General features: G+C 41.1%; 1 protein-coding gene and 2 long non-coding RNA genes across 3 annotated transcripts; all 3 read left to right on the top strand.

Annotated features, from left to right (window-relative positions):
- The first annotated feature begins 37,640 nt into the window (after positions 1-37,640).
- LOC140693435 (uncharacterized) lies at positions 37,641-40,143 on the top strand. The gene is made up of 3 exons (XM_072957303.1): positions 37,641-38,032; positions 38,201-38,485; positions 39,972-40,143. Exons 1-3 carry the CDS (start codon positions 37,641-37,643, stop codon positions 40,039-40,041), a joined length of 747 nt encoding a protein of 248 aa, XP_072813404.1. The 3' UTR covers positions 40,042-40,143.
- A 323-nt stretch (positions 40,144-40,466) lies between these two features.
- LOC140693383 (uncharacterized) lies at positions 40,467-52,763 on the top strand. Its single transcript, XR_012069119.1, has 9 exons — positions 40,467-40,645; positions 41,940-42,005; positions 42,805-42,868; positions 44,224-44,291; positions 46,252-46,383; positions 47,744-47,851; positions 49,729-49,839; positions 50,216-50,277; positions 52,503-52,763. It is a non-coding gene; the product is annotated as an uncharacterized lncRNA (long non-coding RNA).
- Positions 52,764-68,284: 15,521 nt separating this feature from the next.
- LOC140693388 (uncharacterized) lies at positions 68,285-142,426 on the top strand. Its single transcript, XR_012069124.1, has 4 exons — positions 68,285-68,494; positions 71,148-71,298; positions 72,056-72,163; positions 142,193-142,426. It is a non-coding gene; the product is annotated as an uncharacterized lncRNA (long non-coding RNA).
- The last annotated feature ends 1,753 nt before the right edge of the window (positions 142,427-144,179 follow it).

The following is a 144,179-nucleotide window of genomic DNA, read 5'->3' as shown; positions in this document are numbered from 1 at the left end:
ATTACCTTGGCCCCTACTCACCTCAAGAAAAGATTGCATTTAAAAAAAGAAATTCAAAATTTACATTGACACTAACAGGGAACTATTATCATGTTCAATTTCCTGTTGAAGAAAATGAGTTTCAGGGAGGCTTCCCCAGCTCATTTCAGATGGCAAATGTCGGGGTAGGACTAGACCTGAGCTCAAGTCCATCGAATTATTCTGCTGTCCCACACAGTTTAAACCATGGCTACTTTCAAAGCATGCTTGAGTATTCAGCAATAGAATGTGGGTTTTCCTTTACTGTGTGGCTTACTCTGAAAACAATAAAAGCACATAAAACTATGAAAAAGAGGAAAGAAAACATATACTTTTTTTGTTATTTTTTAAACTACTCTATATCATTCTCCTCCTCATCCTCTTTTCTACTGTCCTTTCTTACTTAATGGCTTCAATCTTTCTTATATCCCTTCTTCATGTCCTTTTTCCTACTGTGCTTTATTTCTTTGTGGCATAAGCCTTTATTCTTAGATCTACAGTCTTAGAGTACATTTGTAATATATCTTAACTTTTTAAGAGAAAAATATGTAATATATATATGATCATAGAATAGCAAACTTTATAGGGCTCCTAAATCTATAATTTTATATGAATATTTCGGTCATTTTTAAGCTTATAAGCAAAATCTCCATGTGAAGAGTATGTTTGCAAATACACAGACACCAAATATAAAATCATATAATTTAGAATTTTTATATATTAAAAGCTACAGAAATAAGCCATAAGCAAAGTGCTTATAATTGTTGGCATGGCAGAGAGAAAGTTATGTAGTTTACATAGCCTCGGAGCATCTGTTATCTGAATAAGAACTGAAAACACTCTTTAAAAGATCCTGGGCACATTAATGGAATCATGATTTCCCCTAAAAGTGAATAAACCTATAGATTAATATTACAGGAAACTGTGTAAGAGGATATAGTAAAATATTTATTTAATGTTATTTTAAAAAATTACTTCTATTCTACCACCTGAAGACATTCATGTATCAAGAATTTGACTGGAAAGAACAAAGGAAGAAAAAGAAATAAGTAAGAAAAAGGCTTGCAGTCAATTTTCCTAGAAGCAGTACCTCATTCCTGGGCTTGGTGCTTTATAAAATACAATTGTCTATGCCTGCTCTTCAAATAGAATCATTTATAAACGTTGTGCAAATCCATATTATAAATTTCATAGCTTCTGCCAAAATTAAGGATATTTTCTTACTTTGAAAAACACCTCATTTAATTGTTTTAACTGCAAAATTAATGAAATTCAGAACATCTAAGAAAAATTGCAAAACAAATGACTAACATATTTTACAGCACCTCCTATTCAAGAGATGGAATCTGCTTCTCAGTTCTGTGAATCTGGGCTTGTCTATGACTTGCTTTGACCTAGAGAACCTGACAGAAGTAGTGGTTATCTTTTTAAGTTGTTAAGTTTCCTGGTGTTTCTTTTATTCAACACAAAATAACTGATACAACACTGATCAACAGGAATTGGACAAAATTATTTCGATAAGTTTTCCTTGACAAATAAAATATCAAGTGAGATCTAGATATTAAGTTCATTATTCATGCCTTCTGCCAGAATGTGGCTTTCTTCACCTGTTAGAAATTCTAGAGACCCTGAGCTGAGGTTGCTTCTTTCTTAGAGAGGATGGATGAGAGTGTACTAGCCTGCTTATTGACCTTGTCCTCTGTCAGCCACCTCTGAAGTTAGCTGCTCATCTAAAGGTGGGATTCTGCACTGTTCCTATTTATTATTTTCTCCAGAGCAGAAACTGTGGACCTATGGTTACATGTGATCACAATCTATGGAAGGACACATCACCATGGTCTTTTAAATAGATATAAAATGTCAACAGGCCTGGCTTATTAACACACACAGGTCCTTAATAAAAGCTTAGGTAAAGATTGATCTTTGAACTTCAAAAAAGAAACAAAGAGCTATTGGAGGTCATCAATGAGAGGATGTGACTTCAGCTGACTCATGAGCTGGACCCACCAATCAGAGGCTCCTCACCCTCTCCTCTGCCCTTGCCATGTACCTTCTGACCACCTCTCCCACAGCTGGAGCTGTTTTCAAGGACACAGCCTTGAGAAGGCAATGTATGATGGAGACAATCTGGAAAGTACATGTGACTGAATCCAGTAAAGGCCTCCAAATAAACTTTTAAGATTCTGGTGGGCAGGTTCAGAAGTCTATTTGTCCCATAGCCACCCAAGACAAAACTCATGTGTAACTTCCCATGCTTATTAAACCTGCCACATACCAGTCTGGAGTGGTTTGCCTCTTTCTTCAGTCTCTCTTTGCACTCTATGTATGGGGATCAGTTTTTAAACCAACAAGAGCAGCTTCATTTCTCTAATGTGGCTATTAGCAGAAACCATAGATTGAATAAAGCACATCTGGTTATTACCTCCATCTACCTTAGAGGGTGGAGGAAGAGGGCAAGGGATAAAGGGCTCCTGACTTGAGTCCATGATGTTTGTAGAGAGGAGATTGCTCACTGCTTGGTAGTGAGCTCTTAAGTGCAATATCTCAGCTTTACTACTTCATACAAAGGCAGTGATTTTCGTAGGGAATGGGTGACAGCTGCAGCACTGATTCCACCAGGTTTCCAAGGAAGAGAGGCTGAAGGATTATGCTTTTAAGTGGCTAGGTGGGTTGCTCAGATTTTTTTTTTTTTTAAGCAGTAGGTCTCCACCTTGAGTAATTCTCTCCTGGGACATTTGGTAAGATCTGGAAAGATTTTTGATTGTCATACTAGGAGTGAAATGCTATTGCGATGTCATATAAGATGCAGCTAAATGTCATAAAATGTACAAGTCAGCATTCCTCCTCACTCCCCCCCACCACAGACACACACACAAGCACAATCCCATCCAAAATGGCAATAATGCCAAAGTCCAGAAACCCTGGTCTAGAGGAGCCAGGCCTTCCTTACCAGATCAGGAACATGCAGGTGGTTTTTGCTGTCAGTCTTTCAAATTGTGTAATGAAATCCCAATGACACTTCTATAATTGAAACAGAATGGTTGTGCTTAAATTTACACTACTCTATTATAACAAAATAATGTTATCCTATTTAAAATTTACAGGGAACAGATTTCAAATGATTTAGGGAAGAATCTGTTATTCAAAGGGAAAAAAATAGGCCCAGGTTCCAAGTGTGGGATTCCATGAAAAAACTTACATTATGCATTTACCATTTACTATAATAAACCCTCCCTTATTATACAATTTTAGTTTTATAAAGAAGCTTTCATGTACCTTGTTATTAACAATAGCCCCAAATCAGTGCTTAAAAAACTCATCTGTTACCCAAGTTGTAAATGAATCATTTCCTTGTGATGTCAGGAATCTTGGGGCCCATAAAAGGAATTTTTTTAGTGTCTATCAGAGTACGCTACAAAACAAATATCATTAAGCATATGGAAAGAAATATAATGTTCTTGCTTTTTGAGAAGACTTAGAAAAAACACTTATTTAATAAGATCCTCACATTGAACTTTATACTAAGTTATGTGTAGCTTAATTGGATTAAATTTAAGCCTTTTTTAAGTTGTAATTTAAATTATGCTTTTATGATAACTTTTTTAAAAATCTATTTATGTGTATTTCTGAAATTTATTTGGATGGGCATTTAATTATATCATATTTACTCCTCTCGTTCTTTCTAAAATAGAATCTAGAATAGATTGAGTATTGTTTATCATCTGAAAGTTAAAACTCAGACTATAGATGATTTTTAGCTCCTTACGCTGTTCATTTTTTCCTCCATTGTGAACTGGGCAAATGCTGTAGTTATTTAGAAATCTTTTCCATTGCCTTCTGGAAAGAGTGAAAAGAAACAGAAATGGGATAGGAGAAATTAGCCTAAAGCATAGACTTTAAGAAGAAATAAATGTGAAAGCTGTTATTGCAGTTTTGCAGTTGGATAACTACTGTATGAAGTGACAGAAAACCAATATTAATAGAAGTTTTATACCATTAAATGCATACTTAATTTTTTTCTTTAAATTCTTGTTTTTGCTTTTGTTACTTACAGATCAAAATTTAAAATGAGTGCTTTTTGTTATTTTTTCTTCTCCATGAAAGTCATTTTGTTAATTAATCCATTTATTACTTTGTTCCTTGATTTTAAGTTGTTTCTGCTTCTTCATTATCTTGATTACATTATCTTATACAGTGACACAAAAAACTGCTGTTACCCCTTTTATTCACTGATTGATAAGGCAGTGAATATAGTTAGCAGAAATTTTGTAAAAACTGAAGTGTCTCATGTATGTGGAAGAATTTAATTTTATTTTTCTTGAATATATATCCTGACATTGATGCTGTCATTCAAAACTGCTTTAGGCATTGCTTTCTAAATTCTAACATTTATTCAACAAATATTGAATACATATAACACATCAGAATATCCTTAGACAAAGGAATATAATGTATAAAACAAAATATGCTTCCCTCCATGAAGCTTGTATTATAGCATCCTCTATCCTTCTGATTATGGTGTTTCTCTTGATTCTTTCTCAATCTATGCATTCATCTTTTTAACAAATATTTATGGTGTTCTTATGTGCTTGGCTTTGTTCTACATATTTGGTACATAATGGTGAGATGATTACTATCTTTGTGTTTTTTAAATTAGAATGGGGAAATGAATATTATATAATAAAGGCAGACCTGAATACAAAATAATGAGATTTTAAGCACTAAGAAAGAGACAAATTCTCTGTAAGAAAACAATCAGGGTAGCAGATTCTTATATAGAATTTGTAGCCCAGTATTTTCCTTAAAAGAAGTAAATCAACCTGAGAGCTGAGTGAAGAGAAGGATATAGCCATGCCCAAGAATTCAAATTCATGTTTTTCTGATAGAATATCATCACATTTAAGTACTGAGATGGGTAAAAGTCACAGTCTTCAGTACACCAGAGTCCAGTGCAACTGAAATTCAGTGAATAAAAGGAGAGAAAGATATTAGAAGATGCTGGGTGGTGGTCATGATGTTGAAGATCAAGAAGGTGTTTTTTGGAAATGTACTAATCAGGAATTGGTGATATTTTTATGTGAGGACTAAGGAATACAGAAGTATCAAGGATGACCCCTAAACCTGAGCTTAAGCAGCAAAACAGGGGACATAGTTTATGGAAGGAATGAGATGAGTTTGCAAAATGTGTTAGAGACACCTTTTCTGGCACTAAAGCAGAGATGTCAGACGGAAAGCTGAGTATAGGTCAAACTTCAGAGGAGGTGATCAGATTGAAGTTAGAGGTATAATGAGAGATGTCTTGAGCTGATAGTATAAGTCATAAAAACAGGTTCCCCAAAGAGTGTCTTGAGAAGATACTTCCAGTATAGATTCAATAGTAAGGTTTGAGTAGAGGAATAAAATCTGGGAGCATGCACTAGGAAATGGAGATATGGAAAAAATAGAAAAAGCTTTGACTTCTAGGGGATTAAGGTCAAGCTGAAGAGATAAACAAGTATCTGAATAGTTATATGATAAAGTATGTACTATCTACTAAGGGAGCACAATGGAAGAAACATTTAACTCTACTGAGGGTAGTTCAGAGGAGAGTTACAGTAGGATAATATGGAGCATTTCTGAAAAATCTTCAAAATAAATAACATGCTAATAGGAAACAGGCAAGAACATTCTGAGTAAAGATTTGAGATTAAAAAAATTTAAAGCATTTGAACAATTGTAAATAGTTCAGCTTAATTACATGGTTATAGCTTGTTTCACAATTCAAGATTTAGTTTAACCTTCACTGATGTACATTTTCACCTTTATTTTACATTCCTGTAGTAATTAACAAATCATATTGCTTTTGCCCTCTCATTGTCTGTATTAATATTTTCTCTCCTGACTTGTCTTTAATCTGTACAGTAAAAAGAGGAGCATAATTCCTTCTTATAAGCAAATGCTCATGCAGTTCTATGGAAACATCAAATGGTCTACAAATGTATCATTTTCTAAAAAACTGTATTCTTGTCCCTTTGTCCTTGGCAGAGATGGAGGTAAAACTTTTAATTAGTGTGAAAACCAAAATAACTGTATCCAAAATATTACAACATATCATTCTAACCTATCTGTGATGCCCTGATATAAGTAAAACAATTCAGTGATCTGAAATTAACCTGTAATTATAGTGTTGAGAATTAATCAGTACAATTTAGGTTTCATTAAATTCAAACACACTCAATATTGAATCAATTTATTAAGCTTATTTATTTCCCAGTCCCCAACAGACACAATGATACCAACATATAACAAGTTCAGATATATAAACAGCTTCACTATTCCACATACAGAAGTGAGACTACAACTTCCCAACTAGAATAAGGTACACTCTAAACGCAAATTAAAAGCAAGACAAGATACTCTAAATTGGAGATCTGCTTGCTGTTGGCGAGAATGCTTTGAAATATTGTTCTTGATCTATATGCAAAAGTATAGGGACACACACTTGTCAAAAGAGAATACAAAGTTCAATCTAACCAATCCATCTTGTGCAGATTTTCCCTTCATTCAGTGCAAGTTTAAAATGTATAAATTATTTTGATCAGAAATCATCAATAAAATCTTAATTCAAAACAAATACAACAGAAGTGTCTTGTTCACACAATGCCTGTGTGTCTTTGAAAAAAGAAAACTACCTGGAAGCAATCCTCTCTGTACCTCTCTGCCAATTTTGATTAACAGATTCCCTCATCTTGACTTGGAGCAACTCTCTTAGAACCATAAATTGTGAAAATGAATTGCACATTAAAGTTTCTGGCTCCCGACGACCTTGAGTTTTCCAAATAATGTTTTTCAAGACATTTAACTAAATGCAACTATTGTGCAAGGAGATGGTAGTTGTCAATATGAACACTTCAATAGAGTAGAAGTAGTCATGTTGAATTTTTTGTATTCAATTATTCATTCTATGTTATATGATAACACATAATCTATCAATTATTTGTTAACTATCACAATTAAATTTGTCAGAATTTTTGGTAAAGCCACTACCAAAAACAGCAATGATTAAACATGCTTTTATAAGGATCAAGCAACCAATGCAGTTTAACACATGATCCATTAGAATCTCTCTTATCAAATCCTGGAGTTCTTTGACAGGTGGAAAAATGTAAATACTGTATACATTACAGAAGAGATCTTACAAAATTCTACCAATAAATATCCACAAAACTATTGCATGTCACTGTTAAAATTCAATTTCACTATTCTGTTGAAAAAATTCCATTGGTTACATATCTCATTTAAGTGTTGGAAAGAATACTCAGTGACTTCTAAGAAATGATGGACAATCTGAATTAAATAGCTAATTAACTTAAAATCAAAACTATAAGTTGCATATTTGATAAAAGTAATCTATATGTGTGCTTATCACACTAATATAATGTGGAATAAGATGGCTATAATTGTGGATGACTGGATCTACAGAGGTAGTAAAATGGTCCTGCTAGCTAGTAAGTCTGATTATTAAATTCAGGAAGGAATAAGAAGAAAGTAGGGAAGAGAGGGAGAGAGGAAGATGAGAGGGAGTTAAAGAGAAAAAGAAGGGAAGGAAGGAACGATTTGTAGTCAAACTGTTACATGTCAGGCCCTAAAATAAATTATTTCCTTAATTCTCCAACACTGGCTCTATTGTACCCAGAATTTATTTTAGCTTTTTTTTCCCAAGGTGAAAACATCAAGGTTTAAGAATATTAAATAAACTTCCTGTGAACACATAAATAATGAAGGAAGAAACAGGACTTTAAACTATTGACTTTTTATTATATCTGGACAACAAAAGTTACTTAAACATAGACTGATTAAACAAATATTTACTACTATTTATTTTTATCATTTACCCACTTTCCTGTAACTATGATAATCACCAGCAAAAACTCAGGTTGTAATGTCTCTTTATTTCACCATTGTAACAGTAGAAATAGAAAAAATATTTCATATACAAAACATTTGATTTTAAGGTATTTTTTACTCAGCATGCTGAAGATAAATTCAATTAATGGTAGTTAAAATTAATCAGCAAGAAATTGAATGGGACAAAGGGCCTAATTGTTCCTTAAAATATTTATTTCACAGTCTGTTCTCGATGTCATTTTTAATGACGTCTTGTTGGGATATCTCTTAATAATAAAAATAGTTACTTTTTTGAGATACACTTTTGAAAGGTTGTGATAATATAATACAAATAGAATTATTCCTGTTTTACTAAACTTGCATAAATGCAAATTCTGAAACACAAGCATAAGGTCAGCTTTGTTTCTCAGTACAAAATTAAACTATACTAAATTAAACTATGCTAAAGGGAAGTGCTTGACTAAGGGAGTTTGGCCATCTAAATAAATGACCATCATTTATGCAGTTTGCTCATTCCCCTGCAATGATTTTGCATGTTAAATAAAAATTGATATGAGTGAAAGGATATGAAATCTCTACCAACAAATTAGAAAGAAAAAATAACACACTAACTTAAAATATACTTCAGCTACCTGTCATGAGCATATTTTAAAAAGCCTTAATGGAAAGAAGTGCAGTACTTGGCAATATCAGTACTTGCTTCTATAGATGATTCAGCTTATTTGAGTCTTAAAAAGGAATTAGACATATTTGTATCTTCATATCTGAATGTTATGTGGTTTTCCTGTGGGATAAGGTGAATTATTTCCATTTAATAACTTTAGAAACAAAAGATAGGATATTTCCATATTATATTTTAGATGTTGGTATTTAAAATAGCACCTTTGGCCATAGCTTGACCTCATATTTTGTTTCTCCTTATTTTATATTAATCTTAAATCAACATTTGCAAAATTTTGTGCATGGTACTTCTTGTGAATAATTAAAATGGGTCAAACCAAGGAATTGTATTTGACTTCTTTAGGGCAGAAAACGGGGAGAAAAAGTTAAGAAATTCTACCATTTTACTAGAGATTGCTCTGCAATGCTGACTGCAGGGGACTTTCAACTGCTTACCCATGCAAGGGTTTATCAGTAAACTGACAATTTCAACTGTCTGTATTTACAAGTTCCTGCTGTTCAACGTCAATAAACTCACCGACTGAATTCATGCATTTCAGCCACACAGCCAAGCACTGACTGCAACTGCAAGGAATGCCTTTGAAAAATTGAGATCAAAGATTGAAAACTTGCACTTTTAAGTGTAGATCCATTCACATTCTTTAAGACTCTTTAGGGAAGCTCAGCAGTGGACAGTCATATAACTGCTATGCACTTACAGTTGGTGTTATTTGTTAAGAAAATGTATGGCAATTAGAAACCAGAAAAGGGATTGACAAGATGACAAGAGTAGAAGGACACATGGCCCACCCTGTCCCATGAACACACCAAAAATTATATACAAATACAGAACAATTCACACAGAATAACTCCTGAAGTTTGACATAATTTCTCTTACTTTGGAAATACAAGGAAAGCCCCACAAAACCAGGTAGAGGAAAAAAAAGAAAGAAAAAGGAAATTGGTGCATGATATTCTTCACAGAAAGAGAGCAGCATAGAAAGAATAGTGCCCTCACCCTGGGAAGCTCCCTCTCCAGCAAGGAGATCCACAGGGACAGGACAGGAGCTTCAGAGGTTCAGAGGAGGCAGCAACAGCTGCTTAGCAGAAAGAACTAAGAGAAACCAGCAGTGAGAGTCACTTTGAATCCTAGCCTAAGATGCATGCCAGTGGGGACAGGCTGGGCTGGGCTGCTGGAACTCAGGCTTACACGGATGAGCCTGGGGAGAGGACTGGGGTTGACTGCACACAGGCAGCCTCAGGAGCCTGGAGTGTGGTGCGGGCTGTGGCTAGAAGAGAGTGCAAATCAATCTGGGTCCCTCCATAGAAAGCACCATTGCATGTGGGATGAGGGGTGCATTGCAACCTTCATAGCTGCCATCTCTACTAGTGCACAGGGTGTTGCTCTGCACCAATGTTGATGAGCATTCTTGTGAGAAGAGAGGCGGGGTTCAGTCACAACCATCTTCTCAGCATGCTCTGGAGCGTTACAACTGCTGGTGCTCGTCTTCTGGGCAGAGGAGGGGCTGAAACATGAACCATTACTCAGGGGCCCTGCAACATCACAGGCAAGACTGTCATTTTAGTCCCAGGCAGAGGTGGTGGATTTGGTCTCCTGGTGCCTTTGTAGAACTGTGCCTCTAAGACAAATGAGTGGAGATTTGGTGCACATTGGGGATGTGTTTGGCATCAACCGTAGGTCTGTGTACCCTGTTTTCGATTTGTGGTTACCCAGTTTTTTAATTATGTTAGCCCATTAGTATATCTATTTGCTTTAGAGTGGTAGTCATAAAGGCTCTAACACATCCTATGAAGAATGCAAAGATAATTTACATTTGGTTTCACTGGGGAATTCTACCAAACATACAAAGAAGAACTCCTATTGATCCTTCTCAAACTCTTCCAAAAGATTGAAGAGGAGGGAATACTACCAAACTCATTCTACAAAGACACCATCACCCAATATCAAAACCACGTAAATATACTACCAAAAAAGAAAATTATAGGCCAATATCATTGATGAACATAGATGCAAAAATCCCTCACAAAATATTAGCAGACTCCAATGACACATAAAAAGATCATACACAATGATCAAGTTGGATTCTTCACAGGGATGGTTCAATATACACAAATCAAACAATGTGATACACCAAATCAACGAAAGAAAGGACAAAAATCACATGATCATCTCAATATATGCAGAAAAAGCATTTGATAAAATTCAAAAATCATTTATGATAAAAATTCTTACCTAAGTGGGCATAGAAGGAACATATCTCAACATAATGAAAGCTATTTATAACAAACCCACAGCCAGCATAATACTCAACAGTGAAAAGGTGAAAACCTTCCCTCTAAAATCTGGAACAAGACAAAGATGCCCATTCTCATCACTTTTATTCAACAGAGTAGTGGAAGTACTGGCCAGAGCAATTAGACAAGAAAAAGAAATAAAAGGAATCTAAATTCAAAGAGAAGAAGTAAAATTGTCACTAAAAGTGGATTACATGATACAATATATAGAAAACCTTAAAGGCTCTACACTAAAACTAATAAAGCTGATAAAATATTTGGCAAGGTAGCAGGATACAAGATTAACATAGACAAGTCAGTTGCATTTCTTCACACTAACAATGAAATATCAGAAAAGGAAAATAAAGAAACAATCTCTTTTAAAATCTCATCCAAATAAAAAAAATTCTTAGGAATAAATCTGACCAAGGAGGGGAATGATTTTTATCAGGAGAACTAGAAAACATTAATTAAGGGGATTAAAGATAACTCAAAGAAATAAAAAGATATCCCATGTTCTTGGATTGGAGGAATTAATATTGTTAAAATTGTCACACTACCAAAAGCAATCATTAAAAAGTCCATGAATGATAAACGCAAGAGAGAGTGTGGAGAAAAGGGAGCCCTCACACACTGCTGGTGAGAATGTAGATTGGTACAGCTATTACGGAAAACAATATGGAGATTCCTTAACAAAAACTAAAAATAAAGTTACAATATTATCCAGCAATCCCACTCCTGGGCATATATCTGGAGATAACTCTAATTCAAAAAGATACATGCACCCCAGTGTTCATAGCAGCAATATATACAGGTAGCCAAGACATGGAAGAAGCCTAAGTGTCCATTGACAGATGGCTGGATAAAGAAACTGTGGAATATTTATACAATGGAAAACCACTCAGCCATAAAAAGAATAAAAGAATGTCATTTGCAGCAATATGGATGGACCTGGAGGTTATCATTCTAAGTGAAGTAAGCCAGAAAGAAAAAAAAAATTATATGTGATATCACTCATATGTGGAATCTAAAACAAATTAAAAATAAAGACACAAATGAACTTCTTTACAAAGCAGAAAAAGACTCACAGACATAGAAAGTAAACTTATGGATACTAGGGTGAAAGGAGGTGGGAATGAATAAATTAGGAGTTTGTAGATATATGTACTATTATATATATAATAGATAAGCAACAAGCTTCTTCTCTATAGCACAGGGAAGTATATTCAGTATTTTGTAGCAACCTAAAATGAAAAATAATATGAAAACAAATATATGTATGAATACATATATGACAGAAACATTATGCTGTGCACCAAAAATTGACACAACTTTGTAAACTGACTTTACTTCAGTTGAAAGAAAGAAAGAAAGAAAGAAAGAAAGAAAGAAAGAAAGAAAGAAAGAAAGAAAGAAAGAAAGAAAGAAAGAAAGAAAGAAAGAAAGAAGGAAAGAAAGAAAGAAAGAAAGAAAGAAAGAAAGAAAGAAAGAAAGAAAGAAAGAAAGAAAGAAAGAAAGAAAGAAAGAAAGAAAGAAAGAAACTAAAAAATTTAAAAGGGATAAAGAAGGCCAACAAAAATAATAAACAAAAAGAGGAAAATTGGATTGGATTTTTTCAAAGTACCCCTTTATCTTATTATTTATAATTTAGTCAGTCCTCTATTTAACCATATATCAATTGGTTATTGCCCCTGACCGTCACTGACCTACTTTCTCTCTCTATTGTCCTACTTATTCCAAACATTTCATATAAATGGAATCCAATATATGGCTTTTTGTGTATGACTCCTTTCACTTAGCATAATCAGAACTTCATTCTTTTTATGTCCAAATAATGTTGTATTGTATGGATATACCACATTTTATTTACCCAATTTCTTATTGATAGACTTTGGCTTGTTTTCATTTTGGGGCTATCATGCATATTGATGCTGTGAATATTTGTGTACAAATTTTTGAACGTATTTTTAAAATTTTCTTGGGCATAACAGTGGAGTTGCTGGATCATATGATAATTCTTTCTTTAACTTTTTGAAGAACCAGCTGCCTTACAAATTGGCTTCACTATTTTACATCCCCCCGACTCAAAGCAATGTATGGTGTTTCCAATTACTTCACATTCTTTCCTGTTATTGCTTGTCTTTTTTTTTTTTAATGATAGCTATCCTGGTAGGTGTGAAGTGGTACCTAAAATTGTATTAACTTTCTTAGCATTTACAAACTAAGTGATATACAGGTAGATATGAAACTAGATTCATAGGGACATAATTAGATACATGATAGAAAAAGGTATACAGGAATATCTCAAAGATATTGCATGTTCAATTCCAGACAATTACAATAAAGCACATATCACAGTAAAATGAGCCACATAATTTTTTTGGTTTCCAAGTGCATATAAAATTTATGTTATACTACACTGTAGTCTATTTAGCTTGCAATAGTATTATATCTAAAAAGCAATACACATATCTTAATTAAAAATACTTTAAAATCTGTTAGGCATCATCTGAGACTTCAGTGAGTCATAATTTTTTTACTGGTGGAGTGTCTTGCCTCGATGCTGGCAGATCAGGCTAGCAGTTGCTGAAAGTTGAGATGTCTGGCAATTTCTTAAAATAACAATAAATAATAATTGATAGTGAAACATTGATTGATTCCTCTTTCACTTGAACACTTAGAGGCCACTGTAGGTTTATCAACTCATCTAATTTAAATATTATTGTGTCTCAGGGAATAGTGAGGCCCAAGAAAAGAAAGAGAGAGGGGGGAACAGTCAAGTCAATGGAGCAGTCAGAACACACACATCATCTGTGAATCTGGTTTTCATCTCATGTGGGTGGGGTTCATGGCACCCTGAAACAATTACAGTAGTAACATCAAAGACCACAGGTCACCATAACAAATATAATAACAATGAAATAGTTTGAAATACTGGTAAAATTACCAAAGTGTGACAGAGAGATACAATGTGGAAAAATGGCAGTGATAGACTTCCAGAGACCAGGTTGCCACAAACTTTCAACTTGTAAGGAAAAAACTCAATATCTGCAAAGTACCGTTAAGTGAAGCACAATAAAATAAGATATACCTGTATATAGAAACTTCCAAACAAATTATGCAAATTCATGTTTTTTTTCTGAGAATAAGCATAGTCACAAGGTCAGATACTCTTTTGTGAGAGGAATGACACTTTTGGAGTCACCGGCATTGACTGCTTTTTGAAGGATGAACACTATTCACACAGAGTGAGAAGAGAGAGAAAACTCTTCAAATAGAATATTTAAAGTAACATTTTGGGAAGGCAAAGTGTACAGGGTATCATTGTGAAACACAGGGTAGATCTACTTTGCTTGAGCAGACAGTTTTACAATTGAAGAAAATAAACCTGGAAAAACATATAGCCATTACAACTAAAATAAGGCAACATAAATAATTAGAGTAATTACATACTTTCAATATTTTGAAACAATGCAAGATGATGATATGTTTAAGTGGCATCATGAGTGAAACATCATAATTAACATGACTTTGCACTGAAATTTTCATAAGAGTTTCAGAAAGGGATAGTATTTAGATGGACATAGACACATCCCAGGTTGGTCCAATAGTGGAAGGAACTATTGAGAATTAGATAAGAGATGGACAAAGCTGTGCCTGCTATTCATTTCTCCCCACAAGCCTTGTGCTGCAACATGATATCCCACTGAGGGACCCTAGAGCTAAGGTTGCTTCTGATCTCCATGTATTTCTATTCTTTTGAACCCAATTTGGCTACTAGTTACATTATGTTTATAAAAACAAAGTGTTTTATGAGAGAATATTAATTAGCTATGTCAGCACTGGACTGCACCCTGCAGGTCTACAAGCCCTGTACTTGCCCAGCTTCAAGACCTGAGAAAAAGCCCAGAGTCAGCAACAGAGATAATCAATAGTTTAATGATTAGGGTGATCTTGCACATCTGAAGCAAAGTCCTGGAGCAAAATCCTGCCATGTGTGGGAGCTGGAGGGCAGGACATGATGGCAGTCTTTGCTTCTGGTGGGGAAGGAAAGGTTACCAGTTATAGGGGAGTTGATGTCAGGTTGGCTCATTGGTTACCAGGGTAATCAGCAGAGGGTCATGGCTCTTACCACCCCTATGATAAGCATAGTGGTGAGTTCTGCTCTAAATCTAGAACAGTCATTAGCTGGGGCCTGGGGCAAATATGAAGGAAGATCAGTCATGTGAGTTGTGTGTAGGTGAAGCAGGCACCAGTCAAGCAGGAGATGTATAGAGAGCAGCCATCTTGAGTTGCCTGACCATACAGCCATCATTAGAGGTACATGTTATTTATTGACTGAAAATAAAGAATCATGGAGTAGTGACATCAGAATTCCCATGCTCTCTTAAGGTTATAATTGCTTGTTCTCACTGTATGGGCAGAACCCTTGACCCCAAGTTTCTGTTGAAACTCATGTTTCAGGGAAGTGTCTTCCAGAATAATGTTCCTTGTATACAGGAGATGGAACTGCAAATTAAGAGAATGGTTAGGATATTAGAAAACTAGACAAAATGATGACAAAGGGATGGCTATCCATTCAGAGGAGAACATGAGAAAAGAGAGGGGAGAATGGCAATCTGATAGTGGACACTTAACCAACGTCAGAAAACAAACTTTGGGAGGACATTTTACTTTTCAATAGTAGGAGATCACCAATAAGGAAATCATAAAGTTGGCTTGGAATGTGTGCCATCATCCTAAATAGTCTTAAGACATGTGATGTGATATGTCGAGTTCTCTGGTGAGTGGAATGATTAAGCTGTAATGACAGCTCCACAGGGCACAATGTCAGGAACCAGTCCTGTTGCTTTTCTGTTAAGGAGGGCAGTAGGGTGGAGGTGGGATTCCATTTTCAAGTTCTTTCAATATGCTTGTCCTCAAGCCAGCGCATATGTATCCGGGGCAGCTGAAAAGAAGAAGGATGAAGAAGGGCATTGAAACCCTTTAAAATTGTACTCAAAGAACAAGTAACACTTACTTTTATATGTGGCTGACTACAATTTAGTCACTAAATCTAGCTACAAGTCATGCTGGGAAATGTTCCCAGATAAGAACAACTATCATTTCTACCCAGGAAAGGAGCAGCAGACATTGAATGATAGAAAACTGGCAGTCTGGCCCACAACTCCTTTAACAAAGAATCAGTGTAAATCCTCTTATAAGCCTGTAGTTTTATGACTCTCAACCCTTGTCTCACAGAAAAGAAAAGTGAGTTTCAGAATCAAGAGTAAGCATTTGTGTCCTGCCTTCCTCTGCTCTAACGTCACTTGCTCTCAGTAAGTCAGCTGCTCATTCAGAGGAGAAACTATCAGATGCCAAAAGCAAAATTGATCTATTGTGAAAGAGATGAACTGTGTTCTAAAGAAACTTTAGACACTTCTCAGTCCTCGACACTGAAGGCCTTCAGGATGTTATGAGATTGTTATAATTATTTTTGGTTCCTTTAAGTTTAAGCTTAGAGCATGGGACAGGTAGTTGTATTTTATTTTAAATATATTTGGATGATACTATTCATTGAGTAAATTTTGATCGGACTTAATGCATATGAAGATCTGTGTTAGTCCTGATAATTACTTTAGGAGAGAACAAAATATACATAAAATTGTGATGTGTTACAGACCCCCAGGCACCCATAGTACAATGAGAATATGACAAGTATTTCAACAACCAGCATGAACAGCTTTACCACACATACACATGCCACATATAGAATATGTTATGTTATACATGCTATAACATATATGCTACATATTATATTATACTATAATGTATTATACTATACACTTTACTGTAGAGGTGAGTAATACATTCTTCCCATTTTCCAGGAGATAAATCCTTAGTAATTTGCATTCAAAGGGAAAGTAGAAGAAGAAATGTTTCCACTTGTTTCGGGAAAGAGACAACATGTAAATATACTCAATCAATAAGGCAAATGAGTTTAGGGTACTTCTTTTTTTATGTGTTCCTCAATACATGTACTTTCTTGTAGAAGTGTACTTGAGCATTTTGATCACTAACATGTACACATCATGAAGATGCTGGGTGAAGATGAGTGTTTCAATAGGAAACTCCATAGCATACTCAACTGGAGATTTCTGCCACTGGCTAGAATGACAGATTCAGTGTAAATGTCTAAGTACAGCACTAAGAAGATTTAAGTTTCCCTTTTGTATGTGAAACACTGAGGTCATGCTCCTTACATGAAGCTTGCTTGCGGGGTAATTGGAGTAGGTGATCAGGGCAATCACACTACCTGTGGATGGCTGGAGGGGATGGTGGGCACAGAATGCTCTGGAATATGACACGATAAATTTCTACTCCTCTTACAATGTGCACCCCCCAAAAAATAAGCTACTTTTTAGTATTTTTATATACATATACATATATATAATATTATAATATATATAGATATATATATAATATATCTCCTTAGATATTTAGTTTAATTCAATTAAACTTTTGGATAAATTATGCAGTCTTATAGTCTGTCAGACAACCTGATGTTACAGGTAAATAGAATATAAATTTAACACTTTTTAATTCACTGTATAGAAAAGAGCACTTTAAGATGAGAAAATTCACAATTTCAAAATTTTCATATCAATCTTTAAAGGGCACTATCTGCTTTATTTTGGGGAAGCAAACACCGAGGGCTTTTGTGATTGAAACAACATTGTGGTTTACCATTTTCTCAATGGCATCATTGTCATTACTCACATCTAATTTAATCAATCCATCTTATTAGTGTTTTCTGGTTTTAAAAAGGATATAAAATTACATTTTATTGAATTATAAATGTGAGTATAATAGCTATTAATATTTCCTGTGGGTTGATGTCCATGCACCAGAATGCAATTGTACTATTTTATTAAATTCAAAAATATTTCTGTTTTGCTGCCCATTTGGTTTGCACATTCTGTGTCTTGAGTGATGTTCACAAAGTTTTCTTAAGATTTGTTTCTGCCATTGCCACAATACAACACATTTTTATAGTAATACATTCCTTTAGTATTTTAAGACAAAAAGTTGTACTATTTTGGAAAGATGGTTATGTTTCTAACAATCCTTCTTATGCTCTGGTAATCATAGGAAGTCAAATTCTGCATTTTCTAAATGTTTATAAAAGCTTTATAGCTAGACAGTATAAAATGATGCTGACAATATAAAAAAATTATACACATATAATATTTTGATAAAAGTGCATTTAGACAACATTATAATATTTAATTTTCATAACACTCTGGTACAGGAATGCTATTATCTACAATTGAAGAGAAGTGAGTCCGAGAGAGGTCAGTAAACATGTTCAAAGTTGCACAGTTTAGATTTCAGATCCAGAACCACACAGTGAATCTTGTGACTCAAAATCTCTTACTCATTCTGCTAGACCATGCTACTTCCAGAAATAGATCCAGGCAGCCCAGGTCTATCTCCACAGAATACTTTCTCAAAAGAAATTTCAAGGTAGTCCAAATTAAATAAAAAAATGAACATCTATCTTTTTCTCATATTTAATTCAAGATCAATCTCCCTCTTCTAACCGTGTCTTTATATTTGGCCTTCACTTCAAATCCAAGTGCCTTTTTAAATGAGTTTAAATTTATTGTCTCTAGTTTATGTTTTAAACTAAGTAAATGATTTTCAACATCAGCCTATACCACCAATTGAAATTGGTTAGAAAAAATGACTTTCCTTGTGATCATATTTTTTAAATTTTGTTTTGATGGGGGAGGTATTTATTTATTTGTTTATCTATCTATTTATCATTTGTTTGTTTGTTTGTGTCTTTAAATGAAGATACTGGGAATTGAATCCAGGATCCTGTGTATACTGAGCATGCACTCTACCACTGAGCAAGAATTTTGTTATAGAATGAACTGTGTCCCTGTATAATTTGTATGTGAAGTCTAAAATTTGACTGCCTCAGAATGTGACCTTATATGGAATAGAGCTGTTGAAGGTGTGATTAGTGAAGATGAAATCATGCTGGACTAGTGTGGGCCTCTAACCTAATATGACCGGAGTCCCTGTGATAAGGGAATATTAGAGCATGAATACACATGGACACAGGGACAATGCCACGTGAAAATGAAGGTAGAGATTGGGGCAATGCTTCTTCACACCAAGGAATTCTCAGGACTGCCAGAAAACCACCAGAAACTAGGGGAGAAACCCTAGAAGGAATCAGCCCCACTAAAACCTAGATCTCAGACTTTTAGTATCCTAATCAATAAATTGCTGCTTAAGCCACTTAGTTTGTGGTATTTTGTAGGCCTCATCGGTTAATATATAGCCTTTTCTTTTCTTTATCAAATCCACTATTCTTTCCAGGCTTTTTCATCTTTATTATGATTCTTTAAGAGTCTCTAAAAAGTTTGAATTTACCATCCCCTATAATGCCTAAAATGCTGGTCTTCTTGAGGATCGTCCTTTATATACAGTTTTAGAATAATATCAAAATCTGTGGTTTAAACTAGTACTCATTTATATACCGAAATTGCATATGCCTTCTAAAATCAGGCACAGATTACCCAACATATCTTAAACTGAATTCACTACACTTGGTGAATTTCCCTATCTTCTTGTCTCTTCCCCACTCTCTCTATTGTTGTAAGTCACTCCTTTGACTCAGTTACTCCAGCAAGAATCTTGAATGAAGGTCAATCTATATTTGTCAACTTCATGTCCTAATTTTAAATAGTACATAAGCCCATCAATTCTATCTCCTTAAAAATTCTTCAATAAATCCAGCTTTTTATAACACTTTACATTCTCTCCTGGTCAACTACAGTACTTTCCTACCTAGCATTTCTGACTTCTGCCTTATGTACTTCCCCCAATTCATTGCTTGAAAGTTGTTCTGTTTAAAGACCCATTCTGTTCTGAAAGATATAACAGAGTGTATTGTGACTTTTTAATTTTATTTTTTATTTAACTCAGGAATAATTGACAAATAAATTGAAATTGTGTTTCTTAATACACATTAATGAGAATAACAGTTTTTAGATGCAGTTCATTTATGCAAAACATCTATCTATTTTTAGCATCTAGGTTTCTTTAATCTTAATGCATTTTGATTTCCATTCTTTGTAATGATGAAACATTGCAGATTTAAATAAATTTACATCAGAGTTTTTATTATCTCTTAAGTTTAAAACACCATAATCAAAGCCTCTTTTTCCCTGTCTACTTCACCTTCAAACCTCCTTCCCCTCCCCAAACACATGCATACACACACACACACACACACACACACACACACACACAAAGTCATCACTCTCTTTTTTTCTCTTTTGTGTCAGCAACATGCCATGGATATAGCAAACATATTTCTTGGTTGGTCTTTTTGTGAGTCTAAATGAGGTTCTTGTGCATCTGTAGGTGATTAAAAGGGAATTTTTGATTTCATAGAAAAGTGGTAAAATGCTTTGGAATGTCTTTTAAAATAGCATTTCTAAACTTGAAGTGGAATTTTGACATTTTGGCATTTAGCATTTTAAGTTTTATCCATTTATTAAGCAATTTTATGTGTTTTTGTCACCTGGCCTTTTCTGTCTTATTCATATATTTCCAGATGGTACAAATTTCTTCCCCAAAGAAAGTTCATAATGGCAAGAATGTTAGTTATATTCTTTATTTTGTGTTCTGTAAGGTTTTATTGATCCATACAATTCTAATAGCATCTTTTTTTCTGTTTTGATGGAAATGGGAGAATAAAAAATCATTTGTATCATTATAAGTCAAATACTACTTTCTTTCAATAATGAAATATTTTAAGTAAACTTATCTATTAACAGTTTCTCTTTCTAATTTTTTCTTGTTCATTTCCCCCCATGAATATCCCTAATTTTTAGCACAGTAAGCAAAATTTCCTTGGGTGACTAGTTCTTAGAAATTGTAAAATGCATTTGCTCAGGCAATAAGCACTTTACTATATCAACATATTTCTGCCATGCTTATAAAGTCATTAAGCTTGCATCTTTGGGAAGATTTTAATTAATTACAAAATGTCAATTAATCGATGGAGTAAAATGGGCAAAGGTAACATGGAACAGATTTAGCAATATACAAAAGAGTTGGATATCTTCAGTCTATGCTTGATAGAAAGTTCTAATTTCCCTATCTTGAGAAAAAAGGACACTGGACTTAGACATCTTTTTTCAATTTTGCTGTTAAGGAGATTTGGGCCCAGGAAGGTCACTTAACTGATGGACATCTCTTTTCTCATAAATGAAAGGACAGGACCAGAGTACGTAATTTCTAAAATTCTTTTCAACTCTAATATTTTATTTTTTTGTCAAAATCTATCAGCCTCAGTGATACATGTTGTCAAAGACTAGAGATATAGAGAATGATGATGATGATAATGATGATTTTGATAATGTTTAATATTATTGAGTGCTATATGCCTGCATTTGATTCCCTAATTGTTCTAATAGTGGAATATTACTGCCTTCCATTTTATTAGTGAGAAAATTGAGGAACAGATAATTTAACAGATAATATACCCAATACCATAAAGCCCTATGCCAAAGTCAAATATTTCAAATATTAAGCTTTATGGAAAAATTATTATCAGTGTTCATTAGTATCCTTTCTGTGCACAAGCAAGACTATATTATTTATCCACTTGAAGATAATTGAGGTCATGTAATTAGCTTTGTCCAATGGCCATGAGTCAAATTTACATGTATAAGTTTTGGCACAAAGCATGGAAAACCCAGCAATGGCTCTGCAGGTGCCTCTTTTTCTGAGATGCCCATGAGGAGGCAGTAAGCTCCATATGGTGTTGCTTCAAGATGGTGGTAATTTCCTTGTTCTGAATCACTGAATTTCTGGTTTTGGAACAGTTCATCTCGCTTCTTATCTGGATACAGAATTTGCTTGAGTAAATTCTAAATCTTTGTTGTTTAATCCACTGAAATTTGGAGATATATATATATGTGTGTGTGTGTGTACACACACACACATACACACACACACACACACACACACACACACACATGAGTATACCTAGCCTATATACAATATCAGGACATTTTTATCCTCAATGAAATTTAAGAGCATGAAACTTTGAAAGTTTTCCATGTTATCAATTATACCAGTATTTTCTGATATAACCAGCCACCTGGCAGTTAGCATTGGGTACCATGAAAACATTCTTAAGCATGAATTATTCTCTCCTGCTAGATTATCTCCTTTTTTCTCACTTCTTTCTCTCTTGAAACCTCTTATTCTTGCTCCCAAATTCTTTTTGAGTAAATACATACCCTATCAAATCCTCTTTTTTTTTTTTTGGAAATATTTTTTCTTTCAAGATTGAGATATAGTAAGAAATATTTGATTTTCAATACTGACATTTAATAACAGTGTGATCTCATCAAAGTTATGTCTCAGTCATATTCAATCTGAAAATGAAAAAAAATATGAGTATTATGTAAAAAAGGGTTAGATATGTGATAGCACTTCCCCAAATTGTGTGTATTGCTGGGGTCATAAATTTCTAAAAGGGAGAATTGGAGGATCAGAGAAAAGACGATATCCAACCCTTTGAAATAAAGCAGTTTGGGCTGCCCAAGTGGGTCTGCAAAGGTGGAAAAGATTATGGAAAGCTGCTGTCTCCAATAATCTGTTGGGTCTCAGTGGCTCTTGGTCAGCAAGATTTTCATTTGGGAAGATGATGTGGGTGTGGAGAGAAAGACAGCAAGAACTAGCTAGAATCCACATGTATCTGTTTGTTTGTTACTCGTACCTCTAAAATAACAGATTTCAGATGAGCTGCTTTATTTTCCCCTTCCAAAATTTGTAAAAAGAATTTCTTATTTGGGCCAGTTAACAAAGTATCATACAGGATAGGGGATTCTTGTAAACTATTCTAGCTTAGCCAAGATGACAGTGCAAAAAATTGCTGCAAGTCAATTAATTTTCCTATACTTTAATTTCTTTATTTCTAAAATGTTTGATTTTGCTTCAGCAACTCAGTGTCATAGTTGTTGGAATCACATGTGAATATACACTGAAAATTAGGATAGTGATAAAAATTATTGTTGTTTCCAAAGTAATTGTGACAAAATATTTTAAAACGATTTGCCTAAACACATCAATCTGTGAAAATAAATATTTAATACATTTTAAAAATAGAAGCCTCTTGAAACAGTGTGGGCTTAACTTGTCTTGTGTATATCTGCTTGTTCTATAGTCTATGATTGTAGATTTCAAATTTTTACAGTGCAGGACACAAAATTTACATAAAAAATTCAATAATCATTTGTTAACTAAATCCTTACTTTTAACTTCTAAGATAATATATTAATAATTTAATATTCATGACACATACAAAGAGGTGGATAACTTACTTATTCTATTACATGGAATTCTGAAGTTCATGTACTACCAAGAAAAATATAAATATAGATTTGAATCTTATGTAACTGCTGCTCTGATAAAATTAGTTGGAAGAAAATTCAGTACTTTGAATTTTAAATAGTTATTATTTTTAATAGTTATTTACTTCAATTTTAGCTAGTGAACAGTGGAAACCAGCACACATTTAAGCCAGTAATTTCTACTTCTAGCCAGAAACACATAGGAACTGTGTATAAATAAATGCAAATGCCATTAATATATAGATTTCTAAAGTTCTACTATATTTTTCTTGGAAATGAAGAGAAATTTCAAAATTATCTTTCTTAATCCTATCATTTGATAGATAAAATAGAAAATTACCCAAAGTAAGAAAAATTATATAGATCATAAATAAACTTTTTGTATAATTTACTGAACTATTCATGTGCCTGTTTTATTTTATTATTGTTTTTTGTAATACAACTGACTACTTACACCAACCACTGTGGTATATATTTTACCAATTGTGCACATATTTCTATGATTCATTCATACAAATGTTGATTATGGTGTGTTCCAAATTCATTTGGGTTTGCAAACCTTATCATAACTAAGACAACTGAGGAATTAGAAATTCATTTTAAACAAAAATCAAAGGAGAATTTGCAAGAGACTATCCCAATCAAACCTATGGCCCTATTGCAGAAAACAGATTTTAAACAAATCTGGGCTAGGCCTTGTTATGTACACGGTATATAGACTGAGGTTCAAACCACAGTGCCTGATGTTGGGAGTATGTGGTCTTATTAAGATAGTGAAAGACATGTAGTCAGTAGTTACAGAGCAGTGCAAGTGTTTGACAATGACTGTTTCATAGGAGAGGCAGTGAAGGATTCATTTCTGTGTTTTCATCAGAGACATAGAGTTCAAAACAATGACTTTGGTCCTAAACTTAGGAGATTTTATACTACAATAAATAGTAGTAAGGAGGGTGTGTGGATATATTGTGTTCTGTATGTGGGGGCACACACACACATGCCTGTTGTGGGCAAAGATAATGTGTATTTTGCAGGGTTAGCTCATTTAGCCAATACTAAAAAAAAGGGGGTGGACAATAGATCCCAAGTGACTGTGATTTTTTACTACTAATAATTATAAAGAAAAACACTGGCAAGATAAGTAAAAAGTACAGAATTTTTCTAGTTTTTTATTATTTTTTATTTTTTTATTTTCTTTTTTTAACATTTTTATTGATTTATAATCATTTTACAATGTTGTGTCAAATTCCAGTGTTCAGCACAATTTTTCAGTCAAAAATGGACATATACACACTCATTGTCACATTTTTTTCTCTGTGAGTTATCATAACATTTTGTATATATTTCCATGTGCTATAGAGTGTAATCTTGTTTATCTATTCTACAATTTTAAAATCCCAGTCTACCCTTCCCACCCTCCACCCCCCTGGTAACCACAAGTCTGTATTCTCTGTCTGTGAGTCTACTTCTGTCCTGTTTGGTGCAGCCACTATGGAAAACAGTGTGGAGATTCCTCAAAAGACTAGGAATAGACTTACCATATGACCCAGGAATCCCACTTCTGGGCTTGTATCCAGAAGGAAATCTACTTCAGGATGACATCTGCACCCCAATGTTCATAGCAGCACTATTTACAAAAGCCAAAACATGGAAACAGCCTAAATGTCCATCAACAGGTGACTGGATAAAGAAGATGTGGTATATTTATACAATGGAATTCTATTCAGCCATAAAAACTGACAACATAATGCCATTTGCAGCAACATAGATGCTCCTGGAGAATGTCATTCTTAGTGAAGTATGCCAGAAAGAGAAAGAAAAATACCATTTGAGATCGCTCATACGTGGAATCTAAATCACAAAAACAAAAACAAAGAATTTTTCTAGTTTTTAAATTCAAAGTTTGTTTATTCTTTCAAGCAACTGTTATACTTACTGAAGGGGAATAACAGTTCCTGCCTTTTACAGTGAAGGAATAAAGAGTATTCATGATGTTACTTTTCATTAAAATATAAAATTTTCCATCCTAAGGTCCTAGAGAATGAGTTATTCTACCCTGATCAAAAATGGTCCTCTGGGCATTGACTCATATGGGGTAATTTAATGGAATTTCACATTCTGTAATCGAGACTATATGTTCATCTAATGATGCCAAGCATATTTTAAAAACCCCTCAATGCTGAAGTTTCAGTCTCCTGCCATGATTGTTCATATCTCTCAGTTGATTAATGAATCTAAATGACAATGCAAATCAAAGTCAATTTTCATATTGTGTTTACACCATTAGTGAAAATCTAATTAAATATCTAATAATTAATGCAACTCCTTCCAGGAGAGTTAATACATCAGAGAATGTCAACGGGGAATATCCAGTGGGAATATTACCTTCATTGTTGTGTTTCATATTGTGAATTGTGTGAATTATACTGTATATTGTATTTTATATGCATATTTTTTAAAAACTGCGTGGGCAAGACAATCCAGTTCTTGGTACAATAATGTAACTTTCTTTTAGTTGGACATTATTATATTGATAACATGTCTATGTGTCTGACACCAGGTCACCCAGCCAGCTAGCCAGTAAACATTTAGAGAGTGCCTAATACGTGACCAGCACTGTCTTAAATGTCAGTGATATAGAAAGTGTTAATATAGAGTCCTTTTTCTAAAAAAGATCTTTTTTAAAATTACTAACCATTACAATTAAGCTTCTAATTTTCAGTGGGGAACTTTTGAGTGGAGGTCAGGGAAGGTTATGGTGCATATTAGAATATCCTTTGCCATTATATTTCCACATGAGGAGTATTTATCTTCTCCTACTTTTGGGCTTGAACTTGTAACCTGCTTTGGCCCTTAGGCTATCAGCAGATATGATGTGATGCAAGCCAAGGCTTGAAATGTGCCTATGCACTGGGCTTTCTCTCTTGTACTCTACCTCTACCATGAAGACATGCTGAGTAGGCTGATTGGTTTCAAACAAATCAAAGGCACTTAAGATTAGACCTGAACTGAACCCATGTCCTAGAACTAAACAAAAGTGAGGGCATCAGAGGTCTCAGCAGAGCTGGCCTAGTGGGTCAGCAGTTTGAGTTAGAACCCCAGCTGAACAATTAGTCAGTGCATAAGAATATTTATCTTTATCAGCCTCTAAGTTATGGGATGTTTTGTTGCAGACCCATAGCTGACAGACACAAATGAATCTGTGTTTTACAGTGATTGCAATATCAGATATGTTTTTCTTTTTAGATCTTCTATTTAAAAATATTTACAGGAGTATAAATATGTGTTCCCTGTTTTAAGGAAACAGAGGCTTCATCATTATTTAACTATAATTTAAGAACCAAGCAACAAAGGCAGAAACAGTGAAAACATCAATGGTATAAATGTAATAATATGAATGATTATATTCTACCAAATGTATCCATGACAATTTCTTAAGTGATCATCAAAGTATAGGCAAATTATTCTCCTCAGAAGGCCCTGTAAGCTCCCTGTGTAGTTAACCAGTTTACATAAACATGGAAGACAGTGATGGAGTTGCTTCTTGATTTAAAAAAAAAGTTGTGTCAGTGTGTTTAGGTAATTTTTTAGAGTTGTGTTTGTGTTTGATCTGAGTTGGCTCAAAAAATGACAAATAGGCAATGTAAATATAAAAATTCAAGGCCACTAAGAGAAAGAAATATATGCTAGACTTAAAGCCATTAATATGTAACTGTTAACTCCTTAAAATAAAGCACACTCTTATTTTATATTATACACCTCTAGTCCTTAGAGCTATGTCTTTCATGATTTTGGTATATCATGTATGAGCAATAAATAGTATTACGTGATTAAAACAATGATCACACATAAATATATTACTAATGAAAATTTAAATGTTTAGGGACCTTTGTATTGTTAGTCCTTGTATAATGTACTAAATTTACTAAAACAACCTTTTCATGTACATATGTACATTAATAATAGAAAGTCATTTGGCATAAATTAACTGTGTATTTTCAGTGATTATGGTCACACCTCAAATCTCTGGAAGTAGTTATTTGGTACACTATGACATCGACCCCCTTAAAATTAGATTAAATTTTTAGTAACTATAAAATCTCTGACAAGAATATGCTCCTTCCAGCATATTATATATAAATATAAAATTAGAAGAAGGATGTACCCTCCTGTGAGAAAAGCAAATATAAATATCCAGTTATGTGGATTAGGTGAAGCAAGGACCTAGCGTTCACTTTACATAGTTTTATAGTGGGCGTTTTTTCACCATGAATCTTTCATCACAGGTTGACTAAATGTTACTTGTTCATAACTCACAATTTAAATAGTTTGAGCTCAGGTACCCCTTATGAAAAAAGTGAGATTCAGCATTGCATATTTAATTCTTAAAGCGTAAACTGTCTCATATTTACTATCACACAAAATAACAGAACAAAAATAAGTAAATACAGTAGAAAAATATGAATCTGTAGGCAAAATTGACCTGTAAAAATAAATGGGATTATTCCAACAATGCAAATTAGTTTGCCTGTATACAATAAATTAATGTATTATGGCACATTAATAGATTACAAAACTACAAGGGGAAAAGCAATTGATCATTTCAGAAGATGCAGAGAAAGTACGTGATTAAAGTCCAATACTATTCCTGATAAAAAGCTCTTAGAAAACAAGAAATGAAAGAACTTCTTTATTCTGACAAAGAATATCTGGAAAAAAAAAACACCCAAAGTAAACTATTGTGATTAATACAAAAAAGGTAAAAACATTAAATTCAAAATTAGAAACAAGATAACAATATCCTCTATGACCTCTTCCATTCATCATTGTAAGGGAGGTACATAAGAACTTAGTAAGAAACAGAATCAAATGTATTATTTACTAGAATCTGAAAGAAATAATCTAAACTGTTTATGTTTAAAAAAATAAATATAAAAGAGTAGTTTTCAGGGACTAAATATCAGGTGTATTTCTATGCCTAGAAACAAAATGTTAGAAATACAATAAACAGATACAATTTTAACCACAGAAAATATGAAGAAAAGGAATTCACCAAGTAAATGTCTTGTGAGCCATCAGAAAAAAAATATGACTGTGTGGAAATGCATTAAAGATACAAAAGTAAATGGAGAAATATAGCTTCTTCATGAATATGGAAAGCCTATATTTTAACCATATAAAATCTTACCAAAGTGATTCACAGATTTAATCTCTATGATTAAATGCTGGCAGAGGTTTGAATGGTACTCAACAAACTTACTCTAAAATTTATATGGAAAAAGACCCAGCCAATGATAGTCAAGTTATTCTTGAAGAAATTTAGGTGAGTGTAAATTCCAGCCATAAATATTAGACAGTAACACTTAGCAGAAAAGTTAGAAAAACACTTACCCAAACTTGAAACTTTAAGTTTAAACTTTAAACTTTAAGTACAAGAGATGTGGTGTTGGGGCAAGGAATAGCGACTTTATTTGGAAAGCTGGCAGACTGAGAGGATGGCTGAATAATGTCTTGGAGAACCATCCAGGTCCAGTCACAATACAGGCTTCTTTTATACAAAACAAAAACAAAAACAAACAACAACAACAAACAAATAAAAAACAAGGGAAGGTGTATGGTAGGTTGTTGCAAACATCTTGCTGTAGAAATTCTTTGTTCTTGCAGCTGTCCATGAGGGGCAGTTCATGGTGTCCCTGTAAACCTCCAAAAAACAAATGTTATTCTCTATTCTACAGCTTGTTATCTTTATGTGAGTGCAAAGCTAGCAAGACCAAGCCTAGGAAACAGGGCACAGTGGTCAAAGCTAAAGGAACAGATCTAATATAGAGTCAGATTTTTTCTCCTCTATTACATTAACTCCAGAAAATTATAATATCCTTATAAATTAAAGGTTTCAACACACAAACTCTAGCAATTTCTTTCCTAAGTTATCTTCAACCTTCTGCCTGTGTTCAGTGTGCACCAAGATAAATATACAAGTATGTTTATAACATCATTGCTTATAGTAATCAAACATCGTAAATAACTCAAACATCCACTTTTTGGAAAATGGATTAATGGAGTAATTTTTAAGTTGCATTCTAAAAATTTCAGTTTTATAAAAATTAATAATTCTAAATATAAAAATTGCAGTAAAGAGAATGTTTCAGGGGAAATTGAACAACAATATAACATTTAATAAATATAAATGGCAACTTAAACTAAATGATATCATTTTATTGATATATAAGTGTGTTCAAGAAATTATAAAGAAAAGCAGGAGAATGCATTTTAAAATCTCAGGATACTCCGTAGTGAAGAAAGAGAGGTAAATAGGATAAAATAAAAGCACATTAAGGGCTTTAATAATAAAGTACATGTTTTAGTTAATTTCAAAAAGAAGGTTGATAAATTTCAGTTAGCCAGACAATTAGCCATTTTTGTTGTTTAAATTTTATCTTACTTATTTTTATGAAAATAGTACAACTTTAGCATCATGAAATTTGTGGACACTTCCTTTCTGACTTACTATATAGTTATTTTTTGTCATTTTTATATGTACATTTAAAAATATATATTCTGTGAGGTGTACAAATTGTTAGACAAAGGTTGGAAACTCTATAAGAAAGTCCTCCCTGTTCTTTTTTGTCTAATTAATCTAGAAATCTTCAAGGGATTAGTTGGTTTTTATTATTGTAAATCTTCTCACTTTAATTTTGAGTTTCTCAGTATCCAGACATTCTTTTTTTGTCAGTCTACCCTATATCTACATATGTGAGAGGACCAAGACCCTGATGCAACAATCATTCTTCCCAGAGAAAGCCCATGTCCTGGGATCTATAGGACCCAGCAGCATATATAAATATATACTTATCTACACTGGCACATTATAATCACTCATAATTACCTTTGGACTCACTCTTGGTGTTGAATACTCTATGTGTCTGGACAAGTGTACAATGGTATTTATCCACTGTTACAGTACCACACACAATTGTTTCACTGCCCTAAAAATCCTCTATGCTTTACCTAATCAATCTTCCCTTTCTCATAACACTTAGCAACTTTTCATCTTTTTATTATCTCCATAGTATTGTTTTTTCCAGAATATCATGAGGTTGGAATCATATAATACATAGCCTTTGTAGATTGGCTTCTTTCACTTATCATTATACATTTAAGGATCTATATTATCTTTTTATGGCTTAATAGCTCATTTATTTTCAGCACTGAATAATAATCCATTGTCTGATTGTTCTATGGTTTATCCATTCTCCTACTGAAGGATATTTTTGTTGCTTCCATGTTTTGATAATTACAAACAAATCTGATGTAAATATCCTTGTGTAGGTTCTCATGTGGACATAGTTTTCAGCTCCTTTAGGTAAACTGTAAAGAGTAGACTTGAAGGATTTTATGGTAAGAGCACATTTAGTTTTGTAAGAAACTGCCAAACTACTTTCCAAACTGTTTTAATCATTTTGTATTTCCATCAGCAATAAGTAAGAGTTTCTGTTGCTCTACATCTTGGCAGGATGTTTGGTGTTGTCAGTGTTCTACATTTGGTTAGTCTAATAGGTATGTAGTAGTATCTTCTTGTTTTAATTTGTAGTTTCCTAATGGCATACAATGCTGAACATATTTTCGTATGTTTGTTATCTGTCATCATCCTTGGTGAGGTATCTGCTCAGGTAATTTGCTCATTTTTTAAATCAGGTTGTTTAATGTTCTATTGTTGAGCTTTTTAGAATTCTTTGTATATTTTGGCTAATAGCCTTTTATCAGATATAACTTTTGAATATGCATCCTCCCAATCTGTGGCGTCTTATCATTCTTTTGACAATGTCTTTTGCAAAGAAAACAAATTGTAATTTTTTTTAAAGTTCAGCTTAGAAATTATTCCTTTCATTGATCATGCCTTTGATGGTATATCAAAAAGTAAAGTGAACAAAGTCAAAATATGGACTAGATAATCCTTTAAATAGCAGAAACTAATTTCCAAAGATGGAGCAAAATACCATAATGTACTTATAATATAAAAAACAGTTAACATGACTATTTTCTTGATATAAAGTAGAAAATATATATAAAAATATATAATTAGAAAAAATTTAACTATCCTTGTGTAGGATAGAATAATAACTATCAGAAAATAACAATAAACAGGTTGTTTTTTATATAATATTGGCAAAACTGGATTAAAAGACAGCTTCTTGAAATGTATGTTTTGTAGAAAAGTCATCCTGAATTTTAAAATCTAGAAAAGGCCAAAATATTATACAAGTATGAAATAAATGAAATTATCTTCAGTGGTATAATGAATGAGGTGTTTAATGCCTGAAAAACACATCTGAAGGAAAAACAAAAGAAAGTCACTCAAAAAAAAGAAAATTAATGAACAAAGTTATATGTGGAAAACAAAATAAAGTCATAAATAAATTAGTCAATAATACATATGGATAAGCCTAAATTAAGTCAATTTCCCTATTAAAAGACATTAAAATGCATAAATTCTCAGATATTTGGGGGGAATCTCTAGGATATTTGCAAGAGGAACACTTAAACATGCTGCAAAAATTATTGAAAATAAAAATATAGAAAAAGAAACACCAGAAAGAAATACCTATTACTATAAAATGTAGTTATATCAGTTTTAGTTTTAAGCAACATAAATGAGCAAGGGTAAATATATTGGAAATGTCATGTTTTATTTCTCAGTTTGGGTGGTAGAGTAATGGATAAATATTTTATAATCATAACCTGTATGTATCAAATGTTTCATAATTTAGAAATGCAAATAAAAAATATAATCAAATCTTACTGTAATGTAACAAATAAAGAATTAAACATTCTTTTTTGTATGTAATTCCTGGGTATTATGTGTGTGTATATTATATATATGTATATTTTTGTCCTAGAATCAAATTATGCACACAATTTTGCTTTATGAACATTAGACATTCTATATTGAGAATCCCTGATTGTTTTCAAAGACTGTAAATATAATTATTAATAACAAAGTAACATTTTATTTGTGAAAACCATAAGAAATATAATTACTCAGCTTTACTGATGTTGTTACATTTTTTTTTAATGCTTCACACTGTAATTTTTCTTTTAAAATAACCATTCTAATATCTCTTTATTTATACATTTGAAATGATTTTAACTTTGTAATTAAATTATTAAAAATCTTTAGTGAATAATATAGATTATGAAATATAGAAACAGAAAAAATATTACTCACAAGCCCATAATTAACTAAATTTAATCTTTGATATAGAGACTTCCAGAATGCTATCATTAAAAATATACTCATTATTTTAATTATAAATTTTGCACAGAAATTTTAAAATGTTTTACATATCCAAGAAGTCATTAACTCTGTTTTCCTTTTCTTCTTTTTCCCCACTACTTATACCTGATAGGGATCAGTCTTGAAGGGATCATCAAGAGGACATGACTACTGGAATGTGTTTCGCTTGCCTTCCCTGCAGAAGTCCCACCAAGTACTCAGCCTTGCGACAGTAATGTGCTTGTTGCCGAGACCATCGGACAGTATTTTAAGGCTTCTATATAAACTTTTAAGATTCTGGTGGGGTTGCAGGGAGACTCTTGTGGCTGCTCAAGACAAGTCTCATAATTAAGTTATCTTGCTGATAAAACCTGCTGCCCACTAAGCTGCAGGGCTCTGCTTCTTTCTATGGTCTCCTTCCCGTCTGTGTTGGACCAGTTCATGGATCATCAAGCAGACTGGGCTGAAGTACATCCTCCAGAAATTCTCTCTGTGAAGATGTCTGGGTGTAAATTTTTTTTCATCCTTTTTATTTCTAGAAGTATATTTGGTTATTACTCTCACAACTGCTAATTTGTCCAGATGCATAGTTTTAAGCTTAGAGTGATTTATCTTCCTTTCATCATGCTGAAAATGTCTCTCCTTACACAGATTCATTATCATGGTGGCCCAGTTTTTTTTTTTATTTCAATTTGAAATTATATAGGCAGAGGTATCTTTTCACCAATTGTTACATCAATGTTTTGAACTATTTTAATATACATGCTGTTTACTAAAATAAAATTGTATAACATGAGAGTTGTGGATTAAGTTTTATTTGGGGCAAAATGAGGACTATAATCTAGGAGACAGCACCTCAGATGGCTCTGAGGACCTTTTCTGAAGAGGCAGGGGGAAATTCAATATTATATATGTAATTTTAGTGAAGGGGATTACGTGCAATCAAACACACATTGAGTTCTTTTGCCAGTTATGAGGAGCAGACGTCACCATTAATGAATTTTGTGCTCTTCTAGATATAAGGAGATGCAAGAATTGGGGCTTATAAAATCTTCTCCTGAAAACATCTATCTGAAGCTCTATTTTGTCAGTTTTCCCACAGCACAAAGTGCTCCATTCCTGATCTCCACTGTGAACTTTTAGGGAGTGTTGGAGGTCAGCGGCTACAGTGGCTTGTGATTGGTTATAGTACCAAGCAGGGGTAGATGGCAAATGTTATAAACGATTATTCCCCTTAACATTTTTATTTGAATCATTTTTTGCTTACTTTTTTCTCCATTATAATTTTATATTATACTTAAAATATAAAGACTTATGATTGATAAAAATTCACTGTTAAATCTTTTATTTGTAAATATTAGAAAAGAAAGTTATTTTTGCTATCTCAACTTTTTTATAATTTTCTTTTAATTGTATCTGTGTTATTAACCATATAATAATCAATAATGCAAATTGATATAAAGTAACATGCATTTACAAAATCAAACAAGTTAGACGGAAGTATCATTTTAAGAATTACTTTTATTTATTGGCATTTATTTTGAAATATTTTCAAAATAGACGTGATCCTTATTTTGTCTACCTGTAGATTCAATACCCTTTAACATAGCATTTATATAATCATATCGTACTTCTTAAATTTTAAAAAATGTATCCTTTTCTTAGTATTTATATTTATTTTTTAGGATAAATATATAGTTACCATTCCTTCTGATTCTTTGAATGTCTTGGTATTACTTTGGCTTAACTACAAACATAACAACATTAGTGGTAACACAATTATAGAATTATAATATTTTTTCTTAAAGCTTTATAGCTATTTCCATAATATTTGGTGGCTAGTCAGTCTTTAATAGAAGAAGACAAGGCTATTCTTTGTTTTCTCTATAGAAGTAATTTTGTTTTTTGTTTTTTTTCTGGTCCACTTTTAAATTTAACATTTTGAAATAGATATAGATATATATCTATTTTGCATTATAATTAAGCTTTAAACATGGTATATTCTTTTACTTATCTTGATATGCCTATTTCCCTGCCCTGGGAACAAATCTGGATATCCAACAGTTTGGCACATTTTCTTGGTTGTTCTCTGATTGCTTAGAGTCAGGTCATACCCATGCTTTAGCTACTGCACTGGATGACTGAATTTCTAATGCTATTTCCGTCTTTTGAGCTGCAGTTTCATTAAATTTATGTATTATTTATTGTAGAAGCAAATAAAAGCTTATATTTGTAGGTAAATGGCATAAGTTTTAGTGGAATGTGGAGGTCACAATACAAATGTTTAGTTGATATAGATCTTTACTTTAAATAATGATGAAATTTTTTGATGTTAAGTTGCCTTCCTGCTTTCCTTCCCTCTTCTTTTCTTTCTTTTTGATTGGTATTTTTGGCTCTAAAATTTATTTTTTTGGCAAAATCTTATTTGAATTGATACAGAGATGAAGGATACATACACACACATAAATGTCTATATAAGCTCTGCTAAATAATCATAAAATCTGTTTCTCGAATCAATTCAAAATATTTTAAGAATGCTGCTTTCCTTGAATTAAACTTAATTCTTCTCACTTATTTATTAAGCAGCATTCCTTTGTCATGCACTGACTACAGCCTTGTTCTTCCACTAAGTAATTGTGTTTTATAAATTTGCAAGCAACCAGAGTGATTTCAGAATTTGTTAAAGATTTACAAAAAATTGACATGATCTTAACCACATGCTGCTATTGCCAATATGCCCGTTAGAGTGATGATTTTACTAAAAGCAATGTCTAACTCCTTCACATTCCTACAATAATGGCCTTATTATTATACTACAAAAGATGACATCTTCAAATAAAAATGTCTAACTCTATAACAATATTCCATGAATTCACTTATTACACAATATTAACAAACTACTTAAAGAATGAATCAAAACCATATAAGATATTATTTCACATGTATTGGAAAAAATAATACGATGAAGTAAATTAAATCTAATAGTGTTAAAATATTCAAAGCCTTTCTAATGATAAAAACTTTAAATATAAAATATTCTACTTCAAAAATGCTTTCAGAGATGTTATAAATGGTGAGAGGATTATATATCATATATAGTTTTCTGTTTATGAATTTGATTATAGCAATGGAACAGTGTAGTATTAAATTTAAAAAAATGCATATCATTTGAAGATATAAATTAACCTCAAATTTGGGTTGTAAATAATTTTATATTTAGCTTTCAGTTTTCTTTATGCGTTTTTATATAATTTCAGGAAAATAATTATCATATACAAATGTACAGATATGAGTTTTTATCTAATATGTCTCAATCTCAAGAGTTCTAAAACCCCTCCATTTCCTTCTTTCCTTCCTTCCTCTTTCCTTCCTTGGTATAAAAGTTAATTGTTGGCAATATTTTATCAGAACTTATAATGTGAATGAAGGATGAAAGATATATACATATATACACACACACATATAGTGATGATCCAACTTGGAATAAATATTTCCATATTTCTATGAAAAAATATGAATGAATTTAACTATAGTATGTAATTCCTTAACATTTTTCATAATATACAGTATATGTACTTACAACTTCATACAGTGAACTTAATTGTTGAATATCAACCTTCATGCATGGAAGAGTTTTTATGTTATTATAAAGTATACTTTAATAATTGTGATAAAGGAGAATTACATGGTGTTAAGGAATTATGTTAATGTAATGGGCTTTATGAATTCACAAATTAGCTGAGCAATGAGAGTGATTGGAATTAGATAGGCAAATCCCTTGAGGGGAGTAGGGGATTGATCTGTAAAAGATTATTTCTAAGAGTGAGAATAGCATGTGCATGCCCCTGTAGCATGAGGGAACATAGTTAAGTACGAGGATTGTCAGAAGTATATCTATGATAATGATCCTGAAGGTGAACAAGGAGTGATTTGAGGCTACTAACAAGGGTAAGGCCAAATATGTAACAGTCAACATATTATAGCAGGCTGTCCGGCGAGCCGGCCCTCCGCCCGCGCCGCGGGGTGGGCAAGCGCCCCGCAGGGGTCTCGGGCTCCCAGCTCACTGCCCGGCCTCCCTGCCACATGCTATGCGTCATCCGGGGACGCCCCTCGCCAAGAGAGACCCTCAATCACAAGTCACCCGCCCTCCCCACCCTCCTCGCCGTGCCTTGAAACCCCGCCCCGGAACCGCCCTCCCGATCCCCGTGTAGTACCCCCCGTCCATCGCCGGGAAGAACGGCAGTAACTCCAGCAGCCGTGGCGGCTCTTTGAGCCCAAGGGGCGAGCGAGGCAGCCATTGGCGGAAGCCTCTGCCTCCGGCTGTGAATCCCGCGGACCGGCCTCGCCCCACCGGCCTAGTGTGGCAGGACGCAGGGACGCGGGGACTGTCTGAACGGCTCCAAGATGGCCGCGCGCTTGGGGTCCGCAACTGCTGGCGGCCCCGAACCCGTTCACTGCCACCGCTGCTGACCAGAGACGCCGGTCGGATCGGCGACTCCGGGGGCTGTCCTCGCGTGGCGGGAGGCCGCCATGGCGACCCTGGAAAAGATGGTGAAGGCCTTCGAGTCCCTCAAGTCCTTCCAGCAGCCGCCGTCGCCTCGGACCCCTCAGACGGCACCGCAGCCGCCGAAACCCCAGCCCCCTCACCCGGCACCGCAGCCGCCACCGCTTCAGCCGGTACCGGCGCCGATGCCGCCTCAGCAGGCACGGCAGCCGACGCCGTCTCAGGCCCTTCAGCCGGCATCGCAGCCGCCGCCGCCTCGGCCCCCTCAGCCGGAACAGCCGCCTCAGCCGGCACCGCAAACGCCGCCGCTTCAGCCCCTTCAGCCGGCACTGCAGCCGCCGCCGCCGCCTCGGCCCCCTCAGCCGGTACCTCCACTGCTGCCGCCTCAGCCCCTTCAGCCGGCACCGCAGCCTCTACCGCCACCGCCGCCCGCCCAGCCCCCTCAGCCGGCACCGCAGCCGCCGCCACCTCGGACCCCTCAGCCTGCACCGCAGCCGCCGAACCTCCAGCCCCCTCACCCGGCACCGCAGCCGCCACCGCTTCAGCCGGTAACGGCGCCGATGCCGCCTCAGCAGGCATGGCCGCCGACGCCGTCTCAGCCCCTTCAGCCGGCATCGCAGCCTCAACCGCCATCGCCGCCCTCCCAGCCCCCTCAGCCGGCACCGCAACCGCCGCCGCCTCGGCCCCCTCAGCCGGAACAGCCGCCTCAGCCGGTAACGCCGCCGATGCCGCCTCAGCCCCTTCAGCCGGCACCGCAGCCTCTACCGCCACCGCCGCCCGCCCAGGCCCCTCAGCCGGCACCGCAGCCGCCGCCGCCTCGGACCCCTCAGCCGGCAACGCAACCGCCTCCGTCTCAGCCCCTTCAGCCGGCACCGCAGCCGCCGCCGCCTCGGCCCCCTCAGCCGGAACAGCCGCCTCAGCCGGTAACGCCGCCGATGCCGCCTCAGCCCCTTCAGCCGGCACCGCAGCCTCTACCGCCACCGCCGCACGCCCAGGCCCCTCAGCCGGCACCGCAGCCGCCGCCGCCTCGGACCCCTCAGCCGGCACCGCAGCCTCTAGCGCCACCGCCGCCCGCCCAGCCCCCTCAGCCGGCACCGCAGCCGCCGACCCCCCAGCCCCCTCAGCCGGCACCGCAGCCGCCGCCGCCTCGGCCCCTTCAGCCGGCACCGCAGCCTCTACCGCCACCGCCGCCCGCCCAGCCCCCTCAGCTGGCACCGCAGCCGCCGCCGCTTCAGCCGGTACCGCCGCCGATGCCGCCTCAGCCCCCTCAGCCCCCTCAGCCGGCACCGCAGCCGCCGCCGCCGCCTCGGCCCCCTCAGCCGGTACCTCCACTGCTGCCGCCTCAGCCCCTTCAGCCGGCACCGCCGCCTCAACCGCCACCGCCGCCCGCCCAGCTGTGGGTCAGGAGCCGCTGCACAGACGGTGAGTCCCTGCGGGCCCCTCCCCAGCCCTGCGCGGGTCTCCGTCCCTCCCTCGGCCTCCCACGAAGGCCCCGAAGCGGTCCGGGCCCCACGCCTCTGCTTTCCCGGCTGCGAAACTCGGGAAGGAACAGGGCTGTGTTGTGATCGGGGGCCGCGCGTCCTGTTCGGCTTCCTCTGAGCCACTCCCCACCCCTCTCCTCCTCTGGGCCAGGTGTAACATTTTGTCTTCCCTTTTCAACTGACGGTTTAAAACAGTGTTTCAGATAACTGTCAAAACACTGTACATGCAAAATACTAGGTTAACTTAAGGGAAGGAGTAGGAGAGAAGGGGGAAAGGAGCGAAGTTCACCGGTCACTTCTGCGGGGTAGGGTTAAGTGGTCACAGTGGTGAACGCGTAACTGCTACATGGCCCAGTGCGCTTACCATCATAGTCGTTACCGTTACTAACCCCAGACAGTTCTGGTATTAAGGAGGCATGACCACAGAACATGTGCTCATTGAGCTTAATTTTACACAAACAGTAAGTTTTCCACGGAATCAAGACAGGCAGTAAACGCCAGCTGCAGAGGACAGCTTGTGCAGGGCTGGGAAAGAGCATGGCATGATCAGAACTTTAGTTTGACTGGCTTGAAATGTAGAGGGAAAGGGAAACTTCACACTGATGAATCAGAGAGGAGATAGCTGTTTTTTATTAAACTAAAATGGTTGAATGAGCCTTGTTGATTAATGATTTGCCTTAGCAATTTGAATTTGGATTCTGCAAGTATTTTATAAGTTCTGTAAGAAGCTTGTTTTAAAATTTCAGAACTCTTAAGGTATTAGAAGTTCAGTTTTATTTTATAAGAATTTTTAAAAAGTGTTTATTTAACTCAATTAGAACAGAGTTCCTTTAACATAGGAGACTTTATTATCTCATGTATTAATACCCTCTAGAGGTACACAATGAAAAATGTGATTTATAAACAGATACATACAGACACAAGGAAAACAGAGCATGTAGCTTCAGTAACAGTTTAAGAGAAAAGTCAGAAACAGAAATCTTCCCTGGTCAAAATACCAAAAAAAGCACCTGGGGCTTATATCCCTTAATTGATTTGAGCTCTAAATGGACAAATACACATTTTTTTAAAAAAAAATTGCTAAGAACAAGATTCTTTTTCATGTTGAGTAATAATTTTGGAGTTTAAATAAATACCAACAATAGAGCTATGAGGGAGGAAAAATATAAAATACTGATTTTTTTATTTGATTTCACCGTAAGGTGCATTCTTAAATACATAGGAGACAACTGTCATGATTTGCACAACTCGCTTGCAAATAGTTCAACAGTATTAACAATGATTGAATTTAGGTGGTGGGCATATGGGAATTTATCATCTTATTAAACAGTTTTCTGTACTTCTGAGACTTATAATAAAACATTGGAAGGAACCTGTTAGACATAATGCTCTATGTGAAGTAATTTGTTCCCTTTGTGAAATTCTAGGAAGGTTAAAATGCATGTTCATAACTTCAAGAAAGTCACAAGCATTTATGATGTAATCAGAACTACCTGAGGATCTGTGAAACTTGGTGAGTTGGTGAATTTTTTAAAATGTCTTAAAACATTTTGTTTTTACAAAGATTACAGGAGTAAGAGAAGGTAAATCTTAATCAACTCTTAATATTTTTTTCCTGGTTGATGTGATATAATTAAATGTGGGGAAAAAAAGGTAAATTCTAAAAGGAGACAGTACCTTGATGGTTTTCTATGGAGGAAACTCAAGCAGGAGGAAGTTTAATTTAAAAACATAAATTACTGCTCTTTATAATACATTCTAAGTTGTCATTCTTTTGAATGCCTTCCTTTCCAGACAGATGTGTTATTCTGGGAGATCATCAGGACTTCTGGGTATTTGGAGGTATTGACCTAACCAGTGGAACTGCTGATTTATAAGAAGTTGTCCAGAATTTTGGAAAACTGATTAGTAGAGGTAAATAATGTTTCCATGGCAAGTGATGACAGAAAGTGACTTCAGTGAATTTTCCTTTGTTTTTAGGCAGATGTACCTAACCATGTATGTTAACAATGATTTCAAGCTGGAGACTGAGAAGAACTGCCATTTTTGCCAGCTGGGATGCAGAAAAATTTGGACTTCTGGGTTCCACAAATGGGCTGAGGTAACTAAGACAGTAAACATATCTTCTTGGTCAACATGTATCTCAGGGTAATCACAGATGTGTTCCATTACCTGATACTGTTTTAAATTGGATAAAAACAAGAAAATTTAAGAAATAGAGTTTGTTTTTGCTTTTACATCAGTTTGGCAAAACAGAACAACCTCTTAATTACTAAGCACAAACCAATTTTTTCATTATTTTTAAAATATTTTAGTTTCTATTTATATTGGTTTTGTGATAAGTAAGTAAAATCTGTAAGCTCAGAAAATAGTCAAACCTAGGAAACTACTTCTGACAAGTGAATTAGCCTATTGAAAATCTGATTTAGATCCTTGGCATTAATTTTCAAGTTTTTACAGTTTCCTTGGATTTCTTCTATCCAGGAAAACAACATGCTCTTTTTAGATGACTATACTCTGATTATAGTCTCTCCTTTATGGATTCAACACTAAATTGTAACCATAGGTATATTTTACCATTTACAAAAGTGCCTGGTTGGGAAGTGTAATACAATGATTTTGTAAATTGAATTACTCTAAAATTTCAAGGATTTATTTTTAATTCAATTATGATTAATTTTCATTTGTCACTGGCTCTTAATGCTTTATTTTAAAGTGTCTCTCATAGACCCCCTTCTTTCATCTTCTTCCCTTATGCTCTCTGTCCAGTAACTCTAAGTTCTTACATGTTCAAGGTAGGCTTGTGTATTTTTTTAAAGGCAGGCGCACCAAAAAGCACTTTCCTGTGACTATCCTCTGTTTTGTTCATTTATGAGTCCAAATTTTATAGAATTGGTTTAAAGAATGTCATATCTTTCTTATTATTATGAATGGTTTTTAAAATGCTTTCCTTCTGACTCATTTCTGCATACTTTAAAATAATAATATGAATCAAATAAGTATGGGAATAAAATCACATTTACTTGTATCACATTTGATTCCATTTATATGGCAAAGTCTTATTATTATGTTGTTGTTATGAACATGCATTTCATAATACACTTATTTAGATGAATCAGAGCTTATTCATTAAGGTCATTTACTTTTAGAAATATGTAATTTCTTGTGAACACATGTATATAGAAATACATGTGTCTTTTTATAATTTAAGCAGCTTAAAATACAGATAAAATAAATCCAAGACACAAGATAATATGCCTTGCATTAATTTAAATTCATGTGAGTTAAAAGACAATTTGAATATTGTTTCCCATTTTCTACTAGCTTCTTGATCATATTCAGCAGCACATTTACCTTTACATATAATTAAGGAATCTTTTTTATTTCTACTGTAGCTCTGTCATAATGGATACTCTGCCGCAGAATCAGCTGTCATCTATCCCATGTGGTCAAGCGCAGAGGTGAGAATTCTCATTTGTGGGATGACCACTCACAGCTTTAAATGTTTTTACTGTAACTGCTTTTATAAGGTAGCAAGCTAGAGAGAGAGAGAGAAACAGAGAGAAGAAAAGAGTTCTCTCTGCATATTCCCATGTTGTGTGATGGCATTAGTCTTCTTCTGCTGTATTTTTCTAGAATGTGTGTGCGTGTGTGCATGTATGTGTGAGAAATGTCTTGTCTTTGTCCTAATAGCCACTCTTCTCTCCCTCGAGTTTTTTTCTCTATCCTCCCCTCCTATATTTTTCTTTTTCATCAATATCTTCTCTTTCAAAAAATTCTTGATAAATCAAATTTCCAACTTCCTCACTTTTAATATGGTAAAGTTACTTGGATCCCCAACATCAAGGGATCTCATACTTTAATGTCTGTAAGGATTTCCAGAGACACCTTTTAAAAATACAGATTTCCAGGCCTTACTTTGAGCAGTCCTCTTCCAGTAGATCCAGGGTGAGGCTGAGCATCTCCGAGCCTTCCCCCTTCATATTATGGTGCAGGGGATCAGGGGCAGTTTTCCTCTGGGTCTCCCTGCTGTTGCTATTAACAGTGGCTACAGCATCACTAATGTTTTTCTTTCTTGTTTTAATTGCATTAATATTATCAACCAGTTAATAGCATTTTCTTAAAATTATGGTCAAAAGCATAGGTGTTTGATTTATAATGGTATCTGCAAACCACTCTTTTACTGAATTAATTTGTTTTGCTTGTATTTCCAAAATTGTAAATGCTGTGAGTTAAGTGACTGCTTTGCTTCAACTACAGGAGAATGTGAAAACACTCCAGGAGAGAGAGGTTGCATATATCAATGCAGACTCATACACAGAAGGTAAATTTTATTTCAGATTGTCATTAAATAGTATACCAGTATTTAAGTCTATCAACTCCAACTCATAAACTAGGATTATCCTCTTTCTATGAGATGCCTCAATAATAACTCCATTTCTCCATTTTACCAGAGAGAACATTATTATGATTCAAATGAATCAATATGATTCATAACTAAGCTATTGATCCTAATTTCTTTAGTATATTTACCATTTGCCTATCTTGGATTACTACTTAAAACTTTAGTACTTTTGACATTCTTCCTGTGGAGCTATTTTTAAAAGTTGGGCTAAAATATTTCATACAGAAATAGTTCCTGTATGTATTGGAACAACTCTGAAATAAGCACCCACTACAAACTTCCTTTTGACCCTGACATGTGGCATGTGCATCTGTAGGCTTTCATCGTATTATGGTTATTTCTAGGTAAGTGTCACAGGACACATGTTAGTTACTGACATGCTCTAGTCTAAAGTCTTCATATTGAATTGAATAAATGAATAAAAACATGATTATGGCCTTACCACTTCCTTTGCCAAAGACCCCTAGGTACTGCTGCCGTAATGAGCAATGACCCTTACTTTTACTGCAGGAGCTGCAGCCTTAGCAGCAGAGTCCGCCTCTGCAGTCTCCTATCCTGAGTGTGTGCTGCAGCCTCTCTGGCTCCTGAAGAGTTATTTCCACCTTGTGTTTTAGTTTTAGCCAGACTGTCTGCCTGTCTATTTATCTCCCTACCTATCTGTCTATTCTAAAATTTTATTTATTTCTTTTTACTGAAGTACATTTGATTTGTAATATTAGTTTCAGGTGTACAGCAAAGTTACTCAGTTATATACATATACATATACATATACATATACATATACATATACATATACATATACATTGTTTTTAGATTCTTTTCCATTATAGGTTATTATAAGATACTGAATATAATTCCCTGTACTATACAGTAGGTCCTTGTTGGTTATCTGTTTCATATATAATAGTGTATATCTGTTAATCCTGAACTCCTAACATATCTCTTCCCTTCCCCCTTTCCCCTTGGGTAACCATAGTTTCTTTTCTATGTCATGAGTCTATTTCTGGTTTGTAAATAAGTTCATTTGTATCATTTTTTTGTTTGTTTACATTCCACATATAAGTGATAGAATGTGATATTTGCCTTTCTCTGTCTGACATACTTCAATGAATATGATAATCTGTAAGGTCCACCCTATTTTTAATTCTCCAGGAATGATGCCTTGAATTTGAAATCTGTTATATATTGTTTATAATTAGAAAATAAAGTTAGAATTAAATACAGGTTTGTAGTCCATTTGGAGGTATTAAAATTCTCTCTTATTTATTTTGCAGGCAATTATACTCTCAGAGTTGACTGTACACCCCTTCTTTTCCAGTTGGTATATAAACTGACAGAAGAGGTATGTAAATAGATCTGTTGTAATGATTTCTGATGAGTAGATAAATCAATAACTTTTGTTTTCTAAATTACTAATATTTAAACTGGTGACAGACATAGCTGATTTGTATAAACAAGAAATCAGAACGAGCTTTAATACACTACTTATGTGACATAACTATGAGAACAGTAGTGCTAGTCTCTGTTCTAATAATAGTTCCTAATAATTGTATACATTTGTTAAAATGTGCAGGGTCTATTGTTTCATGGGGCAGAGTCTCTTTGATATAACAGAAAGAATACTGAGCTGGGTTGGGGAAGCCTTGGCTGTGAAGATTGCCTTGGCTATTCATTCATTCATTCATTTATTCATTCAGGAAGTATTTATTGTGTGGTTACTATGTATCAGGTCCTATGAAAGGAACTCTAGCAGCAAAAGTGATAAAAGGACAAGGTTACTGAATCCAAATACTTTGTAATCTAGAGAGGCCACAGACCTGTAAATGAGGACTCATGCTTCACTTGAATATTGGATACTATATACAGTGGAGGACAGTTGCAGAAGAGAGAAGTTAAAATCCTAGGGTAGCTGGTGAGGTTGGAAAGCATTAGAAGGTGTTTAGAGAAGGATTAGTGGTTAGGCTGTAAAATGGAAGGATGTGAAAGTGGGGAGAATGTTTCTCCTCAGAGGACACAGGACCTAATAAAGATGTGGATGTGTGAAAGAACATTTCCTGACCTCTGGGTAATGCAATATAACCTCAATGTAAGGTGTTGGTGAAAAAGCTGGTAAGAAACGGGGCCTGACACATAGGCCTAAATGTTCATAAATCTGGTGATGGTGAAATTAAAGAATCTTTAACAAGGTTGTACATTATCATTTTTATTCACTAGAAAAATTACTCTGTATCAGTGCAGTGAATACGTTAAGCTGTAGTAAGTCTAAAAGCAAAATGGAAATAATTCCACATACTTATTTAGTACACAGGAATTTATAAATACTAGTTATTGATGTAAAAAGTACTCTGAAAATGCTACTGCACTCTGAATCTCTAAAAATTATGTGATCTACTCATTGAGTATATGTGTGCTTCATTTAAATAACCCCCATTATAGAATTTAACTGTAGAAATGTTTCTTTCAAGTAGGTATCACTTAGATGACAGTGGGAAGTAGATGTCACATCTCTGTGGTCCTGTTTCCCAATCGCCCTTCATCTTGCCCTGTCCTTTTCACTGTTAGTGTCTTTAACATCTCATCCTCCCAAGTGAGCATCCTCCCATGCCCATCACAACGCCCACCATACTGGGAAGCTTAGGTCCTTGATCCTTTTATTGAAATGTCCCATAAAAACATCTAAAAGCACGCTGAAAAGACAGCCCTTGTTGGGGAATCCTTCTCATGAGATACATTTACTCTCTGTCCTACAGAGGAGGCTCCTGCCTTTATAGGAGGGGTAGTAAGAATTTTAGGGCCAAGAAGGAGAAGCTTAGGTCTATCCCCTTTGTACATTTATTTAATAAGTATTAAATGTGTAAGTGGTTACCATAGTGACAGGATAAATCAAACATAGTTTCTGCTATTAGTGTGTTACCTGTGTAGCCAGGAGAGACTATGATCAAGAATTTTCAAATCCAAGATAGAGATTAAAATCACCAAAGGGTATACAGATAAAAGTGTGGGAAGCAAAAAATAAGTATCTTAGTTGATTATTTTACATGTTGGAATTAAACAGCCTGCTTAATGGGAAATTGCAAATTTTTTCCCATTCTAAAGCCTCTTTTACATTAATTTGAATTTAATTTTCATGCCACTTTAGATACAATATATTTGACTTTCAGAGTTTTTGTTTTAGGTAGTTTTTTAACAGTTTAACTGGGAAATTAAAATGTGTATTTAGAAGTTACATTATCAGGATGAACTAATTAATTGTCCAGAAGAGAAGAGTGTGATTTTATAATCTTGTTTGATTTGATTGTCAGTGGAAGAATCAGACATCATTCATCTGGAGAAATGCTATTGGTTGCTGAGGGCTCAATCCTGAACTGGATGATTTGATTTAGAGACATTTGGCCCATTGGCTTCACCACCAATTCGTCCATCTCTGAGTGAAGGTGGGAATCCTTCTATTTTCTACAAATGTTCTTTGCTAAACACCTGAGCCTTGTTCCACCTTTGGAGCCTTGTGTAAGTCGGTTTACCTTTCTGCACTTGAATATTCTCATATATAAAATCAGTTTGACCAAGACAATCATTATGAAAGTGTGCTCCAGTGTGGTGCCTCAGCATCTGGTGCAGGGTCAGGGTGGTGGACACTGAATAGGCAAAGCTCTAGCTTCCACACATGACCCCACCTCTTCCTCAGCTGAGGAGTGTCTACTGTATTTCTTTTATATAGAAGAAGGTTCCACTGCTGTATACTTCCCCCACCCTTAAAAAATTAAGAAACCACTAGACCATCTCTAAGGTCCCCACTTAGCTCTAAACTTTTCACTACTATATATATATATATATATTTTAAATGAGGTTTACAAGGAGCAGTTGTGGGTGATAATCACAAAAACTGTATTTGAAATCTGAAAGCTTGGGTTCTTCTTCTGATTCAGACCTTTTTAAAAAAAATTTCTTACTTTTAGCAAGTCATTTAACTACTTCTTAGCGTCAATTTTCTGCTCTTTGAGGGCACAGAATTAGATTCTTGAAATAGACAGTCTGTATTCTTCAGGTTTCTAGTGTGTTTTAGAAATATTTATTTGTTAGGGGAGCTAGAACAGACAGGGTTTCCACTTCAGCAGTGCAGTTATGTTTTTACCTTTTTATAATTAGAGATTGAGAAATCATTTCATTTGAAAATAAAATGATTCCATTTATTTTTTAGGAAAAGTTTAAAAACCACAGGATTAGATTATAAATTGCCCTTTATTTCTGAAATTTAATATATTTAGTTATACAGATTAAGTGGTACAATGAAGACTGCAGTACAGAATTTCTGTCTCTTATAATATAGTGTGTTAGTTTTCTTTGCTTCATGAAGGAGCTGTATGAATCTCATTAATAACAACACAGTATATCTTTGATAGAGTTCAACTTTTCTTCTTCTTTTTTCCTTTTTCTTCTTAGTCTTTCCAAATTAGGATAATTGTGGTCTCTGACATTTTTCCAGTTAAATTTTTAAAATACATTTTTATTTTTTACATTCTACAATCACTTTTGACTTTTGGAATTAATATAAGATAGAGACAGGTATGCAGACAAAACCAAACACTAAATGATAGTATTTTCTTCTAGGAAGTTAAATGTTGGTTATAATTATGCCAGGGGGTGGGGGAAAAACTTCCTAAGACAGTGGAAACTACTGATAACTTTTAAAAACTAAATCAGTTTATGCGAGTCATGCCTCCTTTCATAGGCATGTCATTATTAACAGAAAGTTTGTTGGCTGTGATTTATTCTGTCTGTGTTCCTATTTTACAGGTTTATTTAATGCTTTTGGTGAAAATCATGACAGCCACATAGATTTTAAGGAGATATCCTGTGGGCTATCAGCTTGTTGCAGAGGACCTCTGGCTGAAAGACAGAAATGTAAGTGTGTTAAACATCACAAAATTTGGAAGCTATACAGAGAAAAAAATTAGCATCCATTCATGTAAAAAATCATCTGATTAAGGCTTGAATTTTCATCCCTTTTGCAAATAGCAATCTCTTGCTAAGGTTTTACTGAAGTCAGTGTAAAGGTTCAATCATCTATTCTTTTTTACTGTGGAGTAATTTAAGATCTTTGTTATTAATAATGGTTGATTTTCCAGATAAATGTACAATTCATGATAAATGAACTACATCAGTCATGATGTGTTTGAAAATGTTAAGCATATAGAAAATATTTTCTGGTAGTCTATATAGAAAATTTGTCTTGCTTAACTTGAATTTCAACTTATTTTCTATCACTGTGTATATTGATATTTTATTAGCAAAATTAAATTTATGATAAAACAATTTTATTAAATACTAAATTTATCTTTTAAACCTATCTAAAATATTATGGCATAATTTATAAGCATATTACATTCCTAAATCTTAACCATATTTGTTTAGGAAAATGCAGCAGTTTACATTTAATTGGAACCTAATTCTTACATATTCACTAGGGTCATTATCTCTGCATCTTTCTAAAATACAGCTTCACAAATACTGCATATTTTGGGTATGATACTTAATAGTTCAATATTCTTTAGTAATGTTGTACTGTGATGCACTCAGTTAACTTAATAGCATAATTATTACATGGGTGTGTGAAGTAGATAATTATTTAATCTTAAAAATTTAGATTTCTTTTATCTTCCCTGATAGTATACCATTACTCTAACCTGGCTTTGTGATAGATTATTTGTTCACATTAAAGTTCTGGTATTAAAGAGGCTGAAGTCTTTGTTTCTCAATTGAGGTTGTTGCCTTAAATTTTTTTTTAATTTATTTTTTTGCCAGTGGACTAGTGGAAGTTAACCAAATAGACTAACTAGCAATTTTGCTGATATTGATGTTAATTAGCAAAGTGCTGATATTTTGGATTTTTAGCTTGTTGTATATAAACTTCATTGAAGAATTGAAATTGTTCTTAGGCAAAAATATTGGGTGCACATTAATTACATTGGAGAGGCAAAATCTTTATACAGTCATCTCTCATTATCTGCTGAGGATTGGTTCTGAGACCCCCTCAGATACCAAGTCCATGGATGCTCATGTCCTTATGTAAAATGGCATAGTATTTGCATATAATCTATGCACATCCTCTTGTATACTTTAAATCATCTCTAGATTACTTTTAGTACCTAATACAATGTAATTATTTGTAAATACAATGTAAATGATATGTGAATAGTTGTCAGTGCATAGCAAATTCAAGTTTTGCTTTTGAGAACTTTCTGGGAAAATTTATATATATATATATATATATATATATATATATACATATATACTTTTGATCTATTGTTTATACCTGTGAATGCAGAACCAATGGATATGGGGAGCTGACTGTACCAGCTTTTTGTTGATTCTTAATGTAGATGGAATATTTTCAGCATTGTAAGAATCAACTCTGAAGTGATCAGTTATAAATATTAGAAATTAATTTAAAAGCTTGAATTACCTTCTCAAAATCTGTGAGATATTGTATAGTAACTTGGCCCTTCTTTTTCAGTTTGCAAGAAATTTAACTTTAGATTTAGATGAAGGATAGAGTTCTCTAAGCTGGCTAATTATATAAGGAGAGAGACTTGTGAAGTGTACAGGAATTCCTACAAGTTCAAAGGACTTTAATGACACAATCTCCTCCAAATAAGAACTTAATCCAGAATGTAGTTGTTTGAGGAACTAAGTAATTTCACTAGGGCAGGTTGTAATAAAATGTATTATACTTCAGAATATAAAAGTAATTTTCCTCCATAAGAGTTTCTTTTCTTTAGTTTGCTTCAAGGTATTTGATGTTGATGGTGATGGAGTTCTCTGTAGGGTTGAACTGAGAGACACGTGGTTGCACAGAGGTCTGGAAGGACAACTGCACCGATGATACCCTGGTAAAGTCTGATTGTATACATCTTGCATGTAAACTTCCAACAGGAACATAGAGTGAAGAATTTTTTAAAAGAGGTTGAGAAAAAGATTTCTTACTACTTCTAGGTTCTATATTATGCTACTCAAAATATTCATAGCCAAAGATGCAAAATTGGGAAGAGAATTTACCTTAGAAAATTTAATAAACTGAATGTATTATGTAAAAAAAATGAAACCACTGGAAAATTGTCATAAATTTTTAAGGTAAACAAGCAATCTATTTCTGGAATTAAAAAAAAACAAAACTTGACCGAAAAAATATTTTATACTTCAGCTACTGTCTAATAAAAATGATACCTTCTCTTTCCTAACTACTGATTTGGGTTTCTGGTTTTAAAGGAATTACTTGTGGATCTATCCAACATTGTAGAGACACATAGAATGCACATGACACCACAAAGGTGAGTCTAGCAGAGACTAATTTATTCTTTTCTAAAAATACATTATATTCTGAATTGGTATACATACGTTACATATACATACTTGAATCTCTTCTGCATCGTCCCTGCTAAATGCTTATTTGGACCTGTGGTTACAATAACTCCAAGTTGTCCCTAAGGAAAGCCCATTCGACCTTTAAACAACTCCATTAAGTGTTATTTACATAAAAACATTATATTTTATAAGCAAGACATTTTGTAAAAATTAAGTAGAGACAGCCCTTGCCATCTGTAGTTTATAATCTTTACTTCTCCCAGTTTAATACATTATGGTAAGACAAAACTTATATTGAGCAAAAGAAGCCACAATAAAAGAACACATTGTACAATTTAATTTATATGAAGTTCTAGAACAGAGACAGAACTAATGTTAATAAGTGTTACAATAGTGATTTTGGAGATGGGTGAGTTAACTGAGAAGGAGCATAGGATATCTGGGATGATGGAAATTATTTTTCATCTCAATCTGGGTGGTGTATATAGTTTTTAAATTTTTTTTTCAATAATATTGGTGAGGGTCTGTCCTAAGTTCTTTAATAGCAGCCAGAATAAGTGTATAATAGCAGAAACAAGCATGTACTTTACAAAGAATAAAGCCTTGAATTTTTTTAGTTTCAAAACATTTATTAAAGATATTATAATAGGTTTGCCTTAATGTCTATGTATCCCTGTGAAACTGAAGATAATCCATATATGTGAGACACATATGAGTTAATTTGACCCTTTCTATTCAAATGTTGACATGTACCAAGTTGCAAATGGTAGGATGTAGACCATAGTGGCCTTACACAGGCTTAGAAAAATAAGTAACATTTTTTTCAATCACAAATCCAGAAGAAATCATCATAGTCTTATTAACTGACACTCAATAGAAATAAATAATAGAAATGAATTTTTCAGGGCTTGATCTTTGTTTGGCAATTCAGATAACCGTCTTCATTTACTTTTCTGCCCAAAACTAAGGTAGCCATTTCTATTTGGTATATATGAAAACAGAAACACAGGAAAGTTTCTATTAGGAAATACCTTATGTAGAGATACAATTTCCATCGCCTTTCTTCTGGGTGTTTGATAAGTATGGAGGTTATCATTGCTGTCTATTTTTATATAAGACCGAGTTTCTTCTTATGGCTGTACTTTTGAACATTAAAAAAAAAGATCATTTAGCTGCTCCATCTCCGTGTAACCATAATAATGAAATGGTAAAAATTTAGAATAGATTTTGGACCTTTCAACCAAACCTATTACCCATATTCACTGGTGACTAGACGGTGACAATATTACCCATTATTTTGTACCATTACATTGGTGTTAATATACTTCAATGGAAGTTGCATCATGAAAGCCATTAATTACCATCACAGTGCTTTAAAATCTTTTCTTGTAATAAATGGTAATATATATTGAATGAATACATGAATATCATTAATAGTAAATATTATTAAATATCTTTAAATAATAAATCATTAGATAATAAAAATATAATTAAGTAATAAACGCTAAGAACATTATTATTCATCTAGGATTGTTAAGGTGATTGTTCAAAACATGAAGTAAGAAGCATTTGGTTATATTTTTGCCTGCCAAGAAATATTGTCTACTGTATATAAATGTAATTTTTGGTACACTTTGACACCAAAAAAAAAAAAATACTGCTTTACTCAACTTGTGAAAGTAATGTTACATTTTATTTTGAGGAAATGTTAATATAGATACTCATTTATTATATATATTTAGTTCTTTTAAATCTCTTAAGAAGTCTAATAATATTGCCAGATGTTTTAAAGATCTTAGAAAATTGTTAGGGTCAAAGGGCATAATCCAAAGAGTTTGGAAAAATGCTTTCAAAGTTAGTAAATAGTCCTTTTTCTCTACCCAGAACCTTTTGTGGGTTCTGTTAGTAAACTTCACCTTGAACCAGAAGATACTGTGAGTTATTTCCCAGGTCTTACTGGAGGAAGATTTTTGGTGATAAATTGCCCACGTTATGAGTGACTACTTCAGAGTTTGGTTACTTTTGAACTTATTCTTGCTGGCCTACTTTCGGATGAATACACAGCATCTACATTAAATCATTAGTTTTCTTTCAGACAAATGACCATTGCAAGTTTAATAAAACAAATTTAATTCAAATAATATAAGAAAATGAAGATTTAAGATATTCTTAAATATTGTTTCTCTTTCAGAATGGCCATCTTAACTCTAGAAGAATATCAGATCTGGAGTGTGAAAAATGTTCTTGCCAATGAGTTTTTGAATCTACTTTTCCAGGTATGTTTAAGGTAAATGACAGAGACCGAGGGCAGTGGTACCAGTAGTTCTACATCTTTTCCATTATGTAGTAGTTAGACAACTAGACTACAAAACCATATATTGTCAAAAGAACTGCATTAACCTGTACACCACCAGCAGATGGTAAGTTAGAGCGTGCGTGCTTCTTAGAGTCACAATGTGCATGATAGGAAAGTAGAGTATAGCTGATAATGTTTATCTTAATAACTCATGATAGAGCAGATTGTAGACACATAGAAAAGCATTTAAAATGTAAAAGCCATTATAATTTGCTATTTTTCTTTACTTTTTTTTTAAGACCCTCCCTAACAAGTAAGGCAGTGTGGACAGAGACATAGATCATAAGTTGGCAGCTGTAAATTTTTCACAAAGTATACCATCTTTCCAGTTAGGAGGTTATTTTAGATGCAGAGCTGTTTCTTAATTTTCTTTCTTTCTTTCTTTTTTTCTTTTTTGTAATTTGATTCTTTAGAAGGTCCAATAAAGATTGAAGGAGAAAGGAGGAAAGAAAAGCTGTCAGGGGTGAATATGAAATCATAAAACTTGCCAGATTTTAAGTATTTTTCCAGTTAAAGTAGTTCTCTTTGCTCCAATTTAAAGAAACAACTTATAGTTTCCCATTTTTCATAGTTCTTCAAAAATATATGTTGATTTAATAGTATTTTACAGGGGGGAGGGGTGTGAGTAGGGACAGACTGGAAGTTCAAGATTTGTAAATACTGACAGGTATATATAGAATAGATAAACAAGCTTATACTGTATAGCACAGGGAAATATATTCAAGAATTTGTAGTAGCTCATGGTGAAAAAATATGAAAACAAATATACGTATATTCATAAAGGACTGAAAAATTGTGCTGTACACCAGAAATTGACACAACATTGTAAATGGACTATAACTCAGTTAAAAAATAAAAGATATAACTGTTAGAACACTATAAAAAAAGTAGTATTTTAGATTTTTTTTATTTTATTCTCCTTTTCTTATAAAAGCACCCCTATGAAGATCAATAAGGCTTGATATCTTCATATCTATCATGATCCTCCATTGTGAATACAGAGTAACCTGCCTGTGGCACAGCTATGTTAGAATAAATGAAAATTGAACTCTTCCTGACAGCTAATATCTAATGTATATTTAAAGCATATGAAATCTGATAAGCCTGTGATGCCCATTTAAATCAATCAGTTGCTCCACTGTCAGTTATCTGCCAGGATCTAAGTTGATATGTCTTTATAAAATATAAATACATATAAAAATAATATAAACCTACTATAAACAGAAATGACTTGGTTAGTAATATGAAAATTGAGCAGCTATTTTTATCTCATTTAAAATGATGCCCTCAATTACTTTAAGTTATCATTAATTATATGATATTTTGACCACTGAAGTTTGTGTCTGAGTCATGTTGCAGCTCTTACATAGCAAAGCATTTTGAACTTTTATATTGCCTTTCCTATTTTCTCATGCTTATCAGGGACTTGCATAGGCACTATTTTTTCTATGACTCTATAAACAGATGTATGCCTGAAATTTTCTTTTGTGTCTCAGGGTTTCTAGCATTATATTACTGACAGATTTTTTATTGGTTAGCAATCTAATTTTTTTCTTGGTATATATAGTCCTTTCAGTCCTTTCAAATATATATATATATATATATATATATATATATATATATATATATATATGTAGTCAGTTTTCAATTTTGTGTCAATTTCTGGTGTGCAGCACAATGCTTCAGTCATACATGAACATACATATATTCATTTTCATACTCTTTTTCACCATAAGTTACTACAAAACATTATTGGATATAGTTCCCTGTGCTATACAGTATGAACTTGTTTATAAATTGGGAGTTTGAGATTTCCAGGTACTAAATATTAACATTACATTTTATGATGCTCACTTTATCCCATATTCAGACATGCTTTTAAAACTTTATTTTCACTTAATATATAAGCAAGCAGGCTTACTCTAAATTGTTTTATTTTCTGTCTTTTTCTAAAATAGAATTAGCTAATAAATTCAGTGATAAAAGCTTGAATTATACTTTTATTTTATTTGCCAAGATCCCACTCCTGGCTGACCATTTTGGGTATTTAAGTATAAAGTAAGTAAATGTCAGTAGAATTAGGAAACCATTCCTGTGGTAATATTATTTTCAGTCCTTTCAAATAAACTCAGTGCCCAATATTTTGCAGAGGAAGCATTCTAAACATGACCAGGATCTTCTATCTTATACGTTTGTCAGAAAGTATCAAATGTTAAACAGTTTGATAAACAGAATAGTGCACCACACTGACCCCTACCTATATCCATGTTCTAATCCTGAAATCTGTGAATATGTTATTTTACATGGCAAAGGGTATTTTGCAGATGTATCAGGTTAAGGACTCTGAGACAGGGAGATTAGCCTGGATTATCTACATGGGCCTAGTCTAACAACAGGAGTCCTTAAAAATTGAAAATCTTTCCCAGATGTGGTCAGAAAGATATGACTTTGGAAGAAGGATTAGAAAGCTGTAAAGCTGTTAGCTTTGAAGATAGAGGAAGGGTCATGGGTAAAGAAATGTGGGTGAACACTAGAAGCCGGAAAAGACAAGGAAATATATTCTTCCTTTGACTTACAGAAGGGCATACAGACCTGCTGACATCTTGATTTTTAGCCAAGTGATACCTGTTCCTGACTTGACCTACAGAATCATAAAATAATAAGTTTGTGTTGCTTTAAGCTGCAAAATTTGTGATAATTTGTAACAGCAGTGATAAAAATAAGTATAGGGGAGGTAATCCAAATTTATGGATTGGAGGGTTCAACATTTTAAAGATGTCAGTTCCCCTTCAACTGATTCAAAGATTTATATGTGCACATCAAAATCCCCAAAACTTAATTGTTGTTACTGTTTCTTTGTAGAACTTGACAAGCTGATTCTAAATACATAGAGAAGCTTGAAGAGCCAACAATAGCCAAGCTGATATTAAAGAACAATGTTAAAGAACTTATTATAAAACAATATTAAGTCTATGTGATAACTACCTAAAGTTAGACATATAGACCAATGGAACAGTATTGAATTAAACCCTGTACCATACATGAACAGTAATTTTAGATAGATTATAAATCTAATAAATTTGAAACAAAAAGCAAAGCATCTGGGGGAGGGTAAAGCTCAGGTGGAATGTGTGCTTAGCATGCATAAGGTCTTGGGTTCAACTCCCAGTACCTCCATTAAAATAAATAACCTAATCCCCCACCAAAATAAAGCATCTAGAAAATAGTGTAGGAGATATTTTAATGACTTTGAAGCGGCAAAGAGTTCTTAAACAGGACACAGCACTAAACATAAAAGAAGAGTTTTAAGTTGCACTTCAGTAAAAGTAAGAATTATTTTTATCAAGAGATACCATTAAGAAAGTGAAAAGCCACATGGTGCGAAAATATATTTGCTATATCTATATCCACCAAAAGACTTGTATCTAGGGCATATAGAGAACAAAAACCAGTGGAGAAAAAGGCAAAACCTCAATATTAAAATGTGCAAAAAAATTGAACAGGTGCTTCACACACAAAAAGAAAAATCCAAATAAGCTATGAAAAGTGGCTGAGCTCTTTAGTAATAATAAAAATACGTACTAAAACCACACTTGGAACACCATTAGACATCCACTAGAATAGTTAGTTGTTAAGTGATATGAAGCATTGGTGAGGGTAACATGCAATGGGGACTCTTACACATGGCCAGTGAGAATATAAATTCTTACAAATAATTTGAAAGTAGGCTTTTTGAATGAAAGTTATATATGTATATGTGTGTGTGTGTATATATGTACACACACACACATATACATACATACAAACACACACTCCCTGTGTACCCTTCAGTAGCTTCTACATCAGAGCACAAAAGGACATCCAGAAAATTCTCATAATCACTATTTGTTATAGCCCCAAATAGGAAATGACCCAAACACCTGTCAACAATAAATACATAACCATAAGTGGTGGCACATGCATACAAGTTGTATACTTTAAAGCAATAAAAATAAATATACTAGTTTACAGAAAACACTAGTGGATGAATCTTACATAATGTTGAGTGGAATGTACGGGACTAAAAATTTCAAAAGCAAAAAAACCAATCCATGGTGGCTGAATTTAGGATGGTGAATCCATCAAAGGGGTGCCATAGTATCTGGGAAGAAACCCAAAGTGGAACAGCAATGTTCTGTTTCTTGACTGGATGAAGGTTACATAGATGTGTTTACTTTGTGAAAAATCACTGAGCTGTATACTTAAGATATGTTCACATGTAAGCATGTATATTATATTTGCATTTTTTAAAAAAAATGTTTGCTTGCAAAAAAAGATATCCAAAGCCTAAGTATTTATCAGTAGGAGAATGGATAAAACAAATGATAGTATATTCAAACAATGGAATAAATTCAACAATAAAAAAGAATCAACTACTGATACAAGGATGAACCTCAAAAGCCTAATTTATACATTTCATTGTCAGGTAAATTTTAACTCAGAAGGTAAACAAAACTATAAGCAGGCATGTGCCCTAGGGGGAGGGGTACTGAAGCCTTTGTCTCCTCAGACCTGTGCCATTACTGGCACATCTCGCAAGAAGAGAGGCAGGGCTCAGCCACAGCTACCATCTCCTCCTGTGCATATTGCCAGGGCGGGGGCAGGGCTGAGACCTGAATCTGCACGTGGGGGCCCCACAACCTTTTAGGCAGGACTGAGACTTGTTTATAGCCTGAGGCAGAGAGGATTTTTCTACCCTGACACCTCAGAGAACTTGTGCCGCCAAGGGAAACAAGGAGCTCAGATTTGGCACAGAGCGTAGGTGGGGCTGTTCCGTGGTCTTCCCTGAGCCCACCTACAGACCGCCTACCCGAGGCAGAGCAGGCAGCTGCACAGAGCAGCGGAGCGACCAGCACCAGGAGAGGGCAGGTGGGCAGCCACCCACCTTCCTGGCAGGAACACAGCACCTGACCACAGTGCTGGGACAGGGTGTGATCTGCCCACCTGCTTCCCCCTAAGCACAGCATCTGACTGTGGCATCAGGAGGGGGAGTGACCTGCCCACCCACTGGATAAGAGTTCAGCTCCTGACCTAGTGTTAGGAGGGGGCACAATCTGCTGGCCAACAGCCACTGAGAGCAGCACAGATGAGGGTGCCAACAGAAGGCCTATGAAACAGCAAGCTGAGTTCATGAAGCAGGGCAAAGACACAAAGACCTCTCGATAAAATCATTAAGGGCACACCATCTCCAGGATAAGTAGGTAACTGCTACTCCTTAAGCCACGGTGCCAGAGAGATATGAGCAATGTGAAGAAGGAGAGAAACCACTCCCAATGAAAAGATCAAGAGAAATCCCCTGAAAGCATGAACAAAGAAATAGACATTGATGGTCTATTAAATCAAGATTTCAAAAAAGAGTGATCAAAGTACTGAAGGAACTAAAAGAAATAGTGTTTAGGTATATAAAATGTATCAAAAATGAAATAGAAACTATAAAGAAGAACTAGGTAGGATTAGTAAACTCATTGGCTGAGATGAGAGCTGACCTAAAGGCTGTGCAAAGCAGACAAGAAAATACAGAAGAATAAATAAGTGACCTAGAAGACAGGACAACAGAAAGCACCCAATCAGAACAGCTGAGAGAAAAACAAATGAAAAACAAAACAATATACGGGACCTATGGGGTAATATAAACTGTGCCAATGTATGCATAATAGGAGTTCCAGAAGGGGAAAAAGAACAAAGCGGATTGAAAAGGTATGGGAAGGACTCATGACTGAAAATTTCCCAAACCTAAAGAAGGAATCATATCCAAGCACAGGAGGCTCAGAGGGTCCCAAGCAGGAAGAACCGAAACAGACCCACACCAAGGCATATCCTAATCAAGATAGCCAGATTCAAGGATAAAGAAATGATCCTAAAGGTAGCTAGAGAAAAACAAAGAGTGAGTTACAAGGGAACCCCCATAAGGTTTTCAGCTGATTTTTCTACACTATTTACAACAGCTAAGACATGGAAACAGCCTAAAATGTCCATCAAAAGATGACTGGATAAAGATGTGGGATATTTATATGATGGGATACTATTCAGCCACAAAAACTGACTACATAACGCCATTTGCAGAGATATGGATGCTCCTGAAGAATGTTATTCATGGTGGAGCAGTACAGAAAGAGAAAGAGAAATACCATGTGAGATCACTCATGTGTGGAATCTTAAATATATGCAAGATCTTGTGGTAACTCACAGCAAAAAAAAAAAGTGACAATGAATATATGTACGTTCATGTATAACTGAAAAATTGTGCTCTACACTGGAATTTGTCATAACATTGTAAAATGACTATTACTCAATAAAAAATGTTTAAAAATAAATAAAATAAAATATAACCTTTAAAATACTGTATAATGAGAGGTGTGATGTTCTAGTATCTGTTCTAAGAAGTACGTTAGACACACATAAGAATAGCCAATGGTCAGAAAGATCACATGTTATCAGCTACCACCCCATGCAAATTAATGACATTTAGCAGATATTCATATATGTGTGTAAATATAGAAAATAGGTATTAGTCTATATGTAAATCAAATCAAATATTATATTATAATCTAATGTAAAATCATATCAGCAAAAGCACTGTGCTGACATAAGTGTCTTGGTGTAAACAGATTACAATTTTTTATTGAGTTGTCATAATGGGATAATATTGTGAACCAAGTGGAAATTGTAAAAAAAAGTTATCCAAAAAAAAAAAAAATCCTGACTACATGAAAAGATGCAGTTACTATAAGGCCTTTCCCATTATTTACTATCAGTGTCAGAAAGTCTTGGAATAAGTTAGGAGAATTAAAAACTCTAACAAGACACAAGAATGCACTCTCTGTTAAAGAAAATAAACGAAAAGAAAAAAACAAATGAATAGACAATTAAGGTCCTACAGATAAAAATACCAATTTTTATGGGAAATAGCCTTAAAATAAAAAATAAGGAGATTATATTCTAATTTCACCTTTTGAATTAAGATATACAAAATTTAGCTGAATACCTTCGTATTTTGCACTTATGAAGAAAAAAATGTATTTGCAATGAAAAAGCAGCCATTACCCTGCCTTTTGAGTATTCTAAAGTTTTAGGTCTGAATATATTTCATCTTAAATGATCTTAAGCACTATGCAGTGGTTGGTGTTTTAAAAATACCACTGTGTGTGGAACTTTTAAAGTGCTTCAAAAAATTTATATTTTTGTAATAATTTAGCAATGGCCTGGATATTATTTTTAAGAAGACAACTCACCATGGAATACTGCAAGATTTTTTCAATGAGTTTATATTCACACATGTTTAAGATTGTCACTGTATTATGAGAAAATGTCAACCGTGGCAGTATTTTGACTTGAAAATGAGATAAGCTGAGAAGCATATTTTAAGTATAAACTAAATGATTGCATTCCTTTAAAGACAAGAAAGTAAAAGCATGATAAACTCTGACTTTGACACACTTAAAATATAAAAATTAACATAATGTAATTTTACACACTTCTCTTTAACTCTCAGTACTTTCTCAGCCCCTTTCCCATTACACCCGCGTCCCCGCTCCTGACCTTTGGTGTACACACCTCCGTTCACACGGAGAAAGGGGGGACCCGGGCGGTGAGGACCAGGGGCGCGGACACCCCCGCGGCCCCGATGGACACGGACACTCACACCCGCATCCCCGCTCCTGACCCGCGGTGTACACACCTACGATCACACGGGGGAAGGGGGGACCCGGGCGGTGAGGACCAGGGGCGCGGACACCCCAGCGGCCCCGATGGACACGGACACTCACCCGCTTCCGGCGGGAGAGGAGAATAGTCGAAGCGGGCCCGCCAGCGCACCCGTCCCCTCCTGCCCTGCTGGCCGGGGCCCCAGCTCGGTCAGGTCCACACACACCCCGGCAGGAAGCGGGCTCAGGCCGTGGGAAACCGGCGTAACTTCAGACAGAGAGCGGGGAGCATCCTCCCGCAGACACGCAGGCAGCGCTGTCCCGGAGCCTCCTTGGCGCCGCCCTCTCAGCCCTGAGGAAAGCAAGCTCCGCCCCCAGGGTAGACGCTGGCTGCTGACGCGGACTGCGCATGCGCACCGCCACCTAAGACACGCTGGCTTCGTTCGCCCCCTGCAGGTCCACGAGGGCGGTGCAGGATACTCGGAACTCACTGTAGAACACATGACCCCTCCCAGCCATGATGCTAAATCAATGGAAATCTCAGTGCCCTGGCCTCTTTTTTAATGGCACTGGTGATGCTCTCATCCAGCCATGCCTGCTCTCTTGCCTGGCACATGCCTCAGTCCTTGGAATCCCGCCTGAATCAGATTCTGTTCTGGAGGAAGGACAGGTGCAGAAGAATCTCAAAATTCCAGACTTAGAAGATGACCAGGAACCCAAACTCAACTCTGTCAACTCCCTGGGGTCCCCTGAGGAGTGTGGTTTTCTCAGAACCATCTGCCCTGTGTCAGGAGCAGACCAAGCCTCAGGTAGCTTAGAGAGGCTATCATGCAGCACATGCTTTGGATGGTTCTCAGTTCTGACCTGCATGATCTTGAGACCCTTTTGTAACTCCTAACACTCTGTTTTCTCATACCTATAGTGATGGTTATTGATGACTGAGTTAAACCTCTTACAATGCTGAGGTGCTATTGTTCCTTGGATAACAGAATATTTTGAAGGGATCAACTGTTTATCACTTCCCCCTAATGAAGTATGTATTTAAAACTAGAAATATTTCAGGGGGCACTCAGGTCCTCCTCTTGCACCAGTTTCTGAGGTGTTGGCAGTTTCTTCTCTGAGCTCCAGATCCTGATCCTGCCGGTGGTCTATGGTGATGCCAGTGTGTACATGCTCTTCCTTTTGCACCGGTGTGGAAAGGAGACAGCCCTTCCCCTACATGAGGCTGCAACACGCTGACATTCAAAGCAGGCACAATGAAGAACCAGCTAGAGTCCCCGGTACCAGCTGTCCCAGGTAGAAACGTCACCTTCACCACAGTGTTCCTGTGCTCCTATCAGGCCTTCACTATTCCCAGCAGGCCATGCATGAGCAGTGTGACAGTGTGACACCTGCACAGCATGGTGGTGATGATCCCACCTTATCTGTTTCTTTTTGGAATGTCCCCACACCTCTCTGAGCTTCACTTTGCTCTTCTCATAGGCAGAGTTGTACAGGCATGAACCTCACAGGGTTATGGTAGGTAGTCATGGTAGCTGCTCACCCAGTGGCAGGCTCTGCCGAGAGGGCTGCTGGGAGTGCTGTGTGTCTTCACACTTGTCCTTCACTCTCCCCAGTGAAAACACTCTTGGCCTTATCCTTCCCTGGTCTGCGGCCTTTCTGTGCTTGCAAAAGAACATGGAAACTATCTGCAAAGAAGTTTTGAGGTTCTGTCCATCTGGTCCAGGAAATGCTGACTCTCCGTGATGTGCTGTTGGGTGGGCTCTCATGGGAGGGGCTTGGGCAGGACTTCCCTTTGCAATAAGCTGCCCCACCCAGCCCTTTCCATGATCCAGACTCCTGGGACCAGGGTGCAAATCCCCAGCTCCGCACTTGTCAACCATGTGACCTGGGCAACTTTCTCAAACCCAAGCTTTGTCCACCCACGGTTAGCAGAGATGGGGGATAACAGGATGTCCCGCACAGAGTGTCTGTGCAGATTAAGTGAGGTAGAACAGACAGAACAGTGGTGGGGCCTGGCCCATTGGTTGACAGAAGGGAGCTCACCATGTGCAGCAAGTTCCACGGGTCACCCAGAAATCTGCCCAGAGGCTTAGCCACTCCATCGCTATCATGCATCTGAAGTCCACTTAACCACATGGGAGAGAAACAAACACATATTCTGAGTGTAGCTACCACAGGGAAAATTGCATCTGAGCGGGGAGTAATACCAGAGGGTGATCAGGATGGAGGAAGATGCCCCCTGGGTTTGAGCAGACTGGAGCTGCCCTCCAGAGCCTGGGGTTAGTGAGGATGGGCTTGTAGAAATGCCCCTCTCCTTTACCCATCAATGCTGGGTCCTGCGGGTACTGAGTCCCACAATCGGTGTGCTGCTTGGGTCCTCAGCACAGAGAAAAACCCAGGGGTTCCCACAAGGCTTCGGCCACATCCTCTGCTTCCTGAACTCCCACTCTGGTGACCCCACCTGGGATGCAGAGATGAGGTGAGGCAGGGACCTGTGCTGTCAACATCACTGCTCTACCCTGGGAATCTGGCACACAGTAGGTGCTTGGTAAGACATTGTTGAATGAACAGCAATACTGGGCCAAGTTTCTGTGGGTGTCTGTGCCCCCAGATCAGGGAACCCTCAGGGCCCACCTCACAAGTGACATGAAAATAATAATCCCACCAGGAGCAATAACAGTTCCTCAGAATAAATGGGCTTTTCCAAGCACTCTCCACCTGTTGCAAAGGCCTCCAAGCAGGGAAGTGGGCTGCCAGGGGCAGCACTGCACTCTCCACTGTAACAAGGAGAAAGCCAAGGGCCACAGAGAGGAGTGCCTTTCCAGTGTCACTGCTCACTTTCCCACCTTTTGGGAGACCAGGAGGCTTTTCTACTACATTCTGGCTCTGAAGCCCCAATACTGTGTGGACATGCCTCCCTCCCCGGAGCAAGGAACCACTAAGTGACCTGTCACTTGTCACCAAGCAGACAGGCTCATTCCAGCTCATTGTGCCACCAGCAGGTTGTGCTAGAAGCAGGATCCTCTGGGAGACATCACACTCTCCCAAGCTGGAAACAGGTGAACAGCTCACAGGTTTCCTGAAGAGGATGGTCACATGGCCTTGATCTGGCCGATCAGCATTTTCCATCCTCCCTGGCCACTGTGATTGGCTCAAGGCTGGGCACCAGCCCAATCAGGCTCCACGGAGGTCAGGCCTAGTTGCTGGAATCCTGGGAGCAGAGAAGTTCTATTTCAGTTGGGAGTTGAGGGGTGGTGATGTCAGCCTGTGGCAGTTGGTGACTATCTTGCTTTATAAAGACAGAGCCATGTGAAGATGACACCAGTGGCAGAGCCCAGAGGTGGGGAAGGATGACTTTTGTTGATGTCACTGAGCACCAGGTACAGACCTGCCTGAAGCTATCTCCCTGTGGACGTCTCAGTTAGGTAAGTCATTCTCTCCTGCCCTGTTTGCTTCTTAAAGCCACTTTGGTTTTCTGTCACTGGTTTTAAGAAAAAGTTTGACTATTCCTTCAAGCTGGCTAAATGGAGACCCTGGAACTGCAACAGTGAGGTAACAATGTGGCAACAATGGCAAATAGACTCCAGAGGCCTCTGTTCAAACAGGGGATTGTAAATGACAAGGGAGAGTACACATGGCCTCAGTGAACAGATTTGCTACTGGTAGCTCCCAGTTCCTGGATATTAGAGTGCATGCACTCAGCCAAGTCTCAGCTCTGCTGTCACACCTGCTAACCCACAACTCTCCTCTCCCACCTGCCAGGCCTAGGGGGAGCTGGACACCCCCGGGCACCTGAAACAGCCCAGGGCTTTGTGTAGTAATTTACACAGGCTGCCCCCAGTTCTGAGGGTGAGGGTGACTGGGTTCCAGTTTACAGAGAAAACAGACTAGACGTTCTCACTGGTGAGATGTGGGGGTGGGACCCCAATCTACCATCTGACCTATGACTTCGGAGTGGACAGCCTCCCCACCCTCAGCGAGGATGCTTGCTAAGCCTCGGGGCTCAGGAGTCCTGTTCCCTCCATCACCCCTCCTGGAGGTGAGAGTGGGGGGCTCTTCTCTATACAACATTCACCCCTGCAGGGGCACACGTGTGACGTCACAGTCTGTCATCCTTTCCTTATTACCTGGACCTCCTTGATGTGTGAGCACTGCAGATCATGGGTGCACACGTGGGCAGGTGCACCATGACTGAGAGGACAGCACTCCAATTTAAGCCCCCTCCATGCTCAGATGATTACATCCTGGAATTGAGGGGTTCCCAGGGGTCAGGTGGCCAATTCTGGCCTTAGGGGCAAATTCTTATCACCCAGGGGGCTAATTTTTAAATTAAATTACACATTTACAATTCAATAGTCAAGCCCCTTTCTAGGCAGCCTTGTAGCCTCTCAGCTTTTACCCCTCGCTGTGACCATGTTCTAAGCTTCAAATTGAGTGCCATTATGGACATGAACATGTCCCTGTCATGTGTCACCTTCACAGTAAGCGGCCACCCCATACTCCCCTCCCTTCCCCTTGTCGATATCTCCACACAGGGAGAAGGGTCCTTTTGATGCAGTTGTGCAAATGTGCGAGCTAAGGGTTTAGAATGTCCAGGCTAGGAGGGGTCTTCTCCACATGGCAGGGCAGGTGGGCTGGCAGGGGGTGATGGTTCACTTGTAAAACCTCAGCTGGTTTCAGGCAGTGACCACAGACTGGCAGCCAAGGGCTCAGCTGGTGCAGAGTAAGCGGATTAAATGTGTTCACCCAGACGCCTTGGGAGTGGCAGCCCTGGAGTACGACTACAAGTGAGGAAGGTGGAGGGTCCCCAGTGCCTGGACCTCCAACTTCTAAAAATCAGGACTGAGATGTGGCTTTGAAATCAGAACACTGGAATTCAAAGCTTCCCCCACCACTTTGTCAATAATTCAGAGCAAATCAGCCTCAGTTTTCTCACGTGTAAAATGAGAACTTTGAAGCCTCTCCCTCTGAGGGTGTGGAGGGAAGTAAATGCGGTGACAGCAGAGCACAGGAGCTGTCTGGGCTGAGCCTGCATACAGGCAGGCCTTTGTTGCTGCCATGACCACTGTCTTCCAGGGCAGGGTCTGCACTCGTTCCCTGTGAAGGTCCAGACAGTAAACATTCTAGGCTTTGAGGGACCTAGAGTCTCTGTCACAACTACCACCCTCTGCTGTTGGAGGGCAAAGGCAGCTCCTGCAGTAGGTAGTCCAGGCTCGCACCCCCGCTTCCTGACATAAGTATTCCTGAGATACAATTTTCACATAACTTTGTTGGCTTTAGGTGTGCAGCATAATGACTTCTTACATGTGCATATTGTGAAATGATCAGTTCATTAACTTTACTTGACGTCTGTCATCACCCATAGTGACACACTATTTTCCTTGTGATGAGAAATTTTAAGAGGTACTCTCTTAACTAACAAATGCACAACGCAGTGCTGTTAACTACAGTCACCTTGCAGTACATTATGTCCCCAGGACTTGTTTATCTTCTAACTGGAAGTTTGTACATTTTGATTATCTTCCCGAATTTCAATCACCCCCTGACTCACCTCTGGCAACCACCAACCTGATCTCTGTTCCTATGTGTTTCGGTTTATTTTGTAGATTCCACATATAAATGAGATCATAGGTATTTGTCTTTCTGTCTTATTTATTTCACTTAGCATAATACCCTGAAGGTCCACCCAAGTTGTCACAAATGGCAGTATTTCACTTTTTTAATGTCTGAATAAGATTCCATTTTATATACATATATATGCATCACGTTTTCTGTACCCATTCATCTGCTGATGGACACTTAGGTTGTTTACATATCTTGGTTATTGTAAATAATGATACAGTGAACATGAGGGTGCAGTTGTCTCATTGACATAGTGATTTCATTTCCTTTGGATATATTTCCTGCAGTGGACTTGCTGGATCATATGGAAGTTCTAATTTTAAATTTTGGGGGAGCCTTCTTACTCTTTTCCCGAGTGATAGCACCAATTTACATTCCCACCAACATTGCACAAGTTTCCCTTTACTTCACACCACCACCATCACTTGTTATCTCTTGTATTTTGATGACACCCACCCTGACAGGTGAGAGGGGGTATCTCATTGTGGTTTTGATTTGCATTTCCCTGATGGTGAGTGATGTTGAGCACCTTTTCATGTATCTGATAGACATCTGTGTGCCTTCTTTGGAAAAATGTCTATTCAGTTCCTCTGCCCACTTTTTAAATCAGATTGCTTGTTTTTTGCTGTTGAATTGTAAGAGTTTTTTATATGTTTTGGGTGTTAACCCCTTATCAGATATATAGTCTGAAAGTACTTTCTCCCCTTCTGTCTGTTATCCTACCCTCTGCTTTCTGGATGACAGGGGTCCAGGCACTTGGGAATCTCTGCTTCTCACGTGTTTCCAATGGTGGGTGGGTGAGGGCTGTGTTCTGATAAAAGTGTGCACAACCGTGGGTCACTACCCCTTAGTTTAGAAGGTGGGCTCTGAAGAGTGCAGTGTGGGCAGGGATGTTTCCCTGAAGTCATCATTTGGATGGTCATGTGCTCTGGAACTCACACCAACTAGCCCGGATGTGATGGGGCAATTTGCAAAGGGAGGACCTTGTAGCTAAGACACTGACCAGGTGATCTTGTGTCTTGTTGGAAGGACCTGGAGTTTGTGTGGAACAGGGACTCCTCCAGGTCACAAGGCTCAGTTCAGACTTCTGGGATGCAGAGACCTGCTCAGAGCCACTGTCACTGAGGAGGGAAGGGCCTCAGGCAGGAGGGAGGAGTTGCTGGATTTCACTTGCTCTGTTTGTCAAGTTTCAGCTCTGGTGATGTGTGGAACATGGGCTTAGCTTTGGGAATGTAAGAGGAGAGGTTCCTGGGGAAGGGCTGGCTTTTTCCTCTGATTGAGGTCCTACTGTGTGCCAATCACAGCAGTCCTCTGAGTCAGGGCTGGAAAGCCAGGCACAGAGAGGTCAGGGAGTTTCCAAGTCACACAACATTAGGGGCATCATTAGGGTCTGATGCAGACCTGACGCCCAGCCCACATTCTCTCTCCTTTCTCAGGACCATCATGATCCCGCATGTCAGAATCACCCAGAGAGGCCCAGGTATGGGCACTGGGACCTTTCCTGCCTAACATGCCAGGAGCCTTAAGAGGGACGACAAGACACTTCCTGAGTCCATGATGCCCAGAGGCTGCTCTTAGCAAGAGGCTCAGCACACACTCCTGGATGAATCCTAGCTCTGTCCTGAGTCACTCTGTCCTCCCTGCCTCAGTTCTTCTGCCCACATGGGGCTGCAAACAGCAGCCACTTCACAAGGGTCTATGGAACCTCCAGGATCCTGGAAGCAGCGCCCTCACACAGGGAGCACGGTCTCCTTAACTTTTCCTCACCTCTTTGCTGGATGTAGAGTCCCAGAGGGGCCCTGGCTTGTCCCAATTCTCACCCCAGATCAGGGTCCAGCAGGGGGTGGTGTCCAGGCTGGACTCTGTCCTCTGCCCCTTTTGGGGACCCTCATTCATTGCACCTTGGCTGCCTGGACACTGTCTTCCAGGGGCCACTCTGTGCCTCCCACACCTACCTAGCATCCACCCACCCTGGGTTACTCCAGCGCCCTCTGGCCCTTGGCCACACACCTACTCCGTGTTGAGTGGAAATGAGGTGACCGACATGCTGGGCCTCCTGGACAGTCTGGAGGAGCCCGATATCCCCAACCTGCCCACCACACCAGGTGCCCAAGATGGGGAGAGGGTGTGCCTCCATTCATACTCTGATTTGCTCAGATTCTCAGCACCTACTTTGCTGGGTGGATATGGGGGCAGAGGTATGATGTAAAAGCAGGAGACATGGACAGCAGACCATGAGAAGGGGGCTAGCCCAGGCTGGTCTCATAACCCCCTTAGATTTGACTTTATCATCTTTAAAGTGGGACAGACTCTTGTGAGGTGAGCAGGATCCTGACCCATAGCCAGGCACTGTCCTACACACCTTAGAGAAGCTTACTGACTCCTCATGAAAATCTGTGGGGCAGGGACAGGCATTATCACCCATTTCTGCAGAAGTAACTGAGGCACAGAGAGAACAGCTGAGGTGACCACCCCAGATTACAGAGCCCAGGTCATCTGGTTCCAGTGTCCAGGCTCATGGTAAGTGCCCATTCTGGGTTTTCCTCCTCCCTTCATCCTCCACTGGGACCCATGGCCGCAGCCTCATCTCAGTGTGATTGTTCATGGGGAGCAGGGTGGTTGCACTGAGGGCCCGTTTCTCTGAGGACTGCTTTCCCAGAAGGCTCAAGGGGTTGACTGTATTCACTACTGGACACCCAGGCCTGGGCCCAGGCCAGCCACACTGCAAAGCCTGAATCAGTGATTGTTGAGTGAATACCTGAACCTCTGCGTGTATCTGCATGTTGCCCCCATTTCCTCATCTCCACAGCTGGCTACCCGGCCAAAACGTTGTGTAATCAGGCCTGGGCCAGGGACAGTCAAGGGGACCAGAGCTGCTCAGCTGGGGACAGGAAGCCTCAGGGGCCCTGTGGCTGTCCCAAGCACCTCCTGGGGCAATTCACAGGGAAACCCAGACAGCTTCCAGGAACAGCAATCAGGTCCCAATCCCAGGGGTATAGGGTAGGTCTTGAGGGGTGTTCCTGAGACTGACTTTGTGTATGAAGGGGGCCTGGGGGTCAGGCTGCTTTCAACGTCCATTCCAGGCCCACACCCCTGCTGGCAGCATGGAGCTAGTCATAAAGGACACAGGTCGTGGGGCCAAGGCTCTGCTCCCTCTCTGTGGCTCAGTGTCCTCATCTGTAACAGAGAACTAGTAACAGGGCCATGGGAGGGCTCACTGAGACCCTCCTCTGTGGCTTTGGTTGGACACTGCCCTCTCTCTGCTCAGTGCCCTTCTCTGTAATAGAGAACTAGTAACATTTTTCTTAGCCCGTTTTGGCCCCATTTTTCTGAGTCTCTTTCTACATTGGGCCCAGGGCTTTCACAGAGATCACAGACTTGGGATGTAATCAGAGTGTGGTCACAGCCCTAGTGGTCTCAATTGAGGCCAGAGGAGCTTCAGGGGGGGTGGGAATCCAGAACTGCTTCATGGAGGAGGTAAGATCTGAGCTGTGTCCCCAAGGATGAGCTGTCATCTAGCTGAGGCCTGGCATTGAGCAGGACCCATGTACATGGTTAATGAGGGTGTGAATGAATGGATGGGCACCCCTCTAACAGAGAGTGAGGGGGGGAGTCCCCTAGGCCAAAGCAGGAAACACAGGGCACCCTGGGGGAGCAGAGGGCGGGGCTGCAGTGTGATGCCTGCCTCACCCTTTATGGGTGTCTTGCCACCACTTTAGCGTGTGTTCTGGTGGATTTAGAGCCCTTTCCTCTCCTCTGCTAAAGTATCCTGCTCTTCATTCCCAGCAACATCCGCCTGTGTCATCTCAGTGTCCCCAAGTGGACCTGGACCTGTCTTGTGGGAGATTGTGAAGAGGGATTTGGTGTGCATCCCAAGAATGAAGTGGGAGGGAGAGGATAATAGGGACCTCCATAGGGGATCATGGGCTGGGAGACATCGGAGGGGTGGGGAAGGCAGAGCCTCAGAGCTGTAGGATCCTGCTAGTGGTGGCTCCTTCACGAGGGGCTTCACAGGAAGGAAGCAAACATGGGGTAAAGGCAGAGCTCAGTTTGGGGCTTGCTGACATGGAACAGCTCATCACAGAGATGTCCAGAGGAGCTGGATGTAGGGAACGAAGATGCCACTGATGTCAGGGTCAAAGCCTGAGACCCAGATGTGGTGGGGCGGTGGTGCAGGGGAAGGGGCTTGAGGATATCAAGATGTTCATTCATTGGGGTCCTCAGGGTGGGGACCTTCATGTTCATTTCATAGCCACCTGGTGCCTGACAGAGTTAGGCTTAGGGAGGTCACTGAGTAGACACGTGCCGATAACCTAGATTCTCCTCTTTCCACATAAAGTCCCTGGTGTGAAGCCAGCAGGCACTCTTCAGAGTCATACACCCTCACCCATGGGCTCTCTGTGTGCCTAGAGCCCAGTGGCCCCTTACCTCCCACTCCCCACTGCAGGACCCTTTGCACACCTGCATTTCCACAAGCTATAAAACATCTTCTCTTGCTGTGTGTTTACCCTATGAAACCTCATTGCCCCAGGAAGAGAGAACTCACATCCTTCCTTTATTAAATTGGTAAAGCCTTTTGTTCAGAGAAGCCCCTGACAGATCTCACAACCAACCAGGTACCTGTGCATGAATTGATCATGCAGCCCCCTCCTCCTTGTGTGCACAGCACCCCCCCAATAACAGACCCCACACACTCAACATTGGCTCTCGTGTAGGCACCTCTTGCCTGTGTGGCCTGATGTTGCCTATAGCAGTGTCCCTATTGAACTTTCCTAAACCCTTCTCAGACGCTGGTAATTCTTTAACAACCCAAGTAATTAGCCTGCCATTGTGCCCACAACACCTGAAACAGAGTTGACTAAATTATGCAGACTGATGTTGCAGGTTAATTTGCTATTAAGGTGAAATCAAGGTTTACAAATGAAAGCAACATACATACTCAAGGCAGGACTAAGAACTCACACGGATAACTAAGACCCTCCACATACATCCCACTTTGCCCTTAGGGCCTTTGGGATGGCTGCTCTTTCAGCCAGGCTCTCTCTCCCCCTGCTTCTTAAACACCTCCAGGAATCTGCTCAAATGTCCTCCCTGACCTTATTTTTCTCCATGGAACATATCACCTCCGGACATTGTATATATTTTACTTAATTTTCTCTGTGTCCCCCACCAGGCTGTCTGCTGCATGAGGATGGAGACCTGACTGCTTCAATACCTGCTGTGCCCGGTATCTGGAACCCACCCAACACAGTAGGACCTCAGAGATTGTGTGACGGGTGTGTGATCACTGTAGGCCACAGACAAAAGCCTTCCCAGCAGTCATGGTAAGAGTCATTCATACTCTACTTACTGAGCCCTACTGTGTGCTGGTTACTGACCTGGGTGGGAGGCATGCAGTGGATTAGACACAGTGAGCACACACAGCATGTTAGGAGGGACCTGTGCTCTGGAGAGCACATAAGGCTGGGGGAAGTCAGGAGTGCAGGAGTGGAGGAGAAGAGGGCCAGGTGGAGACAGTGGTGCCAGAGGAGACAGAGAGGTGGGGCCCAGGTCGTGTAGGGCTTTATGGCTCCTGTGAGGGCTTTTCCTCAGGGCAGCGGAACCATGGCTGGGTACGGAGCAGGGGCCCGTGTCCTGAATGCTATGCAGGAAATGGAGCAGGTGTCTGCTGGGGAGATGTGCTTGGAGGAGGCTGTCCCTGTAGACTGTGCAGGCAGAGAAGGCTCCTCTGAGGAGGTGACATCTGAGCTGAGCCCTTGTATGGACCGTGTTTCCACCTTCTGTAGACTGGATGCTTTCATCTGCCCTGCAGCCCTGTGCAGGACACACCCTGTTCTCAGTCACCTGGACTTGGCCTCCTGCCTCCCTTGTGGGCCCTCCCACCCCAGAAGGAGTCCTTCTAGATCTAACTCACTACCTCCTCCACTGGACTTGGACTCACACTGAGCCACTGTCCACCTGCCCAACTCACCCAGAGTCAAGTCCAGAAACTTGGGGGAGCCCCTCCACCACAGAGCCCATGAACTTACTCAAATGGCCAGTCCTCAGCCTGCTCACATGCCTCACACTCCCCTCCTGCAGAAACCCTGTGACAGATCATGTCCACAGCACCCTGCTCCTCCGATCCTGACCCCAGGCTTTCCCATGGGGTGTGACCCCGCATGGGTTGCAGTCCCCTCCTCCAGTCTGGTGAGTAGAAACTACCTTTTCTTTTTTCTTTTGTTAATATATTTATTTTTTTTAATTTTTATTTTATTGAGTTATAGTCAGTTTGCATTGTTGTGTCAATTTCCAGCATAGAACATAATTTTGTCAATTGTGTTTACTCTTTCAAGAAACCATCTCTTGGCTTGATTTTTTTCAAATGTTTCTTATATCTCTATTTTATTTATTTCCTCCCTGATCTTTATTATTTCCTTCCTTCTGCTTACTTTTGTTATTTTTGCTCTTCTTTTTCTAATTCTTTTAGGTGGTAAGTTTGATTGTTTATTGCAGTTGTTCCTCGTTTTTGAGGTAGACCTGATTCTCTCGCTATAAACTTCCCTCTAAACACTGCCTTTTCTGGATCCCATAGGTTCTGTATGGTTGTGTTTTCATCATCATTTATCTGAATGTGTTTTTTATTTCTTCTTTGATTTCATCATCCACCCATTTTTTTTTTAAAGTAGTATGTTGTTTAACCTCCATACTGTCATTTATTTCTCCTTTATTTTTCTGTAGTTCATTTCTAGTTTCATGGTATTGTGGTCAGAAAAAGTTGCTTCAAATATTTTCTATCTTCTTCAAATTGTTAATACTTCTTTTGTGACAAAGTATATTATCTATCCTAGAAAATGTGGTATGTGCACTTGAGAAGAATGTATGTTCTATTTTAGGGAAATATAATGTTCTGAAAATATTACCCAAGACAAATTGTTCTATTGTATCATTTAATTTCTATGTTGTCTTATTAATTTTATGTATGGAATATCTGTCCAGTGATGTTAATGGATTGTTAAAGTCTTCTACTGTGATTGTGTTCCGATCAAATTTTCCCTTTTTATCTGTTAGTATTTTCTTGTTATCTGTTATGTATTTAGGTGCTCCTATGTTGTGTTCATATATGTTAATGAGTGATATATCTTCATCTATGACTCCTGTAATCATTATAAAATGTCCTTCTTAATCTTTCTTTATAATCTTTGTTTTAAAGTCTATTTTATTTGAAATCACTGTTGATATTCCTGCTTTCTGGTCATTTCCATTTGTGTGGAATATCTTTTTCAATCCTCTCACTTTCAATCTATGTGTGTCCTTCTCCCTAACGTGGGTCTCTTCTATACAGCGTATTGTAGATACTTGCTTTATTATCCACTCTGCACTCTATGTCCTTTGATTAAAGCATTTAGTCCACTGACATTTATATTAATTATTGATAGAAATGTGTTTATTACACTTTGAACTTTGTTTTGCAGTTCATTTTGTATTTCCTCTTTGTTCCTTACTTTTTCTTTTTGTGGTTTGATAATTTTCCTTTTTATTATCTTGGTGTCTTTTTAGTTTTGTGACTCTATTGTAACTTTTTGGCTTGTGGTTAACCTACTTTGTACATATATTAACCCATTACTATATCTGTTTGTTTTAAACAGATAGTAATATAAGCTCAAACCCATCCTACCAAGAACAAAAAAGAGAGAGAGACAGAGAGAAAGAGAGAGAGAGAGAAACCTGTATATTTTCTTGCTCGCCTCTCCCACCCTTAATGATTTAGATGCCCTCTTTTATGATTTCATGTTTATTCTGTTGTAATTCATTGTAGCAATCACCTTTCCAATTATGGTTTTCTCCTTTTTGTAGCATCCTGCTTCTTTTCTATTTAGAGTAGGTCTTTCAATATTTCCTTTAGCATAGGTTTAGTGTTGCTAACTTCTTTTAGTTTTTGCTTGTCTGTGAAGTTCTTTATCTCTCCTTCTATTCTAAAGGATACCCTTGCTGGATAAAGTATCCTAGGCTGCATCATTTTTTCATTCAGGACTTTGAATATACCTTGCTTCTCCCTTCTGGCCTTTACTGTTTTTGTAGAGAAATCAGCTGAAAGTCTTATGGGGGTTCCCTTGTATCTCATTCTTTGTTTTTCTCTTGCTGCCTTTAGAATCATTTCCCATTCTCAACCCTGGTCATCCTGATTGTAATATGTCTTGGTGTGGGTCTGTTTGGGTCCTCCTTGTTTGGGACGCTCTGTGTTTCCGGTACTTGGATATCTGATTCCTTCTTTAGGTTTGGGAAGTTTTCAGTCATGATTCCTTCAAATATCTTTTCAATCTCCTTTGTTCTTTCTTCTCCTTCTGAGACCCCCATTATGAGTAGGTTGGCATGCTTTATGTTATTCCATAGGTCCCTTATATTGCTTTCATTGGTTTTTATTTGTTGTCTCTCAGCTGTTTTGTTGTCCTGTCTTCTAAGTCACATATTCATTCCTCTCAATTATCCAGCCTACATTTTACATCCTTTACCTCAACTCTCATCTCAGCAAATGAGTTTTCCAATTTTCACTGGCTCCTCTTTAGAGTTTCAATTTCGTTATTTGACATATTCTCTGTCTCTATACACAATCTCTTTTAGTTTCTTCAGTACTTTGATCACTCCTTTTTTGAAATCATCTAGTAGACTATCAATGTCTATTTCATTGATTGTTCTTTCAGGGGGTTTATCTTGTTCTTTTAATTGAGACAGGTTGCTCTGCTTTTTTATCTTGCTTATATCTCTCTGGCACTATGGCTTATGGAGTATCAGTTATCTACTGTGGTCTTTTAAGAGTTTACTTATTTATATAAAATGGATGCAGAAATAAAACTAAGCACAAAGAAATTAGTTTTAAAAGCAGTATAATCAATAACAGAAGAACATATTGAAACAAGATAACAATTGAGTTGGGATGAATTTTTAAAATATTAAAGGAAGAAAAAATATTTGACAACAGAGTATAATCACAACAGAAGGAAAAAACAAGGATAAAAATGAAATTAGACAAATTGAAAGATAATAATAAATGTATTTTAAAAGAAAATTTTAAAAGGGATTAAAAATAGAAATATAAAAATTATTTAAGAAGTAACATTTAAAAAGTAAAAGAAAATGGAACAGAAAAAGAAAAGAGTATGTTCCCGTGGAGACTGTGTGCCCTTAGTAATTTTATCAAGAGGTCCTTCTTAAATATGTGTGGTTACCAAGTCTTACTTCTGTGCCTTTTGTCTGTTATCCCTTTGGTTAATGATGTGGCCATTAACCTGTTAACCAGAGCCTACCCTGGCTATTGAATGGGGACTCCTCTTTGTTTTGTGGTTGTCACAGCTCCTGCCCTTGCCTTGCTTCATGAACTCAGCTCGTTGTTTACAGAGACCCTCTGGTCACACCCTTGGTCTGTGCTGCTCCCAGTGCCTGTAGGTAGACATGTCACATCTCCTCCCAGTGCTGCATCTTGGTGCTGCACTGCTGCATGGTAGGTGGGCTGGTTGTGCCCCTTCCCAATGCCGTGTCCAGGTGCAGCAGTCCTCCACAATAGTTGGGTTGGTTGCTCCCATATTCAGTGCAACTCCCCACTCCACATCTGTTCCACACTCTGTGGGTGGGCTTGAGGCAAATGGCCACACCAGCCCTAGTCCCTGCTCTTTGCCAGAATTTTGCTCCTTGTTCATTTGTCTTAGAGGTGTGAGTTCGTAGAGGCACCAGGACAGAAACTTCCTATATGTCTGGGGATGTAAACAAGTCTCAGTCCCACCTATGAGGTTGCAGAACTGCCAGGTACATATTCAGGTTTCAACCCCATGTCTGCCTGGGTGGGTATGATGGCTGTGGCTGAGCCTCATCTCTCTTATTCTGAGAAATCACCAGTTATGTTGCCATGAGTCAGCAGAAACAAAGGACGAAACACCCCTTCCCTCAGGCAAGCCAGCAATATTGCTTTGCTTTATTTTTTTTCTTATTTTATGGGAGGCCCAGGCTGTTCTGACCTGTATACAATCCAAGCAGATGTCCACAGCACACTGCAGTCCCCCAGGGTTACCTATGTACAGTCATCCAGAGTCTGCCTGGATCCAGCAGCCTGTCCCTTCCCATCCCTGATTCACTTCTAGGTTTGGGGGTTGTTGTCACACTTTGTGCCCATTTAACTTAATTCTGTCAGTCAAGGGTGGTTCTGTACACATCTGGGCCTCAGAGGTTCCCTGTCCATCCTGCTGACCTCTCCGTTGGAAAGAGGGAGACCCAGTCAACCAGCACTATCCCTCCTTTGCTGCTCCCTCTTCAAAGGACCAACCCCAAGCCATTTTGCATTTTCTTCCTTCTTTTTGCCTTTTCTCCTACCAGATTGGTGGCACATTTTGTCTTTTGAAGATGGCAATGTTTTATCAAAGCTCAGCAGATGTCCTGAGTGGATGGGTGTGTCTGTGAATGTCAGTCTTGGTGAATTTATTGGAGAGGATAAGATACAAGCATCCTTCTACTCCACTATCTTGGCCTTTCTGCAAGAATATACACTCTTAATAATTTTGTCATAAGGTTATTTTTAACTATGGGTGGTTGCCAAGTCTTCCTTCCACGCCTTTTGCCTGTTATCCCCTTTGTTGGTGGTGTGGCTGGTGTTCTGGTGGCCTGAATCTGCCCTGGCTATTGAGCAGGAGCTCCTTTTTTTCCTGTGGTTGTCACACTCCTGCCCATATCCTGCTGTGAAAACTCCACTTGCTGGTTCCAGAGGCCGTCTAGTCGTGCCCCTGGTCTGTGTCCCAGCATCAGTAAATGGGTGGTCTGCACCCCCCACCAGATGCCTGGTCCCAGGACCACACTTGTGCAAGGTAGTTGGCAGGTAGCTCCCCTGCCGCATTAGGTCCATGCTTTGTAGGTGGACTCAGAGGAAACAGCTGCACTAGCCCTCACCCCTGCTCTGTTCCAGAACACTGCTTCTTGTGCATTTGTCTTAGAAGAGCCAACTCAGAGAGGCATCGGTGTGTAATGGTCCCTTCTTCTTGGGACTGTAAACAAATCTCATTCCCACCTATGAGATTGTGGAGCCCCTAGGTAGGGATTTGGGTTTTGACCCCTCCTCTACCTGGGAACCATGCACCAGAAAATATAGTGGCTATGGCTGAGCCTTGACTCTCTTCTCCCAAGAAGTCTCCAATAATGGCACTGTGGGTCTGCGGACACAAAGGCTATGGCTACCCTTCCTCCCAGGGCACACCAGCAGTGTTTTCTGCCTTTTTTTTTTTTGTATTTTATGGGGGACCCAGGCTATTCTGTATACTCTCCCAGCCATGGCACACAGAACATTGCAGTCCCCCAAGTTTTCCTCTGTAGAGTCAGCCCAAGTCCTCTGCTCAACTCAGACAGCCTGTCCCATCCCACACCTGCTGGTTCGCATCTAGGGCTGGGGATCGTTGGGACCCTTTGTGCCCCATTAACTTATTTCTGTCAGTCAAAGTCTATTCTATACAGATCTGAGCCTGTGAGGTTCCATCTCCATCCTGCTGAACTGGCCAATGGAGTTGGAGAGACCCAGTGTATTAATGCTATTCCTCCTTTGCAGCTCCCTCCCCATTGGAATGGTCCAGAACTATTTTCCTTTTTCTTCTTTTCTCCTGTTCTCCCACCAGATTTGTGGAAAATTTTATCTTTTGAAGAAGTCAATATTCTGTCAAAGTTCAGCAGGTGTTCTGGGTGGTGGGTGTGTCTGTTGATGTCACTCTTGGTGAATTTGTGGGAGAGGGTGAGCTCTGAGCATCCTTTTTATTCCACCATCTTTCCTCCTCCTTCACTCTTTTTCTTTTGATTGGAACATTTAGTCCATTGACATTTATAGTAGCTATTTTATAGATGTGGGTTTATTGCCATTTTGAAATTTGTTTTCCAGTTGATTTTGGTAATTATTTGTTTCTTTCTTTTAATTATTTTTATTTTTGTGGTTTGATAAATTCCTTTTCTATTAGCTTGGTTTCTTTTTGGGTTTTATGACTCTAATATATACTTCTGATTTGTGGTTACTTTGTCATTCAAGTATGGTAACCCCTTACTTCATCTGTTTGGTTTTAGTTGATAGTCATGTGGGCTCAAGTGCATCCTAAAAAGAAAGAAGACAAAGAGAAAAAAGGAAAAAAAAGAGAAAAAAATATATATTCTCTTGCTCTCCTCTTCCACCTTTCATGATTTTGCTATTCTCTCTTTCTTGTTTGCCTTCTTGTTTTCTTTATTGACTTACTGACTTATTTATATCCTCATGTTTTCCCTTGCAACTCACTGTATTTATCGCATTTCCAATTATGGTTTCTTAATTTCTATAGCTTCCTGTTTATTTTTTATTTAGATTAGAGCTTTCAAATTGTTTTTTAGCATAGATTTAGTACTGCTGAATTCTTTTAGTTTTTGCTTGTCTGTGAAAATCTTTCTCTCTTTCTGTTCTAAAGGATAGTCTTTCTAGATAGAATATCCTAGTTTGCAGCCTTTTTCTTATTCAGGACTTTGAATACATCTTGCCACTCCCTTCTGGCCAGAAGATTTTAGGTAGTGAAATCAGCTGAATGCTTATGGGACTCCCTTGTAACAAACACTTTGTTTTTCTCTCACTGCCTTTAGAATATTTTATTTTACTTTAACCATTTTAACTATAGTATGTCTTGGTGTAGGTCTGTTTGGTTTCTCCTTGTTTGGGACCCTCTGTGCCTCCTGTACTTGGATAATTCTTTCCTTCTTAAGGTTTGGAAAGTTTTCAGTCATGATTTCTTTAACTATCTTTTCAATCCCACTTTCTCTTTCTTCTCCTTCTGGGACTCACCATTATGCATAGGCTGGCACACTTTATATTATCTTGCTTTAATTGGTTTTTATTGACTTTTCTGTCTGCTGTTCTTTTTGGGTTATTTCTTTTATCTTGTCTCCTAAGTCATTTATTCATTCCTCTGCATTATCTAGTCTTCTTTTGATTGCCTGTAGTTGAATTTTCTATTTTTAACTAGCTCTTCTTTATAGTTTAAATTTTCTTTTTAAAGTTTTCTGTCTCTATTGATAGTCTCTTTTAGTTCTTTCAGTGAGTTGATCATTTCCTTTTTGAAATCTAGTAGACTATCAAAGTCTATTTTACTGATTGTTCTTTCAGGGGATTTCTCTTGTTCTTTTAATTGAAAGTGGTTCCTCGGCTTCTTTATTTTACTTATATTTCTCTGGCTCTATGTATTTCTTTTAGACCCGTTTCTGAGCTGTGATATGTAGTAGGCAGGGTTGGAGCAATTCAGTTGTGAAGAAGAATAGGCAGAAGATGTTCACTGGGGAGTTCTCTCTGTGGTGTTGCCTGTCACTTGTTATGCAGACTTACAAAGTACTATTTGTTGATGTTGGCTTTATCCCTGCCTTAGCTATGGGAATGTCAGCCACCTACTCTGGTGCCCCTCAGGTTCTGAGCCCCAGGAAACATCAGTGCAGATCCAGCAGTGTCAGTCCCTTGGACCTGCCTTAGCAAGTGTGCAGTCACACACATGAATTTGTGGTCCACTACAGGTTCACCTCAAACCCCAATCCCGCACCCACATATGGAACCATACACCACCCTGTTGTAAATACCCTCACTGGCCACCCTTCTTGAGTCAGAACTCCACTCACTGCTTGTAAGTCTCAGAGGTGTGGATCCACAAAGTGACCAGATACAGCAAATCCACCCTCTCTGCCTGGGGCTGTAAACAAATCTCAGTCCTGCCTGTGAAGTTGCAATGGCACAGGGTATGGAGTCAACATTCAGCTCTGCCTTTGTGCAGCAGTGTTGGCTATCACCAAGCCCCATTTCTCTTCTCATGAGAACACACCAACAATGGAGCCAAGTGGAGAAAGTGACTTTGGCACAGCTGTGTTTCATTCCTCCCCCATTATACCAACATTGGTGCTTTTTTATGAGAGTTTCAGTCTGTTCTGTTCCACACACACACACACAGCCAGAGCTCACACTGCCCTCTAGTTTCCTGAGGCTGCCTCTCTGCAGTGTGACCCAGCCCTCTGCCTGGGCTCTTCACTGACTCCAGTAGCCAGTTCTGGCTCATCCCTGCTAGCTCATGTCTAGGGCTGGTCATCACAGGGACCCTCTGTGTCAGTTTTCCCCAGGTCTGCCTGCCATGCAGTTGCCACTGTCTCCTCCAAACCTTGGAAGCTCTGCTTCTTTCCTAGCTGATCTCCCAGCTAGAGAGGTTGTGTCCCAGTGTGAGTGTGCCTTTCTTCCTATGCTACTCTTTCCCTGCAGGATCAGTTCTGCACTGAATTTTTCTTTTCTCTTTTTACTCCTTGCCATATTTTGTGAGAATCTTCCTGTATTTCAAAATAAGAGACACTCTACCAGAGTTCAGGAGGTTTCTGTGCAATTCAATGTTTTTGTAGATGTAATTCTTTGCGTATTTGTGGGAGAGGTCAAGCTGTGAGTCTGTCTACTCTGCCATTTTGGCTCCTTCAAATTTTAAAATAGGGCTAGGTCTTTCTTAATTACTCTTAACAAGCTGTTGTAGTTTTCAGCGTACATGTCTTGTAATTTTTCCTTGCCTCTATTGGATGCTGATTCAGAACATACACAACCTTCTGGAGAAACCTGTCCCACCCTGCCATTTACTGCCAAATAGCTGGCCTGTGTCTGAGTCACCAAAAGGTTTTGTTCTTTATCTGATTCTTAATTCTTTAGAATTTATCATTTTACTCTCATAAATGCTGATTGTACTTGTAACAAATATTTTAAAATAAAAATAATAAACTTTATTCTATAGGTGAAATATGAATGAATCTCAAGTAACATATGCTTTTAATACCTTAGAATTAGTAAAGCAACATAGATACATTATAAACGCTTGAAATGTTGCCTAAAGGAAAAGTGCAGAGATTTGCAAATCCCACTCCCAGAAGTGACCGTCATTAATGGTTTGGTGACCATCTCTCAGTCTCTATCTCTCTCATTCTCTCTGCCTCTGTCTCTCACACACCACAAGATTCATTTACATCTATGATGATTTGACACATATGTGGTCATAGAGATGGCATCTTGGATGTAGATGATGGATTAACAGGCATCCAAACTGAGGGCTTCCTTGACATCAGGTAAAGACCTAGCACTCATTTTTCCAGCTGCACAACAATCATTCCTCCATCTGAACCAGAACTGATGAATCCTACCCCCTCTCCATGAACATTAGTGTTGCTTCCATTTCCCTAGTAGTTTAAACAGGACTGTGATGAACATCCTTGAAAAGACATCTTTGAAAAATTGTGCAAGAATTTTAGTATGATCAACGGTAAGCATTAGCACTGCTCGAAAAGTGGTGCACTTGTGGATCTGTGATGCATCCTGCATACTGTTCTCCCAGAGAGGATAGTCTGCTCACTCTTCCCTCCAGGGGATCTACTGTGGCCTCTGTCTCCTCATGTTGTCACTAGAGCTGGTTGTCACCAGGCTAAAGGCCTGCCAGTGTGATATTGACCAATGCTGTCTCCGAAGTGTGAACATCTTGCATTCTCACTTGCGAGGTCGAGCATCTCTAATATACACTGGCCACCTGCATTGCCTCTTGTTGGAATTGCATGTGTTTGTTCTGTTTCTGTTTAGAACACAGTGTTTCAAGATATTTTTGGACCACAGGGATGTGAAACCTTTCTCTGACTTTAGGTTATGAAAAATGATATTTCCCTGTTGTGGTTTGTCTTTCATGGATTTTGATTATTATTATTATTTTTTATTTTGTTAGGTTATGTTTTGCCACAGGAAGAGCTAAGCATCTCCCTCCTGGCTCTGGTTTCACACAAAGAATAGCAGTGCCTATCTCGAGATTATGCACATAGTTACTAAAAATATTCATTTTGTACATCTCATCTTTAATCCACCTGTATTTCCCTTTGAAATAACCAAAATGCTACTTCAAGTGAAAAAAAAACACCAATCCCTTGTTAAAATATGAGAGCAGACACAAACAGCCATCTTTTGTATGATTTCATTGATAGGGAACATCCAGTGTAGGGAAAGACACACAGAGAGAAAGAGGATTAGAGTTTGTCAGGGGTTGGGGGAGGGAGAAAAGAGAATGTGTGCTTTAGATACGGGGTTTTATTTTGAGGAAAGAAACAGTCTGAAACTAGACAGTGACGATGGTTACACAGCATTGTGAATGCACTTACTGCTCCTGAATTGCACAATTTAAAATGGAAAAAACATCTAAATTTTATTATGGTAAGCTTAAAACATAAAAATAGATGGTACTCTAAATGACATGAAAGAAAACAAGGAAATGACAGAAAAAAGAAACAAAAATGATGCCAGGAGAAGGGACGTAAAGTTCGGGTCTGGGAGTGGGTTGATTCTTAGAATTAGATGACAGTGTTGGTGGTTGCAGAGACATCTCAGCCTGTAGGGGTGGTGATGCCTGAATTGGCTCTGGGCCTCATAGAAGTATGTGTGTTGGTGCAGGAGGAGCTACAAAATCAGGCTCAGGGTCTCCCTGCAGGACTGGTAATGTAACCTGGCTCTAGGTCACCTGTAGGGCTAGTCCTACAGTCTGCAGAGCTGGTGGGATGTGACACGGTCCTGTGTGTATTGCAGGTGCAGGCTCGGGTTCCCCAGCAGGGTTGTTAGAATGGGACACAGTCCTGGGTCTCCTGAAGGAGCCATCTCAGGATCTCATGCAAGACCAGGCTCAGGGTATCCTTGTAAGGCTTGTGGAATGAGACCCCATCATTTTTCTCCTGCAGCAGCAGATTCAGGGTGTCCCTGCAAGGTTTTGCAATTTCACCCTGCTCTATAACTCCTGCAGGAGCAGGCTTGGACTGTCCCTGCTGGGTTATTGGAATATGACCCATCTCTGATTCTCTTTCAGAAGCAGGCTCAGGGTCCCCCTACAGGGCTAGTCGATTTTGTTCCAGTCTTAGGTCCTTTGCAGGTGCAGTACTGGGGTCTCCCTTCAGGGCTGGTGAAATGTGACTCAGCTGTTGGTCTCTTGCAGAAACAGGAAGAGTTTCTCCCTGCAAGCCTTGTGGAATGAGACCCAGTGCTGGGTCTCCTACAGGAGCATGCTCGGGGTCTACATGCAGGGCTAGTGGAATTGGACCTGGCTAATGGTGTCCCTGCAGTGCTGCTGGAGTTGTTGCAATTCTTGGGTGTCTTGAAGGTGTAGGCTCTAAGTCTCCCTGCATTGCTAGTGAAATGTGACCCAGTTGTGGTTCTCCTGAAGGGACAGACTCAGGGTTTCCCTGCAGGGCTGGTGGATGGGACATAGTCCTGGGTCTCCTGGAGGAGCAGGCTCATGTTGCAACATGACGAATCTCAGGTTCTCCTGCAGGAGTAGGCTTGGGACCTTCCTGAAGGGCTAGTGGAATTGGACATGGCTCATGGTCTCCCTGCAGTGCCATTGGAATTGGTCCAATACTTGGGTCTTTTGAAGGTGTAGGTTGCAGGCTGATAAATTACCTGTAGGGCTGGTGGAATGTGACATGGCTCTTAGTCTAATGCTAGAGCTGATTCAGGGTCTTTCCACAGGGTTGGTAGAATTGGTCCCAGGCCTGGGTCTCCTGCATGTGCAGGCTCTGGTATCCCTGTAGGGCTTGTGGAATGTGACTGGGTTTCTGTTTCCTGCAGGGGCAGGCTCAGAGTCTCCTTGCAGTGTTGCTGGAATGGCACATGGTTCTGAGTTTCCTGCAACAGCAGGCTTATGTCCTTCCTGCATGGCTAGTTGAATATGACTCAGACCTTGGTCACTTGCAGGAGCAGGCTAGTTTTCTCACTGCTGGGATGGTGGAATCAGACCCTGTCCTGAGTCTTCTGCAGAAGCAGCTCCAGGTCTTCCTGCAGGGCTGTTGGAACATGACCCATCACTGGTTCTGCTTCAGGAGTAGGCACAGAGTCTCCTTGCAAGGATAGTGTAATTGGTCCCAGCTCAGGGATCACTACAGGGCTGATTAAATGTGTCCTGGCTCTGTGGTTCCTGCAAGTGTAGATTCTGTGTCTCCCTTCAGGGTTGGTTTAGTGGGACCCATTCCTGGGTCTCCTGTAGTAGTAGGCTCAGAGTCTCCCTGCAGGGCTGGTGGAATGGGCCCCTTCTCTAGGTCACCTGCCAGAACAGATTTGGACTCTGCCTTCAGGTTGGTGGAATTGGGTCTGTTCTTGCATCTCCTGCAGGAGCAGGCCTTGGGTCTTCCTGGAAGAATACTGTAATATGACCCATCTCTGGTTCTCTTGCAGGAGAAGCTCATGGTCTCCCTAGAAGGTTAGCAGAATTTGTCCCATTCCTTGGTCCAAGGCTCAGGGTATCCCTGCAAGGTTGGTGGGATGGGACCTAGTCCTGTGTCTCCTGCAGTAGCAGGTTCTGTTCTCTTTGCAGGGCTGGTGGAATGTGACTCCACCCTGTGGTTCTTTTGCAGATGCAGGCTCAGGGACCCCACCAGAACTGATGGCTCTTAGTCTCCTATGGGAGCAGGTGAGGGATTCCCTGGAGAGCTGTTGGAATTGGTCCCAGTCCTGGGTCTCTTACAATTGCAGGCTCAGTGTCTCCCTGGAGGGTTTGTTGAATATGACTTGGCTGTGGGTATGCTGCAGGAGCAAGCTCAGTGTTTCCATGCAGGGTTGGTGGAATGGGATCTAGTTCTGGCTCTCCTGCAGGAGGAGGCTGGGGTTCTCCCTGGAGAGGCTGATGGAATTGGACTGGGATGTCTGTCTCCTGCAGGAGCAAGCCTATGGATTACCTGCAGAGCTGGTAGAATGTCACACAACTCTTGTTCTTCTGCAGGAGCTGGCTCATATTCTCTGTGAATGGCTTGGTCTCCCCCAGGAGCAGGTTTGTAGTCTCACTACAGGGCTGGTGTTATGTGACCCGCACTGTGTTTTCTGCAGATACAGTCTTAGTGTTTGACTGCAGGTTTGGTGGAATGGGACTAAGTTCTGGGTTTCCTGGAGTAGCAGGCTCACGGTCTCCCTTCTGGGGTATTGGAATGTGACCCAGTCATGTGTTTCCTGCCGAAGTGGCCTCAGGATATCCCTGCAGGGCTGTTGGAATTGTACCTCACTGTGTATCACCTGCAGGATAAGGTTTGTGCTCTCCCAGCAAGGCTGGCGTATTTGGACCTATTCCTGGGTCTCCTGCAGAAGCAGGCTTTCAGTCTTCCTGCAGGGCTTCTGGAATATGACATATCTCTAATTTTCCTGCAGGATCAGGCTTGTGGGTCACCCAGCAAGGCTAGTGGAATTGGACCCACTTCAAGGTCTTAGTGCATGATTGATGGAATGGGACCCAGTCCTGGGTCTCCTGCAGGAATTGGCTCAGAGTCTTCCTGCAGGACTGGTGAAATTGGACCAATTCCTGAGTCTCCTGCAGGAGGAGGCCCTGCATCTTCCTGGAGGGATGGTGGAAAATGACAGAGATCTGTTTCTCCTGCAGAAACAGGCTCAAGGTCTCCCTACAAGGCTAGTGTAATTGGACACATTCCTGGATCCATTGCAAGTGAAGGCATGATGGTCTTCCTATGCAGCTGGTGGAATGTGATTCGGCTCTCAGTCTCCTGCAGGAGTAGGCTTAGGGTCTCCTTGAAAGATTGGTGAAATGGAACACAGTGCTGTGTCTCCTGCAGTAGCAGGCTCAGGTTCTCCCTACAGTATTGGTAAAATTGGACCTGGATCTAATTCTCCTGCAGTAGCAGACTGAGGGTATACCTGCATGGCTGGTTTAGTGTGAAGGAACAGCAAGTCTTAATATATTGGCCCACTCCTGGGAAAAGGATAAACAGGGCTTGGTGCATGGTCTATTGTATTGTCTGAAAAAGCCCCTTGAGATGTGTTGATTCTGATGACCTCTTCCAAGAACTTGAACACTTTTAGAATCTGCCCATTCATCTTGTTTAGACTGAAGGAATCTGCCTTTCATCAGTTCTTGGAATAGAGATCAACACAAAAGGAAAGAGGGAAGAAAAAAATACCAATCTATCTGTTGAGAAATCAGCTGAAGACATTAAAAAGTTCTCTTGCAATACACTTGTTTCTATTTTGGTGCAATTAGAATCATTTCCTTATTATCAATTTTTGCCATTTAAATTAGAATATATATTGTCGTAGGCCTACTGGGGTTCGTTATGCTTGGACGCTCTGTGCTTGTTGTGTTGAGATAGCCGGTTCTATATTTGGTTTAAGAAAATTTCAGTCTGATTTCTTCAAATACCTTTTCAAACCATTTGTCTTTATTCTTTTCCATGTGGGATCCCTATGAGTCATACACTGGTATGTTTTCTCTTATCCCAGATTTCATTTGCATTGCTTGCATTGGTTTTCACTAGCTTTTCTATGTCGTGTTCTGACTGAGTGATTGCGGTTATCCTGTTTTCTAAGTCATTTATTTGTTCCTGTGCATTATCTAGTCCGATTTGGACTGTCTTTAGCTTAGCTATTCTCACCATTGAGTTTTCTGATTATATTTGGCTCATCTAAAGTGTTTCTCTTTCCATTTATACTAGCCTGCATTTGTATTCATAGACTCAAGATTTCCTTCAATGTTTTTATGTCCTCCCTTTTCAAGTCATGTTCTATTAAATTTTGGGGGTCTAATACATTGGATGTTCTTTCAGGAGACTCCTGTTTTTTGAAAATTTGGAATAGTTCTTTTAACTTTATTATATCTCTCTATCGCTATGGGTTAAGGATTATCAGTTATCTATTATAGACTTGAACAGCTTTTGTAAGTGAAATCATTTCTGTGCACATTTAGTTTTAATGCTGTGAGGATTGTTTTTGGTATGTAATGATGCCATGCATTCCTTCTGTGTCTGTTGCCTGTTATATCTATGATTGGTACTGCGGTTTTTGTTGTGGTGAATATAACCTATTCTAGTAAAGTTAGCAGAGTGTCATTTTGGTTAAATGTTTATCATAGCTCTGACAGTGCTGGGACTACTAATTTTTGCTGGAATAGAGGTTTCCAAATGGTTTCTGGGCTGCAGGCTGGATATGTGGAGAGGGAATTGTTCCAATACACACTCATGAAAGTGCATTCGTCCTCACTGTTGCCACGGAAAAGTCAAAATTTTATAGTGGGTTCCCTCAGGTTCTCTGCAAACAAAAATAAAAGTGGAAACAAATCTAATGATGTCACGCATTAGAACCTGCTGAAACAATCCTGCAGTGCCACAATTGTGTCCTTAGTGTAGTACTGGGTCAGCACCACAACTATAGTTTCATTAGCATGTGGTAGGCAAGGTTGATGGAAAGGCTTCAAATTCTCCTATTTTTCATCAGATCTCTGCTCCAAGAACTTTTGTCAATAAGGCATGGGAACTCAAAGGCAAGCATGGAGCATTTCAAAAACCTCTGCTTTGGACAATAAGAAATTTCAATCCTGCCTATGAAAGTTGCAGATCTTTTGGCTATAAAATCTTATTTCAACACTAAATTGCCCTGGATTCTAGAAACCAGATAAAGATGGCTCTGATTGAGACCATTTCTCCTTTATGGAGAAAATGAGCAATTATACTGTGGATGTGAAAAGACTGTGACAAAGTCCCTGGGTTACTAAGCTAATCCACAACACATATGCCAGCAGATTTAATATTAAGAGAGGACCCAGGCAGATCTGTTCTCTAGATAGTACCAACCACAGCCCAAAACAATCTCCAAACCCCTGGGAATAAATTTGTGACATCAGCCACACCCCTAACACACAGATTCCACAGGCACTCCTAGCTCAAAACTGGCAGATGCAGTCTTGGTCTGGGAATCAATTGCAGAGAAATTTTGTGATTATTGCTTTCAGTTATGTCAATCAAACGTCCACTATGCACTCTTTTAACCCTCTGCGCATCGTCTTCCATCTTAAATGACCTGTCCACTTTAGAGTGTGCATCCCAGTAAAACACAGTTTCCCCTTTACTGTTCCTTCACCAAAGGTCAGGACCTGTACTGATTTCCATTCTCTACTTTGCCTTCTACTCTTTCCAGGTTATGTGAGAATTCTTTCTGACTTTTGAAGTAAGAGATGTTTGGCCATTATTCAGCAGGGATCCTGAGCCAAGGGCCGGGAGAGTGGATGTTTATCTTGCTGTATATATGGGAGAGAGTGAGCGAAGTTTGCACTGGTACTCTGCCAGTTTGGCATAGATAAATTAACACAATTTAGACATAACTCACAGACACTTGATCCTTGTTTAGATATTTTTCTCTATATCAATTGTGGAAGGATGTTTTCGAAGATTCCAAGTCTGACAATGTGTACATACCTCCATTGCAGACTTTCAAATAGTTAACAGAATTGAATTACATACTATGGGAAGTGTATCAAAATAAAGATAATTTTAGAAATATACTAAATCTAACTACAAGACAGAGTTGCCATATTTAGGTATCAGCTTGAAATACCCAAATAAGAAAAATACACAGAAAATATAAATTAGCAGCCAAAAGTCATGAAGGAGGCAGGTCAACACTTTTCTCTTGGTGCTTCCAACACTAAGAAAAAAAATGAAATAATTCTTAGAATCATTAACAACCACAACCATGGGTTTCCATTGTTCATGTGGTGCCCTTTCCTAATAATGGCACATACTGGTCAATGTTGGCGATTCAAGGGGCAACATTACTATTTAGGAAAGCACAAAGAAATCCAAACAATGTATTTTTATATAGGCTTGGTTTCAATAGCACTTAGAGACATTATAGATACAAGAACACTGCAAAAGTTTTGCTAGGCTATTGAGAATCATGTGCTCTTCTATGAAAGATGAGAATGTTTAATCGTCCAATTATGTTGAGAAACACAATTAAACCTGACAAATATGGCAACCACATATTTGCACCCGGTACATGCCTGAAGGGAAAAATGGTCCACAAAAAATGTGTCACTACATATCTATGCCAACAATTACACTTCATTTCAATAACAGAATTATAATAGTTACAAATATTGTTTTGAAAAACTGAGGATAAATAAATATTCAAATTCAGGCAAAGAATCCACTCACTTACAAAACACCCTTCACACCAAAGTAGATATAACCCCAGCATGATCTGAACCTGGGGGAGGGTCATCATTTCACAGTGTGAGCTAAGAATTCAAACCAACCTCTTTTAGTCCAGAGTAGTTGACCATGGAGGAGTTCACTGTTGTGCACAGAATGTGAAGGTGGAGGAACTCTGAATCTAGGAGGGTCTTCCTGTGCTCCTACTGGCTTCAATGCAGTTCAAGGGCTGATTCTCTGAAATGTATAACTGAGTGAAGGGGAGGGAAAAGCAAGTGCTTGAGAGCAAGGAACAACCCTGGGAAAAGGCTTAGCAGGGCTTGGTGCTTGGTCGTCTGAGTGGTTTGTAAATGCCCCGTGGAACGTTTGGAATTTCAAGACATCTTCGAAGAACATGAGAGCTTCTATCATTTCTATCTTCTCTTATGTTTTGGATGGAAGAAATCTTGGACACGTACTTGGAGCAGAGAATTAAGTACCTTCCTCAAGTGCACGTTCACATTCCACATGTTAATGACAGTATCAACGAGGCTCAATATGTCCATGAATGTCTTCCAAGCTTGGTATTCTCTAAAGCTGTTTCCATGCCAGTATTATTCATTGTAGCAAAACAAATCTCATCAATGAGATTGCATCTCTCCTCAATCCGTGCAGATATCTTTTCTGCCAGATTCACTTCGTGTCTCCTATAAAGTCAAATTCTAAAGGATTGGGCAATTCTGAAAGTACCTCGGAGAATCACCAGTGAGATGATGACAGGCATTTCTTCCACTGTCTGCTCTTAAAGTTTCTGAAACTGACCCGTGAACACAGGCCATAGGGCAGCAACAGTATCTCGAACTGACACAGCTTCCCGGATCAAAGACTTAAGCCAAGCTCCACAGAGGGAGGCAGACCCTCCATCACACTGATCCACCCACAGAACTCTGCCCGGTTACCTAGGATCCACCAGCCACAACAAGCGTCGCGGTACACAACAATATTCCACCTGGAATCCAACAGATAACTGCCATCCCCAATGGCTGCTGCATCGTGTCAGTGTTGGGGGAGGGGCTGCATCCTACGAGAGGTTCCTAATGTAAATGTGATTCTACCCACTAGCATCCCATGGGCCTTTCTTCTTCCCTCTTTCTTTGGTCCAGATCTGTATGCACAGTACCAACGGAGGGAAGTGTGTCCATTTTCAGTTAATGGTTTCACACGTCTTTAAACTTTCTAACAGTTCACAGCACACAGAGACCCAATAAAGGAAACTTATGTTCCTATAATATCCGTACACCCGGAACACATATCCGTCGGTTGATTTCTGCTGAAACACCCGCACTCTCAGGACATCTATCCATTTGTTTCATGGGGGCTGAAATTCCTAGAAATGAAACCAACCCCAATGTGCACTTTACTCTCTGTCTTTTTTGCCCTTAGTACACTATTGCAGAGCTAATTGTTTTTGTTATAGGCTTATGCCTTTTCTTCTCTACGTAGGGAAGAATATGGCATTCATTCATCCTGTTGGAAGACTTGCAAGTCTATATCACGGACTAGGACTCTATTTTCTTCCAAATCGGCATTTGGGTTAGGTCACGATATGCTCTTAAGAATCAATATTTACGAATATGAATGCACGCTTCTGATTTCCAAATACAAGTGTGTTGAGTACATGCAAGCCGCTATACTGGGTCGATGCGTGCTGAATGATCCTTGACATCACCTTGAGTATTTTCTTTTGAATAATCATGGTTCCTTTGGTATATGTCAGCCAACCATACACAGTTGGTGCTTGTTTGTTTGTTTGTTTGAATCTTTGTTGGTCTGCATACCGTTAGTTTTGCAAAAACATCAGGCTGTGAATTTCTCGGTTCGCTTCAGAGAGTCATATAAGCTGATTCACTTAAGATAGTGCTTCCAATCACCAATGATTTCCTGCTTCCCTCTCCCAACTTTAGGGTTTTGATGTCCTCCTTACATTCTTCTTGTTTCTTCTTTGCTACTCATGTTCTTCTTGCATTTCCAATAAAGGTCTCTTCTTTCCACTTCACCTTGCTGATTTTTTATTCAGGGTAGATTTCTCAACCATTTTTGTAGGATAAGATTTGAACTGCTGAATTCTTTTAAGATTTGCCGGTCTGTGGAATTCTCTAGTTTTGCCGTTATTAGAAATGGCGGTCATGTGTCATAGGCTACCCTAGATGGCAGCATTTTCCCATTCAGGATGTGAAATATGTCCTGGCACTCCTCACTGTCCTGCAATATTGCTGCCGAGATATCAGCTGAAACCTCTCTGGAGGTTCCATTGTGACTATGTTGTTTCCTCCAGGTGCATTTTAAATCAATGGGATATTCGTGAACTTTGTTGATTTGAATCATACCGCTGCTGGTAGGTCTATAGGGATTCCACCTCCTTTGGACGCTGTGTACTTCCTGAATTTGCATAGATGACTCTTTCTTGGCTTTCAGCAAGTTTCAGTCTGATATTCCAACAGATAAGTTCTCAGACATTTTTTGTTTTTTATCTCTTGCTTTTCCATCTGGGACTCTAATGAATTCTAGTCTTTCATGCCCTGTCTGAACCCAGGATTCAACACCAATGTTTTCATTGGTTTGCACTTGCTTTCCTATGTCTGCTTCTGACCGAGGGATTTCTGTTCCCCTGTCTTCACAGTCATTCACGCGTCCCTCTGCATTATCTAGTCTGCTAAGGACTGAATTTTAGCCCTGATATATTCACATCCATTGAGTTTTCTGATATACTATGGCTCGTCTTCAGACATTATCTTCCCCCTTTTCTGGTATTATGCCTTTTGTGATACTGAGACTCTGTTGTTCTTCAGTGATTTCCTGACCTCCATTTTCAACACTTGGTCTGGATAGCGTTTTGCAGTCTAGTTGTTTGAAAGCTAATCTTTTGGGCCTTTAATATCTTTGGAACTGAAAATGGTACATATTGTTTATTTTACTGTACTTCTTCAACTCTACTGATCACGTAATATCAGGTATATAATGTAGTCTTCTAGGGCTTTGTTAAGTGAAAATTTTAGTCAATTGTCTCTACGCAATTCCATGGGATTTCTGTGAGGACAATTTCTCCTAGACATTGATGCCATATTCTGTTCCTGTGTGTGTTGTCTGGTCTATCTCCAATTGCTGGTGTTGCCTTTGTTGTGATGAACACCCCATAATATTTCGATTAGGATAACCTCATTTTGATTACGCTTATCTCACAAATCTGAAAGAGCACAGGACACATCCTCTGGTGGAAATGGAGCTTCTAAAGGTTCTCAGCTCTGCATTCTACTCTATGTTATTTTGGAGTGTTTCCAGAAGAGCAGAGTGTGAGTGCGCTTGTGCTTTGTAGTGCCACGGGAATGTCCCACTGAAACCAGTTCTTCCAAGAGCTTCTCTGTCTACAGAAACACCAGTGGAAGCATATCTATGGATGTCACACATCAGGGCCTGCTGGAATGATCCCGCAGCCCGAACTTGGTGTCCACGCTGCCAAACCATGCCGGTGCCATCCAAAATGTAGCATCCGCTTTTGAGAGATAAACTGAAGGACATCCTTCCTCTTCTCACGCTGTGGTCTTGGACCACACTTCCTTGTCCTCTCATCCTTGTGGCACGGGTGCACGAAGGCAACTACAGAGCTGTTGCACATCCTGTGCCTCAAACCAAACCATAATCACAGCCCAGGTTATGAATGTAGCAGATCCTAAGGCTTTTCATTCTGAATTCAAACCCAAGGCCCCCTGGATCCCTCAGACCCGATGCACAATATCTCTGATTCAGCCCCACACATGCTCTATTGGCAAAATGCCAAATTGGTCTCTGGTCCTGCAGATGCACTGGGTGTGGCCATGGGACATATCGATAATTTCAACTGCGCGCACCAGGGTGGTTGCTTGCTCATTGGGGTCCCAGGTCGGTTTGCTCTCTTGATAGGACCGACCACATCCCACAACGCACTCCAGATCCCTGAGACTCAGCTTCTGCCACCATCCGTAGCCCTATCCCCACCTGAACGCTGCCTCTGCTACCTCAAATTTGGCAGCTCGGATCTTGGTCTCAGAATCAACTCTGGGGATATTTTGCACTGGATTATTTGAGTTCTGTCAGCCAAGCATCTGCTGTGCACTCTTCTAACACTCAGCGCATCACCTTCAATCCCATGTCTCCTGTCCGCTTGAGAGTGTGCGTCCAAGTTAAAGAGAGTTTCACCTTTACTGCTCCATCAACACGGCTCAGACCATGCACTGGTATCCATTCCCTGCTTTTCCTTCTCCTGCTTCCAGGTGTTCTGAGGCCTCATCCTGTCTTTGGAAGTAACAGACCTCTCTTCGGCAAGTGTCCTGTGCCAAGGGCTGGGTGAGTGGATGTTTCCATTGCTGTGTTCATGGGAGCGAGTGAGCGCAGGTTGCACTGCTTCTCTGTCAACTGGGCATCGATGAATCAACACTTTCCAGATACATTTCACAGAAATGTGATTTTTTTTTATCTCTTTGTTTCTATACAGCCGTGGTGGGAGGGATTGTCCGAAGACTCCAGTTTTGACATTGTGTTGATATCTCATTTGCAGTCTTGTAAAATTTAATAGAATTTATAGAAATGTTTTGGGAGTTATACGAAAATGAAGTTAGTTTCTGAAACATACTAAATCGACCTAGAAGCCAGACTTGTCAATTTCGGTAACATTTTGTCAGCTCTAAGGAAAACATAGACAGATAGAATGCAAAGTAGCAGTCCGAACTGTTAAAGGGGTCATGTCAACTCTTTACTGTTGAAGCCTCCGAAACCAACAGGAACCATGAAATAACTAATGGAAACATGAAATAACCCCCAAGCTTGGATTCACTTGTGCATGTGGTGCCCTTTACTCCCGATGACACCTACTGGTCAATGTTGGCATTTCAAGGTGTAACATCCCTCTCAAGGAAAATACAAGAGAAAACGAACAAAATATATACATTTAGCTTTGAATCCAAAGAACCAAGAGGCATTAAAGCTATGAGAACCCTGCTGAAGCTATGCTACGCTACTGAGAACCAGGTGTTCTTCTATCAGTGATGAGAACGCTTAATCATCCGATCATGTTGGGTAAAGCACTTGAATGCAACCAAGTCTGCACCCCCATGATAGATTGCCCCCGGGGGCTTGACTCAACTGAAAGACGGTCCACATAAGCTGTGTCTTTCATGTCATTGGCGACCTTTACCGTTCAGCTCACTATCTGACTTCTAATATTTACATAGACTGTCATGAAAAACGGAGGCCTAATACAGATTCAAGTTCAGTCAAAGATTCCCCTCACTTACCACACTCCCTTCACCCCAGAGAAGACATAAACCCAGCATTTGGTGAATCTAGCGGAAGTCCATCTTTTCTTTGTGGGAGCTAAGTATTCAATTCCTCTCTATTTCATACGAGAGTATTTGACCTTTATGGGGTTCCCTGTTGTTCACAGAGGATGAAGCTAGAGGAACTCTGATTCTAGGAGGGGCTTGCTCTTCTCTTACTGGCTTCATTGCAGCTCAGGTACTGATCCCTCAAAATGGATGCCTGAGTGGAGGGGAGGGAAGAGCAAGTGCTTGATAGCTAGGCCCAAACCTGGGAAAAGGCTTACCTGGGCTTGGTGCACTTTGATCTGAATGGCTTGGAATTGCCCCTTGGGTCGTGTGGATTATCTGACCTCTTTCAAGAACATGAGCGTTTTTATCATCTCTGCCATCTCTTCTCTTTAGACGTCAGGGATCTTGGACCCGTTCTTGGAGCAGAGAATTGAGGAACTTCCTCCAGTCCACGGTGGCCCTCCGTATGTTTCTGCTAGTATCAGTGAGGGTCAATATGTCTCATGAATGCCTTTCGAGCCTGCTATCCTCTAAAGCTGTCTCCAGGCCAGTATTCTCTATTGTAGCAGAACATCTCTCATCAATGTGTTCGCATCTCTCCTCAATCCGTGCAGCCATGTTTTGGGCCAGCTTCTCTTCGTGTCTCCCATAAAGTCGACTTCAACAGGACTGGGCAAGTCTGAAAGGACCTCGGAGCCTCTCCAGTAAGCTGAAGACAGGCAGATCTTCCACTGTCTGCCCTTTCAGGTTCTGGAAACTGACCCGTGAACTCAGGTCTTTGGGCAGCAGCAGTATCTCGAACTGACACAGCTTCCCGGACCAAAGACCTAAGCCAAGCTCCACAGAGGGCGGCAGCCCCTCCATCGCACTGATCCACCCACAGAACTCTGCCCGGTTACCTAGGATCCACCAGCCACAACAAGCCTCGCGGTACACACCAACATTCCACCTGGAATCCAACCGCTAACTGCCATCCCCAATGGCTGCTGCATCTTGTCAGTGTTGGGGGAGGGGCTGCATCCGGCGAGAGGTTCCTAAGGTAAATGTGATTCTACCCACTAGCGTCCCATGGGCCTTTGTTCTTCCCTCTTTCCTTTTGTTCAGATCTGTATGCACTGTAGCAACGGAGGGAAGTGTGTCCATTTTCAGTTGAATGTTTCACACGTCTTTAAACTTTCTAACAGTTCACAGTACACAGAGACCCACTAAGGGAAACTATTGTTCCTGTAATATGGGCACACCCGCAATACATAGCCGTCGGTTGATTTCTGCTGAAACACCCGCATTCACGGGACATCTATCCATTTGTTTCAAGGGGGCTGAAATTCCTAGGAATGATACAATCCCCAATGTGCACTTTACTGCCTGTCTCTTCTGATCTTAGTACACTTTTGCGGAGCTACTTTTCCTTGTTATAGGCTTGTGCCATTTCGTCTCGACGTAGTGTAGTATATGGCATTCATTCATCCTGTTGGAAGACTTGCAAGGCTATATCACGGACTAGGAATCCATTGGATTCCAAATCGGCATTTGGGTTAGGTCACGATATGCTCATATGAATCAATATTTACGAATATAAATGCACGCTTCTGATTTCCGAATACAGGTGTGCTGAGTACATTCAAGCCGTGATACTGGGTCGATGCGTACTGATGATCTTTGACATCACCTTGAGTAATTTCTTTTGAATATTCATGTTACCCTACCCTTTTTGTGTTGTTTGTTTGTTTGATTCTTTCTTGGTCTGCTTCTCGTTTGCTTTGCAAACACGTCAGGCCATGCATCTCTCCGTTTGCTTCCAACAGAGAGTCATATAAGCTGACTCCCTTAAGATAGTGCTTCCAATCCCCTTTGATTTCCTGCTTCCCTCTCCCATCTTTAGGGTTTTGATGTCCTCCTTGCCTTCTTCTTGTTTCTTCTTTTCCACTCATGCTCTTCTTGCATTTCCAATAAGGGTTTCCTTCTTTCCATTTCATCTTGCTGCTTATCCCTTCAGGGGAGAATTCTCAACCTTTCTTTTAGGATAAGTTTCGAACTGCTGAATTCTTTTAAGATTTGCAGGTCTGTGGCATTCTCTAGCTCTGCTGTTATTAGAAATGGTGGTCATGTGGCATAGGCTACCCTAGATGGCAGCATTTTGCCATTCAAGCTATGGTCTATGTCCTGGCACTCCTCCCTGTCCTGCAATATTGCTGCTGAGATAGCAGCTGAAACCCCTCTGGAGGTTCTCTTGTGACTATGTTGCTTTCCTCCAGGCGCATTTTAAATCACTGGGATGCTCATGAACTTTGTTGATTTGGATCATACAGCTGCTGCTAAGTCTATTGGGATTCCACCTCTTTTGGACGCTGTGTACTTCCTGAATTCGCCTAGATGATTCTATCTTGGCTTTCAGCAAGTTTCAGTCTGATTTTTCTACACATAACTTTTCAAACATTGTTTGTTTCTTTATCTCTTGCTTTTCCATCTGGGACTCTTTCGAATTTTAGTCTTTCATGCCTTGTCTTCAACCAGGATTCAACAGCAATGTTTTCATTGGTTTGCACTTGCTTTCCTATGTGTGCTTCTGACCGAGGGATTTCTGTTCCCCTGTCTTTAAAGTGTTTCACGAGTCCCTCTGCAATATCTCGTCTGCTTAGGACGGAATGTTAGCCCTGATATTTTCTCATCCACTGAGTTTTCTGAGATTATTTGGCTCATCTTTAGGCTTTCTCTACCCCTTTTCTGGTATTCTGCCTTTTGTGACTCTGAGACACTGTTGTTCTTCAGTGTTTCCCTCACCTCCATTTTCAATACTTGCTGTGGAGAGCGTTTTGCAGTCTAGTTGTCTGAAAGCTTATCTTTAGGGCCTTCAATCTCTTTGGAACTGAAAATGGTACTTCCTTTTCCTTTTACTGTATTTCTTCATCTCTACTGGTCAGGTAATTTCAGGTATCTAATGTAGATTTCTAGGGCTTGGTTAAGTGAAAACTTTAGACTCTTGGCTCTACACAATTGCATGGGATTTCTGTGAGGACAAACTTTCCTAGACTTTGATGCCATGTCCTGTTCCTGTGTGTGCTGTCTGGTCTATCTCCAATTGCTGGTGTTGCCTTTGTTGTGATGAACACCCCATACTATTTCGATTTAGATAACCTCACTTTGATTACGCTTATCTCACAAATCTGAAAGAGCACAGGACACTTCCTCTGGTGGAAATGGAGCTTCTAAAGGTTCTCAGCTCTGCATTCTACTCTATGTTATTTTGGAGTGTTTCCAGAAGAGCAGAGTGTGAGTGCGCTTGTGCTTTGTAGTGCCACGGGAATGTCCCACTGAAACCAGTTCTTCCAAGAGCTTCTCTGTCTACAGAAACACCAGTGGAAGCATATCTATGGATGTCACACATCAGGGCCTGCTGGAATGATCCCGCAGCCCGAACTTGGTGTCCTCGCTGCCGAACAGTGCCGGTGCCATCCAAAATGTAGCATCCGCTTTTGAGAGATAAACTGAAGGAAATCCTTCCTCTTCTCACGCTGTGGTCTTGGACCACACTTCCTTGTCCTCTCATCCTTGTGGCACGGGTGCACGAAGGCAACCACAGAGCTGTTGCACATCCTGTGCCTCAAACCAAACCATAATCACAGCCCAGGTTATGAATGTAGCAGATCCTAAGGCTTTTCATTCTGAATTCAAACCCAAGGCCCCCTGGATCCCTCAGACCCGATGCACATTATCTCTGATTCAGCCCCACACATGCTCTATTGGCAAAATGCCAAATTGGTCTCTGGTCCTGCAGATGCACTGGGTGTGGCCATGGAACATATCGATAAATTCAACTACGCGCGCCAGGGTGGTTGCTTGCTCATTGGGGTCCCAGGTCGGTTTGCTCTCTTGATAGGACCCACCACATCCCACAACGCACTCCAGATCCTTGAGACTCAGCGTGTGCCATCATCCGTAGCCCTATCCCCACCTGAACGCAGCCTCTGCTACCTCAAATTTGGCAGCTCGGAGCTTGTTCTCAGAATCAACTGTGGGGATATTTTGCACTGGATTCTTTGAGTTCTGTCAGCCAAGCATCTGCTGTGCCCTCTTCTAACACTCAGCGCATCACCTTCAATCCCATGTCTCCTGTCCACTTGAGAGTGTGCGTCCAAGTTAAAGAGAGTTTCACCTTTACTGCTCCATCAACAGGGCTCAGACCATGCACTGGTATCCATTCCCTGCTTTTCCTTCTCCTGCTTCCAGGTGTTCTGAGGCCTCATCCTGTCTTTGGAAGTAACAGACCTCTCTTCGGCAAGTGTCCTGTGCCAAGGGCTGGGTGAGTGGATGTTTCCATTGCTGTGTTCATGGGAGCGAGTGAGCGCAGGTTGCACTGCTTCTCTGTCAACTGGGCATCGATGAATCAACACTTTCCAGATACATTTCACAGAAATGTGATTTTTTTTTATCTCTTTGTTTCTATACAGCCGTGGTGGGAGGGATTGTCCGAAGACTCCAGTTTTGACATTGTGTTGATATCTCATTTGCAGTCTTGTAAAATTTAATAGAATTTATAGAAATGTTTTGGGAGTTATACGAAAATGAAGTTAGTTTCTGAAACATACTAAATCGACCTAGAAGCCAGACTTGTCAATTTCGGTAACATTTTGTCAGCTCTAAGGAAAACATAGACAGATAGAATGCAAAGTAGCAGTCCGAACTGTTAAAGGGGTCATGTCAACTCTTTACTGTTGAAGCCTCCGAAACCAACAGGAACCATGAAATAACTAATGGAAACATGAAATAACCCCCAAGCTTGGATTCACTTGTGCATGTGGTGCCCTTTACTCCCGATGACACCTACTGGTCAATGTTGGCATTTCAAGGTGTAACATCCCTCTCAAGGAAAATACAAGAGAAAACGAACTAAATATATACATTTAGCTTTGAATCCAAAGAACCTAGAGGCATTATAGCTATGAGAACGCTGCTGCCTCTATGCTAGTCTACTGAGAACCAGGTGTTCTTCTATCAGTGATGAGAACGCTTAATCATCCGATCATGTTGGGTAAAGCACTTGAATGCAACCAAGTCTGCACCCCCATGATAGATTGCCCCCGGGGGCTTGACTCAATTGAAAGACGGTCCACATAAGCTGTGTCTTTCATGTCATTGGCGACTTTTACAGTTCCGTTCACTATCTGACTTCGAATATTTACCTAGACTGTTTTGAAAAACGGAGGCCTAATACAGATTCAAGTTCAGTCAAAGATTCCCCTCACTTACCACACTCCCTTCACCCCAGAGAAGACATAAACCCAGCATTTGCTGAATCTAGCGGAAGGCCATCGTTTCTTTGTGGGAGCTAAGTATTCAATTCCTATCTATTTCATACGAGAGTATTTGACCTTTATGGGGTTCCCTGTTGTTCACAGAGAATGAAGCTAGAGGAACTCTGATTCTAGGAGAGGCTTGCTCTTCTCTTACTGGCTTCATTGCAGCTCAGGTACTGATCCCTCAAAATGGATGCCTGAGTGGAGGGGAGGGAAGAGCAAGTGCTTGATAGCTAGGCCCAAACCTGGGAAAAGGCTTACCTGGGCTTGGTGCACTTTGATCTGAATGGCTTGGAATTGCCCCTTGGGTCGTGTGGATTATCTGACCTCTTTCAAGAACATGAGCGTTTTTATCATCTCTGCCATCTCTTCTCTTTAGACGTCAGGGATCTTGGACCCGTTCTTGGAGCAGAGAATTGAGGAACTTCCTCCAGTCCACGGTGGCCCTCCGTATGTTTCTGCTAGTATCAGTGAGGTTCAATATGTCTCATGAATGCCTTTCGAGCCTGCTATCCTCTAAAGCTGTCTCCAGGCCAGTATTCTCTATTGTAGCAGAACATCTCTCATCAATGTGTTCGCATCTCTCCTCAATCCGTGCAGCCATATTTTTGGCCAGCTTCTCTTCATGTCTCCCATAAAGTCGACTTCAACAGGACTGGGCAAGTCTGAAAGGACCTCGGAGCCTCTCCAGTAAGCTGAAGACAGGCAGATCTTCCACTGTCTGCCCTTTCAGGTTCTGGAAACTGACCCGTGAACTCAGGTCTTTGGGCAGCAGCAGTATCTCGAACTGACACAGCTTCCCGGACCAAAGACCTAAGCCAAGCTCCACAGAGGGTGGCAGCCCCTCCATCGCACTGATCCACCCACAGAACTCTGCCCGGTTACCTAGGATCCACCAACCACAACAAGCCTCGCGGTACACACCAACATTCCACCTGGAATCCAAACGCTAACTGCCATCCCCAATGGCTGCTGCATCTTGTCAGTGTTGGGGGAGGGGCTGCATCCGGCGAGAGGTTCCTAAGGTAAATGTGATTCTACCCACTAGCGTCCCATGGGCCTTTGTTCTTCCCTCTTTCCTTTTGTTCAGATCTGTATGCACTGTAGCAACGGAGGGAAGTGTGTCCATTTTCACTTGAATGTTTCACACGTCTTTAAACTTTCTAACAGTTCACAGTACACAGAGACCCACTAAGGGAAACTATTGTTCCTGTAATATGGGCACACCCGCAATACATAGCCGTCGGTTGATTTCTGCTGAAACACCCGCATTCACGGGACATCTATCCATTTGTTTCAAGGGGGCTGAAATTCCTAGGACTGATACAATCCCCAATGTGCACTTTACTGCCTGTCTCTTTTGATCTTAGTACACTTTTGCGGAGCTACTTTTCCTTGTTATAGGCTTGTGCCATTTCTTCTCGACGTAGTGTAGAAGATGGCATTCATTCATCCTGTTGGAAGACTTGCAAGTCTATATCACGGACTAGGAATCCATTGGATTCCAAATCGGCATTTGGGTTAGGTCACGATATGCTCATATGAATCAATATTTACGAATATAAATGCACGCCTCTGATTTCCGAATACAGGTGTGCTGAGTACATTCAAGCCGCGATACTGGGTCGATGCGTACTGAATGATCCTTGACATCACCTTGAGTAATTTCTTTTGAATATTCATGTTACCCTACCCTTTTTGTGTTGTTTGTTTGTTTGATTCTTTCTTGGTCTGCTTCTCGTTTGCTTTGCAAACACGTCAGGCCATGCATCTCTCCGTTTGCTTCCAACAGAGAGTCATATAAGCTGACTCCCTTAAGATAGTGCTTCCAATCCCCTATGATTTCCTGCTTCCCTCTCCCATCTTTAGGGTTTTGATGTCCTCCTTGCCTTCTTCTTGTTTCTTCTTTTCCACTCATGCACTTCAAGCATTTCCAATAAGGGTTTTCTTCTTTCCATTTCATCTTGCTGCTTATCCCTTCAGGGGAGAATTCTCAACCTTTCTTTTAGGATAAGTTTCAAACTGCTGAATTCTTTTAAGATTTGCAGGTCTGTGGCATTCTCTAGCTCTGCTGTTATTAGAAATGGTGGTCATGTGGCATAGGCTACCCTAGATGGCAGCATTTTGCCATTCAAGCTATGGTCTATGTCCTGGCACTCCTCCCTGTCCTGCAATATTGCTGCTGAGATAGCAGCTGAAACCCCTCTGGAGGTTCTCTTGTGACTATGTTGCTTTCCTCCGGGCGCATTTTAAATCACTGGGATGCTCATGAACTTTGTTGATTTGGATCATACAGCTGCTGCTAAGTCTATTGGGATTCCACCTCTTTTGGACGCTGTGTACTTCCTGAATTCGCCTAGATGATTCTATCTTGGCTTTCAGCAAGTTTCAGTCTGATTTTTGTAAACATAACTTTTCAAACATTGTTTGTTTCTTTATCTCTTGCTTTTACATCTGGGACTCTTTCGAATTTTAGTCTTTCATGCCTTGTCTTCAACCAGGATTCAACAGCAATGTTTTCATTGGTTTGCACTTGCTTTCCTATGTGTGCTTCTGACCGAGGGATTTCTGTTTCCCTGTCTTTAAAGTGTTTCACGCGTCCCTCTGCAATATCTCGTCTGCTTAGGACGGAATGTTAGCCCTGATATTTTCTCATCCACTGAGTTTTCTGAGATTATTTGGCTCATCTTTAGGCTTTCTCTACCCCTTTTCTGGTATTCTGCCTTTTGTGATTCTGAGACACTGTTGTTCTTCAGTGTTTCCCTCACCTCCATTTTCAATACTTGCTCTGGAGAGCGTTTTGCAGTCTAGTTGTCTGAAAGCTTATCTTTAGGGCCTTCAATCTCTTTGGAACTGAAAATGGTACTTCCTTTTCCTTTTACTGTATTTCTTCATCTCTACTGGTCAGGTAATTTCAGGTATCTAATGTAGACTTCTAGGGCTTGGTTAAGTGAAAACTTTAGACTCTTGGCTCTACACAATTGCATGGGATTTCTGTGAGGACAAATTTTCCTAGACTTTGATGCCATGTCCTGTTCCTGTGTGTGCTGTCTGGTCTATCTCCAATTGCTGGTGTTGCCTTTGTTGTGATGAACACCCCATACTATTTCGATTTAGATAACCTCACTTTGATTACGCTTATCTCACAAATCTGAAAGAGCACAGGACACTTCCTCTGGTGGAAATGGAGCTTCTAAAGGTTCTCAGCTATGCATTCTACTCTATGTTATTTTGGAGTGTTTCCAGAAGAGCAGAGTGTGAGTGCGCTTGTGCTTTGTAGTGCCACGGGAATGTCCCACTGAAACCAGTTCTTCCAAGAGCTTCTCTGTCTACAGAAACACCAGTGGAAGCATATCTATGGATGTCACACATCAGGGCCTGCTGGAATGATCCCGCAGCCCGAACTTGGTGTCCTCGCTGCCGAACAGTGCCGGTGCCATCCAAAATGTAGCATCCGCTTTTGAGAGATAAACTGAAGGAAATCCTTCCTCTTCTCACGCTGTGGTCTTGGACCACACTTCCTTGTCCTCTCATCCTTGTGGCACGGGTGCACGAAGGCAACCACAGAGCTGTTGCACATCCTGTGCCTCAAACCAAACCATAATCACAGCCCAGGTTATGAATGTAGCAGATCCTAAGGCTTTTCATTCTGAATTCAAACCCAAGGCCCCCTGGATCCCTCAGACCCGATCCACAATATCTCTGATTCAGCCCCACACATGCTCTATTGGCAAAATGCCAAATTGGTCTATGGTCATGCAGATGCACTGGGTGTGGCCATGGGACATATCGATAATTTCAACTGCGCGCACCAGGGTGGTTGCTTGTTCATTGGGGTCCCAGGTCGGTTTGCTCTCTTGATAGGACCCACCACATCCCACAACGCACTCCAGATCCCTGAGACTCAGCGTCTGCCACCATCCGTAGCCCTATCCCTCCCTGAACGCTGCCTCTGCTACCTCAAATTTGGCAGCTCGGAGCTTGTTCTCAGAATCAACTGTGGGGATATTTTGCACTGGATTCTTTGAGTTCTGTCAGCCAAGCATCTGCTGTGCACTCTTCTAACACTCAGCGCATCACCTTCAATCCCATGTCTCCTGTACGCTTGAGAGTGTGCGTCCAAGTTAAAGAGAGTTTCACCTTTACTGCTCCATCAACAGGGCTCAGACCATGCACTGGTATCCATTCCCTGCTTTTCCTTCTCCTGCTTCCAGGTGTTCTGAGGCCTCATCCTGTCTTTGGAAGTAACAGACCTCTCTTCAGCAAGTGTCCTGTGCCAAGGGCTGGGTGAGTGGATGTTTCCATTGCTGTGTTCATGGGAGCGAGTGAGCGCAGGTTGCACTGCTTCTCTGTCAACTGGGCATCGATGAATCAACACTTTCCAGATACATTTCACAGAAATGTGATTTTTTTTTATCTCTTGGTTTCTATACAGCCGTGGTGGGAGGGATTGTCCGAAGACTCCAGTTTTGACATTGTGTTGATATCTCATTTGCAGTCTTTAAAAATTTAATAGAATTTATAGAAATGTTTTGGGAGTTATACGAAAATGAAGTTAGTTTCTGAAACATACTAAATCGACCTAGAAGCCAGACTTGTCAATTTCGGTAACATTTTGTCAGCTCTAAGGAAAACATAGACAGATAGAATGCAAAGTAGCAGTCCGAACTGTTAAAGGGGTCATGTCAACTCTTTACTGTTGAAGCCTCCGAAACCAACAGGAACCATGAAATAACTAATGGAAACATGAAATAACCCCCAAGCTTGGATTCACTTGTGCATGTGGTGCCCTTTACTCCCGATGACACCTACTGGTCAATGTTGGCATTTCAAGGTGTAACATCCCTCTCAAGGAAAATACAAGAGAAAACGAACTAAATATATACATTTAGCTTTGAATCCAAAGAACCTAGAGGCATTATAGCTATGAGAACGCTGCTGCCTCTATGCTAGTCTACTGAGAACCAGGTGTTCTTCTATCAGTGATGAGAACGCTTAATCATCCGATCATGTTGGGTAAAGCACTTGAATGCAACCAAGTCTGCACCCCCATGATAGATTGCCCCCGGGGGCTTGACTCAATTGAAAGACGGTCCACATAAGCTGTGTCTTTCATGTCATTGGCGACTTTTACAGTTCCGTTCACTATCTGACTTCGAATATTTACCTAGACTGTTTTGAAAAACGGAGGCCTAATACAGATTCAAGTTCAGTCAAAGATTCCCCTCACTTACCACACTCCCTTCACCCCAGAGAAGACATAAACCCAGCATTTGCTGAATCTAGCGGAAGGCCATCGTTTCTTTGTGGGAGCTAAGTATTCAATTCCTATCTATTTCATACGAGAGTATTTGACCTTTATGGGGTTCCCTGTTGTTCACAGAGAATGAAGCTAGAGGAACTCTGATTCTAGGAGAGGCTTGCTCTTCTCTTACTGGCTTCATTGCAGCTCAGGTACTGATCCCTCAAAATGGATGCCTGAGTGGAGGGGAGGGAAGAGCAAGTGCTTGATAGCTAGGCCCAAACCTGGGAAAAGGCTTACCTGGGCTTGGTGCACTTTGATCTGAATGGCTTGGAATTGCCCCTTGGGTCGTGTGGATTATCTGACCTCTTTCAAGAACATGAGCGTTTTTATCATCTCTGCCATCTCTTCTCTTTAGACGTCAGGGATCTTGGACCCGTTCTTGGAGCAGAGAATTGAGGAACTTCCTCCAGTCCACGGTGGCCCTCCGTATGTTTCTGCTAGTATCAGTGAGGTTCAATATGTCTCATGAATGCCTTTCGAGCCTGCTATCCTCTAAAGCTGTCTCCAGGCCAGTATTCTCTATTGTAGCAGAACATCTCTCATCAATGTGTTCGCATCTCTCCTCAATCCGTGCAGCCATATTTTTGGCCAGCTTCTCTTCATGTCTCCCATAAAGTCGACTTCAACAGGACTGGGCAAGTCTGAAAGGACCTCGGAGCCTCTCCAGTAAGCTGAAGACAGGCAGATCTTCCACTGTCTGCCCTTTCAGGTTCTGGAAACTGACCCGTGAACTCAGGTCTTTGGGCAGCAGCAGTATCTCGAACTGACACAGCTTCCCGGACCAAAGACCTAAGCCAAGCTCCACAGAGGGCGGCAGCCCCTCCATCGCACTGATCCACCCACAGAACTCTGCCCGGTTACCTAGGATCCACCAACCACAACAAGCCTCGCGGTACACACCAACATTCCACCTGGAATCCAAACGCTAACTGCCATCCCCAATGGCTGCTGCATCTTGTCAGTGTTGGGGGAGGGGCTGCATCCGGCGAGAGGTTCCTAAGGTAAATGTGATTCTACCCACTAGCGTCCCATGGGCCTTTGTTCTTCCCTCTTTCCTTTTGTTCAGATCTGTATGCACTGTAGCAACGGAGGGAAGTGTGTCCATTTTCAGTTGAATGTTTCACACGTCTTTAAACTTTCTAACAGTTCACAGTACACAGAGACCCACTAAGGGAAACTATTGTTCCTGTAATATGGGCACACCCGCAATACATAGCCGTCGGTTGATTTCTGCTGAAACACCCGCATTCACGGGACATCTATCCATTTGTTTCAAGGGGGCTGAAATTCCTAGGACTGATACAATCCCCAATGTGCACTTTACTGCCTGTCTCTTTTGATCTTAGTACACTTTTGCGGAGCTACTTTTCCTTGTTATAGGCTTGTGCCATTTCTTCTCGACGTAGTGTAGAAGATGGCATTCATTCATCCTGTTGGAAGACTTGCAAGTCTATATCACGGACTAGGAATCCATTGGATTCCAAATCGGCATTTGGGTTAGGTCACGATATGCTCATATGAATCAATATTTACGAATATAAATGCACGCCTCTGATTTCCGAATACAGGTGTGCTGAGTACATTCAAGCCGCGATACTGGGTCGATGCGTACTGAATGATCCTTGACATCACCTTGAGTAATTTCTTTTGAATATTCATGTTACCCTATCCTTTTTGTGTTGTTTGTTTGTTTGATTCTTTCTTGGTCTGCTTCTCGTTTGCTTTGCAAACACGTCAGGCCATGCATCTCTCCGTTTGCTTCCAACAGAGAGTCATATAAGCTGACTCCCTTAAGATAGTGCTTCCAATCCCCTATGATTTCCTGCTTCCCTCTCCCATCTTTAGGGTTTTGATGTCCTCCTTGCCTTCTTCTTGTTTCTTCTTTTCCACTCATGCACTTCAAGCATTTCCAATAAGGGTTTTCTTCTTTCCATTTCATCTTGCTGCTTATCCCTTCAGGGGAGAATTCTCAACCTTTCTTTTAGGATAAGTTTCAAACTGCTGAATTCTTTTAAGATTTGCAGGTCTGTGGCATTCTCTAGCTCTGCTGTTATTAGAAATGGTGGTCATGTGGCATAGGCTACCCTAGATGGCAGCATTTTGCCATTCAAGCTATGGTCTAAGTCCTGGCACTCCTCCCTGTCCTGCAATATTGCTGCTGAGATAGCAGCTGAAACCCCTCTGGAGGTTCTCTTGTGACTATGTTGCTTTCCTCCGGGCGCATTTTAAATCACTGGGATGCTCATGAACTTTGTTGATTTGGATCATACAGCTGCTGCTAAGTCTATTGGGATTCCACCTCTTTTGGACGCTGTGTACTTCCTGAATTCGCCTAGATGATTCTATCTTGGCTTTCAGCAAGTTTCAGTCTGATTTTTGTAAACATAACTTTTCAAACATTGTTTGTTTCTTTATCTCTTGCTTTTCCATCTGGGACTCTTTCGAATTTTAGTCTTTCATGCCTTGTCTTCAACCAGGATTCAACAGCAATGTTTTCATTGGTTTGCACTTGCTTTCCTATGTGTGCTTCTGACCGAGGGATTTCTGTTTCCCTGTCTTTAAAGTGTTTCACGCGTCCCTCTGCAATATCTCGTCTGCTTAGGACGGAATGTTAGCCCTGATATTTTCTCATCCACTGAGTTTTCTGAGATTATTTGGCTCATCTTTAGGCTTTCTCTACCCCTTTTCTGGTATTCTGCCTTTTGTGATTCTGAGACACTGTTGTTCTTCAGTGTTTCCCTCACCTCCATTTTCAATACTTGCTCTGGAGAGCGTTTTGCAGTCTAGTTGTCTGAAAGCTTATCTTTAGGGCCTTCAATCTCTTTGGAACTGAAAATGGTACTTCCTTTTCCTTTTACTGTATTTCTTCATCTCTACTGGTCAGGTAATTTCAGGTATCTAATGTAGACTTCTAGGGCTTGGTTAAGTGAAAACTTTAGACTCTTGGCTCTACACAATTGCATGGGATTTCTGTGAGGACAAATTTTCCTAGACTTTGATGCCATGTCCTGTTCCTGTGTGTGCTGTCTGGTCTATCTCCAATTGCTGGTGTTGCCTTTGTTGTGATGAACACCCCATACTATTTCGATTTAGATAACCTCACTTTGATTACGCTTATCTCACAAATCTGAAAGAGCACAGGACACTTCCTCTGGTGGAAATGGAGCTTCTAAAGGTTCTCAGCTCTGCATTCTACTCTATGTTATTTTGGAGTGTTTCCAGAAGAGCAGAGTGTGAGTGCGCTTGTGCTTTGTAGTGCCACGGGAATGTCCCACTGAAACCAGTTCTTCCAAGAGCTTCTCTGTCTACAGAAACACCAGTGGAAGCATATCTATGGATGTCACACATCAGGGCCTGCTGGAATGATCCCGCAGCCCGAACTTGGTGTCCTCGCTGCCGAACAGTGCCGGTGCCATCCAAAATGTAGCATCCGCTTTTGAGAGATAAACTGAAGGAAATCCTTCCTCTTCTCACGCTGTGGTCTTGGACCACACTTCCTTGTCCTCTCATCCTTGTGGCACGGGTGCACGAAGGCAACCACAGAGCTGTTGCACATCCTGTGCCTCAAACCAAACCATAATCACAGCCCAGGTTATGAATGTAGCAGATCCTAAGGCTTTTCATTCTGAATTCAAACCCAAGGCCCCCTGGATCCCTCAGACCCGATCCACAATATCTCTGATTCAGCCCCACACATGCTCTATTGGCAAAATGCCAAATTGGTCTATGGTCATGCAGATGCACTGGGTGTGGCCATGGGACATATCGATAATTTCAACTGCGCGCACCAGGGTGGTTGCTTGTTCATTGGGGTCCCAGGTCGGTTTGCTCTCTTGATAGGACCCACCACATCCCACAACGCACTCCAGATCCCTGAGACTCAGCGTCTGCCACCATCCGTAGCCCTATCCCTCCCTGAACGCTGCCTCTGCTACCTCAAATTTGGCAGCTCGGAGCTTGGTCTCAGAATCAACTGTGGGGATATTTTGCACTGGATTCTTTGAGTTCTGTCAGCCAAGCATCTGCTGTGCACTCTTCTAACACTCAGCGCATCACCTTCAATCCCATGTCTCCTGTACGCTTGAGAGTGTGCGTCCAAGTTAAAGAGAGTTTCACCTTTACTGCTCCATCAACAGGGCTCAGACCATGCACTGGTATCCATTCCCTGCTTTTCCTTCTCCTGCTTCCAGGTGTTCTGAGGCCTCATCCTGTCTTTGGAAGTAACAGACCTCTCTTCAGCAAGTGTCCTGTGCCAAGGGCTGGGTGAGTGGATGTTTCCATTGCTGTGTTCATGGGAGCGAGTGAGCGCAGGTTGCACTGCTTCTCTGTCAACTGGGCATCGATGAATCAACACTTTACAGATACATTTCACAGAAATGTGATTTTTTTTTATCTCTTGGTTTCTATACAGCCGTGGTGGGAGGGATTGTCCGAAGACTCCAGTTTTGACATTGTGTTGATATCTCATTTGCAGTCTTTAAAAATTTAATAGAATTTATAGAAATGTTTTGGGAGTTATACGAAAATGAAGTTAGTTTCTGAAACATACTAAATCGACCTAGAAGCCAGACTTGTCAATTTCGGTAACATATTGTCAGCTCTAAGGGAAACATAGACAGATATAATGCAAAGTAGCAGTCCGAACTGTTAAAGGGGTCCTGTCAGCTCTTTACTGTTGAAGCCTCCGAAACCAAGAGGAACCATGAAATAACTAATGGAAACATGAAATAACCCCCAAGCTTGGATTCACTTGTGCATGTGGTGCCCTTTACTCCCGATGACACCTACTGGTCAATGTTGGCATTTCAAGGTGTAACATCCCTCTCAAGGAAAATACAAGAGAAAACGAACTAAATATATACATTTAGCTTTGAATCCAAAGAACCTAGAGGCATTATAGCTATGAGAATCCTGCTGCAGCTATGCTAGGCTACTGAGAACCAGGTGTTCTTCTATCAGTGATGAGAACGCTTAATCATCCGATCATGTTGGGTAAAGCACTTGAATGCAACCAAGTCTGCACCCCCATGATAGATTGCCCCCGGGGGCTTGACTCAATTGAAAGACGGTCCACATAAGCTGTGTCTTTCATGTCATTGGCGACTTTTACAGTTCCGTTCACTATCTGACTTCTAATATTTACCTAGACTGTTTTGAAAAACGGAGGCCTAATACAGATTCAAGTTCAGTCAAAGATTCCCCTCACTTACCACACTCCCTTCACCCCAGAGAAGACATAAACCCAGCATTTGCTGAATCTAGCGGAAGGCCATCGTTTCTTTGTGGGAGCTAAGTATTCAATTCCTATCTATTTCATACGAGAGTATTTGACCTTTATGGGGTTCCCTGTTGTTCACAGAGAATGAAGCTAGAGGAACTCTGATTCTAGGAGAGGCTTGCTCTTCTCTTACTGGCTTCATTGCAGCTCAGGTACTGATCCCTCAAAATGGATGCCTGAGTGGAGGGGAGGGAAGAGCAAGTGCTTGATAGCTAGGCCCAAACCTGGGAAAAGGCTTACCTGGGCTTGGTGCACTTTGATCTGAATGGCTTGGAATTGCCCCTTGGGTCGTGTGGATTATCTGACCTCTTTCAAGAACATGAGCGTTTTTATCATCTCTGCCATCTCTTCTCTTTAGACGTCAGGGATCTTGGACCCGTTCTTGGAGCAGAGAATTGAGGAACTTCCTCCAGTCCACGGTGGCCCTCCGTATGTTTCTTCTAGTTTCAGTGAGGTTCAATATGTCTCAAGAATGCCTTTCGAGCCTGCTATCCTCTAAAGCTGTCTCCAGGCCAGTATTCTCTATTGTAGCAGAACATCTCTCATCAATGTGTTCGCATCTCTCCTCAATCCGTGCAGCCATATTTTCGGCCAGCTTCTCTTCATGTCTCCCATAAAGTCGACTTCAACAGGACTGGGCAAGTCTGAAAGGACCTCGGAGCCTCTCCAGTAAGCTGAAGACAGGCAGATCTTCCACTGTCTGCCCTTTCAGGTTCTGGAAACTGACCCGTGAACTCAGGTCTTTGGGCAGCAGCAGTATCTCGAACTGACACAGCTTCCCGGACCAAAGACCTAAGCCAAGCTCCACAGAGGGCGGCAGCCCCTCCATCGCACTGATCCACCCACAGAACTCTGCCCGGTTACCTAGGATCCACCAGCCACAACAAGCCTCGCGGTACACACCAACATTCCACCTGGAATCCAACCGCTAACTGCCATCCCCAATGGCTGCTGCATCTTGTCAGTGTTGGGGGAGGGGCTGCATCCGGCGAGAGGTTCCTAAGGTAAATGTGATTCTACCCACTAGCGTCCCATGGGCCTTTGTTCTTCCCTCTTTCCTTTTGTTCAGATCTGTATGCACTGTAGCAACGGAGGGAAGTGTGTCCATTTTCAGTTGAATGTTTCACACGTCTTTAAACTTTCTAACAGTTCACAGTACACAGAGACCCACTAAGGGAAACTATTGTTCCTGTAATATGGGCACACCCGCAATACATAGCCGTCGGTTGATTTCTGCTGAAACACCCGCATTCACGGGACATCTATCCATTTGTTTCAAGGGGGCTGAAATTCCTAGGAATGATACAATCCCCAATGTGCACTTTACTGCCTGTCTCTTTTGATCTTAGTACACTTTTGCGGAGCTACTTTTCCTTGTTATAGGCTTGTGCCATTTCTTCTCGACGTAGTGTAGAAGATGGCATTCATTCATCCTGTTGGAAGACTTGCAAGGCTATATCACGGACTAGGAATCCATTGGATTCCAAATCGGCATTTGGGTTAGGTCACGATATGCTCATATGAATCAATATTTACGAATATAAATGCACGCCTCTGATTTCCGAATACAGGTGTGCTGAGTACATTCAAGCCGCGATACTGGGTCGATGCGTACTGAATGATCTTTGACATCACCTTGAGTAATTTCTTTTGAATATTCATGTTACCCTACCCTTTTTGTGTTGTTTGTTTGTTTGATTCTTTCTTGGTCTGCTTCTCGTTTGCTTTGCAAACACGTCAGGCCATGCATCTCTCCGTTTGCTTCCAACAGAGAGTCATATAAGCTGACTCCCTTAAGATAGTGCTTCCAATCCCCTATGATTTCCTGCTTCCCTCTCCCATCTTAAGGGTTTTGATGTCCTCCTTGCTTTCTTCTTGTTTCTTCTTTTCCACTCATGCTCTTCTTGCATTTCCAATAAGGGTTTTCTTCTTTCCATTTCATCTTGCTGCTTATCCCTTCAGGGGAGAATTCTCAACCTTTCTTTTAGGATAAGTTTCGAACTGCTGAATTCTTTTAAGATTTGCAGGTCTGTGGCATTCTCTAGCTCTGCTGTTATTAGAAATGGTGGTCATGTGGCATAGGCTACCCTAGATGGCAGCATTTTGCCATTCAAGCTATGGTCTATGTCCTGGCACTCCTCCCTGTCTTGCAATATTGCTGCTGAGATAGCAGCTGAAACCCCTCTGGAGGTTCTCTTGTGACTATGTTGCTTTCCTCCAGGCGCATTTTAAATCACTGGGATGCTCATGAACTTTGTTGATTTGGATCATACAGCTGCTGCTAAGTCTATTGGGATTCCACCTCTTTTGGACGCTGTGTATTTCCTGAATTCGCCTAGATGATTCTATCTTGGCTTTCAGCAAGTTTCAGTCTGATTTTTGTAAACATAACTTTTCAAACATTGTTTGTTTCTTTATCTCTTGCTTTTCCATCTGGGACTCTTTCGAATTTTAGTCTTTCATGCCTTGTCTTCAACCAGGATTCAACAGCAATGTTTTCATTGGTTTGCACTTGCTTTCCTATGTGTGCTTCTGACCGAGGGATTTCTGTTCCCCTGTCTTCAAGGTCTTTCTCTCGTCCCTCTGCAATACCTCGTCTGCTTAGGACGGAATGTTAGCCCTGATATTTTCTCATCCACTGAGTTTTCTGAGATTATTTGGCTCGTCTTTAGGCTTTCTCTTCCCCTTTTCTGGTATTCTGCCATTTGTGATTCTGAGACAGTGTTGTTCTTCAGTGTTTCCCTCACCTCCATTTTCAATACTTGCTCTGGAGAGCGTTTTGCAGTCTAGTTGTCTGAAAGCTTATCTTTAGGGCCTTCAATCTCTTTGGAACTGAAAATGGTACTTCCTTTTCCTTTTACTGTATTTCTTCATCTCTACTGGTCAGGTAATTTCAGGTATCTAATGTAGACTTCTAGGGCTTGGTTAAGTGAAAACTTTAGACTCTTGGCTCTACACAATTGCATGGGATTTCTGTGAGGACAAATTTTCCTAGACTTTGATGCCATGTCCTGTTCCTGTGTGTGCTGTCTGGTCTATCTCCAATTGCTGGTGTTGCCTTTGTTGTGATGAACACCCCATACTATTTCGATTTAGATAACCTCACTTTGATTACGCTTATCTCACAAATCTGAAAGAGCACAGGACACTTCCTCTGGTGGAAATGGAGCTTCTAAAGGTTCTCAGCTCTGCATTCTACTCTATGTTATTTTGGAGTGTTTCCAGAAGAGCAGAGTGTGAGTGCGCTTGTGCTTTGTAGTGCCACGGGAATGTCCCACTGAAACCAGTTCTTCCAAGAGCTTCTCTGTCTACAGAAACACCAGTGGAAGCATATCTATGGATGTCACACATCAGGGCCTGCTGGAATGATCCCGCAGCCCGAACTTGGTGTCCTCGCTGCCGAACAGTGCCGGTGCCATCCAAAATGTAGCATCCGCTTTTGAGAGATAAACTGAAGGAAATCCTTCCTCTTCTCACGCTGTGGTCTTGGACCACACTTCCTTGTCCTCTCATCCTTGTGGCACGGGTGCACGAAGGCAACCACAGAGCTGTTGCACATCCTGTGCCTCAAACCAAACCATAATCACAGCCCAGGTTATGAATGTAGCAGATCCTAAGGCTTTTCATTCTGAATTCAAACCCAAGGCCCCCTGGATCCCTCAGACCCGATCCACAATATCTCTGATTCAGCCCCACACATGCTCTATTGGCAAAATGCCAAAATGGTCTATGGTCCTGCAGATGCACTGGGTGTGGCCATGGGACATATCGATAATTTCAACTGCGCGCACCAGGGTGGTTGCTTGTTCATTGGGGTCCCAGGTCGGTTTGCTCTCTTGATAGGACCCACCACATCCCACAACGCACTCCAGATCCCTGAGACTCAGCCTCTGCCACCATCCGTAGCCCTATCCCTCCCTGAACGCTGCCTCTGCTACCTCAAATTTGGCAGCTCAGATCTTGGTCTCAGAATCAACTGTGGGGATATTTTGCACTGGATTCTTTGAGTTCTGTCAGCCAAGCATCTGCTGTGCACTCTTCTAACACACAGCGCATCACCTTCAATCCCATGTCTCCTGTCCGCTTGAGAGTTTGCGTCCAAGTTAAAGAGAGTTTCACCTTTACTGCTCCATCAACAGGGCTCAGACCATGCACTGGTATCCATTCCCTGCTTTTCCTTCTCCTGCTTCCAGGTGTTCTGAGGCCTCATCCTGTCTTTGGAAGTAACAGACCTCTCTTCAGCAATTGTCCTGTGCCAAGGGCTGGGTGAGTGGATGTTTCCATTGCTGTGTTCATGGGAGCGAGTGAGCGCAGGTTGCACTGCTTCTCTGTCAACTGGGCATCGATGAATCAACACTTTCCAGATACATTTCACAGAAATGTGATTTTTTTATCTCTTGGTTTCTATACAGCCGTGGTGGGAGGGATTGTCCGAAGACTCCAGTTTTGACATTGTGTTGATATCTCATTTGCAGTCTTTAAAAATTTAATAGAATTTATAGAAATGTTTTGGGAGTTATACGAAAATGAAGTTAGTTTCTGAAACATACTAAATCGACCTAGAAGCCAGACTTGTCAATTTCGGTAACATTTTGTCAGCTCTAAGGGAAACATAGACAGATAGAATGCAAAGTAGCAGTCCGAACTGTTAAAGGGGTCCTGTCAGCTCTTTACTGTTGAAGCCTCCGAAACCAAGAGGAACCATGAAATAACTAATGGAAACATGAAATAACCCCCAAGCTTGGATTCACTTGTGCATGTGGTGCCCTTTACTCCCGATGACACCTACTGGTCAATGTTGGCATTTCAAGGTGTAACATCCCTCTCAAGGAAAATACAAGAGAAAACGAACTAAATATATACATTTAGCTTTGAATCCAAAGAACCTAGAGGCATTATAGCTATGAGAATCCTGCTGCAGCTATGCTAGGCTACTGAGAACCAGGTGTTCTTCTATCAGTGATGAGAACGCTTAATCATCCGATCATGTTGGGTAAAGCACTTGAATGCAACCAAGTCTGCACCCCCATGATAGATTGCCCCCGGGGGCTTGACTCAATTGAAAGACGGTCCACATAAGCTGTGTCTTTCATGTCATTGGCGACTTTTACAGTTCCGTTCACTATCTGACTTCTAATATTTACCTAGACTGTTTTGAAAAACGGAGGCCTAATACAGATTCAAGTTCAGTCAAAGATTCCCCTCACTTACCACACTCCCTTCACCCCAGAGAAGACATAAACCCAGCATTTGCTGAATCTAGCGGAAGGCCATCGTTTCTTTGTGGGAGCTAAGTATTCAATTCCTATCTATTTCATACGAGAGTATTTGACCTTTATGGGGTTCCCTGTTGTTCACAGAGAATGAAGCTAGAGGAACTCTGATTCTAGGAGAGGCTTGCTCTTCTCTTACTGGCTTCATTGCAGCTCAGGTACTGATCCCTCAAAATGGATGCCTGAGTGGAGGGGAGGGAAGAGCAAGTGCTTGATAGCTAGGCCCAAACCTGGGAAAAGGCTTACCTGGGCTTGGTGCACTTTGATCTGAATGGCTTGGAATTGCCCCTTGGGTCGTGTGGATTATCTGACCTCTTTCAAGAACATGAGCGTTTTTATCATCTCTGCCATCTCTTCTCTTTAGACGTCAGGGATCTTGGACCCGTTCTTGGAGCAGAGAATTGAGGAACTTCCTCCAGTCCACGGTGGCCCTCCGTATGTTCCTGCTAGTATCAGTGAGGGTCAATATGTCTCATGAATGCCTTTCGAGCCTGCTATCCTCTAAAGCTGTCTCCAGGCCAGTATTCTCTATTGTAGCAGAACATCTCTCATCAATGTGTTCGCATCTCTCCTCAATCCGTGCAGCCATATTTTCGGCCAGCTTCTCTTCATGTCTCCCATAAAGTCGACTTCAACAGGACTGGGCAAGTCTGAAAGGACCTCGGAGCCTCTCCAGTAAGCTGAAGACAGGCAGATCTTCCACTGTCTGCCCTTTCAGGTTCTGGAAACTGACCCGTGAACTCAGGTCTTTGGGCAGCAGCAGTATCTCGAACTGACACAGCTTCCCGGACCAAAGACCTAAGCCAAGCTCCACAGAGGGCGGCAGCCCCTCCATCGCACTGATCCACCCACAGAACTCTGCCCGGTTACCTAGGATCCACCAGCCACAACAAGCCTCGCGGTACACACCAACATTCCACCTGGAATCCAACCGCTAACTGCCATCCCCAATGGCTGCTGCATCTTGTCAGTGTTGGGGGAGGGGCTGCATCCGGCGAGAGGTTCCTAAGGTAAATGTGATTCTACCCACTAGCGTCCCATGGGCCTTTGTTCTTCCCTCTTTCCTTTTGTTCAGATCTGTATGCACTGTAGCAACGGAGGGAAGTGTGTCCATTTTCAGTTGAATGTTTCACACGTCTTTAAACTTTCTAACAGTTCACAGTACACAGAGACCCACTAAGGGAAACTATTGTTCCTGTAATATGGGCACACCCGCAATACATAGCCGTCGGTTGATTTCTGCTGAAACACCCGCATTCACGGGACATCTATCCATTTGTTTCAAGGGGGCTGAAATTCCTAGGAATGATACAATCCCCAATGTGCACTTTACTGCCTGTCTCTTTTGATCTTAGTACACTTTTGCGGAGCTACTTTTCCTTGTTATAGGCTTGTGCCATTTCTTCTCGACGTAGTGTAGAAGATGGCATTCATTCATCCTGTTGGAAGACTTGCAAGGCTATATCACGGACTAGGAATCCATTGGATTCCAAATCGGCATTTGGGTTAGGTCACGATATGCTCATATGAATCAATATTTACGAATATAAATGCACGCCTCTGATTTCCGAATACAGGTGTGCTGAGTACATTCAAGCCGCGATACTGGGTCGATGCGTACTGAATGATCTTTGACATCACCTTGAGTAATTTCTTTTGAATATTCATGTTACCCTACCCTTTTTGTGTTGTTTGTTTGTTTGATTCTTTCTTGGTCTGCTTCTCGTTTGCTTTGCAAACACGTCAGGCCATGCATCTCTCCGTTTGCTTCCAACAGAGAGTCATATAAGCTGACTCCCTTAAGATAGTGCTTCCAATCCCCTATGATTTCCTGCTTCCCTCTCCCATCTTAAGGGTTTTGATGTCCTCCTTGCTTTCTTCTTGTTTCTTCTTTTCCACTCATGCTCTTCTTGCATTTCCAATAAGGGTTTTCTTCTTTCCATTTCATCTTGCTGCTTATCCCTTCAGGGGAGAATTCTCAACCTTTCTTTTAGGATAAGTTTCGAACTGCTGAATTCTTTTAAGATTTGCAGGTCTGTGGCATTCTCTAGCTCTGCTGTTATTAGAAATGGTGGTCATGTGGCATAGGCTACCCTAGATGGCAGCATTTTGCCATTCAAGCTATGGTCTATGTCCTGGCACTCCTCCCTGTCTTGCAATATTGCTGCTGAGATAGCAGCTGAAACCCCTCTGGAGGTTCTCTTGTGACTATGTTGCTTTCCTCCAGGCGCATTTTAAATCACTGGGATGCTCATGAACTTTGTTGATTTGGATCATACAGCTGCTGCTAAGTCTATTGGGATTCCACCTCTTTTGGACGCTGTGTACTTCCTGAATTCGCCTAGATGATTCTATCTTGGCTTTCAGCAAGTTTCAGTCTGATTTTTGTAAACATAACTTTTCAAACATTGTTTGTTTCTTTATCTCTTGCTTTTCCATCTGGGACTCTTTCGAATTTTAGTCTTTCATGCCTTGTCTTCAACCAGGATTCAACAGCAATGTTTTCATTGGTTTGCACTTGCTTTCCTATGTGTGCTTCTGACCGAGGGATTTCTGTTCCCCTGTCTTCAAGGTCTTTCTCTCGTCCCTCTGCAATACCTCGTCTGCTTAGGACGGAATGTTAGCCCTGATATTTTCTCATCCACTGAGTTTTCTGAGATTATTTGGCTCGTCTTTAGGCTTTCTCTTCCCCTTTTCTGGTATTCTGCCATTTGTGATTCTGAGACAGTGTTGTTCTTCAGTGTTTCCCTCACCTCCATTTTCAATACTTGCTCTGGAGAGCGTTTTGCAGTCTAGTTGTCTGAAAGCTTATCTTTAGGGCCTTCAATCTCTTTGGAACTGAAAATGGTACTTCCTTTTCCTTTTACTGTATTTCTTCATCTCTACTGGTCAGGTAATTTCAGGTATCTAATGTAGACTTCTAGGGCTTGGTTAAGTGAAAACTTTAGACTCTTGGCTCTACACAATTGCATGGGATTTCTGTGAGGACAAATTTTCCTAGACTTTGATGCCATGTCCTGTTCCTGTGTGTGCTGTCTGGTCTATCTCCAATTGCTGGTGTTGCCTTTGTTGTGATGAACACCCCATACTATTTCGATTTAGATAACCTCACTTTGATTACGCTTATCTCACAAATCTGAAAGAGCACAGGACACTTCCTCTGGTGGAAATGGAGCTTCTAAAGGTTCTCAGCTCTGCATTCTACTCTATGTTATTTTGGAGTGTTTCCAGAAGAGCAGAGTGTGAGTGCGCTTGTGCTTTGTAGTGCCACGGGAATGTCCCACTGAAACCAGTTCTTCCAAGAGCTTCTCTGTCTACAGAAACACCAGTGGAAGCATATCTATGGATGTCACACATCAGGGCCTGCTGGAATGATCCCGCAGCCCGAACTTGGTGTCCTCGCTGCCGAACAGTGCCGGTGCCATCCAAAATGTAGCATCCGCTTTTGAGAGATAAACTGAAGGAAATCCTTCCTCTTCTCACGCTGTGGTCTTGGACCACACTTCCTTGTCCTCTCATCCTTGTGGCACGGGTGCACGAAGGCAACCACAGAGCTGTTGCACATCCTGTGCCTCAAACCAAACCATAATCACAGCCCAGGTTATGAATGTAGCAGATCCTAAGGCTTTTCATTCTGAATTCAAACCCAAGGCCCCCTGGATCCCTCAGACCCGATCCACAATATCTCTGATTCAGCCCCACACATGCTCTATTGGCAAAATGCCAAAATGGTCTATGGTCCTGCAGATGCACTGGGTGTGGCCATGGGACATATCGATAATTTCAACTGCGCGCACCAGGGTGGTTGCTTGTTCATTGGGGTCCCAGGTCGGTTTGCTCTCTTGATAGGACCCACCACATCCCACAACGCACTCCAGATCCCTGAGACTCAGCCTCTGCCACCATCCGTAGCCCTATCCCTCCCTGAACGCTGCCTCTGCTACCTCAAATTTGGCAGCTCAGATCTTGGTCTCAGAATCAACTGTGGGGATATTTTGCACTGGATTCTTTGAGTTCTGTCAGCCAAGCATCTGCTGTGCACTCTTCTAACACACAGCGCATCACCTTCAATCCCATGTCTCCTGTCCGCTTGAGAGTTTGCGTCCAAGTTAAAGAGAGTTTCACCTTTACTGCTCCATCAACAGGGCTCAGACCATGCACTGGTATCCATTCCCTGCTTTTCCTTCTCCTGCTTCCAGGTGTTCTGAGGCCTCATCCTGTCTTTGGAAGTAACAGACCTCTCTTCAGCAATTGTCCTGTGCCAAGGGCTGGGTGAGTGGATGTTTCCATTGCTGTGTTCATGGGAGCGAGTGAGCGCAGGTTGCACTGCTTCTCTGTCAACTGGGCATCGATGAATCAACACTTTCCAGATACATTTCACAGAAATGTGATTTTTTTATCTCTTGGTTTCTATACAGCCGTGGTGGGAGGGATTGTCCGAAGACTCCAGTTTTGACATTGTGTTGATATCTCATTTGCAGTCTTTAAAAATTTAATAGAATTTATAGAAATGTTTTGGGAGTTATACGAAAATGAAGTTAGTTTCTGAAACATACTAAATCGACCTAGAAGCCAGACTTGTCAATTTCGGTAACATTTTGTCAGCTCTAAGGGAAACATAGACAGATAGAATGCAAAGTAGCAGTCCGAACTGTTAAAGGGGTCCTGTCAGCTCTTTACTGTTGAAGCCTCCGAAACCAAGAGGAACCATGAAATAACTAATGGAAACATGAAATAACCCCCAAGCTTGGATTCACTTGTGCATGTGGTGCCCTTTACTCCCGATGACACCTACTGGTCAATGTTGGCATTTCAAGGTGTAACATCCCTCTCAAGGAAAATACAAGAGAAAACGAACTAAATATATACATTTAGCTTTGAATCCAAAGAACCTAGAGGCATTATAGCTATGAGAATCCTGCTGCAGCTATGCTAGGCTACTGAGAACCAGGTGTTCTTCTATCAGTGATGAGAACGCTTAATCATCCGATCATGTTGGGTAAAGCACTTGAATGCAACCAAGTCTGCACCCCCATGATAGATTGCCCCCGGGGGCTTGACTCAATTGAAAGACGGTCCACATAAGCTGTGTCTTTCATGTCATTGGCGACTTTTACAGTTCCGTTCACTATCTGACTTCTAATATTTACCTAGACTGTTTTGAAAAACGGAGGCCTAATACAGATTCAAGTTCAGTCAAAGATTCCCCTCACTTACCACACTCCCTTCACCCCAGAGAAGACATAAACCCAGCATTTGCTGAATCTAGCGGAAGGCCATCGTTTCTTTGTGGGAGCTAAGTATTCAATTCCTATCTATTTCATACGAGAGTATTTGACCTTTATGGGGTTCCCTGTTGTTCACAGAGAATGAAGCTAGAGGAACTCTGATTCTAGGAGAGGCTTGCTCTTCTCTTACTGGCTTCATTGCAGCTCAGGTACTGATCCCTCAAAATGGATGCCTGAGTGGAGGGGAGGGAAGAGCAAGTGCTTGATAGCTAGGCCCAAACCTGGGAAAAGGCTTACCTGGGCTTGGTGCACTTTGATCTGAATGGCTTGGAATTGCCCCTTGGGTCGTGTGGATTATCTGACCTCTTTCAAGAACATGAGCGTTTTTATCATCTCTGCCATCTCTTCTCTTTAGACGTCAGGGATCTTGGACCCGTTCTTGGAGCAGAGAATTGAGGAACTTCCTCCAGTCCACGGTGGCCCTCCGTATGTTCCTGCTAGTATCAGTGAGGGTCAATATGTCTCATGAATGCCTTTCGAGCCTGCTATCCTCTAAAGCTGTCTCCAGGCCAGTATTCTCTATTGTAGCAGAACATCTCTCATCAATGTGTTCGCATCTCTCCTCAATCCGTGCAGCCATATTTTCGGCCAGCTTCTCTTCATGTCTCCCATAAAGTCGACTTCAACAGGACTGGGCAAGTCTGAAAGGACCTCGGAGCCTCTCCAGTAAGCTGAAGACAGGCAGATCTTCCACTGTCTGCCCTTTCAGGTTCTGGAAACTGACCCGTGAACTCAGGTCTTTGGGCAGCAGCAGTATCTCGAACTGACACAGCTTCCCGGACCAAAGACCTAAGCCAAGCTCCACAGAGGGCGGCAGCCCCTCCATCGCACTGATCCACCCACAGAACTCTGCCCGGTTACCTAGGATCCACCAGCCACAACAAGCCTCGCGGTACACACCAACATTCCACCTGGAATCCAACCGCTAACTGCCATCCCCAATGGCTGCTGCATCTTGTCAGTGTTGGGGGAGGGGCTGCATCCGGCGAGAGGTTCCTAAGGTAAATGTGATTCTACCCACTAGCGTCCCATGGGCCTTTGTTCTTCCCTCTTTCCTTTTGTTCAGATCTGTATGCACTGTAGCAACGGAGGGAAGTGTGTCCATTTTCAGTTGAATGTTTCACACGTCTTTAAACTTTCTAACAGTTCACAGTACACAGAGACCCACTAAGGGAAACTATTGTTCCTGTAATATGGGCACACCCGCAATACATAGCCGTCGGTTGATTTCTGCTGAAACACCCGCATTCACGGGACATCTATCCATTTGTTTCAAGGGGGCTGAAATTCCTAGGAATGATACAATCCCCAATGTGCACTTTACTGCCTGTCTCTTTTGATCTTAGTACACTTTTGCGGAGCTAATTTTCCTTGTTATAGGCTTGTGCCATTTCTTCTCGACGTAGTGTAGAAGATGGCATTCATTCATCCTGTTGGAAGACTTGCAAGGCTATATCACGGACTAGGAATCCATTGGATTCCAAATCGGCATTTGGGTTAGGTCACGATATGCTCATATGAATCAATATTTACGAATATAAATGCACGCCTCTGATTTCCGAATACAGGTGTGCTGAGTACATTCAAGCCGCGATACTGGGTCGATGCGTACTGAATGATCTTTGACATCACCTTGAGTAATTTCTTTTGAATATTCATGTTACCCTACCCTTTTTGTGTTGTTTGTTTGTTTGATTCTTTCTTGGTCTGCTTCTCGTTTGCTTTGCAAACACGTCAGGCCATGCATCTCTCCGTTTGCTTCCAACAGAGAGTCATATAAGCTGACTCCCTTAAGATAGTGCTTCCAATCCCCTATGATTTCCTGCTTCCCTCTCCCATCTTAAGGGTTTTGATGTCCTCCTTGCTTTCTTCTTGTTTCTTCTTTTCCACTCATGCTCTTCTTGCATTTCCAATAAGGGTTTTCTTCTTTCCATTTCATCTTGCTGCTTATCCCTTCAGGGGAGAATTCTCAACCTTTCTTTTAGGATAAGTTTCGAACTGCTGAATTCTTTTAAGATTTGCAGGTCTGTGGCATTCTCTAGCTCTGCTGTTATTAGAAATGGTGGTCATGTGGCATAGGCTACCCTAGATGGCAGCATTTTGCCATTCAAGCTATGGTCTATGTCCTGGCACTCCTCCCTGTCTTGCAATATTGCTGCTGAGATAGCAGCTGAAACCCCTCTGGAGGTTCTCTTGTGACTATGTTGCTTTCCTCCAGGCGCATTTTAAATCACTGGGATGCTCATGAACTTTGTTGATTTGGATCATACAGCTGCTGCTAAGTCTATTGGGATTCCACCTCTTTTGGACGCTGTGTATTTCCTGAATTCGCCTAGATGATTCTATCTTGGCTTTCAGCAAGTTTCAGTCTGATTTTTGTAAACATAACTTTTCAAACATTGTTTGTTTCTTTATCTCTTGCTTTTCCATCTGGGACTCTTTCGAATTTTAGTCTTTCATGCCTTGTCTTCAACCAGGATTCAACAGCAATGTTTTCATTGGTTTGCACTTGCTTTCCTATGTGTGCTTCTGACCGAGGGATTTCTGTTCCCCTGTCTTCAAAGTCTTTCTCGCGTCCCTCTGCAATATCTCGTCTGCTTAGGACGGAATGTTAGCCCTGATATTTTCTCATCCACTGAGTTTTCTGAGATTATTTGGCTCGTCTTTAGGCTTTCTCTTCCCCTTTTCTGGTATTCTGCCTTTTGTGATTCTGAGACACTGTTGTTCTTCAGTGTTTCCCTCACCTCCATTTTCAATACTTGCTCTGGAGAGCGTTTTGCAGCCTAGTTGTCTGAAAGCTTATCTTTAGGGCCTTCAATCTCTTTGGAACTGAAAATGGTACTTCCTTTCCCTTTAACTGTATTTCTTCATCTCTACTGGTCAGGTAATTTCAGGTATCTAATGTAGACGTCTAGGGCTTGGTTAAGTGAAAACTTTAGACTCTTGGCTCTACACAATTGCATGGGATTTCTGTGAGGACAAATTTTCCTAGACTTTGATGCCATGTCCTGTTCCTGTGTGTGCTGTCTGGTCTATCTCCAATTGCTGGTGTTGCCTTTGTTGTGATGAACACCCCATACTATTTCGATTTAGATAACCTCACTTTGATTACGCTTATCTCACAAATCTGAAAGAGCACAGGACACTTCCTCTGGTGGAAATGGAGCTTCTAAAGGTTCTCAGCTCTGCATTCTACTCTATGTTATTTTGGAGTGTTTCCAGAAGAGCAGAGTGTGAGTGCGCTTGTGCTTTGTAGTGCCACGGGAATGTCCCACTGAAACCAGTTCTTCCAAGAGCTTCTCTGTCTACAGAAACACCAGTGGAAGCATATCTATGGATGTCACACATCAGGGCCTGCTGGAATGATCCCGCAGCCCGAACTTGGTGTCCTCGCTGCCGAACAGTGCCGGTGCCATCCAAAATGTAGCATCCGCTTTTGAGAGATAAACTGAAGGAAATCCTTCCTCTTCTCACGCTGTGGTCTTGGACCACACTTCCTTGTCCTCTCATCCTTGTGGCACGGGTGCACGAAGGCAACCACAGAGCTGTTGCACATCCTGTGCCTCAAACCAAACCATAATCACAGCCCAGGTTATGAATGTAGCAGATCCTAAGGCTTTTCATTCTGAATTCAAACCCAAGGCCCCCTGGATCCCTCAGACCCGATCCACAATATCTCTGATTCAGCCCCACACATGCTCTATTGGCAAAATGCCAAAATGGTCTATGGTCCTGCAGATGCACTGGGTGTGGCCATGGGACATATCGATAATTTCAACTGCGCGCACCAGGGTGGTTGCTTGTTCATTGGGGTCCCAGGTCGGTTTGCTCTCTTGATAGGACCCACCACATCCCACAACGCACTCCAGATCCCTGAGACTCAGCCTCTGCCACCATCCGTAGCCCTATCCCTCCCTGAACGCTGCCTCTGCTACCTCAAATTTGGCAGCTCAGATCTTGGTCTCAGAATCAACTGTGGGGATATTTTGCACTGGATACTTTGAGTTCTGTCAGCCAAGCATCTGCTGTGCACTCTTCTAACACACAGCGCGTCACCTTCAATCCCATGTCTCCTGTCCGCTTGAGAGTGTGCGTCCAAGTTAAAGAGAGTTTCACCTTTACTGCTCCATCAACAGGGCTCAGACCATGCACTGGTATCCATTCCCTGCTTTTCCTTCTCCTGCTTCCAGGTGTTCTGAGGCCTCATCCTGTCTTTGGAAGTAACAGACCTCTCTTCAGCAATTGTCCTGTGCCAAGGGCTGGGTGAGTGGATGTTTCCATTGCTGTGTTCATGGGAGCGAGTGAGCGCAGGTTGCACTGCTTCTCTGTCAACTGGGCATCGATGAATCAACACTTTCCAGATACATTTCACAGAAATGTGATTTTTTTATCTCTTGGTTTCTATACAGCCGTGGTGGGAGGGATTGTCCGAAGACTCCAGTTTTGACATTGTGTTGATATCTCATTTGCAGTCTTTAAAAATTTAATAGAATTTATAGAAATGTTTTGGGAGTTATACGAAAATGAAGTTAGTTTCTGAAACATACTAAATCGACCTAGAAGCCAGACTTGTCAATTTCGGTAACATTTTGTCAGCTCTAAGGGAAACATAGACAGATAGAATGCAAAGTAGCAGTCCGAACTGTTAAAGGGGTCCTGTCAGCTCTTTACTGTTGAAGCCTCCGAAACCAAGAGGAACCATGAAATAACTAATGGAAACATGAAATAACCCCCAAGCTTGGATTCACTTGTGCATGTGGTGCCCTTTACTCCCGATGACACCTACTGGTCAATGTTGGCATTTCAAGGTGTAACATCCCTCTCAAGGAAAATACAAGAGAAAACGAACTAAATATATACATTTAGCTTTGAATCCAAAGAACCTAGAGGCATTATAGCTATGAGAATCCTGCTGCAGCTATGCTAGGCTACTGAGAACCAGGTGTTCTTCTATCAGTGATGAGAACGCTTAATCATCCGATCATGTTGGGTAAAGCACTTGAATGCAACCAAGTCTGCACCCCCATGATAGATTGCCCCCGGGGGCTTGACTCAATTGAAAGACGGTCCACATAAGCTGTGTCTTTCATGTCATTGGCGACTTTTACAGTTCCGTTCACTATCTGACTTCTAATATTTACCTAGACTGTTTTGAAAAACGGAGGCCTAATACAGATTCAAGTTCAGTCAAAGATTCCCCTCACTTACCACACTCCCTTCACCCCAGAGAAGACATAAACCCAGCATTTGCTGAATCTAGCGGAAGGCCATCGTTTCTTTGTGGGAGCTAAGTATTCAATTCCTATCTATTTCATACGAGAGTATTTGACCTTTATGGGGTTCCCTGTTGTTCACAGAGAATGAAGCTAGAGGAACTCTGATTCTAGGAGAGGCTTGCTCTTCTCTTACTGGCTTCATTGCAGCTCAGGTACTGATCCCTCAAAATGGATGCCTGAGTGGAGGGGAGGGAAGAGCAAGTGCTTGATAGCTAGGCCCAAACCTGGGAAAAGGCTTACCTGGGCTTGGTGCACTTTGATCTGAATGGCTTGGAATTGCCCCTTGGGTCGTGTGGATTATCTGACCTCTTTCAAGAACATGAGCGTTTTTATCATCTCTGCCATCTCTTCTCTTTAGACGTCAGGGATCTTGGACCCGTTCTTGGAGCAGAGAATTGAGGAACTTCCTCCAGTCCACGGTGGCCCTCCGTATGTTTCTGCTAGTATCAGTGAGGGTCAATATGTCTCATGAATGCCTTTCGAGCCTGCTATCCTCTAAAGCTGTCTCCAGGCCAGTATTCTCTATTGTAGCAGAACATCTCTCATCAATGTGTTCGCATCTCTCCTCAATCCGTGCAGCCATATTTTCGGCCAGCTTCTCTTCATGTCTCCCATAAAGTCGACTTCAACAGGACTGGGCAAGTCTGAAAGGACCTCGGAGCCTCTCCAGTAAGCTGAAGACAGGCAGATCTTCCACTGTCTGCCCTTTCAGGTTCTGGAAACTGACCCGTGAACTCAGGTCTTTGGGCAGCAGCAGTATCTCGAACTGACACAGCTTCCCGGACCAAAGACCTAAGCCAAGCTCCACAGAGGGCGGCAGCCCCTCCATCGCACTGATCCACCCACAGAACTCTGCCCGGTTACCTAGGATCCACCAGCCACAACAAGCCTCGCGGTACACACCAACATTCCACCTGGAATCCAACCGCTAACTGCCATCCCCAATGGCTGCTGCATCTTGTCAGTGTTGGGGGAGGGGCTGCATCCGGCGAGAGGTTCCTAAGGTAAATGTGATTCTACCCACTAGCGTCCCATGGGCCTTTGTTCTTCCCTCTTTCCTTTTGTTCAGATCTGTATGCACTGTAGCAACGGAGGGAAGTGTGTCCATTTTCAGTTGAATGTTTCACACGTCTTTAAACTTTCTAACAGTTCACAGTACACAGAGACCCACTAAGGGAAACTATTGTTCCTGTAATATGGGCACACCCGCAATACATAGCCGTCGGTTGATTTCTGCTGAAACACCCGCATTCACGGGACATCTATCCATTTGTTTCAAGGGGGCTGAAATTCCTAGGAATGATACAATCCCCAATGTGCACTTTACTGCCTGTCTCTTTTGATCTTAGTACACTTTTGCGGAGCTACTTTTCCTTGTTATAGGCTTGTGCCATTTCTTCTCGACGTAGTGTAGAAGATGGCATTCATTCATCCTGTTGGAAGACTTGCAAGGCTATATCACGGACTAGGAATCCATTGGATTCCAAATCGGCATTTGGGTTAGGTCACGATATGCTCATATGAATCAATATTTACGAATATAAATGCACGCCTCTGATTTCCGAATACAGGTGTGCTGAGTACATTCAAGCCGCGATACTGGGTCGATGCGTACTGAATGATCTTTGACATCACCTTGAGTAATTTCTTTTGAATATTCATGTTACCCTACCCTTTTTGTGTTGTTTGTTTGTTTGATTCTTTTTTGGTCTGCTTCTCGTTTGCTTTGCAAACACGTCAGGCCATGCATCTCTCCGTTTGCTTCCAACAGAGAGTCATATAAGCTGACTCCCTTAAGATAGTGCTTCCAATCCCCTATGATTTCCTGCTTCCCTCTCCCATCTTAAGGGTTTTGATGTCCTCCTTGCTTTCTTCTTGTTTCTTCTTTTCCACTCATGCTCTTCTTGCATTTCCAATAAGGGTTTTCTTCTTTCCATTTCATCTTGCTGCTTATCCCTTCAGGGGAGAATTCTCAACCTTTCTTTTAGGATAAGTTTCGAACTGCTGAATTCTTTTAAGATTTGCAGGTCTGTGGCATTCTCTAGCTCTGCTGTTATTAGAAATGGTGGTCATGTGGCATAGGCTACCCTAGATGGCAGCATTTTGCCATTCAAGCTATGGTCTATGTCCTGGCACTCCTCCCTGTCCTGCAATATTGCTGCTGAGATAGCAGCTGAAACCCCTCTGGAGGTTCTCTTGTGACTATGTTGCTTTCCTCCAGGCGCATTTTAAATCACTGGGATGCTCATGAACTTTGTTGATTTGGATCATACAGCTGCTGCTAAGTCTATTGGGATTCCACCTCTTTTGGACGCTGTGTATTTCCTGAATTCGCCTAGATGATTCTATCTTGGCTTTCAGCAAGTTTCAGTCTGATTTTTGTAAACATAACTTTTCAAACATTGTTTGTTTCTTTATCTCTTGCTTTTCCATCTGGGACTCTTTCGAATTTTAGTCTTTCATGCCTTGTCTTCAACCAGGATTCAACAGCAATGTTTTCATTGGTTTGCACTTGCTTTCCTATGTGTGCTTCTGACCGAGGGATTTCTGTTCCCCTGTCTTCAAAGTCTTTCTCGCGTCCCTCTGCAATATCTCGTCTGCTTAGGACGGAATGTTAGCCCTGATATTTTCTCATCCACTGAGTTTTCTGAGATTATTTGGCTCGTCTTTAGGCTTTCTCTTCCCCTTTTCTGGTATTCTGCCTTTTGTGATTCTGAGACAGTGTTGTTCTTCAGTGTTTCCCTCACCTCCATTTTCAATACTTGCTCTGGAGAGCGTTTTGCAGCCTAGTTGTCTGAAAGCTTATCTTTATGGCCTTCAATCTCTTTGGAACTGAAAATGGTACTTCCTTTTCCTTTTACTGTATTTCTTCATCTCTACTGGTCAGGTAATTTCAGGTATCTAATGTAGACGTCTAGGGCTTGGTTAAGTGAAAACTTTAGACTCTTGGCTCTACACAATTGCATGGGATTTCTGTGAGGACAAATTTTCCTAGACTTTGATGCCATGTCCTGTTCCTGTGTGTGCTGTCTGGTCTATCTCCAGTTGCTGGTGTTGCCTTTGTTGTGATGAACACCCCATACTATTTCGATTTAGATAACCTCACTTTGATTACGCTTATCTCACAAATCTGAAAGAGCACAGGACACTTCCTCTGGTGGAAATGGAGCTTCTAAAGGTTCTCAGCTCTGCATTCTACTCTATGTTATTTTGGAGTGTTTCCAGAAGAGCAGAGTGTGAGTGCGCTTGTGCTTTGTAGTGCCACGGGAATGTCCCACTGAAACCAGTTCTTCCAAGAGCTTCTCTGTCTACAGAAACACCAGTGGAAGCATATCTATGGATGTCACACATCAGGGCCTGCTGGAATGATCCCGCAGCCCGAACTTGGTGTCCTCGCTGCCGAACAGTGCCGGTGCCATCCAAAATGTAGCATCCGCTTTTGAGAGATAAACTGAAGGAAATCCTTCCTCTTCTCACGCTGTGGTCTTGGACCACACTTCCTTGTTCTCTCATCCTTGTGGCACGGGTGCACGAAGGCAACCACAGAGCTGTTGCACATCCTGTGCCTCAAACCAAACCATAATCACAGCCCAGGTTATGAATGTAGCAGATCCTAAGGCTTTTCACTCTGAATTCAAACCCAAGGCCCCCTGGATCCCTCAGACCCGATCCACAATATCTCTGATTCACCCCCACACATGCTCTATTGGCAAAATGCCAAATTGGTCTCTGGTCCTGCAGATGCACTGGCTGTGGCCATGGAACATATCGATAATTTCAACTGCGCGCACCAGGGTGGTTGCTTGTTCATTGGGGTCCCAGGTCGGTTTGCTCTCTTGATAGGACCCACCACATCCCACAACGCACTCCAGATCCCTGAGACTCAGCGTCTGCCACCATCCGTAGCCCTATCCCTCCCTGAACGCTGCCTCTGCTACCTCAAATTTGGCAGCTCAGATCTTGGTCTCAGAATCAACTGTGGGGATATTTTGCACTGGATTCTTTGAGTTCTGTCAGCCAAGCATCTGCTGTGCACTCTTCTAACACTCAGCGCATCACCTTCAATCCCATGTCTCCTGTCTGCTTGAGAGTGTGCGTCCAAGTTAAAGAGATTTTCACCTTTACTGCTCCATCAACAGGGCTCAGACCATGCACTGGTATCCATTCCCTGCTTTTCCTTCTCCTGCTTCCAGGTGTTCTGAGGCCTCATCCTGTCTTTGGAAGTAACAGACCTCTCTTCGGCAAGTGTCCTGTGCCAAGGGCTGGGTGAGTGGATGTTTCCATTGCTTTGTTCATGGGAGCGAGTGAGCGCAGGTTGCACTGCTTCTCTGTCAACTGGGCATCGATGAATCAACACTTTCCAGATACATTTCACAGAAATGTGATTTTTTTTTATCTCTTTGTTTCTATACAGCCGTGGTGGGAGGGAATGTCCAAAGACTCCAGTTTTGACATTGTGTTAATGTCTCATTTGCAGTCTTTAAAAATTTAATAGAATTTATAGAAATGTTTTGGGAGTTATACGAAAATGAAGTTAGTTTCTGAAACATACTAAATCGACCTAGAAGCCAGACTTGTCAATTTCGGTAACATTTTGTCAGCTCTAAGGAAAACATAGACAGATAGAATGCAAAGTAGCAGTCCGAACTGTTAAAGGGGTCATGTCAGCTCTTTACTGTTGAAGCCTCCGAAACCAACAGGAACCATGAAATAACTATTGGAAACATGAAATAACCCCCAAGCTTGGATTCACTTGTGCATGTGGTGCCCTTTACTCCCGATGACACCTACTGGTCAATGTTGGCATTTCAAGGTGTAACATCCCTCTCAAGGAAAATACAAGAGAAAACGAACAAAATATATACATTTAGCTTTGAATCCAAAGAACCTAGAGGCATTATAGCTATGAGAACCCTGCTGCAGCTATGCTACGCTACTGAGAACCAGGTGTTCTTCTATCAGTGATGAGAACGCTTAATCATCCGATCATGTTGGGTAAAGCACTTGAATGCAACCAAGTCTGCACCCCCATGATAGATTGCCCCCGGGGGCTTGACTCAATTGAAAGACGGTCCACATAAGCTGTGTCTTTCATGTCATTGGCGACCTTTACCGTTCAGCTCACTATCTGACTTCTAATATTTACCTAGACTGTCTTGAAAAAGGGAGGCCTAATACAGATTCAAGTTCAGTCAAAGATTCCCCTCACTTACCACACTCCCTTCACCCCAGAGAAGACATAAACCCAGCATTTGCTGAATCTAGCGGAAGGCCATCGTTTCTTTGTGGGAGCTAAGTATTCAATTCCTATCTATTTCATACGAGAGTATTTGACCTTTATGGGGTTCCCTGTTGTTCACAGAGGATGAAGCTAGAGGAACTCTGATTCTAGGAGGGGCTTGCTCTTCTCTTACTGGCTTCATTGCAGCTCAGGTACTGATCCCTCAAAATGGATGCCTGAGTGGAGGGGAGGGAAGAGCAAGTGCTTGATAGCTAGGCCCAAACCTGGGAAAAGGCTTACCTGGGCTTGGTGCACTTTGATCTGAATGGCTTGGAATTGCCCCTTGGGTCGTGTGGATTATCTGACCTCTTTCAAGAACATGAGCGTTTTTATCATCTCTGCCATCTCTTCTCTTTAGACGTCAGGGATCTTGGACCCGTTCTTGGAGCAGAGAATTGAGGAACTTCCTACAGTCCACGGTGGCCCTCTGTAGGTTTCTGCTACTATCAGCGAGGTTCAATATGTCTCATGAGTGCCTTTCGAGCCTGCTATCCTCTACAGCTGTCTCCAGGCCAGTAGTCTCTATTGTAGCAGAACATCTCTCATCAATGTGTTCGCATCTCTCCTCAATCCGTGCAGCCATGTTTTCGGCCAGCTTCTCTTCGTGTCTCCCATAAAGTCGACTTCAACAGGACTGGGCAAGTCTGAAAGGACCTCGGAGCCTCTCCAGTAAGCTGAACACAGGCAGATCTTCCACTGTCTGCCCTTTCAGGTTCTGGAAACTGACCCGTGAACTCAGGTCTTTGGGCAGCAGCAGTATCTCGAACTGACACAGCTTCCCGGACCAAAGACCTAAGCCAAGCTCCACAGAGGGCGGCAGCCCCTCCATCGCACTGATCCACCCACAGAACTCTGCCCGGTTACCTAGGATCCACCAGCCACAACAAGCCTCGCGGTACACACCAACATTCCACCTGGAATCCAACCGCTAACTGCCATCCCCAATGGCTGCTGCATCTTGTCAGTGTTGGGGGAGGGGCTGCATCCGGCGAGAGGTTCCTAAGGTAAATGTGATTCTACCCACTAGCGTCCCATGGGCCTTTGTTCTTCCCTCTTTCCTTTTGTTCAGATCTGTATGCACTGTAGCAACGGAGGGAAGTGTGTCCATTTTCAGTTGAATGTTTCACACGTCTTTAAACTTTCTAACAGTTCACAGTACACAGAGACCCACTAAGGGAAACTATTGTTCCTGTAATATGGGCACACCCGCAATACATAGCCGTCGGTTGATTTCTGCTGAAACACCCGCATTCACGGGACAACTATCTATTTGTTTCAAGGGGGCTGAAATTCCTAGGACTGATACAATCCCCAATGTGCACTTTACTGCCTGTCTCTTTTGATCTTAGTACACTTTTGCGGAGCTACTTTTCCTTGTTATAGGCTTGTGCCATTTCTTCTCGACGTAGTGTAGAAGATGGCATTCATTCATCCTGTTGGAAGACTTGCAAGTCTATATCACGGACTAGGAATCCATTGGATTCCAAATCGGCATTTGGGTTAGGTCACGATATGCTCATATGAATCAATATTTACGAATATAAATGCACCCCTCGGATTTCCGAATACAGGTGTGCTGAGTACATTCAAGCCGCGATACTGGGTCGATGCGTACTGATGATCTTTGACATCACCTTGAGTAATTTCTTTTGAATATTCTTGTTACCCTACCCTTTTTGTGTTGTTTGTTTGTTTGATTCTTTCTTGGTCTGCTTCTCGTTTGCTTTGCAAACACGTCAGGCCATGGATCTCTCCGTTTGCTTCCAACAGAGAGTCATATAAGCTGACTCCCTTAAGATAGTGCTTCCAATCCCCTATGATTTCCTGCTTCCCTCTCCCATCTTTAGGGTTTTGATGTCCTCCTTGCTTTCTTCTTGTTTCTTCTTTTCCACTCATGCTCTTCTTGCATTTCCAATAAGGGTTTTCTTCTTTCCATTTCATCTTGCTGCTTATCCCTTCAGGGGAGAATTCTCAACCTTTCTTTTAGGATAAGTTTCGAACTGCTGAATTCTTTTAAGATTTGCAGGTCTGTGGCATTCTCTAGCTCTGCTGTTATTAGAAATGGTGGTCATGTGGCATAGGCTACCCTAGATGGCAGCATTTTGCCATTCAAGCTATGGTCTATGTCCTGGCACTCCTCCCTGTCCTGCAATATTGCTGCTGAGATAGCAGCTGAAACCCCTCTGGAGGTTCTCTTGTGACTATGTTGCTTTCCTCCAGGCGCATTTTAAATCACTGGGATGCTCATGAACTTTGTTGATTTGGATCATACAGCTGCTGCTAAGTCTATTGGGATTCCACCTCTTTTGGACGCTGTGTATTTCCTGAATTCGCCTAGATGATTCTATCTTGGCTTTCAGCAAGTTTCAGTCTGATTTTTGTAAACATAACTTTTCAAACATTGTTTGTTTCTTTATCTCTTGCTTTTCCATCTGGGACTCTTTCGAATTTTAGTCTTTCATGCCTTGTCTTCAACCAGGATTCAACAGCAATGTTTTCATTGGTTTGCACTTGCTTTCCTATGTGTGCTTCTGACCGAGGGATTTCTGTTCCCCTGTCTTCAAGGTCTTTCTCGCGTCCCTCTGCAATATCTCGTCTGCTTAGGACGGAATGTTAGCCCTGATATTTTCTCATCCACTGAGTTTTCTGAGATTATTTGGCTCGTCTTTAGGCTTTCTCTTCCCCTTTTCTGGTATTCTGCCTTTTGTGATTCTGAGACACTGTTGTTCTTCAGTGTTTCCCTCACCTCCATTTTCAATACTTGCTCTGGAGAGCGTTTTGCAGCCTAGTTGTCTGAAAGCTTATCTTTAGGGCCTTCAATCTCTTTGGAACTGAAAATGGTACTTCCTTTTCCTTTTACTGTATTTCTTCATCTCTACTGGTCAGGTAATTTCAGGTATCTTATGTAGACGTCTAGGGCTTGGTTAAGTGAAAACTTTAGACTCTTAGCTCTACACAATTGCATGGGATTTCTGTGAGGACAAATTTTCCTAGACTTTGATGCCATGTCCTGTTCCTGTGTGTGCTGTCTGGTCTATCTCCAATTGCTGGTGTTGCCTTTGTTGTGATGAACACCCCATACTATTTCGATTTAGATAACCTCACTTTGATTACGCTTATCTCACAAATCTGAAAGAGCACAGGACACTTCCTCTGGTGGAAATGGAGCTTCTAAAGGTTCTCAGCTCTGCATTCTACTCTATGTTATTTTGGAGTGTTTCCAGAAGAGCAGAGTGTGAGTGCGCTTGTGCTTTGTAGTGCCACGGGAATGTCCCACTGAAACCAGTTCTTCCAAGAGCTTCTCTGTCTACAGAAACACCAGTGGAAGCATATCTATGGATGTCACACATCAGGGCCTGCTGGAATGATCCCGCAGCCCGAACTTGGTGTCCTCGCTGCCGAACAGTGCCGGTGCCATCCAAAATGTAGCATCCGCTTTTGAGAGATAAACTGAAGGAAATCCTTCCTCTTCTCACGCTGTGGTCTTGGACCACACTTCCTTGTCCTCTCATCCTTGTGGCACGGGTGCACGAAGGCAACCACAGAGCTGTTGCACATCCTGTGCCTCAAACCAAACCATAATCACAGCCCAGGTTATGAATGTAGCAGATCCTAAGGCTTTTCATTCTGAATTCAAACCCAAGGCCCCCTGGATCCCTCAGACCCGATCCACAATATCTCTGATTCAGCCCCACACATGCTCTATTGGCAAAATGCCAAATTGGTCTCTGGTCCTGCAGATGCACTGGGTGTGGCCATGGGACATATCGATAATTTCAACTGCGCGCACCAGGGTGGTTGCTTGTTCATTGGGGTCCCAGGTCGGTTTGCTCTCTTGATAGGACCCACCACATCCCACAACGCACTCCAGATCCCTGAGACTCAGCGTGTGCCACCATCCGTAGCCCTATCCCTCCCTGAACGCTGCCTCTTCTACCTCAAATTTGGCAGCTCAGATCTTGGTCTCAGAATCAACTGTGGGGAAATTTTGCACTGGATTCTTTGAGTTCTGTCAGCCAAGCATCTGCTGTGCACTCTTCTAACACTCAGCGCATCACCTTCAATCCCATGTCTCCTGTCCGCTTGAGAGTGTGCGTCCAAGTTAAAGAGAGTTTCACCTTTACTGCTCCATCAACAGGGCTCAGACCATGCACTGGTATCCATTCCCTGCTTTTCCTTCTCCTGCTTCCAGGTGTTCTGAGGCCTCATCCTGTCTTTGGAAGTAACAGACCTCTCTTCGGCAAGTGTCCTGTGCCAAGGGCTGGGTGAGTGGATGTTTCCATTGCTGTGTTCATGGGAGCGAGTGAGCGCAGGTTGCACTGCTTCTCTGTCAACTGGGCATCGATGAATCAACACTTTCCAGATACATTTCACAGAAATGTGATTTTTTTTTATCTCTTTGTTTCTATACAGCCGTGATGGGAGGGATTGTCCAAAGACTCCAGTTTTGACATTGTGTTAATGTCTCATTTGCAGTCTTTAAAAATTTAATAGAATTTATAGAAATGTTTTGGGAGTTATACGAAAATGAAGTTAGTTTCTGAAACATACTAAATCGACCTAGAAGCCAGACTTGTAATTTCGGTAACATTTTGTCAGCTCTAAGGAAAACATAGACAGATAAAATGCAAAGTAGCAGTCCGAACTGTTAAAGGGGTCATGTCAACTCTTTACTGTTGAAGCCTCCGAAACCAACAGGAACCATGAAATAACTAATGGAAACATGAAATAACCCCCAAGCTTGGATTCCCTTGTGCATGTGGTGCCCTTTACTCCCGATGACACCTACTGGTCAATGTTGGCATTTCAAGGTGTAACATCCCTCTCAAGGAAAATACAAGAGGAAACGAACTAAATATATACATTTAGCTTTGAATCCAAAGAACCTAGAGGCATTATAGCTATGAGAACCCTGCTGCAGCTATGCTAGGCTACTGAGAACCAGGTGTTCTTCTATCAGTGATGAGAACGCTTAATCAACCAATCATGTTGGGTAAAGCACTTGAATGCAACCAAGTCTGCACCCCCATGATAGATTGCCCCCGGGGGCTTGACTCAATTGAAAGACGGTCCACATAAGCTGTGTCTTTCATGTCATTGGCGACTTTTACAAATCAGTTCACTATCTGACTTCTAATATTTACCTAGACTGTCTTGAAAAACGGAGGCCTAATACAGATTCAAGTTCAGTCAAAGATTCCCCTCGCTTACCACACTCCCTTCACCCCAGAGAAGACATAAACCCAGCATTTGCTGAATCTAGCGGAAGGCCATCGTTTCTTTGTGGGAGCTAAGCATTCAATTCCTATCTATTTCATACGAGAGTATTTGACCTTTATGGGGTTCCCTGATGTTCACAGAGGATGAAGCTAGAGGAACTCTGATTCTAGGAGGGGCTTGCTCTTCTCTTACTGGCTTCATTGCAGCTCAGGTACTGATCCCTCAAAATGGATGCCTGAGTGGAGGGGAGGGAAGAGCAAGTGCTTGATAGCTAGGCCCAAACCTGGGAAAAGGCTTACCTGGGCTTGGTGCACTTTGATCTGAATGGCTTGGAATTGCCCCTTGGGTCGTGTGGATTATCTGACCTCTTTCAAGAACATGAGCGTTTTTATCATCTCTGCCATCTCTTCTCTTTAGACGTCAGGGATCTTGGACCCGTTCTTGGAGCAGAGAATTGAGGAACTTCCTCCAGTCCACGGTGGCCCTCTGTAGGTTTCTGCTACTATCAGCGAGGTTCAATATGTCTCATGAGTGCCTTTCGAGCCTGCTATCCTCTACAGCTGTCTCCAGGCCAGTATTCTCTATTGTAGCAGAACATCTCTCATCAATGTGTTCGCATCTCTCCTCAATCCGTGCAGCCATGTTTTCGGCCAGCTTCTCTTCGTGTCTCCCATAAAGTCGACTTCAACAGGACTGGGCAAGTCTGAAAGGACCTCGGAGCCTCTCCAGTAAGCTGAAGACAGGCAGATCTTCCACTGTCTGCCCTTTCAGGTTCTGGAAACTGACCCGTGAACTCAGGTCTTTGGGCAGCAGCAGTATCTCGAACTGACACAGCTTCCCGGACCAAAGACCTAAGCCAAGCTCCACAGAGGGCGGCAGCCCCTCCATCGCACTGATCCACCCACAGAACTCTGCCCGGTTACCTAGGATCCACCAGCCACAACAAGCCTCGCGGTACACACCAAAATTCCACCTGGAATCCAACCGCTAACTGCCATCCCCAATGGCTGCTGCATCTTGTCAGTGTTGGGGGAGGGGCTGCATCCGGCGAGAGGTTCCTAAGGTAAATGTGATTCTACCCACTAGCGTCCCATGGGCCTTTGTTCTTCCCTCTTTCCTTTTGTTCAGATCTGTATGCACTGTAGCAACGGAGGGAAGTGTGTCCATTTTCAGTTGAATGTTTCACACGTCTTTAAACTTTCTAACAGTTCACAGTACACAGAGACCCACTAAGGGAAACTATTGTTCCTGTAATATGGGCACACCCGCAATACATAGCCGTCGGTTGATTTCTGCTGAAACACCCGCATTCACGGGACAACTATCCATTTGTTTCAAGGGGGCTGAAATTCCTAGGACTGATACAATCCCCAATGTGCACTTTACTGCCTGTCTCTTTTGATCTTAGTACACTTTTGCGGAGCTACTTTTCCTTGTTATAGGCTTGTGCCATTTCTTCTCGACGTAGTGTAGAAGATGGCATTCATTCATCCTGTTGGAAGACTTGCAAGTCTATATCACGGACTAGGAATCCATTGGATTCCAAATCGGCATTTGGGTTAGGTCACGATATGCTCATATGAATCAATATTTACGAATATAAATGCACCCCTCTGATTTCCGAATACAGGTGTGCTGAGTACATTCAGGCCGCGATACTGGGTCGATGCGTACTGATGATCTTTGACATCACCTTGAGTAATTTCTTTTGAATATTCTTGTTACCCTACCCTTTTTGTGTTGTTTGTTTGTTTGATTCTTTCTTGGTCTGCTTCTCGTTTGCTTTGCAAACACGTCAGGCCATGCATCTCTCCGTTTGCTTCCAACAGAGAGTCATATAAGCTGACTCCCTTAAGATAGTGCTTCCAATCCCCTATGATTTCCTGCTTCCCTCTCCCATCTTTAGGGTTTTGATGTCCTCCTTGCCTTCTTCTTGTTTCTTCTTTTCCACTCATGCTCTTCTTGCATTTCCAATAAGGGTTTTCTTCTTTCCATTTCATCTTGCTGCTTATCCCTTCAGGGGAGAATTCTCAACCTTTCTTTTAGGATAAGTTTCGAACTGCTGAATTCTTTTAAGATTTGCAGGTCTGTGGCATTCTCTAGCTCTGCTGTTATTAGAAATGGTGGTCATGTGGCATAGGCTACCCTAGATGGCAGCATTTTGCCATTCAAGCTATGGTCTATGTCCTGGCACTCCTCCCTGTCCTGCAATATTGCTGCTGAGATAGCAGCTGAAACCCCTCTGGAGGTTCTCTTGTGACTATGTTGCTTTCCTCCAGGCGCATTTTAAATCACTGGGATGCTCATGAACTCTGTTGATTTGGATCATACAGCTGCTGCTAAGTCTATTGGGATTCCACCTCTTTTGGACGCTGTGTACTTCCTGAATTCGCCTAGATGATTCTATCTTGGCTTTCAGCAAGTTTCAGTCTGATTTTTGTAAACATAACTTTTCAAACATTGTTTGTTTCTTTATCTCTTGCTTTTCCATCTGGGACTCTTTCGAATTTTAGTCTTTCATGCCTTGTCTTCAACCAGGATTCAACAGCAATGTTTTCATTGGTTTGCACTTGCTTTCCTATGTGTGCTTCTGACCGAGGGATTTCTGTTCCCCTGTCTTCAAGGTCTTCTCGCGTCCCTCTGCAATATCTCGTCTGCTTAGGACGGAATGTTAGCCCTGATATTTTCTCATCCACTGAGTTTTCTGAGATTATTTGGCTCGTCTTTAGGCTTTCTCTTCCCCTTTTCTGGTATTCTGCCTTTTGTGATTCTGAGACACTGTTGTTCTTCAGTGTTTCCCTCACCTCCATTTTCAATACTTGCTGTGGAGAGCGTTTTGCAGTCTAGTTGTCTGAAAGCTTATCTTTAGGGCCTTCAATCTCTTTGGAACTGAAAATGGTACTTCCTTTTCCTTTTACTGTATTTCTTCATCTCTACTGGTCAGGTAATTTCAGGTATCTAATGTAGACTTCTAGGGCTTGGTTAAGTGAAAACTTTAGACTCTTGGCTCTACACAATTGCATGGGATTTCTGTGAGGACAAATTTTCCTAGACTTTGATGCCATGTCCTGTTCCTGTGTGTGCTGTCTGGTCTATCTCCAATTGCTGGTGTTGCCTTTGTTGTGATGAACACCCCATACTATTTCGATTTAGATTACCTCACTTTGATTACGCTTATCTCACAAATCTGAAAGAGCACAGGACACTTCCTCTGGTGGAAATGGAGCTTCTAAAGGTTCTCAGCTCTGCATTCTACTCTATGTTATTTTGGAGTGTTTCCAGAAGAGCAGAGTGTGAGTGCGCTTGTGCTTTGTAGTGCCACGGGAATGTCCCACTGAAACCAGTTCTTCCAAGAGCTTCTCTGTCTACAGAAACACCAGTGGAAGCATATCTATGGATGTCACACATCAGGGCCTGCTGGAATGATCCCGCAGCCCGAACTTGGTGTCCTCGCTGCCGAACAGTGCCGGTGCCATCCAAAATGTAGCATCCGCTTTTGAGAGATAAACTGAAGGAAATCCTTCCTCTTCTCACGCTGTGGTCTTGGACCACACTTCCTTGTCCTCTCATCCTTGTGGCACGGGTGCACGAAGGCAACCACAGAGCTGTTGCACATCCTGTGCCTCAAACCAAACCATAATCACAGCCCAGGTTATGAATGTAGCAGATCCAAAGGCTTTTCATTCTGAATTCAAACCCAAGGCCCCCTGGATCCCTCAGACCCGATGCACAATATCTCTGATTCAGCCCCACACATGCTCTATTGGCAAAATGCCAAATTGGTCTCTGGTCCTGCAGATGCACTGGGTGTGGCCATGGGACATATCGATAAATTCAACTACGCGCGCCAGGGTGGTTGCTTGCTCATTGAGGTCCCAGGTCGGTTTGCTCTCTTGATAGGACCCACCACATCCCACAACGCACTCCAGATCCTTGAGACTCAGCGTGTGCCATCATCCGTAGCCCTATCCCCACCTGAACGCTGCCTCTGCTACCTCAAATTTGGCAGCTCGGAGCTTGGTCTCAGAATCAACTCTGGGGATATTTTGCACTGGATTCTTTGAGTTCTGTCAGCCAAGCATCTGCTGTGCCCTCTTCTAACACTCAGCGCATCACCTTCAATCCCATGTCTCCTGTCCACTTGAGAGTGTGCGTCCAAGTTAAAGAGAGTTTCACCTTTACTGCTCCATCAACAGGGCTCAGACCATGCACTGGTATCCATTCCCTGCTTTTCCTTCTCCTGCTTCCAGGTGTTCTGAGGCCTCATCCTGTCTTTGGAAGTAACAGACCTCTCTTCGGCAAGTGTCCTGTGCCAAGGGCTGGGTGAGTGGATGTTTCCATTGCTGTGTTCATGGGAGCGAGTGAGCGCAGGTTGCACTGCTTCTCTGTCAACTGGGCATCGATGAATCAACACTTTCCAGATACATTTCACAGAAATGTGATTTTTTTTTATCTCTTTGTTTCTATACAGCCGTGGTGGGAGGGATTGTCCGAAGACTAAAGTTTTGACATTGTGTTGATATCTCATTTGCAGTCTTGAAAAATTTAATAGAATTTATAGAAATGTTTTGGGAGTTATACGAAAATGAAGTTAGTTTCTGAAACATACTAAATCGACCTAGAAGCCAGACTTGTCAATTTCGGTAACATTTTGTCAGCTCTAAGGAAAACATAGACAGATAGAATGCAAAGTAGCAGTCCGAACTGTTAAAGGGGTCATGTCAACTCTTTACTGTTGAAGCCTCCGAAACCAACAGGAACCATGAAATAACTAATGGAAACATGAAATAACCCCCAAGCTTGGATTCACTTGTGCATGTGGTGCCCTTTACTCCCGATGACACCTACTGGTCAATGTTGGCATTTCAAGGTGTAACATCCCTCTCAAGGAAAATACAAGAGAAAACGAACTAAATATATACATTTAGCTTTGAATCCAAAGAACCTAGAGGCATTATAGCTATGAGAACCCTGCTGCAGCTATGCTACGCTACTGAGAACCAGGTGTTCTTCTATCAGTGATGAGAACGCTTAATCATCCGATCATGTTGGGTAAAGCACTTGAATGCAACCAAGTCTGCACCCCCATGATAGATTGCCCCCGGGGGCTTGACTCAATTGAAAGACGGTCCACATAAGCTGTGTCTTTCATGTCATTGGCGACCTTTACCGTTCAGCTCACTATCTGACTTCTAATATTTACCTAGACTGTCTTGAAAAAGGGAGGCCTAATACAGATTCAAGTTCAGTCAAAGATTCCCCTCACTTACCACACTCCCTTCACCCCAGAGAAGACATAAACCCAGCATTTGCTGAATCTAGCGGAAGGCCATCGTTTCTTTGTGGGAGCTAAGTATTCAATTCCTATCTATTTCATACGAGAGTATTTGACCTTTATGGGGTTCCCTGTTGTTCACAGAGGATGAAGCTAGAGGAACTCTGATTCTAGGAGGGGCTTGCTCTTCTCTTACTGGCTTCATTGCAGCTCAGGTACTGATCCCTCAAAATGGATGCCTGAGTGGAGGGGAGGGAAGAGCAAGTGCTTGATAGCTAGGCCCAAACCTGGGAAAAGGCTTACCTGGGCTTGGTGCACTTTGATCTGAATGGCTTGGAATTGCCCCTTGGGTCGTGTGGATTATCTGACCTCTTTCAAGAACATGAGCGTTTTTATCATCTCTGCCATCTCTTCTCTTTAGACGTCAGGGATCTTGGACCCGTTCTTGGAGCAGAGAATTGAGGAACTTCCTCCAGTCCACGGTGGCCCTCCGTAGGTTTCTGCTAGTATCAGCGAGGTTCAATATGTCTCATGAATGCCTTTTGAGCCTGCTATCCTCTACAGCTGTCTCCAGGCCAGTATTCTCTATTGTAGCAGAACATCTCTCATCAATGTGTTCGCATCTCTCCTCAATCCGTGCAGCCATGTTTTCGGCCAGCTTCTCTTCGTGTCTCCCATAAAGTCGACTTCAACAGGACTGGGCAAGTCTGAAAGGACCTCGGAGCCTCTCCAGTAAGCTGAAGACAGGCAGATCTTCCACTGTCTGCCCTTTCAGGTTCTGGAAACTGACCCGTGAACTCAGGTCTTTGGGCAGCAGCAGTATCTCGAACTGACACAGCTTCCCGGACCAAAGACCTAAGCCAAGCTCCACAGAGGGCGGCAGCCCCTCCATCGCACTGATCCACCCACAGAACTCTGCCCGGTTACCTAGGATCCACCAGCCACAACAAGCCTCGCGGTACACACCAACATTCCACCTGGAATCCAACCGCTAACTGCCATCCCCAATGGCTGCTGCATCTTGTCAGTGTTGGGGGAGGGGCTGCATCCGGCGAGAGGTTCCTAAGGTAAATGTGATTCTACCCACTAGCGTCCCATGGGCCTTTGTTCTTCCCTCTTTCCTTTTGTTCAGATCTGTATGCACTGTAGCAACGGAGGGAAGTGTGTCCATTTTCAGTTGAATGTTTCACACGTCTTTAAACTTTCTAACAGTTCACAGTACACAGAGACCCACTAAGGGAAACTATTGTTCCTGTAATATGGGCACACCCGCAATACATAGCCGTCGGTTGATTTCTGCTGAAACACCCGCATTCACGGGACAACTATCCATTTGTTTCAAGGGGGCTGAAATTCCTAGGACTGATACAATCCCCAATGTGCACTTTACTGCCTGTCTCTTTTGATCTTAGTACACCTTTGCGGAGCTACTTTTCCTTGTTATAGGCTTGTGCCATTTCTTCTCGACGTAGTGTAGAAGATGGCATTCATTCATCCTGTTGGAAGACTTGCAAGGCTATATCACGGACTAGGAATCCATTGGATTCCAAATCGGCATTTGGGTTAGGTCACGATATGCTCATATGAATCAATATTTACGAATATAAATACACCCCTCTGATTTCCGAATACAGTTGTGCTGAGTACATTCAAGCCGCGATACTGGGTCGATGCGTACTGATGATCTTTGACATCACCTTGAGTAATTTCTTTTGAATATTCTTGTTACCCTACCCTTTTTGTGTTGTTTGTTTGTTTGATTCTTTCTTGGTCTGCTTCTCGTTTGCTTTGCAAACACGTCAGGCCATGCATCTCTCTGTTTGCTTCCGACAGAGAGTCATATAAGCTGACTCCCTTAAGATAGTGCTTCCAATCCCCTATGATTTCCTGCTTCCCTCTCCCATCTTTAGGGTTTTGATGTCCTCCTTGCCTTCTTCTTGTTTCTTCTTTTCCACTCATGCTCTTCTTGCATTTCCAATAAGGGTTTTCTTCTTTCCATATCATCTTGCTGCTTATCCCTTCAGGGGAGAATTCTCAACCTTTCTTTTAGGATAAGTTTCGAACTGCTGAATTCTTTTAAGAATTGCAAGTCTGTGGCATTCTCTAGCTCTGCTGTTATTAGAAATGGTGGTCATGTGGCATAGGCTACCCTAGATGGCAGCATTTTGCCATTCAAGCTATGGTCTATGTCCTGGCACTCCTCCCTGTCCTGCAATATTGCTGCTGAGATAGCAGCTGAAACCCCTCTGGAGGTTCTCTTGTGACTATGTTGCTTTCCTCCGGGCGCATTTTAAATCACTGGGATGCTCATGAACTTTGTTGATTTGGATCATACAGCTGCTGCTAAGTCTATTGGGATTCCACCTCTTTTGGACGCTGTGTACTTCCTGAATTCGCCTAGATGATTC

The sequence above is a fragment of the Vicugna pacos genome, unplaced genomic scaffold (assembly GCF_048564905.1).
Source record: "Vicugna pacos unplaced genomic scaffold, VicPac4 scaffold_19, whole genome shotgun sequence".
Classification (NCBI taxonomy): Eukaryota; Metazoa; Chordata; class Mammalia; order Artiodactyla; family Camelidae; genus Vicugna; species Vicugna pacos.
Note: the sequence above shows the minus strand (reverse complement) of the source record. Positions and strands in the feature narration are given on the sequence as shown.

Excerpts from the sequence above, each read along its gene's own strand:
- LOC140693435 (XM_072957303.1), top strand. The coding sequence starts at position 37,641 with ATGGCCGCCGACGCCGTCTCAGCCCCTTCAGCCGGCATCGCAGCCTCA. Across the intron at positions 38,033-38,200 it reads CCTTCAGCCGGCACCGCAGC|CGCCGCCGCCTCGGCCCCTT; the intron begins CTCTACCGCCAC and ends CGGCACCGCAGC. Across the intron at positions 38,486-39,971 it reads CAGGAGCCGCTGCACAGACG|GAAGGTTAAAATGCATGTTC; the intron begins GTGAGTCCCTGC and ends GTGAAATTCTAG.